General features: G+C 33.9%; 2 protein-coding genes and 1 long non-coding RNA gene across 4 annotated transcripts; 2 read left to right on the top strand and 1 right to left on the bottom strand.

Annotated features, from left to right (window-relative positions):
• Positions 1-32,163: 32,163 nt before the first annotated feature.
• On the bottom strand, positions 32,164-33,997 carry LOC123671040 (zinc finger BED domain-containing protein 5-like). Its single transcript, XM_045604682.1, has 2 exons — positions 32,627-33,997; positions 32,164-32,571 (listed from the first exon to the last, which is right to left on the bottom strand). The coding sequence occupies exons 1-2, from the start codon at positions 33,848-33,850 to the stop codon at positions 32,566-32,568; spliced, it is 1,230 nt and encodes a 409-aa protein (XP_045460638.1). The 5' UTR covers positions 33,851-33,997; the 3' UTR covers positions 32,164-32,565.
• Positions 33,998-56,729: 22,732 nt separating this feature from the next.
• Positions 56,730-65,941, top strand: LOC123671042 (segmentation polarity homeobox protein engrailed-like). The gene is made up of 2 exons (XM_045604685.1): positions 56,730-57,789; positions 65,172-65,941. Exons 1-2 carry the CDS (start codon positions 57,111-57,113, stop codon positions 65,492-65,494), a joined length of 1,002 nt encoding a protein of 333 aa, XP_045460641.1. The 5' UTR covers positions 56,730-57,110; the 3' UTR covers positions 65,495-65,941.
• A 4,506-nt stretch (positions 65,942-70,447) lies between these two features.
• On the top strand, positions 70,448-137,456 carry LOC123671038. Of its 2 annotated transcripts, XR_006746043.1 has the most exons (3): positions 70,448-70,588; positions 70,645-70,708; positions 137,324-137,456. It is a non-coding gene; the product is annotated as an uncharacterized LOC123671038 (long non-coding RNA). The 2 variants fall into 2 exon arrangements; XR_006746042.1 differs by lacking the exon at positions 137,324-137,456 and having other exon boundaries at positions 70,645-70,788.
• Positions 137,457-144,179: the final 6,723 nt, after the last annotated feature.

Below are 144,179 nucleotides of genomic sequence, written 5' to 3'. Positions count from 1 at the left end.
GACAAAAAAAGTTCTCTCTCTCAGTAAGCAGGAACTGAGAAGACGAACGCACTCGCGGGACACTGTCCTGTGAGATATCATCTGAAAAACATGGAAAAAGGTTCTGAGAACACATGTCGCTTCTTTAAAGAAGCCACCGAGAGAGCCAAACACTTGCTATGCCAATGTGATGATGTTCTCCGGAAAAGGTTACAACACCTTGGTTTTAAACCAAGAACAAGTAATAGATGTAACCCCTAGAAAGGTGATAGAAGTTCATTGAGACATCATTGCCTGACTACTAAACAGCGCGGTGATTCAAAATAGAATAGGACCCCAACCAAGGTGGGTAGTCGGATGATCTTCCGCCCCTCCTCTAAACTAATCTGATCTAAGTCTAATAAGGCTTTTTTCTACAACTGCTATGGAAAATAGCGTATTCTTCATAGCTTACTCAATTTCAAAACTATGTTTTGCTTATACTGTGGGAAATATTATTCCCCACGGCACTTTGCCCACACCTACTTTGGTGGACCAATGAAATTGGGCTTTTTGAGTCGTTTCTATGGAAATGCAATAAATTAGCACATACTGTCAACGAAGGCCATTTTGGTTTGAATCAAGTCCATTACTTGAATTATTGAAATTTGTGCAGTTGTAGGAAAAGTATAGTGTGCAACATGTGGAGAAAGTCCTTTTCTCGCTCGTGTGTTTGCGGCACTCGCCTTTCAGGCTCGTGCCACAAACTTCCACACTCGCGAGAAAAGTTGGACTTTCCCCACTTGTTGCACAATATACTATTTTGATCTAGGTTCCTGGTCCCGTGGGAATCAAAAGAAACAAAGACGTACCGAGAGTGGTTTCAACGCTTCAAGAACGATGATTTTGACGTCGAAATCCAGCATGGAGGTGGAATAGAGAAGGTTTTCGAAGATGCTGAATTGGAAGCATTACTTGATCAAGACTCGTATCAAACGCAACAAGAATTTGCAGGATCATTGGGAGTGACGCAATTCAAAACGCCTGAAAGTCATGGTAATGATTCAGAAACAAGGAAATTGGTTGCCGTACAAGTTAAAGCCGAGATATGTCAAACGGCGTTTGTTTGCTTCTGAACAGCTGCTCGCAAGGCAAAGACGGAAGGGACTATGGAAACGAAAAATGGGTTCATTTCGATAATCCCGAGTGCAGAAAATCATGGGGAAATACCGGCCATGCTTCCACATCGAAGGCCAAACCGAATATTCACGATTCAAAGGTCGGTGGGACTAAATTGGCATACTGTATTAGTTGTTAAAACGAACTGAAACAATCATAGGCGATCGTTATCGAACGACGGATCTTCCAGCAGATACAAGCGTCCAAAGCTTGCACTACAAATCGTGTCTTTCGACGACCGTCAGTGGGCTGTGTATTGTAACATTCAATCAACAAAGAATATGTAATTCTTTCCGAAAACAAGTTCCACATGTAACTATCGAAATGATCCAATGATACATGGATGCGCCCTTGAGATCTCGTACATTGCTGAGCATTGACTCCAACATTAGAGAGAACAATCTTAAGCCCTGCGTCGCGTGACCACGAGGTGTAGGATAGAGATGTTTGAATTTCAACCAATGATTGGGAAGGCCAAATCACGTGATCTAAAAGGGTTCAATGTTTCAATGGTTGATCGATTCAATATGTTCAACCAATCAAAACATCGGTTGGCTGGCACTGGGTCACGAGATTTAAACATCGTGCGTCTCACCTTTCTGTTAGAGAAAAGTCAAGCTATCATACTACAAAAGAGAAGATTGTAAATGGAGGAAAAACTATCAATGGCAAAAAGAAGCAAAATATTTAGGCGTGATCATGGATACGGGACTAACGTGGAAACAACATGTTACGTATGCAGTGGATAAAACCAACAAAGCGATGAACCGTCTATACCCAATCATCGGAAGAAGAAGCCGAATGGACAGAAACACCAAACTCAGGATTATTAAGGCCGTTGCCAGACCCCAACTCACGTAAGGCTCAGCGGCTTGGGGATACGCGGCAAAGAACCACATCAAGAGAATTCAATCAACGGAAGATAAATATCTAAGTGGGCATTAGATGCCCCTTGGTTTGTTAGAAACATCCAAATCCACAGAGACCTAAAATGGGACAGAATAACTGACTTCATGAAGAAAAAAGCCGAGAGAATATTCGAAAAATTGATAGAACATCCCAACGAAGAATTGATAAGATTAATTGGTTACGACCCTGCCGAAGATGCAAGAAGAATGAATACATACCGCAAAAGACCCAGGGATCAATTGCGAAACGATGACCTAAATATATTGGAAACTCAAGAAAACACATCAAATTGAAGAAACAATCCGAATAAAAAGGACTCCCGAATAACCCAGCACAATAATGTGCAAGTAGAAATTTATCCGACCAAGAGATAAATGGTTTATAGGCTTCATGCCCGAAACCTAAGAAGCAGCAGGTTAGGTTTAGTGAGTATTCTCGCTCTTGATGAGCCAGGTTGTTGTTCCTTTGGATAAGGTTCGTCTGTAAATGGATTCCCTCTGCTTCAACAAAAAAAAACAAAAAAAAAACTCTGTTAGAGTCGATTCGTCTATCTCTCTATCGATCTAATTATTATTAGATCATCAGAACTACCGTTAAATTAAAATCTTGGTATTCATCCATCAGTTCATTAAAAAACATATGGTATTTGATTGATCTTTTCCATAATGTAAAACTTAATTAGGTAAAAATCTTTATTGCTCATATACCCATACTTCCAGAAGTCAAAAACCTGTAGGTATACCATATTTGACGTAGGCTATTCGCGTAGAAAAATCAACAAACACATCGACCCCATTCGATCATCACTCAAGTCACACCATCAGGTACCTTGAGAACACTTCAGGAGAGCTCGGCGGTCACAAACAAAATGATTGATGAGAGCCTTACCTCGAAAGAAGGTAATTAAATTCCAATTATGGCCATCCATTACAGCCAATGAGAAAGTTTCAGTACTAACCATCTCATTGGAAAAAAATCAATTAGCTCTTCATGCACGAGAAGAGCAGAAATGGCAGTTATTTGAATGAAAAATTAACCAGCTGACTTTTGACAAATTCGGTAACAGTAAGACTTAATTTCACGCAGTCCTGAGTAAGACTCCTCGGTCATTAGCGACGACATCTGAATGGTGAAGTTGGCTATATCGAAGTGCAAAATGATTTGTCCAGAAAATTAAATAACGTCAAGAAGTATTGCTGAAATTAGGTAGTTGATGGGGCGAAATAGACTTGTAATTAAAATGATGATATTTGAGAAATATATAATCGGAAGAAGCAGAAAGAGTTAGTATCTGAATATTCAATCTCAAAATGATGAATTCTTATGAATCATTTCACTACTGAAGAGTTTTCGAGTTCGAGGTTTCTTTCTGAATAGTCCGGTAATTGTGTAGATGTCAGTTTAGAAGCTGTCATCTTCTGACATTTAAGAAGTAAAAACTACGCCATTATGTTCTTTGAAATTTAAATTGATACATGCTTCAACAACGCATTGACGTTGTTAAAATTCACTATAAAAATGATATTTCGCAAAACTAAAGCACTTTTGGGTCGTCGTGAATCAACTTCTCGGCCGGCTAAGTGGAACTAGTAGAAAAATTCGAACTGTTGGGACATGTTGGTGATGTGAAGAATCGAAACCGTGTTCGCCGCAGAATACTCAATAATAATAATAATATTATTATTATTATAAACACTCCAAGTCTTGCCCAGACCATAGTATAGTTAGTTATAGCTTAGTAAGCCAACCGCCGTTTGACGGCAAGGAAATAGTCACCAGGGGTCGCTACTGTAGTTGGATTTTGATTTGGAGAAGTAACTAGATAAAAGATAGCGCTGAATCATGAGCTATAGATGGCGCAGAAATAATACGATAATTCATTCAGTGGCGTGGTTGAAAAAGGGTCGCATGACATTGCCAACAATTTTTATGTTATTATTAACTTATCACAAATACACGCCACTGGCGTAAATGCTTATTACAAAGCAGAAAAAATATCAAAATACAGGGTGTCCCGGGAAGAATGCGACAAACGAATACCATGAATTGAAGTCATCATGGAGGACCCGTATCAAGAGGTTTCAATCGCCTGAGTGCCTTCGTTTGGGATATACAGGGTGATGTTCATCTTATGAGTGAAATTTCACTGTTGAATAACTCTTTAACTAATCGACCGAATAATTTCAAATTTTGAAGTTTTGTCACCCTTTCCTATCGCCTTCCGTCAATATTTCTGAATTCGAGTAAATCAGATCCGGACTAGGAAAATTTCAGACTTTTCCTATTTTCGTGAATATTGGATCACCCTGTACGTGAACATGATGATTTTTTTCCTTTTTCGGAACCACAAAGAATCAATTTATTATAAAAATTCTAAATCTCTGCTTGGCACGGTCATACAGGGTGATCAATAAACTATGAGTGAAAATTTTTTTAGTTCAATAACTCTTCAAGAAATTCTCCTAATAATTTGAATTTTTCATGTTTTGTCGCCCTTTACTATCGCCTTCCTTCAATATTTCTGAAATCGAGTGAATCAGATCCGGACTAGGAAAATTTAAGAACTTTTCTATTTTCTTGAATATTGAATCACCCTGTATGTTGATATCATGATTCTTTTTCGTTTTTGTAGACACAAAGAATTAATTAATCATAAAAATTTCAAATCTCTGCTTGAGGCATTATTCAGGGTGATCAATAACCATTTCTCCATGAAATAAATTTCATATTTCGAGATATCTTGAATTTATCGATAGAATTATTTCGAAAATTGAAGTTGTTTCACCCTTCACGAATGTCTCACCTGAATTTTCCTCAAATTATTTAAGAAAACTTTTAATCAACCAACTGGATAAAGAATAGAACAAAAACAGCAAATAAATTGAAAATATTTGATCTTAAAAACAACGAACCAAAAATAAAATATTTTCAGTTCAGCAGATATTGTTCAAAATGATATTCCTCCATTTTAATACATTTTTGAGCACGTTGATATGATATAGTTGTTTCACAGATTTCGCTATCTTATTCGGTTGAATCGGTTATACTTCTTTAATGAGGGAATGTTTATTCGTCACCCTGTATGACGGTGTCAAGCTGAGTTTTAGAATGTTGATTATGAATTAATTAGTTGTGGTCACGAAAATGGAAAAAATTATGATATTGTCGTACAAAGTGATTTGTTGAAGAGTTATTGAACTAAAAAAATTTCACTCATGAGGGAATGTTTATTGATCACCCTATATGACCGTGCCAAGCAGAGATTTAGAATTTTTATAATGAATTGATTCTTTATGGTTCCGAAAACGGAAAAAAATCTAATTATTGAAAATTTAGGGAATAATTTGATGGAACTTAAAATGGATAAACTTTTGAATTCCTTTTCGACATCCACAAACTAAATTCAAAGTCGCTAAAGGAACTTCTAGACGATTTACTCATAGTTGAATTTGTTCTTAGAGACAGGGGAGAAAAATATATATTTTTGGATTCATTGAAATAGATCTGAAGAATGAAATTTTCCATCTTAAGTTAAGTCTTCGCCAATTCAAACACTTGAGTATATTCACGATAATAAGTTGGAGTAAGCATTTGTGAACCTGTGTGTAGAAATTACGGAATCATTTTAACGCCGTCTATATGTTATAAATAGTACGTTAAACAAGATCGCCTTTATTTCCCCATTGAATCTGAACTGGCAGTCATTAGATATTAAAGACCTTGACAGCAAATTTTCCAAAATGAAAATTCAAAAAGTTTCTTTCTAAATTCATATTCATTCGTACCTCATGCATATTATTTTCTTCTTACCAATCCTGAATTTAATTCTTTGTACAGGTTTGAAATTGTTGGCTTCTTCTCAATAAATATGTCTCCTATATTATCATCAAAATTTTTCAAAAGGATGCCTTCAATTTTTGCATCGCTCGGTAAAAAACCCTGACCCCGATTACCTAATATTATTTTTTTTGCATTCTGCAGAGTGAGCTTCTGTTTGGGCGGCAAATTGGCTAGCGATGGTCCTGCTGAGTTCATGTTTCAAGTTCTTCCAATATAATTTTTATTTTGCTTACTGCTTTTTTTTTAATTTGAAATATTCTACGAGGAAATAATACACCATAGTGTAAAATTTACATTGTTTTTCAATAACTTAGTCAACACAAAATAATAACACATACAGTTCAAAGAATAACAATAAAAATTAGTGATCTGACTCCCCTTTATACATGAAAAATGTATAAACGCATGTATATTCATGAAACGGAAGCAACAACCTCCTGATCAATTACGGAACACTGAATTGTATACAAAACGAGTAATAATCTCCTTTTTGAACCAATTCCTCCACATCCTTCAGCATATCGGACTTGGGGATCGTTGTTATGATGTATGCCTCGAAACGCTGTCATCATTAGCGTTATCAGATTCCGATTTATCTGCTTGTTCCATCTTTCCTCAATTATGTCCGCTGCTGTGTAAGAATAAAATGTATGTTGGATTGGTCTGACGATTGCCCTGATCTGGAATGATGATGGTATCCTGGTAGAAATGTGATATTTACTGCGACATAAGTGGTTATTCGATTAAGGAGTCGCTTTTAGTTTTATAATACTTTGATATAAACGAGAGTCTTGACGTCTTCAGAACTTAGTGAAGTGCATCAGATGAATATAAATATTATATGCGCTATATCTGGTTGGATTTGGTTGAAGATTCCCACAGTATCAAAAAAGTTGAGCCCGGTTCTTCTGACTTCTCTGATGGAAATCATTTATTATTTAATTGTCTTGGTTTATTTCTCTTCGGTTGCAGTGGAATAATTGAGATAAATGAGAAAAGTACAGTTACGAAATGCGTAATTTGATGTAATCTCACATTTTACCTACACAAAATTTCATTTCATAACGTATTGCTATTCAAGATTTTTTCTAATTTTGAAGAAAGTAGAGGAGACTGGGTACAAATGAAACAGTTGGCGGTTGAAACAAAGTGAATATCTCAAGAACTGTAAGTCGTACAAGAAAAGTTTCAAAAGATGATCGAAGCGGAAAACGAGTCCGAACTCGAATTTCAATAGCCTGCCAATCTTCGCGGTTGGCAGTTCCCTATTGTTATTTGGTGAACAGAAGTAAGTAATTGTGTACGCTAATTTTTAAATTAATTAATTTTTGTTAACAGTGACAGTGTTGATAGTTGTATTTGTGTTTGAACTAATGCTTTTAGAACATGATTGAGTAAATAGTATTTCTCAGAAATTTTTGTTAATGTAATTACTGTAAATTATTTTGTGCCAAATGGGGTCCTGGAGACAGTTGAAACACTTTTTGTGGGTTCGATTGAAACAATTATATTCGTTTCAAATTCATAGACATATTTCAACTGTCTCCATTTGATACAAAATTAAATAATTATTTAATTTTCTTGTTATAGATGCCAAGGGAATGTGCATGAAAAACTTCGCTGGGACAAGTAGATTCGTCGGTATACGAAGAAGCTTATAACAGTGTAAAAGCCATAATTGTGATTTTGAATTTTTTGTTTTTATTTTCTTCATTTCAGAATCCTCAACACTTCTAGTAGAAAAATATTTATTTTTCCATTATTTTAGAAGGAACACTACTTATTTACAATCTACTTTTTAATTGAAGACATTACATTTTGTTCGATGACTGATTAGATGTACTAATAAGTTGGGTGATAATTAATAACATTTGGCGAGACCACGATTATACTCATGAATATTTGTAAAAAATCATTAAAACTTGCTAAATTATAACATTTTGTGTTATTTGCATAAGATTCAATTGACCCCAATCACTGTTTCAATCGCCCTTGGCATGGGGACAATTGAAACAAATTTATTTCAGTTTTTAATCTGATTTCACACGAACTCTAGAAAACCGAGCTCTGAAATGAAACTATCAATCGGTAAATAGAAACACGAACTTTCATTAAACATATCTAATTCGGTGTTGGGTTTGGTATTGACAATGCTATGGGCAATTAAAGAAAAATTGTTTCAACCGTACTCAGTCTCCTCTATTAAAAAATATTATATAGGTATTATATTTTTTATGTTATAGGTAACGTATGAAAATTGTAAAACATAAATCTTCTCTTTGCTGATGTTACTTCATGTTAGTTGTCAGCACGACATTTTATGAAGACTGAACCTCAGAGTAATAACCATAGACAGAGGGAGCATATATCAGTTTCAGTGAACAAATTTTGTCCCCGACATGACAAATTTGCATAAAGCGCGCGGAAATGAAAGCATAGCAGTGATACGATATTTCACTCAATTCGCAAGTTTCTCCACAAAGAACGCACTTCTTATGTCCCATAGTGAATCAACATTCCATATCAACTCAAAATATATTGAAATAAATCCCTAAATATATCAGAAATTAAGAAAACAAACTTCAAACGCGCCAAACGACGTGAAACAACCGATGACACTAGAAGAGCAAAAGTTGTCAAACCTTGGATTTCAGCAGGTAGATACAGAAAATAATAAATATTCTGCTTATTATAAATTCGACAATTAGGAAAAAATATCGGATTCCAAATATTCAAATTTGTATATTTAATCGGGAATCACTCAAATAAATATATTTCATTTAATATAATATACATTCATAACGATATAGTGACATTGTGGCTTTGTAAATATATCACAATCCGACAACGTAATCTAACCAATGGCGTATCCAGACATAAACCAACAAAATTTCAAATTTTCCTTGAAGAAGTTTTCCAAAGAAATCTGCTTACTCATAATAAGATTGTGATATATAAGGTTGTTACATATAATGGATATTCCTCCTGGGGGGGAAATATCCCTCTTATCCCCCCTTGGGTACGCCACTGAATCCAACCATGTTAGAGACATGTAAAAATTGCGTATACTCCCTCTATCTATGTTTATTACTCTATGGTCTGAACTAGGGCTGGGAATCATGAATGAATGATTTGAATATTCGAATAATCATTGAATAATTATTCGAATAATTGCATTTTGCATTATTCGAATAATCATGAATATTCACTGAATAATCAATGACTACTTTTCTATTCATGAATAATCAGTGAATAGTCGAGTATTCACTGAATAGTTGAATAATCAATGACTACTTTTCTATTCATGAATAATCAGTGAATAGTCGAGTATTCACTGAATATTTGAATAATCAATGACTACTTTTCTTTTCATGAATAATCAGTGAATAGTTGAGTATTCACTGATTATTCAGTTAATAGTTTTCTATTCAGTGAGTAGTTAGATATTTATGAAGTTACGAATGAAAGTTTGAATGATCACTTGACTCACTATTCAGGAATGATTAAAACAAGGTTTTGTGATTCACTACGGACAAATCGTTTCATTAATATTGAAATTACTGGAAATTACATAATATTGAAATTGATAGATACAATTGAATTAAAATTATTATTCATTTAATAGTAGTAGAAAAAGATATTCAGCCAAAGAAAAATTAATAAAATTTGGATTTCATCAATAAAAAAATTTAAAAATGGAATATAAGATTCTAACATATGAATCTACCAAAAAAGAGTTCTAATAATAATAGTATAAGATTCTACATTCGTAAATGTAACCTTGCCTTCCTATTCCGTATGCATTGACATTTCTAGACATTCCTCTATTTCAGTGGTCAAATATTGTTTTATGTATTCTGAATTGCGAACCGACGAATCTTTATATTCTTTTAAATCTATGGTCTTAAAATGTACACACATCGACTGAGACAGAAGTAACATCCTTCCCTAACAAAACTGAATCAGATATCAAAGTTTTTTGAAAATTCCGTATAATTGATCAGTATGTGTATTCTTGAAGAATTCAATGTTCTCAGAATCCGCTCGATCATTCTTTTTGTACCTTTAGACCTGTAAAGGGTCTATGTAGAATGTAGATTGTATTGTCCCAGCGAAGGTTTTACTGCGTCTATTTAAGGATCTATTGTATTTTGTACGTTGTCATGTGATAAAAAAATCTCTGTATTTACCAAACGACAATTTGATTATAAAAACGAGACCATACTAATTTGAATGACAATTTATTTGTTTGGATTCCGAACACTGACAGGAGAACCAAAAATGGCGGTGTGTGACGTCACACTAATAGAGCGTATATGGCGAGAGGCAAAACACCAAAACGATTATACCACGTCGCAAAGGGTATATTCACTCATCAAAACGCTCGGTTTATTGGTTCATTGAAACATGAGTTTAATCACTGAATATTGACTAAATATTCATTGAATAATCACTGAATAACCATTGAATAATCACTGAATAATCATTGAATAATCACTGAATAATTATTGAATAATCACTGAATAATCATTGAATAATCACTGAATAATCATTGAATAATCAACGAATAGTTGAATATTCATGACTACTCATGAATAATCAAGCATGAATATTTGTTTGAATGAATTATTCGAATAATCGAATAAAATGGATGAATATTCGAATACAAAAAGGCGAAAAAGTCCCAGCCCTAGTCTGAACAAAAGGTTTTTAGTTTTAGTTTTATAAAATGATTTATTCAAATTATGAAAATCTACCAAGCGATATTAAGAATGCAGGCGTGGTGTGATGAAAATAAATAAAACATATCAATGAGAAAGTGTTACTCTCATATTACATATCATGTGAAAGATCTGAAGGTTTTCACATTATGGAAACTTTACTCAATATTGAGGTCTGAAATAAATCTGATAAGAAATATGGATATTACAAAATATACAAATTTGATAGCATATATTGAAAGGCAATCGAAACGGGTATAGTGTTCAAAAGTCAAAAGTTTTTATCACACAAGATTTTGTCAAATTTTTGGTAGAAGGTTATCACAAAGAATACTTGAAGGCAAATGTTTGAATGATTATTGTAACGGTAAGATCATGCAGAATAGCAGAATTAACATTTCTTCCAGTTGAAAATATTAAAGACGAAGGAAAGCATTTTCGTGTTGATTTCCCACCTTCAAAATAAAAAACAAAAGTTATACGGCAGTTCGCAATTATCACTGGGAACATTGAACATACGAATTTTGTTGAAATATTCAAAAAAATATATTAAGTTGCTTCCTCAGAATTTCAAACACAATAGATTTTTCGTAAAATATGGAGAAATGTGTAGCATCAATCCTATGGGAAGTGACACATTTAGCGGTCTGCCAAAAGTGATTGCACAATTTCTTGGTTTTTCAAATCCTGTTCCATATACTGAGCACTGATTCAAAAGAAGCTCTGCCACTTTCATAGAACTGATATTTCAAAATTGAAGAGACACGGATGTTGGAAATCTATAGCTCTGTTGTGGAGGGAAATGTTGACAATTCCATGAAGAATAAACACTTGTAGCACATGAAATATTTGGTCAAATGCAATGGCTACCGCTCCCCAAATAACAGCAAGTTCGAATATAACAAGTATGTCGTCGGGAATAAATTTAAATAATTCCAATAATTATGTTATCAATATTTAAAATTATCAATTAATTTATAATTAATGACCTTATCTTGTAATATACCTAACAGTGAAATAAATAAAAATTTGTTGTCGCTAATCATGAAATCCATTTTTCGTAACCAATTAAATAATATTTCACTTCATGCAACTAGTCGCAGAAGATAAGATGTTTCATAACGTCAATTAGCTTCAAAAAGTGTCACTTCATATGTCAAAATTAGACTCATTGTAATCGACTTGTGACTTGAATCTAGCAGCAAGATTCTAGATTTTTTACAAATAACCTATTAGAAAATAACCACTATATGGTTCAGTGTTTATAATAAACCTTATGAAAATAATCAATCAGCAGTAAGAGAAGTATATTCCCAAATTTAAGTTCATTGATATAGACCACTATAAAAACACTATTAGGCGTAAGAAACTCAGGTTTTTCTTTTCATTTCGAAATCGAAAACCAATAAAAGACAACCGTTACTTTCATTCCCGTTATTAAGTATTTATGAGGAATGAATAAGAAGCGAAACAAAGAGTGTATTATCCATCAAAAACCATTCTGAAACTAATCGTTGTCAGACACACGAAATTGAATTGGATTCGGATTGATCATGACCTTTTTCGATAATGATGTTGTCGAGAAATTGCATCTTAGGTTCTATAATTGAGCACCTATTCGTTGGCCAGTTAACCATTCTTCGAGATTATTCTTTAGCATCCCGCTGATCTGCCTGATACAGGCCGTCTGAGACCATGTTGCCAGTTTCCATTATTTGTGTTGAAACCGAAGAAAGTTTTCGAAAGAAATAATTGAAAATATTTTGACAAAAACTGGATGGGAATCGATCTCCAATTTCTTTTCAAATTCCTTCTAAAAAGGGGTCACTATGACCTCGTAGTGATTTCAAATTAAGTTCATACACTCAAAAAAATGTAAAGATATCTTTTATTTCATGAAATATTGTGTGTTGAGCTATATTGTTATCATGCACTTTTTATATTTTCTTACAAAAATTTATTTTTCATATTATTCGACAACAAATTCAGCCTGCCGCTTGGCAACCTCATATTGAGTTGCAATGAATATTTCCCTCCTGTCAAAAATTCTATGTATATGGAGAACAATTATCGAAAATTACAGCGAATATTTCCCTCCTGTCAAAAATTCTACGTAAATGGAATGCAATAATCGAAAAGTACAGCTATAATTGCATTGTAGGAAGCGAAACAGCGATAATTGTTCTGTTCATAGATGCATAGTTTCTATGAATCTTACACAGTTCAAATCTATTCGGGAAATATTCCCCCGAATTACACTCGTGCATCAAAATGACCGGATAATTTCGCATTTTCATTTTTGGAGAAAAATGAACAAAAATGAGAATAAACTCATACATTTTTTATGACAACACGCTTTCATGCAAAATTATCGGTAATTCTGATGCACTTTAGCAATTACGATAATTTTTAAAATATGATTTCATGAAACGCTTATGTGTATTGTTCAGCCCACACAGATATCTCCACGTTTTTGTAAAAATGCTTCGAAATGCCTCGAAAATTTGAATACTGCTCAAATGAGTAAGCTATAGACATATAGACATTGAAGCAGGTATGAGAAAGGTATTGGATGCACAAAAAGCTCTCACCAGAGGGTCAACACACGTTCAATAGGCATATATACGAAAATGGGAGAAGGGCTTGGAGAGCTCAACCTTTAATAGGAGCAGCTAAGTTAACAACACGCAGATTTGAATATTGGTATAATCAGTAGAATTTCTGAATGTAGGGGCCTATACGTGCAACAAATTCTTCAACCTGTTATTATCATACATATGTTGCTGCAATTGGGTAAGATTATCTCTTCATGAATGACAATGCCCGCCGGCACACTGTAGTCCGCACAAACTATTTTCTAAGTGACCAAGGAATCCAGACTTTGCAATGCCCAGCTCAGTCACCTGATTCGAATCCGATAGATCATGTATGGGATATGTTACAAAGAAGAGTTCAACATGATCAACATCAATTTCATAGTAGGGATGAACACTTTGCGGCGCTACAAGAAGGGGAAAGATGGATACTCTAAAGGGGGATCTACTCCCTATCAACCTACTGAAACTTTTCGTCTGCTATTGGGATTTTTGCCTTAATTTCGTTTCTTGAATTTTGAAATTAATGGTTTCAAATTTAAATTAAAATTTGTTCCTAGAGATACCCATATTCCTTAATTTTCACAAAATAATTTAATTAATAAATTTTTAATCTATTATATTATCATATAATAATTCAAAAATTATTATTATAAATTCAGATTAAAGACATAGAGAATATCTCTAATATTTGCCATATATTCGAATATACTCAAACTAGATATACTAACTCAGGAAATATTTTAGAATCAAACTTGGAACTTAGAAATTTTAAGTGAACTTTTGTTTGGTAAAAATTCGGCCTTTCATTTTTGTGCCATTATTCCAGGATTTTAGCTCAAATGTCAGTAATTTTAGAATGTTGAGCCCGGTCTACTCGTAAATTATTGGGTCACATTTGGTGAACATTAGAGGTAATTTGATTGTCATGTGCTACATCCAGTCGGTCGTAGAACCACCCAATTAAAGCAAAACATACTCTTGATGAGAAACTTTATGTTTCAATTTACAATTGGAAAGGCAGAATATGGAAACAGAAATGTTTGCAATTTTTGATGAAAAATAAGTGAAATTTGTGGTAAACTACGAATACGTCATACTTAATTCCATAAAGTAATAATCTTCATACCTAATGATATTCTGTCATTTTTTGTAAGCTAGAAATGTACCTATATATCTGCAGATTTGGAATGAAGAGATTCCACTACCTATTTCAACTATAGTGTGAACCTGATTTTTAGAATCACCAATTATTCTTTTCAAAAATTGACCAAAATTCATTTCATTAAATTAAACAACTTCCAATTAAATTATTTTGTTGGTGACTACTTCAAACTCCATCAAATTTGATATGATCGCAAAATTTATTCTCATTAAATGGGAGACAACTGCTTGTGAGAACACATTATAGATTATTAATCTGACAAAAAATAACCTAGCCTCTCATGAAATTTGTGTGTGAGAACAACCGCTCAAACATCCAAATGTCTCTATGTTCTTCATAAAAAAGAATAACTCTAATCTAAAATGATTATTTACTTCAAAATTGTCTGATTTGGTCCACTCACACAATACCTACTTGTTTTCTTGTTCTTCGTAACAATAGAATACTGAATGAAGAAGGAAGAAAGCGCCGGAAGAACAAAAACTGTCATTACTGAACAGAAATTTTTATTTTCAAATTGTTATTCCTCAAAATAAAAAACTCATCCGAGACAAATTATTGGCTGGCTAATCCATAAAATCTAGATATAGATAATGTTATTTCTCAAATATTCCTCTATTTCATATTGATATTCTTTTGATCCATATTTATTGATAAAAAACGAATTTATTTATTCATACGAAATTCTACATAGAGCAATGATTAGAGTGAAAGTTAATACTTCTCCATAAAGTTTGAGAATTAGATATCAGGAAGACAATCTAAAATTTGCAATCTTGAAATATTGTATAAAAAGCAAGTACTTTAAAAATATCGATTTAATACAAAATAGACAAATTTAAATGAAAACTCCTTCGTTCATGATTTGACATAATATATATTTCAGACATAAATTCTTATTTCTTTTTTCATCATGAAAATTATTCCAAAAAAGTGAATGATGAGATTTGGTTTCTATATTTGCATCAAATTCTTGTTCAAATTCAAGTTCTTGGTTCTATTACTGTTGTCTGTATATATAGTATGTTCAACTATTTTTTCACCTTTCTTTGAGTTCATAGGCTTTTGCCTCTACTCTGTCATTTCTTTAATAATAATAATAATAATAAATGTCAAAATGATGAAATGTATTATATTATAAAAATTTGACGTTCTATATTCTAGAATATAAGACAGACCAGAAAGCCTTAACTTCAGATATGTTTTCAGAAGAAAAATAAGAATATAGAAGTACTCTTTGATAGCGTACGAAATTTAAATTTCACAATAAATCCGAAATTATATCATTACTCACTTGGCTGTAGATTTGTGTACAGCCAAATTATTTCAGTGAAATTAGTTGTAAAATAAAAGTTTGAAGATTGATGTGAAATCTCCGGACTCTTCCAATTTTTCTAAGGACAATAGCAATGTAAAAATCTTCCCAACAGGGATAAAGGATAGCTAACGAACCAACCTCAACAAAAAAAAACCATTCTGTCTTGATTTGCTATCACAAATTTTTTCGTCGGTATCTTCAGGGACATCTCAGATTTTCTGGCAACAATGGTCTGTTAGTACGTAGCCTGAGGGGCAAAGAGGATCCGCGGTGTCTCACAGAGAGGATTGTTAAGCGGCGCTCGTGAGCCAAAGTCGCTCACCTCGATGTGGACCACACACGTTGATCCCAACGCCTCTCCTCTCCACGTCCCTCCTAGGGAACTGCCGAGGGTTGAGCCGTTCGCGCATAGAGGGCGCCTGCTGCTTGGATCGAGAGATTTCCGGAGTACAGTCCGTTTTCTGATGTAAACCGGGTTTTGTGGATTGCTGGACGTTTGAAATATAAAAGATACTTTAATAGCAGAAGGATTTTATGTTATGTCTAGTGTGAGGAGAATATTCAAAGATTTTAAACGCCATTTGAATTAGTATTTACGATTTATGTATCTTCATACCGAGTAATCACAACTTTAAAACTCATGTTTCGCAAGTAATTGCAAAGTGAATCATTGTAATGAACATTTCTTCGCGGTTTCCAAACAATTATGACTATTTTATGTCTGAATTTCGCAAGATTGTTTTATGTAGGAATGAAATTCGTCAATTTATGTACCTTCCAACATACAATTCTTCATATTAGGTAATTAATAGATATTTTTGTTTTATTAGCCTTTTTATTGAAATTTATGATTAAGTTTTTTTTTGGGTTTATAAGTATAGGTGGTATTTTTTTTTAATTCTAGTCAAATAAGTTGTGGGTATATCAAATATTTACAAGTCAAATATTCTGTCAGTGCCGGTTTCACGAAAACTTCCGATGAAGAGACACGCCTGTTTTCGTTTTATCATACAGGGTGTTTCCAAAATAGAGGTGAACCTTGAAGGACGTGTTAGTATGAATCATTCGCTGTCTGTTGAGCCATATTTAGTGATAACCAAATATTTATAGTTCACGAGATATTCGAGTTCTTGTGATTTTTGAAAGATTTCTCACCTCACTTAATTTTTCGTCAATTTTTTCTACGTTGGCCAAATTTGATTATAATTTTGGATACAACAATGTTAGAATAGACGAAGCAGCGAGAAGATTGATACCAAATTTCATGTGGAAAATAACAACAGTTATTAATAATAATAAATTCATTTTTGAAATAAATTTATTATTATTAACAACTGAAGAAATAAAAAAAATTTCTACTGAAATGTTGAGTTTAATTGCAATAAAAAATATTTAATTCGTTACTTTCCTTTCTTTGCTCCTTTCCCTATTCAAATAAAAATCTGCTGAAACAAAACCAGTGCCTGCATTCTAACGAAAACTTTTTTTGAAAATGAAGAAGGAATTTGCCAAGTTTTCGAAATAATTTTGTCATACATAAATCATGAAATTCGAAAGTTGCTAGCTAAGTTATATCATAGTATAAGGAAAGGATTCCTTATACTATGGTTATATTAACAATTTACTATTATTTTCTTCATAAACCAACTTTCAAATCATACTAATTCTTATTCAACATCTAATACAGCATAGTTTTGCTTTATTCATACATAGATATTATATCCTTTTCTGATGAAAATAATCCAAAATTTGAATCAAACTTGGTCAATGTAGAAAAAATTGACGAAAAATGAAATAAGGATGAGAAATTTTTTAGAAAACACAAGAACTCGAATATCTCGAAAACTGTTGATTTTCGGTTATAAATAAATATGGCTCAATCGACAGCAAATGAGTGAATGAGGAAACTACTTATATGTAGATACTAGATATACAGGGTGAGTCTTTGACTTGTACATATATTTTAACCGTAGATTCTTGAGGTCAAAAGAAACACTTTTTTCATTTACCATTTTTTCCGATTCGGCTCGGTTGAAAAGATATGGCCATTTTAAGTTTTCATAATGAGCTATGCCGATCCTGGAAATCAGCCCACTGAAGTTTTCCCAAGCATAAATTTATACCATTTGAACTTTGGAAATGGGTTACTATATTAGCAAAACAAGCATAAACTCACTTTTTCCATTCCCTTTGGTGCCCGAAGTATTATTTTCAATATAATAAATGAGTTATAGCAATTTCATGGGAGATAAATATGTTGATTATTTTTCTCTTGATTTCTATTTTATATTCGATAATAATAAAAAATTCAGCTTGCAACCACCCATATTAAATCTGATATTCATATCCAATCATTTATTTTCGCTTTTTCACTTCGTTTCCTACGTACAAGAGTTACCTATTCATATAACCTTCCATTTTCATAAAGGTAAATAAACATAAATGATAATCATCTGTGGACTTCCCACGTTGCCAAGTTTACAATCACAAAACACTATAATGACAAAAAACCTACAGAATAAGCTAAATCTATGTACCTATGAATACTAATCATCTCGCATCTGTAATGTTATGTTTAAAGGTTATGTTATGTTTTGTCAATAAAATTCAAGAAACCCAACAAACGGTTGAAGTTTTGTACATTACTAGAAATTTGGGCTAATTGAGTATATTTTGTTACCTAGAGGTCAGCAAAAAAGTGGTATTCAAACCAGTGTTCAATTTGAATTCTTATTATCATGGAATCAGTGAGAAAAGTTTTGAATTTTTAAGGTAGCAAGAAGTGTAAGAACGCTTGCATTTTGGATTGAATGAACCCAGAATACTTTATCTAAGTACCTACACAATAACTTAGCTCGAAAATGAAAAGGCAGTTTCATGAATGGATTTATGTGGAAGATGGAATCACCTCTGTATCACACAGAGGTAATTTTGTGATGGAAAAATTCCGATTTTATCTTGTTGAAAATAACAGTAGTATGAGGAGGAATAAATAATTTCCAGAAGGAATTGAATTTTTTTCATTTTTCATCCTAGAAGCTTATAAGTTCCATGAATCTTCAATATTCCATTATTGATCTTGATTTTTGTATTAAAAATGAAATGGTGGTATTCAATATAAATATCCACTATTGAATATTCTGCTTCTTTCAACTCACTGAAGTTTTTTATTTATTTTCACGTTAAAACAATTTTGATCCTCTTAAAAGTATGTCAATCAAATGTTCAAGGATGAAATTATCGAATAGCAAATGGATAGAAGTATTCAATCACGTAAAAATGAAATTTTAGGATGTATTGTTATGTATCGATGAAAGCTCAGAAGACTGGAAGAAGATTATAGTAATGTTTGGTAGCAGCAGTTTTTAATGGGATTTCAGATCTAGATTGGTGTTATTTTATAAGGAGCCTAGTTTGTGAAAATTCATTTGAAAATGAGTTTCGATCAGAATAATTCAAAATATAATATTAACTTTAATGAAATATCATCATATTATAGGGCTGTGCCAAAGCTCAGTAATTTGTTATCATGAAAATATTTGAAATCCTTTTCTTCTTAGTGTTCACAATGCCAATATTCTGTCTGAAAATTTGATACCCAATAGGTAACTCCAAAAAATGCTCTCGAGTACTTTCGATAATAAAGAAGCAATTAGTCTTTCCCTAATATTATCAATGTTATAATCAACATCTTCGAAAATTTTATTTTCCTGAAGATGGTAAAATGGTATTCGGCTAGAAAAAAGGAAGTACAACGTACAAGTAAATTTACTTGTTTGTTATCAAACAGATAAACTGAAAATATTATGAAACTTTCCAACAATTATGTAATCTTTTTTTTTTGTTTTCACATATCAACTACATGTAAAATAAATTTTGAATTCTTGTAAGGTATACCTTTTTTTCAAAAGTACTCAATAAACTGAAGCTTTTGATAAACTCATCGAAAGATTAACAGTGACTTGAAATCATGTATTATTGCCAAATCCACTTTTTTACTATAAATCCAGTATTCAAATCAAAATAGAAAAATATTCCTCACAGTAGGTATACAACATTCAAAGCAATTTGAAATAAAGATTTTTCATTACTGAAACAAAAAAATGCATATCAAAAAACAGGAATTGAAGTACAAACTACCATAATAATTAATTGTCTTTATTTTCATTTAATTTATAAACAACCAGGTTTAACATTTTTTAATCTTATACTTCTTACGTAGATTCATTTAGCCTCAGATGGATTGTGCGAAATAAAAAACATTCAATATTTAGCCATTAATTATTAAATTAGGCCTGCCATTATTCGAATTAATTCTCAATGATTCCTGATCTCAGATGTATTCATTATATTATTATAATATCTATAAACCAAGGACAGTAACTACAAACTATGTATATGCCTTAAAATATCAATAGCTATTGATTCTGAAACATATGGATTGGATCAGTACATGTACTAGACAATAGGATAGGGATAGGATCTGAGTTAATGGTGAAATCAGTGACTTTGAAATTATTTTTCAGTACATCGATGAGTATGAAGTTTGAATAAATATTCATTACAGAACTAGTGCTTCACTTATTCAAGTAGTTGAGTTTATCGACAGAATCATTGTATTGTAGATTTTTGGTTATTTCAATCAATCAATTTACTTTTCCATTCATTAAATGGAAATCATGAACACCCCACAGCAAACTGTTTCCGGTTGGATTTAATTTGAAGGGGTTCAAGATTCATTTTAAACTGAAATCTGAAACTTCTCTGTATCTAGTGGGCAATCATCTTCACGAAATAAATCACGAAGGAAAATCGTCGTCCAATTAAATTCATTATGGTGTTTTTCTGAATGATTCGATGAATTATTAGGAGATCTGAAAAAATACAATAATTATTCAATATATTATTTATATTATATAACTTAGTAACTTACTTACGCCGAACTATGTTGTTTCTTATTAAAACATAAAATATTTTCGAATCAAATATCGAATTCTTCCATTTGTTTGCCAAACATAACCACAATTCTTCGAGATTTCTCAAATTTTCAGTTTGGCCATGCGCATAGAGTAATAAACTCTGAGGCCATGCGCAATAGTTCAAATCGTTCATAACATATGGTAATCTAGCCTATTATGACTTATTTTATTATACAAAATTCGATTTAACATTTCGGATGATATTAATTATTACATTTAATGAAATTCATAATAAAATAAATTTATTAATTCATAAATTTGATGGTTTGTTTAAAAAATTATTCGAGATTCTTCTATGTTGATCGGTCATGCGCATAGAATGATCCGAAAACAATTGAAATTCGAATTTATGGTATCATGATTTCTGTTGCTTTGTTTAATGTAAATGATAAGTATTAAGTGTATTTAGTTTGTTAAGTGTTACCTAAGTGCGTTTAACTTATTAAGTGTGTTTAGTTTGTTTAGTGTAAGGTGTTTGTTTAGTGTAAAGTATTTGTTTGTGAAGTTCTTTAAGTGTGTTAAGTGGAAATTAGCAGAATGTATTCTAACCAGGAGATGGTAGATATGTTGGAATGCTATTTCACAAATGGAAAAATAGCGAGAAGACCTAAAGAAGCTTATGGAAGGCTGTTTCCAAATAGGAGACAGCCAAATGAGAGAACTTTCGTAAGGATTGTTCAAAGATTGCGTGATCATGGAATTGAATTTTCTCAATGGGTGAGCTTATTCAAATCACTTTATTTTCAAACTAAGTCGGCTGGTTTCCTCACTTGTCAATGCAAATTCAGTGTTTCAATCCATGGTTTTTGACCTGACAACGTAGCAAATATTCATTTCTGTGAGTCTTTTCTATCAGAGTTGCAATTAGCCAAAGTACCCAATTTTTTGAATTTCACAGATTTTTTTTTTTTTTTAAACACATATTACTCGAAAACGGCTCAATATACGAAAAAATATGAAGAATACTTTTATTTTACAAATAAGCTAAATATTCTTCAATGAACGTCCTAGTTACTTTTAAGAGTTCGGTTCTTTGAATTTCTGGTATTTTTATGGGATGAAGTGTTCATAATGAAGAAACGGGGAGATGTGGATAAAATTTTGTGTACGGAGAAGATTCATCACATACATGAAAAACTATATCCCGAAATTCATTATTTTCTATACAACCATTTCCGAGATATAACGGAAAATGACATTTTTTTATCGATTTTCAACAGCCTGTATCTTTTTAACCGGGCCGAATCGGAAAAAATGGTAAATGAAAAAAGGGTTTCTATTGACCTCAGGAATCTTCGGTTGAAATATATGTACAAGTCAAAGACTCACCCTGTATAGGTAGATTAGATATGATTCACGAACATAACATCCTATTATTTCAATTTATATTCAATTGTTTGAAAACGACTATGTCTAAACAAATGTCGTCTCTTGATCGTTATTCAAGTTTTTATTAGGGATTGGAGATAAATATGAATTCCTCATGAATTTTTCATTCATATAAAAAATCATTGAGAAGAAATAGAAGCTATAGTTCCATAAGTATATAGATCAAACATTTTTAAAAGTGTTCCATTCCATAAATCTTATAGTGAAACACATAATATATAATAAGATAAGATGTCCTCAATATTCATGCGAAATCAATAAATCTGAAACCAAAATACTTAGTTAAAATTTCGGTAAAGAAAAATGCAAAGCTTCGTTATTTCCTTCGGCAAAATCACTCAGCATTTGAAATAGAGGCTTAAAATAAGAGAGTCTTTACCCCGACTTCCGGAACACAAGCTCACAATATGCTAGATTGCATAGACCACTAGACCTATTTGTCGATCTCTGCTATAAAATGTGGGACCCACACAATTCTACATAAACGACAAGGAAATAGAATGGCTAGATACAGTCAAATATCTAGGCATGACAATGGACGCAAAACTAACGATGAACGAACATATTGAAGAAGCACACCGCAAAGCTAGAAAAATCAAGGGGTATCTGTACCCCCTCATCAACAAAAACAGCAAACTGGGCAACGAGTTGAAAGTGAGACTCTACAAATCCATAATCCGACCGACGATGACCTACGGAAGCGAGATCCTAGTGATGAACAAATATAGACTCAGGAAACTAGAAATACTTCAAAACAAAACTTTAAGAGAAGCATTAAACGCTCCCTGGTATACTAGGAACGAAGAACTCAGGAGAGTAACCAACACCCCCAGACTAGAAGACCACATTAAGAAGATAGCAAAGAAAGCAATAGAAAAAATGACGAACCATCACAACAATGGAATAAGAAAGGCAGTCGACTACGATCAAGACGAAAACAGAAGAGTCAAAAGACTAAAAACCATCCTGAAAGACCACTGAAAAAACCCTGACCGCGAATGTAACAAGAAGCAGAATTCGAATAACAAATTGAAACATAAAAACCACACAGAAACACAAATAGAAGATAGCAGTAAAAGAATAAAGCATTCTGATCTGCAAATTCACAGCCAAACAGGAAACAGGAACAGGAATTCTACATAACTGTTTAAGATTCGAAAATTCATAGATCTGAAAGCTTTGACTCATCTCCACGGTGAGAAATACTGTATTTCATTTTTCATTTCCAATTCGAATAATATAATATATATATATATATATATAGTTTATTCAGCAGTAAATTGAGAATCATTGAAGACTTCTCTTTTATCGACGATAATTTGTTTCATTGTCATCCAATTTTGACGCAAAAAACCCTGAATGTTGCCCCTAGATAATAAGATGAATACCTATATCTACGAAATTTGCAAGTGGACAGATTGGCAGACAAACAAAAATTGAAAATGAATGATTTTTGCAACGCCATTTTCGGTTTAGGGAAATGCTTATAAAATTCCTCCCGCCATTTTTTGAGGAAAATGGTTGTGTTATCATGAAATCTAGTACAATAATCGGTTCCCTCCAAACTGAAGAGTTCGATCCATGAATTCTAAAGACGTCTAACTAAAAAATTTGAGAAAATTACTTTTGAGCGCTCATTCATTAATAGATGTATTTCCATTGGAGACCAAAAGGAGATTGAAGAGTAATTTGCCATGACAGTCGAAACTTTAATTTCTCACTCTCTAAAACTTCAACAGCGAACACTTCAAGCAGTGTTGAAAATTTGGTAATAATGGTAAGATTCAAAAGAAGATATCTGAAAGAACAAACCAAAAAGTACTGTATTTCCAACGATATAAATGCAAATGATTCTGGCGCAAAGCAACAATTAGATACATCTTACTCACAGTAGGATATTATTTCATTTTGATCATCAATTAGTGAAGCATTTTAATAGTGCTTCGCCTCTATAATTTTGTTCGTATAATTTGAATAAATAACGTATTACCCAAACGGTCGGCGTGAAAATACAAGTAACTTGATACCATTTTTTTTAGTGGACAATTAGCCGTGAGAATGGAAAAAGACAAGAATGGGGCCCAAATAGAGAACTAAGTAGCTGTTTTTAGCATAAATTATACTTTCTCACATACTACTTGGTGTAGTTTATGACTTTTTTATGGTTAATAGAGAATTAGATTTTATGGGTTTCTTGATCGTAAATAATGACTTCTTATGAGGATCGAAAGTTTTTGTGACGCATTATATTTCCTCTGCATTCTGATTTGTCTGCACAACTGAATGTTGAATTACTATGAATCCAAAAATGCGTATATAATTTTCAATTTCCAAAGAATAATTTGGTATTAAATTATTCAAGTAAAGAGTGATTCAGTCCTCTTCAGTTGGTCATGAAATTTTTCAAATCGTAACTTTACAGGGCGTTTCCAAATTAGACGTGAACCTTGGTGGACGTGTTAATATGACTTATTTTTTGTCGTTTGAGCCAAATTTAGTGATGACCAAAAATCAACAATTTGCGAGATATCTGAGTTCTTGGGATTTTTTAAAAATTTCTCACCTTCTTCATTCTTCGTCAATTTTTTCTACGTTGGCCGAATTTATTTATTTATTTATATTTTTGCTTTTTTTTAAAGATATCATATCCTTTTCTGATGGAAATAATCTAAAATTTAAATGAACCTTGATCAATGTAGAAAAAAATTGAAGAAAAATGGAGTAAGGTGAGAAATTTTTCAGAAAACACAAGAGCTCAAATATCTCGGAAACTGTTGATTTTAGCTTATTAATAAATATGACTCACTCGACAGCAAATTAGTGATACTAACACCTCCTTCAAGGTTCACGTCTAATTTGGGAGCACCCTGTATATTTGAGTTATTACTCTTCTTTACTTTTTTTACTTATACCTATACACTCAACTTTTTAAAAAAGTAAGTTTATAATGTAGATATAGGAAGTAGGAACTCTTAATCTTATATATTTCAAACAACTTTTTTTCACACGCGAATATATATTCTATTAGGATGGCAATTATCATTCAAAGTCATGAAAAATTTTCGTTATAATATTTAATAAACCTACTTCATTTTTGGGGAAAGGAGAGAAGAGGATGCGGATTTAAGATTAAGAATACGTACAATTCACCAAAATAGTAATTGGGTTCCTCACCAGCTGAAACCTAGCAATACAGTCCACTGGCAGGGAAAGAAATAAGAGAAAAGTTTGTGATTGAAAATGTTTTAAATGGATTATCGGTCATAATAATAATAGTTTATTATACATAAAATTGATCGCAGAGGCAAGAGCCTGTACGCGATTAATAATTTACAATTCTTCAAAAATTTACAGTACCCAATGAGTAGGAATGTAAAATTTTCATCGTTAAAAGATGTGAGGAAAGAAGAAAAAGACACTCGTAAGTTTTTTATTGTGTAATTAAAATGATATTTCATGATGATTTGACTGACATTATAGATAAGGAAGCCTAATCAAGAAGTACACTTCATTTATTTCTTGTGGAGCATGTTTATTGAATTATATATTGAAATATATTTTTAGTATTTACTTCAATTAATTATCGATTGATAGTAATTTTGACGCTTGAAGCAAAGAACTCACAGCGCTTCTGCTGGAAAAGTATCAATAACAACATGACATCCCTCATAACCCCCTCCCTAAAAAAAAAGGACGTGATAACACAATACTCGCAATAGTTGCAATCGTGCGTGAAAAAATTAAATTCGTTTAAATGAAGAATATTGAAATGTTTCAGTATTGCTTCGAAAACTAATTGGGATTCCGCTGAAAATATTTGTTAATCAACAGTAGCTAGTTTCGAATGCAAAATCTTAGGAATTTTCCAAATGTTGAATGTGTATACATCGGCTTCGAAATAATTCGAAAGTGAAGGTGGTAATGTTTTTCGTGTTTGTGAAATACATAATGATTTTATCACTCTTTCAATGGGTTTAATAAAAAATTCTGTTTATAATTGTTGAGCCGCCATGTGTTATTTATTGTACCAGCGGCTTAGTAAAGGTGGTTTGGAGATTTTCATTGCTGGTTTGCTGGCAATGTTGACAAATACAGCGGAGCTGAATAACCTTATGTTGTTTTTGAGAATCAAGTATGAAATATGAAAAGCCGGCTAGCAAACTGGGTCGAATTGCCACCCCTCAAATAGAAACGTTTGAAACGGTCGCTTCAATGTTTCACCCTTAACGCCGGCCCTGCCAAATAGTGTATTTACATAATTGATAAACATTTTTTACTCGAACGGATTGTTTTTCAATCGGTTTTTCACATATAATAGTATATTCTAAAATGAGTTACAGAATAGGCTTCTATTCCAACACGAATGCGAAAGTTTTGTGAAATATTGTCGAAAATCCATGAGAGATTCATATTATACATCCTAGTGACATTTGTGTTGTATCTTGGCAGTTGGTGTGACTTTTACGAAAATTGACAGATTACGGAATATGAATTTGAATAGTACGTTCCGAATTTTGAAATAATTCATAATTACGCATTGAATTCGTGAATTATTTCAGCCAGAATCGATTAAACATCAACAAAATTAAGAGAAATTGCGAATAATGTCTCAAATCATTTCACTTAATTCAAATTAAATTACATTGACAATTGATGTGTATTGAATTTTGAGAGGATTGGAAGTCTGGGTAGACAACCACAAAACGAAAAATATAACTGAAAACAATGCTGTAATGAGTTCATCACAGCACTATTCTTAGAACTGTAATGAACTCATTACGATACTGAAATAGAGATACTTCATTTCAAAACACCTTTCATATACAAGGTGTTTCCTAAACATGAGGCAAAAATTCAAGGGGTTGTTCCTTGGACTATTCTAAGAATATTTTGTCCTTTGATGATTTTTGAAAAACCTATTTGTTTCGAAGATATAGGGGAAACAAAATTTCAGATAATAACATTTTATTATGAAAAATTACATGAAAATTCAACTCAACCTACAAAAACTGTTGAAAATGACCACCTCTAGCCAGCATACAAGCATCCAATCTTCTCCTCATTGACTGCCGAACCCTTTCAAAAACACCAGGATCATTTCTTATTAAGTTACACCCAGCAATGATCCGTCATTGCTGGGTGTATCTGTATTCCTTTACCATCTGCACTTATCAATTTTTAGTCAAAAAACTGGCCGTTTTTAGTAATTGGAATGTTGTTAAACAAATTTAAAAATAAATTGTACCTACTCAGTAAACACAGTGCGGTACGCATTTTTATTTAAACTATTATTAATTTTAAAAATATGAAAAATGTTGTTCGCCCTGTATCTTCGAAACAAAGAGGTTTTTCAAAAATCATCCAAGGACAAAACATGCTTAAAATAGTCCAAGGAACAACCCCCTGAATTTTTGCCGCATGTTTAGGAAACACCCTGTATATCAGTTTGGTATAGCTACTCTCTCATTGCCACAAATCGTTGGATATTTAAAAATTTGAGGTTATTTCAAAAACTTTAAAATTTGAATATTCTTCCATGAAAAATGAAGGTGATGAATATTTCATATGCAAAATAGACAGTTCATCTCAAAACGTATAATCACAGAACGAAGACAAATTTATAAAATGGCCTATTCACATGCGGTTCTCTCTAAAGCGTTGAGTGCGATGTCGTAATTATGCCTGCTGTGCATGTAATTGATAGTTTGTATCATTGCAGCAATTTACATTAACAAGTAAATTTAATTATGTTATTAAAGAGCGTCTAACCGAAGCACGTTTTTTGTCTTAATCTGTGTGGTCTACTTTCGCTATTTCCTTATTCATTTATCGTTAGATTTCTTCCATTCAATAATTGTTTATTGAGTAAATTAGACTTTTCAACATTCCCAGTTTAATTATATGAATATTCATTTAGGCGAGGTGTTTTATTTGAATTCCTCCATGCTTATTAACAGTTTATTAAATTTGCCATCTCAATTGCAAATTCTCATTCATGTTAATTGAGATTGGTTGTGCCAGTCAGTAAAGAGTTATAGAAACATTGTTTGCTCGCTTGTTCTAGGGAGACAGTGGACTATTATTTTGCCATGTCTATAATTTTAGAATTTATCAAGTATGTTCGTTTGTCGGGCCACCCTGAATGAGATAACTGAACAGAATATGCTAGAGACTTGGAATTTTTAGTATAGGTTCAGTATTCAAACATCTCGGTTTCGTTAATGGAAAAAATCTGTTCTCTCTTTTATTACTACCCATAGTCAACAATGTATCTTTTACACGAAAAAAGGTAATTCATGAATCATTTTTTGAGAATCAAAAAGAGACAAATTTTAATGGAAAAGTCCTTCTTTATAATTTGATACTGACATGTTCAATAAGAACACTGGAAAAGAAACAGGTACCCAGATTTTCGTGAATTTACAGATCCGGTTGATATTTTACTTGTTTGATAGGTATTTCAAGTTTCATGCAGAATTTCCTGTAGATAGCGTCTTTAGGATATGTAACTAGGTGTAGAAAATCAAGCAAAAAAAAATTTATTTCAGTGACAAATGTTACGATTGAGTTGAAATTTTGTGAGTATACAGGATGAATCGATAGTGCTCGATCGGTCGATAACTCTTGGAAATTTTGGTCTAGGAGAATGATACAAATTTAGACGGTCCTCCAGCACATAAGCTTAAATTATTTTTGATTCTACAAGCTGGTGCCAAAGTGTTGGAACACGATACCACCCCGTTTATTGAAATGAGAATACTTAATTTGTATATCAGTCTCATAATATTCCAGGAAATTCCGATTTCAAAATATTCCACTTGTCATTATTAATGACACTTTTAACAAAAAATTTCATGGATATAATGGTGTAAACTAGATATCATATCTTGAAAATCCTTCAAGATAATTGTACGATTTTCTTTATTGCATTCCCAAAAAGTTTTCAAGCCTTCTGCAAATTTACGGATCACTCTTCCGGTGGTCCAAAAGACACTGGAAGTGTAAAAAAATCTTCAAGAAATTTCAATGAGTCCATTTATTCAAATGGCATGCCCTGATTTTTCTTGCCTTTCGGATTCCCTAGTGAGTAGTCTTCTTTTTTTGTTGAGACATGTTGAGCCTGAAATGAATAGTTTTCAAATTTCTTCGCATTACATGTTTTTTAAGGGGTCTGACAGTATATTTCCCACGCTTACAGTTTCATAGGGATAATATTGCTCAATTATATCTTATATTTACTAGTAATAACAATTTCAAAGATGAGCCAAATCAAAGAAATCATCAAAATACTTGTGAACATTCATTTTCATAAAATGAAATGTAGGTCACATAAAAAAACAGAAACATAGCTTGAATTCTGCATATTTTCAGCTGAAGAAGTCTGATCAATACTCATATGATCTGATCAAATCTCTGCATACTTAACAATGCGCAATTATTTACCAGATATTCCACCTAAGATGACTATTCAAAAAAAAAACTTCCAACACCTTATTCTCTGCACTGATCTCACCGGTAGAGTGGCACTCATTGAATGATAAAGCTTTCTAAATTAGGCTACCCAACAGAAGTGACAGACAAGGGCATGGAGCACGTTTTTCCACAATTTAGTGTTAATAGCCAAGAATCAAAAAAATCTTTTATCTTTCTGAAATCATTTTTCTCCAACTCTTTCAGTTCATCCCTGTTGACATCTTGGTAAAATATAGCTCTATCATCTGCAAATGCAACCAATTCACCCCTATCATTCAGAATAAAGATGGAATTCAAATAGGTGATTAACAGAAGAGAACGCAATACACTAGCTTTCTTCTACCCGTAAAGTAGTTCCTGTACCAATCTAATGACCGATTCTTTGTCGGTCATGTTTGTTATGTTTATAATTGATAAAATTCTATAATTGCCTCAGATCATTTTCGTATTTGATCAATTTCGTTTAATGATAGTTCTTCTTTGTACTCTAAATGAACAATTAGAGACATAGTTTCTAATCTAATTAGAAATTGAAATCCACTGTGGATTAAAAATGATGGAACATTACCTCTTGTAACCTCTAGAAACCCATTGGATTTTGTATAAATCTTGAGCTAATTAAATCTTGTATAGAGTGGATCTTAAGGAGTTTTGTACCAGGGCATCCAAAACACCCTTGAGAAATTCACAAGTGGATTTTCTGCTCGATAATTGTCACTCATAAGGAGTGGTCATTTGTAACGTAACAACCGTATCGACTAAAATAATCCTTCTTTTTCGACCGATAACAGAAATCTATCTCTGCAAGTAACGTTGTAAAAAGAGCTCAATTTATTCGATTCGTTCACTTCAACCAATAAACGTCAACAGTAACAGTTTGCTTTTCTTTCTCCCTGAGCGCACAAGGCGTAAAAAAATTGAGCGTTTCGTCCGCGAAAGGAGCAAATTCGTTATTCCACCTTCCGCCGACGCGCTGTCGTAAATCTCTTCATCTCTGGTGGGCAATATCGAACCGCTAGTGGGCCATTGTCGTCTTGTAGCTTCCTGTGGTGACATACAGACTCATTGGCAATTCCGTCCAGACGTTTTGTTGCCTTCGATCCGCCGCGTAGGACCAAGAAATTGCAAGGCTACGATCACTTGGGCCAGCGCTGAAAACGGAACAACGTCGACGAGCTCAGAGATACCAGGGGATTGCTTCGTTATTTCAAAAAGGATTCAACTCACTCGAGTGGTTCAATTCTACTATAATATTAGGTGAACAACTTTGTTTCCGCCGTTGTGCAATAGATGGCTGTAGGGGTAAGTGGTAGTCGAAATGAATAGATCGCAGATGTCATACAATAAGCTTAGTTATTTGTTAACATAACGCTATCGAAATATAAGTCGATTTGTGTCAGCATCTTAAAGTTATTCTCGATTAAACATGCCAGCATGGTTATTCCAAATTCTCGTCATTTGCGGAGATTTTAATTTTCTGCTTCAATATAAAGAAATCTGCGGCTGAGGCTCTCAAATACCTATGGTCAGGCCGCTATTAATGAAAGAACGTGCCGGGAGTGGTTTCAACGCTTCAAGAACGGTGATTTTGACGTCGAAGACCAGTATGGCGGTGGAAGAGAGAAGGTTGTCGAAGATGCAGAATTGGAGGTATTACCTGATCAAGACTCGTGTCAAACGCAACAAGAATTGGCAAGATCATTGGGAGTGACGCAACAAGCCATTTCAAAACGCCAGAAAGTCGTAGGAATGATTCAGGAACAAAGGAAATTGGGTGCCATACGAGTTGAAGCGTTTGTTTACTTGTGAACAGCTGCTTGCAAGGCAAAGACGGAAGGGATTTCTGCATCACACTGAAGACGACTGGAAAGGAAAAATGGGTTCATTGAAATAATCCCAATATCCTAGGGGTATATCGGCCATGCTTCCACGTCGACGACCAAACCGAATATTCACGGTTCCAAGGTCATGCTCAGTATTTGGCGTAGTGTATTATGAGTTATTGAAACCGAGTGAAACAATCACAGGTGATCATTATCGAACGCAATTAATGCGTTTGAGTCGAGCATTGAAAGACAAACGGCCGCAATACAACGAGAGACATGATAAATTTACCCCATGTTGCGAAAGTGGTCAAGACATGCTTGGAAACGTTGAAATGGGAAGTCCTACCCCACCCGCCGTATTCTCCAGATGTTGCTCCCTCGTACTATCACTTCTTTCGATCAATGGCACACGGTCTGGCTTACCAGGACAGTTTTATGAAGAAGTAAAAACTTGGATCGATTCGTGGATCGCTTCGAAAGATGACCAGTTTTTTCAACGCGGGATTTGTAGGCTGCCCGAAAGATGGGAGAAAGTAGTGGCCAGCGATGAACAATACTTTGAATAATAAATGTATAACCAGCTTTTCATAATAAAGCCTCGAATTTCGGAAAAAACGACGGAAACATAGTTGCACGCCTATGTATACTAAGTGAGACCATGAGTTAACCACAATTATCCATCAGTATAAAAATAAGTAACAACTTTCGGAAGTAAATGAAAATGGTATGGCCACCTTGTCCGCCGAATCCCAATCCGTTAGATTTTTTTTTGGGAATATGGAATATATGAAACTATCTCGTCAACAATTAATGCAGGGGTTCCCAATCTTTTTCAGCCCGCGGCGCAGTTACAAATTTATTATTTTGTCACGGCTCCCTACCTTCGCTAGCTATTTGAAAAAGATACAGTCGTAAGAAATAGGTACCTACAACTATAGTAGTTAGGTTAGGTAGATAGGAACAAAAATTGAAACATCTACAATATGAAATTAAGTTTTTTTATTATATGTAAGAGAATTGAAACAGAAAACAACAAGAGAGACTAAAGAAAAACCAAAATAAAATATGATAGTTGGGTACTCAGTCAAATCAATGTGACGGGTGAGCTTGGTGATCTCCGCACAGTTTTTCAAAGCGGGGAATAAGACTTGACACTGCTACTCTCATTTCTTGCTCCACATTGATCCTTGAGCGATATTTGTTCTTGATTACAGCTACAGCTGAAAATCCAGCTTCACATAAATATGATGTTGCAAACGGAATGAAAATTCTTACAGCTTTTGAACTTAAATTTGGATATTCATTTTGAATCGATAACCAAAACTCCACCAAATCGGAACTGGTGAATCTAGTTTTAAGGCTGCTGTCGCAAGAGAGTTCAATGAGACTCTCTTCATCTTGTGATGTGAATCCTGGTGGAGCTTGTGCATGGAAAGGATCTCTGATCCACGCAAATTTTTCGACATCATCATGTCCAAAGTACTTCGAAAACCATTCGGTGAGCTTCGATAGGTGTCCCGTGAAAAGAACCATCAGGTCTTGTGAGACAACCAGTTCATTAGATGCAGCATATTTATACAATTGCGGGAAGCAATCTTGACCACTGCCTTCATTCATTTTCTTTATCCACAACTGCAGTTTTTTTCTAAACGCCGCAATCCTCTCCAATAGTTTCAGAATGTGCGTGTTGTTGCCTTGCAAAGAGAGATTCAAATTATTTAGTTTCTCAAATATATCGCACAAATATGCTAGTTTTAGCAAAAAATCTGCTTCAGTAAAATATTTGGCGTTTTCATGACGTTCTTGCTGTAAAAAAATTCGAATTTCTTCGTGTAATTCGAACACACGAAATAAGACATTTCCACGTGAAAGCCATCGTGAATTGCAGTAATACAGCAGAGCCGTATGTTCAGCTCCCATATCTATACATAGTTTTTTAAAAAGTCTGGCCTTTACAGGCCTAGTTTTTATGTAGTTTACTGCACCAATTACACATTCCAGTACTTGGTTCAGTTCAGAGCTCATTGATTTTGATGCAAGAGCTTCTCTATGGATGATACAATGGGTCCACATAGCATTCGGTGCTTTTTTACGAATAAGCGCTTGTACTCCCCCATACCTGCCAGACATGGATCGAGCACCATCAGTACATACACCGATACACTTTTCCCAATCCAAGCCACTTTCTGCAATAAACTTGTCAAGAATTTCAAACAAGTCTTCGGCCTTCGCACTTTCGGTAATGCTTTTGCAGAATAAAAGGTCTTCGACAATAATATTGTCAGCCAGAAAGCGTACGTAACAAATGAGATGTGCATCGCTATTACTGTCAGTCGCCTCATCAAGTTGCAAACCAAAATCCTTGCTTTTCATTTTTTCTATTAATTGGTAATTGAGATCGTCAGCTATGTCATGGATTCTTCGACTGATAGTATTGTTAGATAAGGGTACCTTGGAAATTAATTTTCCAGCCGATTCTCCCACCATAATATTCACCATGTCGATAGCAGCTGGTAGGATAAGCTCTTCTGCAATAGTATGAGGTTTTTTGCATTTTGCCACCCTGTATGCCACCTTGAATGATGCTAACAGTGCGTTGTTAGGTACTGAGGCTTGCTGAGTGAATACGTTCTTTGTTTTTTTTAAATTTTGTAATTTCCGGTGAAAAAAATCACGCGATTTTGCAACCATAGTTGGATGAATTGTCTCGAGATGTCGCTTCAATTTACTTGGAAGCATACTTTCAGATGATAGTATTTTCAAACAAAGCACACACTGCGGTTTTTCTTCATTGTTTACTTCTATTGAAGTAAAACCGAAGTCCAAATAGCTATCATCGTATTTACGATATTTCCGCTTCTTTGCTTCCCTGCCACCACTAGTAGATGCTTCCTCACTATCATTTGAACTACCGACTTGTTTTTTATTTAATAAAAATCTATCCATTTTGCATGAGATATTTGATGAAAAAGAAAGCGAAACAAAACACAAACAAAGTGAAACGAAACACGATAACACACAAAACACGATAACATAACACGTCCGTCGCGCGGCTCGCTTGAAATAAACTGGCATTGTGATTGCGAGCAAGCGATTGCGGGCGGGCAAAGACGTGGGAGGGGTAGGGGTAGGCAGTGTTGCCAACCAGCTCTCGACCAAACAATAGTTTTCAAGCGCGTAGGTACTTTTCGGCGAGTGAGCGACGACGACGCGCGGGTACTCGCGCAAAATTTTTGGTTTCGGATAATGATAGACGATCGACTCACGGCGCGGCGCCCCTCTTTAGTTTCTACGGCGCACCAGGGCGCCGCGGCGCCCACTTTGGGAACCCCTGAATTAATGGATACTGGATAAACAAGCACAACTATTATCTGTCCAATTTGTCGTAGAGCTTGTAGAACACCCTATATAGGGACATCTTTGACTTTTCTTCATCACGATAATACTGGAGTAGGGATTCATCAATCCAAGTAGCTTGACATTTTAACCAACTACTTGACTTGAAAATCAAGCTCGTGCTAAAATTACATACTTGAGCTTGACTTGAGTTTAGATATTTATTGCTTGACTTGACATCAAGCTACTTAATATTACTTGAGCTTGATATGCACGCGTCGCAAGGCATATATTTCTGCAATATCGTTAGCGAGAGACTGAAGCATTCGCCTTTATTGATAGTTTTCTCACATGTCTATGAAATCTATTGGAAGAATTTGGTAGTTTCAGAAAAATCTTTCCAAACTTGGCCAAAATGGCCAAGGATTTTTCATCAATGCCAGCATCTTCAGCTCTTGTTGAAAGACAATTAACCAGAGCTGCTCTTACAGTTACAAAAACCAGCAATAGCTTTGGCAACAATTCTATAAGATGCCTCATGTGTCTTAGATCCTGGATGGAAAATCATTAAATCAAACAAAGCTTGGAGTTCTCTCAATATTAAGAAACCTTTTTTTTATTATTTTTTATTTTGTTATGTTTGATAGTGATTAAATTTATGTTTCTATTTAAAAAAAAAAGTTAATATTTTGGGTGCTTGTATACAATAAGTTCAATAAATAAAAGTGTTTTTTGTAAGGTTCATTCTCATTCCATCATTTTTTTATTGATGTGATACTACACAATAAAACGGGTAAAAATGAATTAGCTTGATATATTTCAAGTACTTGAAAATGAATACTTGACTTGAGATTGAAAAACTTCTACTTGACTTGAGCTTGACTTGATTTCAAGTCAAGCTCAAGCCAAGTAGCTTGAAAATCAATCCAAGCAGATTCATTTGTATCTCGCTTATATTCCACGTGACGGACAATTCAGATATCAAACGAGATACAACAGCAGCACGTAGGTGGAAATAATAAGTGAGCAAAGTGGCAAGAAATACTTAATGAACCCTTGCATCAAATTCGCTGCACACTCGATCATCCTAACTATCCCGGAAACATTACGCAAAGAATGATGGATGATGAAGGAGAAATTCCGCCGCAAAGACTGACATCTGCGTCAACTTCACGCATTGCAATCTTCTTTTTTCCTTTCAAATTAACCGCCATAATCAAGCATGGAAATACGAAATGGAGTCACAATTAGAGCTGGGTGCAGAATCGAAGAGTATTTAATTGAATTCTAATTGGCCTGTCGTTGGTCGTATTACCCATGAATCAACTCAGGACGTAGTCCGGTGGCGAATGTTTCACCTTATTAGACCCGTATCTTGGCCGATTTCTTTGTGTCAATACCTTTATACCGGGTGATGAATGTTCCTCATTATTCCCGAGGAGTTAATGTGGTACTTCCGTTCTTAATAACGTATTTTTCCGAGCACGTCGAGGTAACTGGGCTGAAAATTACGTGATGCCTTGCTCATTGTCGAATGTCGGCGTCACTTTGTTTGAAGCGATTCTAATATTTCTATTGTAGAAAGGGAAATGAGAAAAGCATTGACATGATGTTGCGAGCGTTTGAGCGGTCGTTCAATCATGCGCCAATCCCTTTTTTTTTATATGTAGAATTGACTGAAATAATAAAAAATATAGGTTCTAATTTGAAAATCTTGAGTTTTGATGAATTTGAGTTGCCCAAGTTCATGATTTTCTGATGAACACCCTGTACATTTTTGGTCCAAACCGCGAACAATCTTATAATACGACGTATTTGCAGAATCGACAATGAAAGAGGTATTTCCACAAAAAACTGTTTCTGTTGAGATATTGAAAAAAAGTCCTCGACGCCACCTCTTTTTCATATGAATCCCATTTACTCATGAATCATTGAGTTGTCACCAAGGTATGGCTTAATTGCTGAAATTGTCATAAAAAAAGCTATCTAATAATGCAATAATATACTGGGTGCTCCATTTGAAATAAGGAAGTAGTATTTTCCGGTATAACCGGAAGTTGTAGAGATCTGAAAATATTTTAGGGAGAATGATCATTTTCTCGAACCCCAACATGCAAATTTTCAGAAAAAATTATGAGTAGTTTTCATAAACGTCTGAGAGGCCATTGAGGTGTATCACCCTGTATAACATTCGTTCTCAAATGCTTCGTATTGAAGTATTTCTTGAAAACTGACTTTTCATTTATTGCTCTCAATATTTGAAAGAAAACAATGGTTCGCCACAACAATAACAACTAATTTGTCATGACGTATTTATGCAAAAATAAAAATAAAACATCTTAACTTTAATATAGGCTGGCTAAATTGAAGGCATTAAGGAAAATAAGAGATCCTGTGATAATTCTAAGAAAAAAGTCCTATTTTCGAGACGGTCCCAAAAATTGTTTTTTTTTTCAAGTTTTGTCTCATAGCATCTCATATCCAACTGAAATTTGTCATAGATATTGCATTTTAGTGTTTAAACCACTAGATATCTAATTTCGGGTACAAATGTATGGGGTGTTCCAAATTCGTTGTCTAGTGAGGGGATCTCAAAACCCCTTCGAGCTAGAAAAATGAATGGCGGCACATTTTCGGGATCGATTTTTTGAATTATTTTGGTGAAAACCGCAACCTCATAAATTCAACTGTTTTAGAGTTATTACAGAAAATTGGAGAAAGCCGTGCTATCAACATGAAACATAAACATCCTTTACAAGCACTTTTTTAAGTAGAATCCATTGTTATAATCATATAATTTTCATCGCCATTAGTTTTGGAGTTTTAATACAAACTTGTGTTTTTTCGAATGTAAACCATAACAATTTCTATAACAAATAAAATCGCTTAATTTCTCCCTTTTCAACAATATACAGGGTGTTTCAAAATAAATCGGCACCATTGCTACATCCATTATTATTGATATTATTGCAGTTGAATTTATAAGGTTGCGCTTTTCACCAAGATAATTCTCTCAATTCTCAATTCTAGCTCAAAGGGGTTCTGAGATTCCCTCACTTGACAACGAATTTGGGTCATCCGATACAGTGTAATACTGTGTAATATTTTTGTTTTTGAAACAGTGTTCGCTTTTTTCCTATAGAACTTTTTTGATGCACTACAAGCAGTTCAATACAATATAAAGAGAAACTTCCAACTTGTACTAAACTTTTTGATTTCTGGTAGTTTTGTCGTATGTGCTACAGAAAATCTAAATCATCATAAATATTTGAATGTGAATGTAAATATTAAATCAATGGTAATTTTAGTATATTTTATATTCTCGTGAATATAAATGAATATATATATATATATATATATATATATATATATATATATATATATATATATATATATATATATATATATATATATAATGAAAACGATTGCAAGGCAAATCGATAATAACAATTTATTTATTTTTTGATATTTTTGCCTTACCTACTAATACCCATATTCTTCCTTATAATACATGATTGAGAATGAGAACGTTTCACAAAAAATCGTAAACTTGTGTAAAATCAACAGTATTCCGAATATAATATAGAGCACTGTAAGTTATCGTTTTCATTCATGGTTAAAATGACGGAAAATTTAAAGACAAGTATTGAATTTTTAATAATTTCAATATCTTCTGAACGAGACTAATCTAGAAACCAAGAGTTATCAGGTGGATTTACCATCAACCTACTGTTGACTTTCTGGAACTAACTACTAACTGTTGATCTAGTGGATCGAGTTATATCAATTCAGTCGATAAAAGGTTAGTCGAACTATTATAACAACTCCGCAGTTTAAAATTTAAATGAACTCAGAAAGGAGAATATTTATGGAAACAAAAAATTCATTATGTCGAAATCACAAGACCTCGAAGAATTTTAAAATTGTCAGCGTCACAGTGTCGTGAAAAATTGAATGATCCGCATCAGTTGTAGTGATGTAGCGATCTCAGTAGATTTTTTTTTCGTTTGTGACGGCCCACCGTCGACATTTCATTGTTGTTCCACTTAAATTGTCCAACTCGGCTAGAGTAATGTCAATTGTTTCGCCGACAACAGTTTTATGGTCCGTCTTTTCTTCATTGGCTTTGTTGACCATTGTACCGGGAAGGTGTACAGCTTTTGTTTGCACCTCACTGTTGGTACACATTCGAATTAGTTACGACTTTTGGCCCCGGTGAAGAGGAAGAACAAGAAGTCAGGTGTAAATATCCGATTTTGTCGCATGTCGATTCGTAACTGATCGGGTATTGTGGGTGAGGACGTCATGAAGGTTGGAATTGTGAAGAATGCTACTGACAAATTTCATCGCAGAGCTGATGAGAGATTGATGGAGCACTTCTTCGAATTTTTGTTTATAATAGACTGGAAAAAATAACACGTTGTGTGTTTTAGGATTAGTGTAAAACTACCCTTAAATTCTGAAAATCTCAATCAAGGTATGCCCTAATTACTGGAAAAGCTTCAACTATTTAGACTTCGCAGTATTCATCTCCACAGAATCCTTATTTATGTTTAACTATTATCATTAGAAATAGAAACTAAAGATTGTCTACCTAGTACTGTATGGTTTTTGATACCTAGTATAAGTTTCTGATAATGACAATATTTTTATCCAAACGACGTTGAACGTGAATAAAAAATGTAGTTCCTTCATTCCTTTTACAATGGTAAAATATAATATAAGAGTCGTCATAATGTCTAAATTTTTTTTTAAATGTGAAAGTGAATGTTTTGAGTTTAAGAATATGTACTCCGCTTCGTATTATACTTTCAAGATACTTATATGTATATATGTATTATACGCTATTGCTTCTGAGGGAAAGCATTGTGATCAATTTTGCGATGAAAAATATATTTGGTTTCCGATTCCTGAATTTCCACTCGCAAAATGCATTCCTAACCATCTCGAACAACTTTTTTTTCTTCTGTCATGTGGCCATGACAACTACAACTTTTGTTGTAATCCATTTCGGCTGCGAATTGATGATGAATCTTGATATAAATGAGTTTTTGTATCGAATACTGAATAATGAGCCATGAAAATTTCAGCTCTTTCTGTTTTACCTTCATCATTCGCAAACTTGAAATACCAAGGATCTCTATATTGTGCTTTCTATTAATGAATTCTGATAAAATTTGGTAAAGTTTGAGTCATTACAGGTTCCATAAGAATTTCAAATTTTTTGAATTTAGACATTTGCAATGGCAAATCGCAGTAAATGTATACATAAACGAGTGATAAGAAGTGAATGATGATATAAATGAAAAAATCTATGAAAGATAGAAATCTATGAATGAATGGAAAAATTAATGAATAAATGAAACAATGAATCGATGAATGAATAAATAAATAAATGAATAAATCAATGAATGAATAGATAAATCAATCAATCAATGAATGAATGGATCAATAAATGAACGAATGAATGAATAAATAAATAAATGAATGAATAAATGAATCAATAGATGAATGAATGAATAAATAAATGAATGAATCAATAAAGGAATGAATGAATAAATAAATAAATAAATGGATGAATAAATAAATAAATAAATGAATCAATAAATGAATGAATGAATAAATAAATCAATGAATGAATGAATGAATGAATAAATGAATGAATGAATAAATGAATGACGTAGATAGATAGTTAAATGAATAACTAACTAATATGAATAAATGATATGAATAAATAAATAAAATAATGAATAAATAAATGAATGAACAGATGAATGAATGAATCAATGAATAAATAAAAGAATCAATAAATAAATGAATAAATAAGTAAATAAATAAATGAACCGATGAATTAATAAATGAATATATAAATAAATGAATAAATAAATAAATAAATGAAAAGATAAATAAATGGATGAATGAATAAATAGATGAATAAATGAATAGATGAATAAATAACTGAATGAATGAATGATTAACTGAATAAATAAATAAAAAAATAAATGAATGAATTAATGAATAAAGAAATAAATAAATAGATAAATGAATGAACCGATGAATAAATAATCGGTAGATATATAAATGAATGACATAAATAATTCATTGAAAAATAACTGAATATATTTAACTTTGAATATATGACATGAATAAATGACTAAAAAAATAAGGAAAATAATAAATAAATGAATGAAAAACAATAAGTAAATCGAAAGTTACATGATTGAATTAATATTAAAATGAATCAAAATGAATTGATCAATAAATATGTAACATAAATAAATATATAGTTAAATAAATGACATATAAAAATGATTGAATATATAACAAAACAAATAAATGAATAATTGAATAAGGAGAGATATTCTGAATCTCGATAAATAAATATACCAATGATTAAATGATCGGTAGATATATAAATTAATGGCATAAATAAAGCATTAAAAAAATAACTAAATACGTATTATACCTTTGAATGAATGACATAGATAAATGACTAAGGAAATGATTAAATAATTGAATAAAAAACAATGAATAAATCAAAAGGTACATGATTGAATTAATAATTAAATAAATAAATTCATCAGTAAATATGTAACATAAATAAATATATAATTAAATATATAAATCATTGAATATATAACATAACAAATGAATGAATAATTAAATAAGAGAAATATAAGATGAAATAATAATATAATAAATATAAAATATAAATAATATTAATATAAATTATAATTAAATGTAAAGCACTAGAAACAAATTGAACGATGACAGATGACACTACAACCTCACGTGAAAAAGACAGTTGTGCCAACTGTTGAAAAGAATTCCGACTGGAAGGTGGGTGTAGGTATTATGAAGAAAATATAAACAGTGAGGTGAAACTAAGTAAAGCGTGAATCATAAAATGAAATATACCCACACTCGATGGAAACCCCTCTTATAGACCAAGGAAAATCCAGAACGTAAACAACAATCATGATTGAAATGGAAAATTTCAATCTTCCCCGATTGAACAAGGTGCGTCCTTTCCCTAAACGGCCTCAAACAACCCCAAAGTCCGACCGCTATCGATTCACGTCATTTCCAAACGTATTCTCGCTCTGATTTTATTAACAACTGATGTAGAAAATTGAATTCCGCGCCCTGTCGGGGTGAAAGGTGTAAGATTCCACCCTCGAAACAATCGATACGGACATCCTTTCGTGAAGTGTGATGTCGACGGGGAGTTCTTCTGACATTTTATGGTTGGATATGTCGGTCGGATGGTTCCTTCAAAATTCGACGGATATTTGATTCAATTTTTGGGTTGCGAGGTTACCGGGGGTAGTTGTAATCACTTCTGAAATAAGGCATTTACAGGGACATCAAAGAGATACGCAAGATATTTCGTGAAAATACAATAATGACTTCGAGTCTAAATAACACACTTACTTTTACTGTACCCCGTTAAAAAAATAGTTTTCTTCGTAAATGAAATCTTATGAAACCATACACAGGGTGTCCCGTTAAGACCACGTCAAACCGAGGGAGAATGTAGATCAAAGGATAATCCAACTGCATTGGCCAAATTTCCATTATAAAAGTCTTACCGTTTTCGAGATATTTTTTTTTTTTTTTTAAATAATGAATTTTTGCCCCTTTCAATAGTTTTGCCCTTACGGTTGGTACAATTTTACATCTTTCTATTAATTTTTTCCGTAAAATATTGCTGAAGAATGATTTTAACGTTTACATTAAAAACATCCTCCGAAAATTTTAAAGGGGGACTATGAGAAATATTTTCATTGGAAATTTTGGTAGTGGATTATTTTGTTCATGAAGTTTAGCCCATCGTAGTGGAAAAAAAATGTACCGAGCTATTGCTGCACATTACACCAATAAATTGTCTATTTTATAGTCATTTCAAAGAGGTATCACACAAGTCATTTGTTATTCTAAGAAAAAAGATATGGCTGTTTTTATCCAAATGGGTACGTTTCTGACAAAATCAAGTTTGTCAATTCTGTTGAGAAATCTACGATGTTGCATTACTTAGTGAACAAGGCAATTGTTTACGTGCGAAAATATTACTTGCATAATTATTCACCTCAACGAAATTCAATTTTGCCGGCAAATTTTGGAAAACATCGTGCAGATCCAGATTTTTTTAATAAGATCATTTGGACCGACGAGTCTTCCTGTACCAAGGATGGGTACATGAATCTCCACAATTTGCATAGCTGGAATATCATAAATCCATACGAGGTGAGAGAAGATAGATCACAATATCGATTCAAGATCAATTTATGGACTGGAATATTTGATGGTGCAATTTTGGTCCCGATCGAACTGCCGCCATCACTGAACGAAAATTTCCAATAAAAATATTTCTCATAGTCCGCCTTTAAAATGTTCGGAGGATATTTTGAATGTAATGGTTAAAATCATTCTTCAGCAATATTTTACTGAAAAAAATTAACCAGAAAGATGTAAAATTGTACCAACCGTAAGGGCAAAACTATTGAAAGGGGCAAAAATTCATTATTTTCAACAAAAAAAATATCTCGAAAACGGTAAGACTTTTATAATGGGAATTTTGTCATAGCAGGTGGGTTATCCTTTGATCTACATTCTCCCTCGGTTTGACTTGGTCTTTACGGACAACCTGTATATTTCGTGTTCATTGTGTTCCGTACATTGAGAGCTCTGTAAAAATATATCACAGTATATGATGATTTTCTCAAATGATACCTCAGTATGATTTTTACTATTTTTTTTCTAGTCACCTGAGTATTCGCCTGAGTAGTCATGACAACTATAGTATTGTATTGAATGCATAATGTTCATCAATTACTATTTTTATATTTTCAACTCTTATTGGTTACCTTTTTTTTATGTTATCCCTGTCAATGAACCATTTCATATTAGCGCTGTTTCAAAAATTGCCAAATTCTGAAAGAGGCTGAAATGATGATATATTTTTTTTTTAGATATATTTCGGCATCGACTGCCAGGGTCATTAGCCGTAAAATGATGATATTATTTTTGACTCATCACGACCACCTATGAACGAACAGAAAATTCAAGCAATGGTTGTTAAACTATGCTGCCTGGTGCTTCGATCCTAAAAACTGAGCACTTTACAGAACGTAGCTTCTGGACTTCACATTATTACTTACCGAGGAGTTATAACGTAGTGATATGGTTTCATAGATAATATTCATAATTTCCTAATAGTTTTCTGCATAATATTCAGAAAAAGTAGTTGATAAGTTTGTTATAAAATATAGTTAAGTTAAGTAAGGAGAGGAAAAGTTGAGTGACAGTGTCAAAGAAAATATATAGAAGTTGGAGCATCGAATGGAAAAATTTAAATTGAAAATCCACTATAGCTAGAAAAAGAATTGAAGAGAGAGGTCAGAATAAAAAAATGGGAAAAGTTTCAAAAGTCTAGAATAAAAAGAGTATTAATCCAAGAGATAATTTGGAAGTGTGAATCATTTAATGGAATAGGAACAAACAAACCATCAAATTGAATAAAAACTAATAAATAAAGAATATAATTCCATCGAGAATGACAAATTATGATTGATTGAGTTGGAACTGGATGAAGTGGATTTGATAGCAGAATTGAGTCGAAAAAATTTATTAGGAAACTGAAAAGAATTTTGAATATAAGATAAGTAATTTCAAGTTGTTGTTATATAATTTTTCAGATAATTACAGAATATAGTTAGGTTAGATAGATAGGTTGATTGTTCTGTTCAAAAAAATATATATATAATTCTAAATTTTTGGAATTCAAAAATCTTATTTTGATTTGTGACTAGAATCTACCCCAATTTTCAACATTTCAAAAGAAATAATAACTAATCCACATTAAAAGATAGATTTCAGTGAACGAAACCATATCAGTAGGTATGCACAACAATCGCGATGCTCATCGATCACCATTCATAAAAAAACTGATTTTTGTATGAATCTACGTACAGCCAAAACTGGTTGCCCATACCAAATTTCATTGAAATCTAATAAGAATTGTAGAAGTTAAACTTGTTACAAGCATGTGCGGATACACAGACCGACAGACAGACATTTTTCCTCATTATCGAATTTATAATAAGCAGAATATTCATTATTTTCTGTATCTACCTGCAGAAATCCAAGGTTTGACAACTTTTGCTCTTCTAGTGTCATCGGTTGTTCTACGTTGTTTGGCGCGCTTGAAGTTTGTTTTCTGAATTTCTGATATATTAAGGTATTTATTTCAATATACAGGGTGGCCATTTGAAAACGAAACAGACGAGATTACAGACGAAATAAAGTTTTTCGATAGAAATGCTCGGACAGGTCGATTTCTGTTTCGAGGGGGACAACTTAAGATGTAGGTTACGGACACATAGCGCTTCAACCCTTGCTGCTACAACCCCCACCCCCAATTTTTGAATAGGGAAGATGGGGTGAGTGATACCTCAATTTAAAGGTATTTTTATACTGATTTCAGCACAGTAATTGTTTTTTCATTTTATGCATTAGTTCTCGAAATATTCATGCGTTAGTTAGTTAGGAAGGAAGCCACAGTCATGGTTGTTTTGAAGCTCAAAATGTCGATTTTTCACAAAACACTACAAGTGCCATGAAAACACCACTTCAGTTTCAAATACTTAGTTAAGAATATTTCGAGAACTAATGCATAAAATGAAAAAACAATTACTGTGCTGAAATCAGTATAAAAATACCTTTCAAATGAGGTATCACTCACCCCATCTTCCCTATTCAAAATTTGGGGGTGAGGGTTGTAGTAGCAAGGGTTGAAGCGCTATGCGTCCGTAACCTACATCTTAAGTTGTCCCCCTCGAAACAGAAATCGACCTGTCCGAGCATTTCTATCGAAAAACTTTATTTCGTCTGTAATCTCGTCTGTTTCGTTTTCAAATGGCCACCCTGTATTTTCAGTTAATATGAAATGTTGATTCACTATGGGACATAAGAAGTGCATTCTTTGTGGAGAAACTATCGAATTGAGTGAAATTTCGTATCACTGATATTTTTTTATTTCCGCGCGCTTGATGTCAAATTTGATAGTTCATGTTGGGGACAAAATTTGCTTACTGAAAATGACATATGCTCCCTCTATCTATCTTTATTACTCTGAGTGTCTACCCTTCTAGAAGACGAGCGAATCTACGCGGTTACAATAACATAGAACACAAAAACAGTTGAAACCCTCTGGAAAGGTGAGGTCAAGCCGTGAAAAAACTCAATCCATCTAAAGCTCGGAGTGCTCGCAGTTCACGTTTTCCCCAATCGAGCGGATTGAACAGACGAGGGTGGTTGTGCGTTGATAGCGTGGGGTAATTTTCGAGTTTCGGCACCCCTATATATAGCTTGATTTCGGGTCGGTTAACTGAATCTGATTACACGTCACCATTTTCCATTCGCCCGAACGTAAAATTCAGAATCAACGAACCCTGCGGTAGCCCGAATAATGATCTCCCTTTCCAGGTTCACGTTTATGGGGTAATCCTGGATAGATCCGGGATTTCGGGTTGGAGGAATATCAACATTAGGTAACATTGAATTTACGCGTGGGTTATCTAATCCAGACGCGGATCCAGGACCCACTTTTGGGGGGGGGGAGAACTTTTAGATACTCAAAATACTGAAAATGTGGACCCCAGACACTTCCACCATTTTGGGACGTCAATTTTTTGCCGTTCATTATTATGGGTTTTCACAAAATGTAAATGCTGATCTTGTAATTATTTGAGCCTTAGTATGTCACATTCTAGGAGGGCCGGCAAAATTTAAAAGGTGCCCGGGCCATTTGGGGGGGGAACGTTCCCCCAGTTCCCCCTCTGGATCCGCGCCTGATCTAATCCCATTCCATAAAGCTTCAGACCTAAAATTTCATACTGAATGAATTGCGGTTATCTTACAGTTATTTTCACTACACAGATATTATTGAAAATAACAGAATATTGAGTGACAAAAGCGATAAGTTTAAATTTTACGGATTGAAGACAATCGTTTAGAAGAGAACCTGAGTAACTTCTATTATGGATTTTTTTTAATTGAAAATTGAAAATAATTCGAATATCTCAGTTGGTCTTACAGATATTTTAAAACAGAAAGGTTATCGAGTATGTAGTCAAACTTAAACAATTTTAGCTCTTTATTGCTTCAGCCAAGCTTTCGGACAATGAAAATTACATAAAGTTGTAAAAAACACACAGAAATCAATAAAGCAGAACTTACATCAATGTGAGTCTTAAATGTTAAAATTACTTCAATGTCCATATATAATATGTAACTTGCAAGGAATAACTATACTTTTCTCAATCTTAACAACAGAATCAAACAACTAGTCAAATCCTAAAAGACATATGAACGAATAATGTCAAAGGTTAAAAACATAGAAAAAACACAAAGACAAGAGACACAGAGAGGAACGACAACAGAGGACGAGTGACGTCACAAAATGAGGAATCATAAGGCGTTTTATAGTGAGGGAATCATCTCTAATGCATAATCATCTAATTTGACTCATATTAATCAATTGAACGATGTTGCAATAAATGGAATTAATACCATTAAAATCTGAATAGATATTTAAATTTGTTTCATGGCTCATGATTTCAACCGCCTCCTCTTGTACGAACAGATTTACTCCTGAGTGTTGTTGACACCCTCAATGCTCAAAATCAGAACATAAAATTTACCTATGAACGAGAAGTAAACTCCACTGTAAGTTACTTAGACATACAGTTAACACGCAGTGATGATGACAAGGTGTTCACGGATTGGTATCAAAAACTAATGGCATCTGGTCGTTACCTTAACTTTAAATCTTCACACGACTTTAAACATAAAATCAACCTCATAATAGGATTAAAAAGTCGAATAGAAAAGTTGGTGAGCCCTCATCTAGTGCAGTCTAGCCTCCATAGATTACGTCACCTCCTCCTTTAAAATTCTTATCCTGCTAGACTTTTGAATAAGTGTTTGTTTAACAACCCTGGTCGCATCACAGAATCTGGCTCAAGGGTGATACATGATAACCTGCCATCCATTGATGAGGAGAGTCCATTTGTTGCAAAGAAATTCTTCTCTATTCCTTACCATCCTGCCATCACACCTTCCATTATAAGAACTTTTAAAAACCATGTATCAAACAATCAAAATATAATAATTGTAACGAATACCAACTCGAGCATAGTCAATATATTCTGATTATACGAACCTATTCACTTGACGTATTTCGCGAAACACTACTCGAGCTGCGCTCTCGTGATGTTTCGCGAACAACATCTCGTGACTCGTGACTATAATTGAATATTTTCTATTCTATGCTCTTGTGATATTATAATTGATAATACCTGATTCTACATAAAGTAGTTTCACCAATCAGAAATTTACAAATATTTTCTTTCCATAGTAACCACATCGACATCAATATACAACAATAAACATACTAACAGGACAATAATTAATAAATAAAATAAAACGAAGTAATTTCCACTATGTTAACATAGTGGAAATTACTTCGTTTTATTTTATTTATAATGAATTTCCGCCAAGTAAGGACCGAATCCATTAAATAAAAAGGACAATAATTGTTGAAAAATGAGACGATTTAGATATTTAACTGAATAGACGAGAGTATAACAAGCCTCATAATCCAGTGAAAACAAAAAAGTAAATGATAAAGCATCCATTTTGAAAGATTGGCTTTTCCATAACGAATACATATGTGGAAAATTATAAAGATAATGTGGTTAAAACTATGTAGAACGTAAATACAAGAAAAATATACGAAGGAATTAAATAAACAACAAATTTTACTAGACAAGATAAAGTTAGTGCATCAGCATTCAAAGATATACCTATAAAGAAAGAGTCCTCCTGAAACAGAAGAAAGCTTTGAGAACCTTGTATGATATGCGAAGCACAGAGAGCTGCAGGGAAACTTTTAAAAAAGAAGGCATACTTACCATAACCTCCGTGTTCATATTGGCTTGTGTAGATTATATTCACGCAAACAAGGAGAAGTACACAAAGCACTCGTATTATCACACCTACAATACTCGAGAGAAACATAAATATACATTACCCCGTCTAAGAATGAGGAAGGAGGAACTTGGTCCAAATTTCTGGGGACTCAAATTCTACAACAAGCTTCCAGATGAAGTGAAGAGCCTGGGAAAATTGCAATTTCATAAACGAGTAAAGAGTTTGTTGCTGCAGAACACTATATATTTTTTACATGAGTTCCTTGACTGATTCGTTAGTGCTTGCATTGTTTTAGATTATGTATAGTGCCAAATTTGTGTTTATATTTTTTTTATCATAGTTAATTATGTATATCGTACCAAATTTGTGTTTGTATTTTTTATCGCAGATTATTGCATTGTAGCGAGAATTTATATATACATATTATATTCATAAGTATTTACATAATTGTAAAAAGTTCTGATTGACATGTCATGTAATTCATTGATGACGTTAATATATATTACTATTACTATTACTATTACTATACCGAGTACTGAATAAATAGCAATGAATGATAAAGGGAAGTATATTATATTTGACTTCAATTAATTAATCAATACCTTTACCTATAAATTGTGTTTTAGTCATTTTTTCATTCAAAGATGAATTCATAATGAAGACTTTTTTCTCGAATTTTTCAATGAATCTTTCAACCTTGATTACATTAGGAAATATAAAAACAATTTTAATTTATAAAATGATTATGGTTATTCTAATAGTGACTTTGAATAATATTTAATTGTTTTCTTCGAACATACATTTTTATGAATGAGCAAGGATATTTTTTCAAGCCATTAGAAGTGAAAAAAAATTATATTTGAAAAATATGTCTCCCATCTATAGAAAAATTCACAATGAAATTCATTTAACTGAGAATGATTATGTGAAAGCTACAAAGAAGAAAAATATATTTTTTGGAACTTTAACAGCTTTTATCCTTCTACCTGAACGCTGAAACTGGAAAAATGGTTAATGAAATAAGAGCTTCTAACCCCAATCATTAATATTACAACTGAGTATTGAAAAGATGCAGACAAGAGAATTCTTTGAAATAATTCAGTTCAATTGCTATCAATGAAGTACAACTAGACAATTGGGGCGGCGAAATTTTATTTTGCCGGGCCACCAAAATGTATGGCGGCGGCATTGACATGAAAAATTAGGGATTCACGGCTTGGCTTGATTTTCAAGCTACTTGGCTTCAGCTTAACTTGATTTCAAATTAACAAACATAAAAATAGATTTTGTCCAAGCAATGAAACACGCTTTTATGATGAAATAACTTTTTTCGGCAACCGTCCGGGAAGTGCTCACTTCCCGGACGCTTTTTCTCTGAGAAAGTAGCATTTCCCGGCCTAGTCCGGGAAGTAAGTACTTCCCGGACTAGGCCGGAAAAGAATCATAGAATCCATAGCAACCGAGATAGTATTATTTTACATGGTTGCCGAAAAAATATTGTACGCAACACGCCCGAAAATGTTTTTTTTGGACTCACAGACTTCCAGGACTCGCTTACGCTCGTCCTGGAATTTTGTCTATTCGTCCAAAAAAACCCTATTTTCTGGACTTGTTACGTAAATTACTATTTTCGACAACCGTCCGGGAAGTGCTCACTTCCCGGACGCTTTTTCTCTGAGAAAGTAGCATTTCCCGGCCTAGTCCGGAAAGTACGTACTTCCCGGACTAGGCCGGAAAAGAATCATAGAATCCATAGCAACCGAGATAACGGCTGACAGTTCATATGAAATTAGTTGTCAAAATTTGCATGTTTTTTGATCGCAATCGCAATAAAATATGGAAAGCAGCAGCGATAGAGTTATTTTACATGGTTGCCGAAAAAACATTGTACGCAACACGCCCGAAAATGGTTTTTTTGGACTCACAGACTTCCAGGACTCGCTTACGCTCGTCCTGGAATTTTGTCTATTCGTCCAAAAAAACCCTATTTTCCGGACTTGTTACGTAAATTACTATTTTCGGCAACCGTCCGGGAAGTGCTCACTTTCCGGACGCTTTTTCTCTGAGAAAGTAGCATTTCCCGGCCTAGTCCGGAAAGTACGTACTTCCCGGACTAGGCCGGAAAAGAATCACGTCGTTTGTGTCATTGTGGATATGAAAATCTTGGTAGGTATATTTTTAATAAATGCAGTTGATCATTACCATAGTAACCGAGAAAACTGCTGACAGTTCATATGAAATTAGATGTCAACAATTTGTATGTTTTTTTATCGCAATCGTAATAAAATATGGAAAGCAGCAGCGATAGTGTTATTCTATACGGTTGCCAAAAAGTATTGTACGCAACACGCCCGAAAATGGTTTTTTTTGGACTCACAGACTTCCAGTTTCCAGTTCCAATTTTGTCTGTTCGTCCAAAAAAACCCTATTTTCCGGACTTGTTACGTAAAATACTATTTTATCTCGTTTTTAATATTTGCTGTTTCAGCACTAACATTCCGTTTTGTATACAGTGAGTTTGTCTAAATTTTGAACATCCATAAGACACTCGTATTACTAAAATTGGATATGCATTGAAAGGACGATTTCGAACTCACTAATATTGTCCAGATACCCCATTCGAAAAAAGTAGAATATTCAGCTCGAAGGTCTCGCCAGTCACAGAATCTGATAGACCAGTCATCGCGATCCGATATGGTTTCGAGCTGAATGAGATTCCGAGCAAACTGTTCCAACAAACAATGCCGGAACTATAGAAACTCATTTGAGCGTGTCTCAAAACATCGATACACCTCACTGGTACCTGTCAAAATAGTCGAAAATATTTAGTTACGGAACAAAGGACGATTCCATCGATTCTGTGAGTCGATCTCGACGAAGTGTCTATGGGCGTTAGTCACACGCAGTGCCGTATCAGATCGGACAGGGATATCTTTCAGAGAGGGATTGTTGCAAACCGTGAATAATTGAGCACCTATTTCCGTGTTCTGGAGGTAACTGTGCAGAAACGGCTTAACGCCTTAATGTAAACATCAGTCGAATACAATAGCCTTGACATGGATATAGGATCCAAGGTTTTTTCGTGTTGTGGGTTCCAGATCCTGGTTATTTCAGTAACCCTTATATTTTTTACTTTCTTTCTTAGTTTTTTATATATGGTATTTGTAAGATTATTTTGAAGATTTTCATTTGTAGGTAATGGAAATTATGATATAGTTTATTAATCATCCGAAAAGAGAAATTTACTCAAACATAAGCTCTTCTTTGATATACATACGAAACTTTACATTTCATCGAGCCTTTAGTGTTTAAAAATGAACGAAAGTCCGAGAAAAAATTATCTAATGTGTATATTAAAAATTTGTAAAACTTGTAATTATGAAAACTAGAATTATCGTCTAGGAACAATATTTTTCTTACTAGCGTAAATGAAACACTTTCACGACGGAGAGTTTTCGTCTTGACGTTATAAGAAATTATATTTTTGAGCGATTAGCTGCATAGAATTTGTTTGAATTTTATGTTGGCGCATAAAGACATGACAAAATTCATTGATTGATGCGACTCATAAATATTTGCGTGCGGAAAAAACCCTTGCTATTCACTTTCCGCATGCATATGCGTGCGGAAAGTGAATAGCAGGGCTTTTTTCCGCACGAATTTGGAAAAGTACTACTTTCCGAACGTCAATGCGTGAGAAAAGTAATACTTTCGAAACGCTAATAGGAAAAAGAACAAATGTAACTAGACAAGAGAAAGGTTAGTGCATCAGCATTCAAAGATATACTTACCTATACCGAGTATACTAAGTAGATAGCAATAATAAAAGGAAGTAATTAGTAAATTATATTCGACTTCGATCAATAACGTTGCCTAAGTTGGGTTGTAGTCATTTTTTGGCTCAAAGGTGGATTTATAACCTTGAATACATTAGGAATGATGAAAAATAATTTTCTCTAATTCTGTGGTTATTCCGTTCATTCTTCCACATCTTGTAGAACAAAATCGTGCGAGAATATATCAGAAACGCACAGTTTTCATGGTTATATTTTATTATTCTATGTTGGCACTCCGAACTTTCCGCTACGGCTTTATCTGTCAATTCATCAAATTGCCTTAAAGAAATCAGTTCTGCCCACCAACATTTTTCAATGCAAAAATCACTAAATTATATTTATGGAAATATTTCATTAATTTCAATGAAAATGCAATGAATTAGAGAAAATAATGTATAATACTCGTACAGAAGGCTCATTCTACCACTCGTTCATTCCAAAACTCGCCACTTCGTGGCTCGTTTTTGAATTTTGAACTCATGGAAGAATATCAATGCGTTCTGCACTTGTATTATAAATAACTATAATTTAAAAAAAAAATTTGGTGTCCTAATAGTGACCTTTTACCTATTATTTTCAATTGTTTTCTTCGAGTATACATTTTGTTTGGAGGTAACTGTGCAGAAACGGCTTAACGCCTTAATGTAAACATCAGTCGGATACAATAGCCTTGACATGGATATAGGCCCAAGGTTTTTTTCGTGTTGTGGGTCCCAGATCCAGGTTATTTGGGTAACCCTTATACCTATTTTACTTCCTTTCTTAGTTTCTCATATGAGATGAAATTATTTTAAAAATTTCATTTCATTTGTAGGTCATATTGAAATTATGATATAAGTTTAATAATCACTTGAGAAGAGGAATTTTACTCAAACACATCAAGCATTCAAGCTCTTCTTTGATATAGTACATAAGAAACTTTACATTTTATCGAAACTTTAGTGTCTGAGAATTAACGAAACTTCAAGAAAAGATTAATCTTTCATAATGTGGATATTAAAAATTTATGAAACCTTTGAGTATGAAACTAGAATTATCATCTATCTAATAATTTTTGATTTTTCTAAATTAAAACAAATAATGAACACTATCAACAATTTTTTATTCTAATTAATATAAAATTGATAAGTCTGAAAAGTTTGAATGTTGTGTCCTTTGATGCATGATTTAGAATAATCAGAATATCAACAACAAAAAATTAAAAAAAAAATATTTCGAGTACCTATTTCCCCCCAAATTTTATTCTGTCATAATTGGCACACTATGCAATAATTACCAAATTTTCAAAAACAATTTATGTTTTGAGAGGGGTCTATACCGTATCAGCGATTAGTTCAAAAATTATTACGCTTTATTTTACGTTAGAAACCATCGACTTATATGAGGTGTTCACTATTATTCATTTTGAAGAGTTTGTCTTTGTGGAAAGACCTTATTTATTAATTTTTTTGGAATGAAAAAATAAAGAATTGGATGAATTTTTTATTGAAGAATAAATATATGCATGGTATAACTTTCCAAGCAAACATTTATTTTCTTACGAATTTTCACATAAAAATATTAAGTATACAAAAAGTCTTGTCGAATGCTGAAAATGCGATTCTTCTAAATTTGAAAATAAAGACGTTAAAACATATTTTCAATCCTTTCATGTGGTACAAAAGGTAAATCAGAGGAACGTTTGAGATTGCTTGACAACGTAGTCACATCAGTGGCGGCTTGTGACAGTATAAGATGGCTAGGCAAATTAGAAAAAAATTATTATCGTTATTATACTCCATCATATGTTTGAGCCAATAATTTTGAATGTGAGTCAAATTTTCCGAATTGGGCAGATGAAATTGAAATAAATATTCAGCAGAACGCCCAGAACTCACATCATAAAAGCACATGAATCGCTAAATGAGTTGGTCATTTATTAAATAACGAAAAATTGTGAATTGCAGCTTATGTCAATTGTTTCATCCAGGAAAAAATGATTTTGAGATTTCTTAAATTTTTTTATTCACAACAAAAGCAATAAATCAATTAATTTTGTATGGTTTTATATGTACCTTCCATAGTAAAAACTGATCAACTGTTAATATCATTGCAAATGCATGGCCGACAAAAAAATGTATTCAAAGTAATAATAGGTAATACTGCCAGTCAGCCAGTCGTACTTTTCAAACATGTATTTTGAAACTCACGATTTGATTTTTTGACCTCACCCATAGTCACAAGACATACCTATACTAAGATTTTGAACAGGTCGCTTTACTTCTTTAATTATGTAATCATGTGTAATTTATCCTCATAGGAGTCATACGATTGACTCGAAAAATTTTGCTGATTCATTAGAAAATTTATAAAATCACAAGTACTTCGAATATTTCCATTTACCTTGGGAATTTAAGACGACTAACTCGGTCCCGCTAAATCCATTTCGCCTTCTGGTATTAATTAACTCGATTAACAAAATGAAAAATCTTATCGAAAAAAGTTCACACTAACACAGAGGCAAATTCACACGAGACAGTCGCAAATCACAACAAAGCGAAAACCAACCCGATTTCCCGCTTCCCGAAAAATGCAGAATAATTGCAGTTCACTCTGCAGCATCGGCATGCCTCAAATCTATTTTTAGAAGCCGCCTTCAAAGGCGTAGGAATATTCTCAATATCTCGCCGCGCCAATAAGATAAAGCTCTAGACAAGGAAGCGCGTTAAGCATGCTGCAGATCGTTTACTCCTTAATGAGGAAGTGAGATGAATAGGTATACAAGAATCATGAGTTTGAGATGAATATTATGGAACAAAGACCCAGTGCCGTACCGAATGGTTTGAAATTGAGGTTGCAATGGATTAATTAAATATCTACTTATTCGATTAGTACTTACGTATAATTTTCAGCATTTTATTTGAGATTTTAGTTGAGAAAAAGCTTTTTTATTCTGGACAATCCTGTGGCCGTGAAGAAGCTTTTTTCTTCAAAAATACGTTTTTCATCGTTTTTGCACTTAGATACATTCACCAAAAGATATGACTTTTATCTTCTACATGAGTAACTAGCATATTCACAAGTTCGAGCCGTCGGCATACAGTACGTACCTACAACAAGAAAATCCTCTAAATAATATTTGTGCATCAGCATTCCTCAACAACTTTTTAAGGTTGCTTTCCTCTCCTGGGTTTTTGTGACCTCAAGACAGCACTAGCCCTACGCAAAAATGTGTCATTCGATACCTCACGAATGAATCTTCTCTAGCCAAAACCTTGGACTTTTTTGGCTAATATCCTTTAGATCCTCCTCTACTAATTCTGTTTTTCTCTTCCAAAAAAATGCGCAAAACTATTGCCGACATTGGCTCTCATAAAAAATATCATCAGTAGGTATCCAAAACATCTGTGCACCTACCTAATGAAGTTTATCATTATAAATCACTTCAACTCCTGGTGTTCCTCAAGGTACCTTATCTGGGCCCACTCTTTTTCATGAGGAAATTTTTCTGTAGCATTAAATTTCATATGGTTCATTTCCCAGAATCCTAAGAGTTCCATAAAGAAAACTGTAAATCTATGAAAAATTAATCTTTGCAAATGATATTTCTGTTGGTTAGATTCAGTAGATATATTTCGTTCATCATAAATATAAATAAGTGGGAAAAATTTTATTTCTCATCCTAGCTATGCCTGACATACCTAGAGTCAGTTTTTTTTTCATTCCGAGACTTTGGTTCTCCAAACTCTAATTCCAACAATTCAATTAAATTCTAGAAACCGTCACTCCCAAATGAACCGACGCTTTGAATGACAAAACTCCATCACATACCTACAGCCACAATCTATTATTGTGAACCTCATGATATGTGTCAATTAGCCCAGAATACAGATTGATAAAACTATTATCTGACCCATCCACTTATTAATTCATGACACTTGTGTGCATCATATACTAATACAAACTCCAACTTGCAGACTCCTCCTACTGCCAGAGAAACAAACATTCTTACATCTCAATTCTGACGTTTCTCCTCCCCTCTCGACCAACAACTAGAAAGTTGGGATCTTGACCACGCCCACCCAACCATTACACGTTCGCTTGAGTGAAATGTTCGAGACGTTCTTCACTAAAAAACGATAAGAGAGACAGAGAGAGATATATGAAGAGATTATTCGATATTTGCCGAAGGAAGAGGGTCTCCGAGAGCCCGAATAAGCATCGCGGCATTATCTACCTGCGTCCGATCGGGTTTGTACGGCCTCAAATTTGGTATACCTAGAGGTTGAATTTATCTTGTGTGAGAAGAAGATTCAAGGGAGATTTGGGGTATTTCGTGCGTTCCGAGGGACAAAAGCGCGGTTATTGTGCGTAGAATCTAGAAGACAGACGTGTGTGGATTAGACAAGGACAGCGAAGGGCATTGACGTCGTGAAAGAGATGAGCGCATGACTTGTGGGCGGAGTCACGTTTAGAACCGAGTAATAAAGATGACTATTTTGAAATCTCACTCAGTTTGACAGGATACTTTTACAAGTGAGCATTTGTCGAGGTGGTCCAGTGCGAGCCTTCAACCTGTTCTGTGAATTCGTTCGTTCATTCGCGAATTGGAGATGGCGTTCGAAGATAGGTTCAGCCCGAACACTGCTACAAGTCCTAGCAGTGACAGTTCAAGGATGAATTACCCGAACTCACCGGAATCATCCAGGACGCAACCTTACACTTGTCTGACTGTTCCGCAGACTCCAGAAAAGGAACATTACATTAATTCCACGAATTCTCCGACTTTCTGTGTGAAATCTGAGCAAGAGAAGAGTTTTATAAGGATCACATCCTTCGCTCTGCCCAGTCCGAAAGATAGCGGCGCAAGGAGCGAAAACGATTCCCCAATATCCTACAGGAACTCACCTTCGCCAAGCAGCAGCATCTCTTCGTCGGGGACCAGATCGCCGCCACCAAGCAACGAACCTACGATCCAAACGTTGAAATACTCAATTTTCAACATCTTGCAGCCAGACTTTGGAAAGAACGCGGTGCAAAAATCGAAGCCACATGGCAGAATAAGCTTCAAACCGTACGAAACCAAACCAAGTGAAGAAATTCCGAAGACTGCTCCCTTGGGTAGTTTGTGTCAGACTGTGTCTCAAATCGGAAGTGCTAAAAGAACTGTTGAACCTGTGAAACCTGCTCTGGGTTTGGTGGCCGAAGGCGAGAAAAAAGAAGAAAACTCTGTTCCTCAGGTGTGGCCAGCTTGGGTTTATTGTACCAGATATTCTGACAGACCAAGTTCAGGTAAGGGAGATGCCAGCTTATTTTTTCAATTCAACCAAGTAACCAAGGTTTATGATCGGAAATTATTATGTATTTGATGTACCTACTGCTGATATAAACAATTCTAATTGACAATATTTTTGGAGTTGAGCTAGTAGAAATTGATTTTGTCGCCATGACAAATGCTGATTGATCAAAAATTAATGGTTTACAGAAACCAGAAGGACAATTATTACATTTTTTTAGCACATTAAGAAAAATTAAATCATTTTAAGTAAATGACCGGAGCAACATTATCCAAAATATTCCAATTATGTGTCTTCATTTGAGGTTTTCCTAGATCTACTAGATAGGTACCTAGTTGTTACGTAGAACCCTGCTTTTATTTCTGTTACTACTTTTGCAAGTGTGAGTTTCCCTGAAAAATTAACGTTTAGTTTTCCAATCGAATTTCGTTTTTTTCCAAGTCAAGAAGCAATAGAAAAATGTGAGAGCTATTTGTATGGACAATAAACACCTCATTGATTTTTCTATATACCTAGATATGTAATTCTAGAACTCGTTGCTTGAATTTAAAAGGATAAAAATAAAGGAATAGCGGAATAGCTTGAGAATAATCTGAAGAGAACTTGATGCATAAGATAATGCGATTTGTGGAATATCGTAGAGTTTCATTATCGAAAAGTCAATTCGAATAGAGGAATAGAAATTATGTTTCATTTTCGAAATAACTTTTGAATTCTTTGATCCAACTAAAATTTTTAAGAATTTTTAACTGTGAAATCAATAAGGCTCTGCTAGGAAAATATTATATTTCTCTTGAAAATACGTGATATGAATTTCATATTATTTTGATTGATTAATTTCCTCGGTAATTTCATTCTTCACAATTAATTTATGGATATGGATACGCCAGGTAGATACTGTAAATTTTGATACTACGATCTATTATTTCATTTTTATAGAGGAATATTCAATTATTCAATTGGAAAAATTTTAAAATTAATGAATATTATAATAGGATCTAATTCCGGGATCTTTAGTTCCGAAATGTGAATGAAAACATTTAAAAATAAATTACTCGAAAATTATAGAGTCTATTAATTTGAGGTGAAAATATCAGCATCATATGTTATCAATTTCATGATTATAATACACCAATTTTTTGATGCATCAAATGAAATACGTTGATTTTTTATAGACAATTTCATGCGAATAACTCTCATCGTTTGTGAGAAAATCTCTGGAGGAAGATCAAGTGATTTATTTGCAAAATCAATATAGGTATAGGTAATAAGCTCTTTCACTTCCTCAGTGGGAGTAGAGTTGTACTGATAATCTTGACTCAAAAAGCATAGCCAACTCAATTATAATTATTCCATCATATTTATTCATTATTAAAAATTACATTATCTAATGTTGTAATCACCGCTAATTTTAAACAAACATATTAGTGAATTAATATCATTATTTGGTATATTAATATTCACTCCTTTCAACTCACCCGAAGTTGAAGGTTGGTGTTCCTTTTTCGAATATCTCCCCACAAAAATCTTCTTCGCAATCATCTTATTTTTCAAAATATAGAAATATCCCACGTCGCTATGAATTTCATTATTTGTTTAATCAGCCACTATCAACAAAATTCCTTCAAAGATTTTTCGAAATTTGCCCGCGATTTTTGTGCAGCTTCTTCAATAGTTTCATCACCCATTATTGTAATATTCATTTTAAGAAACTCAGTGAAACAGATTAGGAAATGCAAGCGATTTTTACAATAGCAATATGGCTACCCTTCAGTGGCGGCGCCAGCTTTCGAAAACAGGGGTGGCCAAGAGGAGGCCGGATTTTTTTGAGGGGGACAAAGTTAAGCAAAATTATAATTCTGATAATCTTTTAGCCTTTGAATGCCAAATTTTAGGGGGGGCAGCAAAATTTCAGGGGGGGGGGCCCGGGATCTTCCTCTCCCCCCCTTCCTGCTACCCTCATTCATCAGTCGTCATGATATTTATAATAATAATAATAATGAATAATACCTAATTTGAATTTAATGTTGAATGCAATCCGGATTTTAAAGTTCGTAAGTTTGAAATATGTCATTTTTACAATCGATTCATAATATCTTCTTAAATTTTTCCAATTGAAATATTTGGTACAGATACACCCCGTTAATGTTTTTTTCTTAGTGTTTTGTAATCTTCTGGGTAACAAATGTACATCGGAAAAAATCATGCTTTTCATTGCCTTGGTATATGATCTACTATTTTATTTCGATATTTGGATTTCACATCCGAATGCGTGAAACATATCTTTTCCTTGAGGAGTGGTTTTTCTTTCAAGAAACCACATTGCTGAAAATATATTATTGCGAAATACAATTACAAGAGAAACTCAAACAATTCCTTGAATGCAAAAAGATAATAGAGTAAAATAAGTCGAATGTTATGTCACATTGACAATCAATGCGTCGAAAATACAACGCGAATTTGTAGCCACGCCAGTGGCGTAGCAATCTAAGCGTACAGTCTCGATGGAAGCTCAATTTTGTAAATAACAAACCGAAAATCTTGCGAACTCGTTTACCCCAATTAAATTTCGAATAGATAACCTCTCTAATTGGCATTTAGGCCCGGGTTTCGACAACAGCGCAATCAAATCCTATGCAAATACATTCAAAATGGGTAGCACATGTGGAATTCTCGGAATGATCGGCATCCGAGCAAGCCCGGGTGATTAGAGAGCCCTCATTTCGTATTCGGCAGCACCAGAAAACGCCACGAACCCCGTCGCATTCCTCCCAGACTTGAGACAAAGAAAAGGGACAATCAGAAAATGTGAAACGGCCTTTATCTGATCGGCCGGAAAATATACAGAAGCACCGGTCGATTATCTACGGAACTGTCAAGGTGGACAATGTGGTGGTTCGATGATTGATACAGGGTGTTGAGTTGAATAATATGCGCGTTCGCGACGCTGACGACTGGACACGTTGACGATGGCCGTGGATTGATGGCGACAGGACGAATTTTGGATTTTTTGTTTTTGATAATGTTGCAGTTTGATATGGAGACAATGGGTTGTTATTTTAGGCTTGGGTTTTAGGGGTTGAGGTATATATCAAGTGTGGACAATCGGTTGTATCGGAATGGTATATTAATTTTCTTTTATTCTTTCTAGAATTAATTAACGACACTTTTTCATAACGACAAACATTATCTGATTAAAAAAGGATCAGTTTCGTTCAGTTTGAGCATTCAAGATGAGCCTTCTTTTCCCAAATTGATATGATAAAACTTTGCTCATAATTTCTGTCTTCAACGTTTTTGAGAATGGTGGTGTCTGAAATTCGAATGGGAATTGTTTCATTTGCCTCCGTAGCTTTTTTCGAGAACTATGAAAATGAAGAAAAGAAATAATGAAAATAATAAAAAATAGGAAAGGCACTGTTGTTTAGTCAGCAGCCTTCAAGGAAAAATCTCAATTTGCTATGTAGCTTCCACAAACGATTTTTGTTCCAAATTCAATTATAATTGACAGCAAATATTAATTTTGCAGACACATATCAATCAGCAAAGTATAACTTTTCCTGCCTAGACAGCATAACTATTTGTCTGCCTAGGCAGCAAAGTGATTATTCTCAATGCGAATAAAACATTCGACATTTTCTGACAATCAATATTTTTCGGCACTTTCCTTATTTCTGGAGGAGTAAATACTTTTAAGTCGCTATTACTGTTCACAATATAAATATAATCCCATATTTCTCCAAAAACTGTCAGATATTTCATAAGTAGTTAAACTATAATTATCATGGACATAAACATTTCCATAACAACCAACAATTGCGATTTCTATCAAATTTCATTTTGATTTATCACTACAGGAAAAATTAAAAAAATGTGAGAATTGTAATAATTTGCAAATACAATATCCTACATCCGTTATCATTATAAACAATCGAAGAAAAAATTATTTGTTCAACTCGGCAACAAAGTAGATTGACTGCCTTAGCTGAAATATATTTCGTAGTTGAATGATTTTTCACTTATAATTTTATGAGTTTAATATCATTTTCTCAGTTTTTGCATAACATTGATCGGCGATCATCTTTGAAAATTCGATGACTACTTGATGAAGGCACTCTAATACGTAAAAAAAAAAAAACTTTATAAATTGAGTATCAAAAAATACAAAATTAAAAAAAAACGTCTGTGATGTATTTGTTGATTTAGTTATTCAATTTATCAACCCCCTAAGGAATAAATTGAAAAATCATTATCATTTTTAATCAAGATTAACTTAACGGTATGATAAAAAAAAATGAATAAATATTCTGTAAAGAACTTCTTTGCATTTTTCGTTCTCTCCATATCTTTCTTTACTTTCAACACATTTTCTTGATTTTATTATTTTTCTGACGCTTTAGTTTCAATTGTGCAGTTTTGGATCATTTATTTCTCATTTCGTGTGTTGAAATTATATTCCTAGACAAAAAAAGAATATATCAGATGGTGAAGGTTTTTGCATAATGAAGTCATAATTTGGATATTTATGTTTCCATAATGTTTGTAAAGCCCTATTTCATAGGGTTTTTTTAAGTATTGAATACTGAATATTATTGTGATTGCTCCAAAAATAGATAGTTTAGTTTATTCAGTACACTTCGGCTCACACTATATTCCATTTTCAATACAAACTATAACACAGATATTGTCATTCTGGATTGATCTACCGCACCTAGTTGATCTATAAATCTATCGGCTCTTTTGATCTGTCGATTCCTTACCGATCTACCAGCCAGTTAGATCAAAGGCGCGTACCAGTTCCCTCCTATTTTTCTAACAATTCTAATCAGGAACGTATTGTACTCCACCATGAAGCCCCTCGACGTTTCCAACATCGCCTGGAGAGGTGGAAACGTCTCATACATCTTTCCCATTTCTATTCATTACCGGCAAAGCGACACGGGTCGACATTTGTCCCTAATTAGAGCAATTGTGGCGCAGTTAGCGAAGATCCCGGGACATTAGGGACAGTATTAACTCCCTTGAAATATGGGCCTGGCGCGGGGAAGGGTAACTGGGCCCTAAATGGGGCCATTTGAGGGCTCCGCGGCTCGTTATCGACTGCGAGGAGCGCCCTTGGACGTCCCCCTCGAATATGTCGCTAATAATGCACTTTTGTTTGTTGCATCCGGAGGATAATGTCTGTTTGTATGTTTGCGTGTTGGGAATTCGGTCGTAAATCAGGGATGGTCCTGGAAGAATCGGGATGGGTGGGGATAACGATTTTCGGGGCATGTGTCGGTTGATGGGAATTGGATTTCGTAAGGTTTTGATTGGTGGTAATAGGCAGTTGGTTAGTTGGAAAAAACTAATAGATACAGCAATGACAACACAAATCATATTAATTATCTTATCTTTAAGTAACGTGAGGTGCCATCTGTTGAGGGAATAATGTTCTATATTCATGCCTTCTATGTGAATTAGACGCCGCGATGATATTTGGACTCAATAAATTGAAAATCATTTTCATTTTAAATCACAATTACGTAAATGGTATAATAAAAATCAATTAATATTCTGAAAGAATATTAATAATATTAAAAATAAATATTTTGATTTTCTCTATGGAAAAATAATCTTTAGTAGTAATGAAATCAAACAGGTGTATAGGTACATTAGTTATTCTTTGCTTAAAAATCCTTGAAATATTTCACATAACTTCATCAGAAGAATCTGAGATTTGTCTGTTGTTAGGGTTTGGTTATTGGTAATTACTTTCAGTCTTCAATTTCTTAGCTCTCTGCTCTCGTGTTTTTTTCATGATAAGGATAGTTTTCCACTTGGGAATCAACAAAAGCACAAGTCAAACTTTCATGTGTTTTCTCAGAAGATTCTCTAATCCTATTCTTCACCAATTTTCTGGATCTACTTCTGCATGGTAGGTTAGAAGATGCCATAAGGGCATCTATACTCACAAACTTCGAGACATCCATCATTTATTGATGGGATAGACATCATTGATTGAAAAAAAAAGTTCGAAAAAATAATTAAATAACATATAATTCCTTTCATTTCATATACATATAAAAATAATAAATTAAAAAATAAGCATCCCCCTTATGACATAGAATGCTAAAAGATATCTGTACTACTAGAAGAAAGACATTAGTTAGATCATTTTGAGATCAAGCTATATTAGGTGATTCTTGGAACACTAGATTTTTTTCTATCCGTTAACTAAGTTTTCACACAAACGACCATGCAAATTGGTTTCCTCAGTGGAAACTGTTGAATTATAATCTTTGAATATGGAGTTTCATGCAGATTCAAGAATCTGAGTCATAAATTATGCAATTTTTCACTAGACAATCAAAATCTGTATCAATAGCTTGTTAATAAGGAAAACTGCACCACTACTCATCATACCAATCAGAGATCTATATCATGCCTACAAGTATCTATTCCGAGCCAGCATCAATCATCAAAACTCATCTCAACTCGTAAACAAAGCATCAGCGAGGTTTTAAACTTAGTCTCCAATTAATTTGTCATCTGCATTGAGTGGCGGTTGACACCTCAAGATTAATATCCTGTATCTGAATATCTGAACATATGTTTCGGCCATCAACACATGGTGTGAAAGCCACTTTTGGCGTCTTCCACTGCACTCGAGTGACTTGCTGATAATAAACACTGATAGAAATTTTGCTCTTGTATCCTGGCAGGATTAACATGTTTACTTTATTTTTGGGAAATGTATCTGAACACTCAAGATTTTATCCTTCGTATATGAATACTGTAATAATTTATATTCATCAAATTTTGTGAAATGGTTTACTATTGTGAGCTCGTTTCTGTTCACCATGGTTAAAAAAACCTCTTAAAAAAAAATCCTTTTTCACAAGTTTGATATCACCGAAATTATTTGGTACATTTCGATAAAATCTGGTGTCTACATATGGATCAATAATTTATGATGCTCCTTCGCAAGAAAGCTAAATACGACTTTTCTGAAAATTCTGAACCCAACGGATAGATATCTTTATTTTTTATGTATGAATGCTTACGTAATAAATGCTGTGATTTGTTCAGCACACAAAATTTTTTCGGTTCATTTTAATCATTTCAAAAAAGTTCCTACGTAATTAAGAATATTCTGTTATATCATCAGCTGTTGTGGAACTTCTTAAATGATCAATTGCTATAATTTCGTGACATAATTCATTTACAAAATTTCTTATTTCGCGAATCAAAACTCACTCCAAAATATAGTACCTATATAAATAATAGGGAGAGAAATAGGGAGAGAATCCGATCAAACCTTATGTTCATCTTGAATCACTAATCTCCACAACTTCAACTATTATTGGTCAAAACTAAGTTCTACCTTTTTTGCAGGTCCCAGATCTCGTAGGATGAAGAAACCAACCAAACCCTCCAACGAGGAAAAACGCCCAAGAACGGCCTTCTCAAGCGCCCAGCTCCAGAGGCTCAAACACGAATTCAACGAGAACAGATACCTAACAGAACGCAGAAGACAACAGCTGAGCGCAGAACTTGGTCTGAACGAAGCTCAGATCAAGATCTGGTTCCAAAACAAAAGGGCGAAAATTAAGAAGTCTTCCTCTGAAAAGAACCCGTTGGCACTCCAGCTCATGGCCCAAGGGCTGTACAACCACTCCACAGTACCTTGCGACGAAGATGACATGCCTATGAGCTAGACATGGAGGAGAACTGCAAGTCTATTTGATGAATTAACCCAGTGAAATTTGAACTATTTGGAATGTTGAAGTGATTTTTATTTATTATATTTTATTATTGGTTTTCTTTATACGTGCAGTGAAAGATCTCATACTGTAGATTAAGACGAAATGTACAAACTGTTAAATATTTGTAAATAATGTATATAAGAGGAATTGCAAGTCTGTGCTTGTACATAGAGAAATGTAGATTATTATTTATTACCGATCATACTGTTCCAGGATATTTTGTTCAGTAGTTTGTCGTCGATGCATGTGTTTTCAATTATTGAATGTGTTGATGCATAAAAAATTATAACTTTTGCCAGATTAGTTAAGAATTAGACTGAAATTTTATAGGCTTAAAAACATGTGCAATGTCAAGTAATTATCTGAACGATTCGTGTAAACAATAAATTATTAAGAATTTTTGACTTTTTTTATTTATTAACAGCTAAGAATAAATAAAAGGTACAATAAAATACAAAACAATACAAAGCGTTTCACAAGGGCAAACGCTTCAGAGCTAAGATTGCCCAATATTATAGAGTTTTACATTTCAAAAATTGAACTTGAAAAAAATTGGAATGCCTGCAATTAAACAAAAACATCATTAACAAAACAAACATGACAATGATATGAATTTCAATATCTAGGGGGGTTGTCAAAAATTTGTTTTGATTTTGAGATTTTTTCTAGGGGTATCGGTTATGCTATGGCAGGGGGTTACCCCCTGGGCGCCCCCTGGATTCAACACTGGTTCTGAGCCCAACCAATAAAAATCTCAAAAATTCGACTATATTCGTCAACATCAAGGTTACTTTCAAGATTGATTCATGTATGTCTTCTACTGCTATAGAAATAGAGTACAACTTCAGCAATCACTTCTTAGATCCAAGTTTAGTCATCTTACCACCTATTTCCCGTTGTTGTCGATGAAGCAGTGTCTGCACAACACTTATCAAGCGTTTGATTTTCTTGCACGGTTTTTCCCCCTCAAAAACAGTATTTCCTCAATACGCGACTCTCGATTTAATTCATTTTTCAAACAACAACACATGTAGCGTCACTTAGGTAATCTTCAATATCTTGACTGAATTAACGCTATGTTCCAAAAATTTGACACACATATTTTGAAGCTGTGTACCTACTAATGAGAAAAAAGTGGTTTGGCACTCTTAATTATGAATTAAAATCTACAGGATGATATTTTTTCTTGAACATCACCTAGAACTTTTTTCGGTGGACCACTAGTAGTTAAGAAAAATTAAAAAAACTCTGATCTAATCCTTTTTGATTTCTTGCATTTATGTGTCGTATCTGCTACCGATATAAAGAAAAAAAATTCAAACAATTCTTTAGTAATACTCAGGAAGATCCAAATCATTATAAAGGTTTGGGAAGTAAGCTGTGAAGAATAAATTAATTATGAGTTTTGGTAGATACTTATTTAGCTGTTCAGTAGCTAGGATTTAATATTCGATAAACTGATATAATCATCACAAAAAAGTATTTTCCTATAGGATTACAAGAAACCCTGTGTTTCTAAAACAAAGCGTTTGCTTGCCCTTGTTTAAAGACCCTTTTTTCCTTAAAATTATTCAAGGAATCTCTTTTTCCTCTGTACACACCCTGTGTAAAGAAATCAATTTCAACTTTAGTGCAAAATTTCCAGTTTATGGTGTCTTCGAAACCATAGATTATCAAGCATAATACCTCAAAAAAAGCATTGAATTCAGTGAAAACAGATCAAGTGGACCCAGCATTTCTGAGTTCGATGCAGAATTTCATATTCATCGCGCATCATACCAGAAGTCAGAACCATGAAAGATTCAAGAAAAATATCGCCAAATAAAATACCCAATATTTTCTAAAAAGAAGTTAGTTCATCGAAATGAGGAGTTCGGTTCAAGTAATCTAATCGAATATCGCCATGAATGTTATTATATATGTAATTATAATCAATGTAATTATTTTGCATATACCTATCCACATCCTAAATTTCAACCTTGTCGACTTTATATTGTTCCGGAAATATTGGATAATTTTTTGTCGATATCCTTTTTCGATTTCCTTAGTTTGTAGTTATACTTATGGCAATGTTTTTTTCTATTTATTATGATCTCAAATTCATTGAATGGTTTCTTAGGAGAAAAAAGTTTGTTGTTTTTGAAATGTTCCTGGTTATACTGGGTGTGGGTGAGTCTTTGACTTGTACATATGTTTTAACAGTAGATTTGTTTTCATATTAAAAAATTATGGCCTTCTAGGAAGTATGTCAATCATAAATACCCTAGTATTCTAATCGAATACCAGAAAAAAAGATGTATTCAATCACAAAAAAATTTGTCTAGTATGTAGTGATATGTTTCGATGTGAACTTGAATGACCTGAAGAATACAAGGTTCGATAGAGCAGTCATTAGTGGGATTTTAAGATCTTGATTTTGATTAGTTCTTTTCATAAGGAGACTATTTTGTGAAAACTTTAGTGATCATGAATTGTTCAAAACAGATTCCTAACTATAATGAAGTATCTTCATAATCAGAGCTCTACCAAAACTTAGTTATTGGTGATTAAATTGTAGGAGTTGAGATGAACTTATTCAAATAACTTCATTTTCAAAATAAGTTGGCTAGTGTTTCAAATTTAAAATTTGTTTCGTGACAACAAAGCTGTGGTGGCATATTGCATAAATGCAACTGTCTCGAAGAAGTACTTTGCCTCCTACCCAATTTTTAGAATTACTCAAAAACTGCGCATTATAGGTACCATAAAATATTAGGAATACTTTCATTTTTCAAAACGGTCAAATCTTCTTCAATGAGCATTCAAATTACTTAGTATTGTGTTCTTTGAACTCCCGGCATTTTGTGGAATGTAATGGTCATAATGAAGAAACTGAGAGATTTGGATGGAATTTTCGTGTTCAATTGAAATTATATTCCAAAAATTATTTCCTTTGATAGAACCATTTGAGAGATAACAGAAAAATATTTTTTTAAATGGATTTTTAACAGCCTGTATCTTTTCTCCGAGCCGAATCGGAAAAAAGGGTTTCTTTTGACCTCATGAATCTACTGTTGAATATATATACAAGTCAAAGAATCACCCTGTTAATAACAGATTACTCACCAATCGGCCATAATCCATTTTTGGTATACATGGATTTTTATTCTGCAATATCTGCTCTACATGTTTCGCCTGGTTGGGGCATCATCAAGAGCTCTATAATTAGTAAATAATAAATGTGTGGTTTCCCCGCAATTACAAAAGGAGACTTACTCGTCTAAAAATATACAAATAGTATGTATCATCCAGCTTCCGGTTTTCAGAATATTAAGAGGATTGAACAAGATTTCCTCGGTTAAATTTAAGGTCTAATATAATAAAATCATTTTCCACTTTAAACATCTAAAACTAAATTGACAGCGTCAAATATTTGACGTAATTGACAATTCACAGAGCATCAACACATCGACATGGCATTTGACACATTACAGGAACGTTCCGAACATATATGATAAAAACAAACAATATCATAACAGACTCTCGAGAATGGGGTGATAGCTGAGGTGAGATTCAATTTGGGTGTTTAGGCATTTGTTAGGATACAATTTTAAATTTTCCGCAATCTTATAGATCTCCACCAAACCAAGCTGTGTAGAAGCTCATCATTTTCGTCTTTGTCAAAGTCATGGTTCATAACAGTGATTCCCAAAGTGGTCCAGGGTATCGTGAAGAACAAATGGGGGTACACAATTTGTTAATGGGGGTCCACGAAAATTTTTCTGGTTTCGATTGTAAATAACCAAAATATCGGCTTGGCTTCACTCAATTTTTACCTATGTAAAACTTATCACATGACTTACAGATCTTACAGTTAAGCTTGAACACACCGTTTTTTTCCAAAATTGGAGTCTTATCCTTACAATTTAGTAGATGGTTGTAAAGGCAGTTGCCCTGAACACTAAGTCTATGTTATATACCCAAACATCGTCGCAATGGGATAACATATCCTACCGTAAAATGGTAGTGACACCCTGCTAACCACAAATTTGCTGCCCTTAACACTCAAACAGATTGTTAAATTTACCATTGAGCAAAAACAATTTTGATAAAGAGTTAGAAATAATCAAATACATAGCTTACAAATCAAATGTGGTGTACCGTTTGTTGATGTTTGATTGTTTGGAAAAAAACGGTGTGTACAAGCTAAACTGTAAGTCATGTGATAAGTTTTACATAGGTTAAACTTTTAGAGCCCTAGGCACAAGGGTATCGGAACACATAAGGAACTATAATGATAAAAGTTCCTTTGGAAAACATCTGAAAGTTAGTAACCATGACTTTGATAAAGACGAAAATGTTGAGCTTCTAAACAGCTTGGATAAGAGTAAACAGCTTGACTTGATGGATATCTATCTATGAGATTGCGAAAAATTTGAAATTATATCCTAACAAGGTTGGAATTCGTTACCAAATGAAGTAGTGAACTCACCCGGTCTTAATGTGTTCAAGAATCGGTTAGATCTTCTTAGATGATGTGATGTTTCGATGTTTGATTTAGTCTAGTGGTATATTTAATTGTGTTGGTTCTTTCGGGATTGCGTAAATTTCGATTGAGTTTTTTGGTACATAGTGACCTTTTTATTTTCTCCACATAATTAAATTTTTTTTCAAATAGAATTTTGTGTTCATTTTTGTTCAATTTATATTCTGAGTCTTTTATAGGTTTTACCTCCACTTTTCTGTAAATAAATGAATAAACAAATTCCTAAACACCCAAATTGAGTCCCACCTCAGCTACCACCCCATTTTCGAGAGTCTGTTATGATATTGTTTGTTTTTATATGTTCGGAACGTTCCTGTAATGTGTCAAATGCCATGTCGATGTGTTAATGATCTGTGAATTGTCAATTACGTCAAATATTTGACGCTGTCAATTTAGATGTTTGTAGTGGAGAAAGATTTAATTATATTAGACCTTAAAATTAACCGAGGCAATCTTGTTCAATCCATTTAATATTCTGAAAACCGGAAGTTGGATGATACATACTATCTGTATATTTTTAAGTAAGTCTCCTTTTGTTATTGCGAGAAATCAAACATTTATTATTTCCTAATTATAGAGCTCCTGATGATGCCCCAACCAGACGAAATATGTAGGACATATATTGCAGAATAAAAATCCATGTATGTACAAATTGGTTTTATTACATCACCCTGTAAATGTTTATGTATTCATTTTTGATAAAAAAAATTGATTTGGACCTGTTGAAAGATTTCTTCGATTAACTCCGACCCAGATAAAAACTATCTAAATCTCAGCTTCTTAACCATGATGGTTTGAAAAGACAAAGTTGGTTGAAAATATATGTATACATATGATTAAAATTTCCTCTTCCTATGAAAATGAAGCAAAGAATCGGTGACAGCTATTGTTTTAGTCCAAATAACAAATGAAGTTGCATTTGCAAACGCAGATGTTACCTGTAGATCACCTACACTTATTTGCACTTATTTGGGGGTTATTTATTCACAACTATTTCAGCAGATTTATATTTAATATATTCATTAATAGTTAAATTATGCATTCAAAAAAGTTTATTAATAGAAAATAAAATATTTGTTCACAAGGTATTTGATAATCTTAATATATATATTTCTTGTGTGCGTGTGTATGTGACTGAACTCCTCCTAAACGACTGGACCAATTTTGATGAAATTTTTTTTGTGTGTTCGTGGAGATTCGAGAATGGTTTAGATTTACAGTTTGGTCTACTGGAAAATGTTTTTTCAATTAATTTCTTATTTATAAGGAGTTGTTGATTTTGGAATGTCAAACGATGACATTTTGTGGCTTAGACATAGAAAATCCGTGTTTTTCTCACGGCCAATTGTACGTTGCGTGTTCCAGAGTTGGAAAACCATCGAGTTTGTTTGTTTATACTCCTCATGGACTAACTAAAAATATTGTACATCCAATGGCATTACGATAAATTAAATTTTTGTAAATTAAAAAAAAATAAATATATATGTTATAAAATGTTTTGAGTGCAAGCTTTTTCACCTTTCATTAAAATGAGTTAAAGTTTTCATTTACGATGCTGTTATTTATTTAACAAAGTAATAACTTTTCAATAATAATTTTCATCAAAGCGGTCCAGATTGTTTCAGCTCATTAAAAAAAGTATGAAATTAAAGACGTGTGTACAGGACAACGTCTGTCGAGTCCGCTAGTATTTAATATATTTCGGTTATAAATAATTTATATGAACTTACGTTATCTCCACAAATAACATGAATTCATTATCAACAAATTTTCAACTGGTAGTTAACGAACATTTGCTATTTATAAATAAACTCTTACAAGAATTCAAAAATTTATTCACTCAGAATAAAGGATTTATTAATAATAAACAAACTAACATAATTCTGGCGATTCAATCTGTGGAAAAGTTTAAGGACACATCCCTCAAAGAGAAGCGCATCTCCTTGAAGGATCTGTCCTTGAACTTTTCCTTCAATTTGAATTTCCTTTTTAAACATAAAATCTGTGTTACTATGGGCTTATTGAACGCCGCTAAGCACATCTGTACTGAATTTTGGGTCTAGACCGTTTGTACCTGTTTAGTTATTATGATTGATTGATTGATGATTATTGATGTTGGCAGAACAATGGTTAGAGGGAACAGATTCGATCAAGTAGACTAGGGTTCAAACCCGGATAACCTCAATATGAACTCTAAAAAATTACCTAATTTGGCAAACGGTTCTTCTCAGACCCTAACAGTCGGATAATAGAAACAACCAAAATAATTATCTGAGAAATAAGTTAACCATTACTGAATTGAAATATTTTTTTTATTCAGCATGGATACATATTACATATAAATAAGGTTTATTAATTATTACTCAACGACATATTAACCTCAACCATATTTATTTCCTTCAAATGGATATTTCTTCAGCATTATTAATATAAGTTATGAGTAAATAATTGAAGTCTAATAATAAATGATGATTATTGGTGGGATTTAAAATAAATTATTTATTTCCATGAAACTAATATTTGTTTGTACATATATCCAATAAATGATTCATTAACTATAATGCATTTTCGATAATATCAAATAATCACTTCTCTCAGTGTAACATGTGCAAAATAACAATTCAAAAATCCACCTCCGCGAACTTCAAACTCACGTCAAAGACCTACCTCGTACATTTCTCTTTCTTCATCTAATCCAAACTTTGTATACCAAAGTATGATAATCGAAAATAACCAACCGAAACGATCAAATTAAATAATTCGAGTCCCTATTTGGCCTCCTTCTGTTAATCCCAAAGAGAGCGCGCGGAGGAGCAACAGAGGCTGCTGCGTCTCCGAACGTGAGATAGGAACTCGTAATGTACTTAATGTTTTATTTAAATGATGTTGGCGGCGTTATAAATCAAGAGACCACCCGGGTGGTAGCGGCGCAACCGGACACCGCCACTAGCGCCAAAAATGTTAACAAGACACGTGACAACCGCCGGCCGACGCGAGGAATTGAGGGGGCGGGAGACGCAGAAGGAGGTTGAATTGTTGGGTCCTCGTTAGTTTTGGGGGATGCGATTGGACGTGCCGCGACCCGTCTGACGCGGACAATTCGGAGGGACCACGTACTGGACCTTGGGGAGCGCGAAATGAAGAGTGGTGTCGTCTTTTTGCCAAGTACAGGGTCAGGGACGGCGCGAGGTTGGATGGCGAAAGACTTGGAGAAAACGTTGTAATGTTTGAGTTGGCAGTTTTCGAAAAATCAGGACTATTCCGATATTTTCTATCTATATTTTGGTTTGCTTGTGCCTGACTTTTTTATGTTATCTATGCTTTTTATTGATCTCATTGCGTGGTTTAGTAGGTATGTATCACAAGGGAATAGCTGTTTTTCGAGCTGATCCAATATCAATTCGATGTCCTGAATTGAAATATGTAATATATTTTTTTCACCTAGGAGCTCAAATTTTTAAGATATACAATTTTAGAGAAATATAAGTTATAAGTAAATATAAGTTATATAATATATATTATTCTCAACTTGTGATTTTTTTATTGGAGAGAATATTTATTTGTTTCTTTATTTTCTGTTTACAGGATAGTGAATTCTTTTAATTTTCCTTTGCATTGAGTTAAATAGATTTATTTTAACTCATTTGTACCTTATAATAATATTATTTTAACTCAAACCCGTAAGTGTAGTGAACAAAAGTAGATACGAAATTTTTATTTTAGTTATACAAAATATAACATTATGTCGTACTCACAAACAAAAAAAAAACATTGAAGAAATCATATAGTCATTCAACACTTCGAAAGCTGCTTTTCCGCGATATTCTTGAATGTTTTTTTAAACAGTCCCTTTCAAACCCGAGCAGTAGTCTGCCATCATGTGCATGTCCCATCTTCCTTGGCAGCGGTCCTCCATAACTTTAATATCTTGGTGAAATCTTTCACCTTGTTCCTCATTCATGTCTACTAAATTTTCTGGAAAACAAGTGGCTGTGTAAATAGTGTGTTTTGATACTCATTTGAAACTATTAAGCATCTTTTTAACCATTTCAACATCGATTTGAGCTTTATGTTTGCCTAGAAAATTTTCTACAACTGTAAGAAATGGTGTCGAAGCTTCTCGTTCAACTTGATTAATTGAATTTATGGAGACAGGATCCTTAATTAACTGTCTTATTTGTGGACCGTCAAATTTGATTTGTTCTGTGCTCAACTGATGCATTTTTTTCCTATATGCAAAATATGACCCATACTTATAAGAGCGTTTACAAATTGCTTCATTGAGCCCAACTTCATATGTAACGGAGGACGTATGATTGTTTTCTCTTTCCACAAATGACTTAATGACTTTCTTTTCCTCAACGTCCATGTTTTCTCTCTGAGACCAATCTTTTCTAACCCTTTTGTCCCTACTATCCCAGAGGCACAAGAAACACGGATAATTTGTGTAACCACTTTGCTGCCCAAGAAGAAAGTTTACCTTTTGAGGCCTACACAAATCATCCATTGATGTGTGTGATACTTTATCTTCTGCGCGACCAAAGCTATAGGATATTATATTCTTCTTTCAGTTTCGTTGAGTGAGCAAGTGGTATTGAATCATATTCACTCAATTACAGACTGACAATAAAACCTACATTCCCTACATTAATTATTATAAAATAATTTTAGAACTCCCATAAATGAAACCCACATTAGTAAATAAGTTGAAGTATCTAAAAAAGTAGAGCTGATAGAGAGAAACTGTTTCAATGTATAGATTTAGCATCCCAAATATAGTTAAAATCAGCTCCAAAATCCCAGGAACTAAAAAAAAATTTTTTGTTGCCCTGTATATTGTTTCGAATCTTGTTGTGTGTTTACTTTCTCTATTATGTTTATATTATATTCATTGAATCAGTTTTTTTTTAATGACTTTATTCCCATTTTACTGAATTCCATATAGCCATTTCAAATTTTCATAATGAGCAATGCACCCATTCAAACTAAAGTTTTTGAACCACAAGATATACTATAATATTTAAACCTCGGAAATGAACTACTTTTTCAAAAACAAAACATTTATCGATAACAACATGTAAAATTTCCTTGCGTTCAAACACTGAACTAATAATAACATTAGATATTCATAATCAAAGTTTACAGATTACATGAATTAAACAAAAAGTAGTCACTCAAATTAAACTATCGATTTATATGAGGGAATAAAAGAACAAGTAAATTTTTAGCGCTCTCAACGGTAGTTTCAATAGCGAATTCGTAAAAAACGCTATATTTTGAAATTAAGTTAGGGCAGTGTTCTCATTTGTCTTAAGCAGACTTAATGGTCAGGTTCGTCATACCACTCATATCAAACCTAATTCATTCAAGTAACGTTCTGCACATCTGTAATATATATTTTTGAACTATATGAGATGAACAAGAGATAATCTTTTTCTTTGGGTGTTATAGTTCATACTCCGGAGGGTAATACATTCCCGGGCACGTCCTGGATTCAACAATGCCCCACTGTAAGGAAAACCCTAACAGCAACTTTTTGCGCATAATATTTCTAGAAAAAATACAACAGGCGAGAAAAGAATGTAATTACTTGTCCGGTGGTTTAATTTTTCATTGTCTACTTGAATTGTTGAACGTAGTCCAGGTCAGAGAGGATGAATTTCCTGAAAAATGTTTCACATTTGTGGTACTTATGCCGCGTTGCAGTTATATAAATTCTTCGACCTCAGGAATAGGGTTAGTTTAGAAAATAATTTGGAACATTTCACTTCAATTGAAATGTCGTTGTTGTTGTGGAATAAAATTCGCAGTAGAGTTGAATATTCTTCAATATCTCACACAAAAACTCAATTCCTATCTTTAGTTATATATATAGTGAGAAATATGATGCCAAAAGGGAAAGAATGCGATGTATGGTGTACGAAGTTGTACAATGACTTCATCTTATTCTTTTTCATTCGCAAATTAAAAATATTCCCTTTCTACTATGTAGATTTTCTTTCAAGGAAATTGTGTGAAAACCCCATAAAAATCCGTGATTTGTAAGAAGAAATATCTCTAACTTCGTTTTGAACTGAGCAGCCACGTGGTGGTGATCCTTGGAAATTTTCTGATTCATCGAAAAAAAAAATAGATTTTCTAATTTATTGAAAAAAAAAACTTCGGAACTATTCCAAAGACAACAGACAACTGATAACCAAGTTGAGATTAGGCTGGTATTGATCAAATAATACTTTGAAGTGTGGTATTTAACGACGCAATAAGCCTATGATGAACGATCGTTCAAAAGGTCATGACACCAAGTTAGATATTTCTCAAATTTTTGTAGTGGGATATTCATAGAGTTGAACAGGGCTTATACTTCGAGCGATATTGAAAAAAGTCCCATCACAATGATAGTATTTTTCACGGGCTATCGAAATATGTTATTGGAAAAACTATCGAACCAAGGCATGGAAAGTTAATGAGGAAAAACCGTTCTACTAAAAAGAAATGTTTTTGCAAAATTGAATAGTTTTCAAAATAAGAAGGTCTAGAGACAATTTCCCACTAATTATTTTTTCATTTGAACTTCCAGTTTTCTAGGAAAAAGAAAATTCTTTCCTGCATATATACTTCAATATATTTTCCCATATTTTCTGAACGTTCAATCCATTCTGAATCAGAATAATATGTCAATATAGTGATAGTTTTATATTTATTTCAAGCTATTCCATTCAAAATCAACCTGAGGAAATTCAGATTCCATATTCGTGAAATATATCCATGTTGTCTATGGTTGTATTAATATTAGATTGTTACATTCCGAAGTTTTCAATCTCGATTATAATAAAAGCTAAAATATAAAGCCTAAATTTCCATTCAAATTCATTTCAATCCAGTGAATTGCTCACGTGAAACAGTCTCTACCGAAATGTATAAATGTTTTCAACAATCACTACCATGAAACTTTCGATAAACTCTTTGTTAGCCTTTCAAAACCCCTATATTTATCAACAATGATTTTTGACGATGTCTCACTTGTCATACAAGACAAATCAACGTTTTCGAAAAGCTTTCTACGTGCTCCCTCATCATTTTGATTCGAACCCATCATCTCTTAATCTCGTGAATTTGTCAAATCGATCGGTTCATTATCCAACAAATTCCGCTGTAACTCAAACGCGGCACGACACCTCGAAAAATACATTACAACCAATAATATTTACATGTCTTAACTGATATTCCCCGAGAATGTAATCCATTCGCTTCATATCAAACAAGAAGTCATTTATATCGTTAGATATGCTGAATAAAAACGATATTTTACCACATACTGCGCCAAGGAAAATCTAATTTATCAGTGATATTTCACGGTCAGGAACCCAAGGAGTGTAATTCGGAAATTCTTGTTTATTAATAACGAACCTTTACGGTAAGTTCTCTTTTGAGCGATTGGTCTCTTGAAGTCACTGCGGGGATCGACTGAAAATTAGATATAACGTGCTGGATCAATCTTAAATGACAAGAATTGTACATGAATTATATTGGTAATATTTAAAGAACAGAATTAATTTTGAACTATAACGACAGAAGAAAGAACCACCGAAATCAACAGACATAAACAAGTTCAAAATTTGTTATTTAAAGCGTCCAAAAATTGGAACAGCAAATTTTATATCTTATTTTATAATTTTTTCAAATCACGGACTACAGGATAACCTACAAAAACTTTGGTCCATGGAACAGAACAGGAGGACTGGAAGTAGATACATTGTATGCGGCATGGATAACTATTTCAGTACCAATAGAATAGTGCAACATAAAATGATTGCATATGACGCGTTTGTTCTCCAAACCAACCAACCAAAAATGAATAAATAATCTAAAACTGTACAAATTGAGTAAACGGTGAATTAATTGAATAACAAAATTAACATAAAGATAGACGTGTTCCGAAATTTCTGTATGTTTTAAAACAATTTTTTCTCATCAGTGTCTTATTTTATTCATTATTCAAAAACTTATTGAATTTACATTTGAAAGATCAGTTAGTGCAATGTATATAAGTGAAATGGATGTACAAGTTAGGAGTTTTCACTACTTGTATATATTCATTTCACTAACTTGCATTTGAGGACACCGTAGGCTTACTCTTCTGTGAAATAGGTATACAAATCAATATTCACAATTTAAATAACAATTTTAGAGAATTTAATTTTATATTTTGGTTGTTGTTGATTGTAATCAATGAATAATTGTTTTAAATTATAAAGGTCAAATGAGTCTACTTGAAAAAGCAATCTAATTAATATAAGTTAGCCTACGATGTCATCAAATGCGCAAGTTAGTGAAATGAATATATAAGTTGTGATTTTGTTAATTCAGTACGTTCTTAAATAATGATATATATATATATATATATATATATATATATATATATATATATATATATAAGCTGTAATGGGCTCGTCCATAAGAAAACCGTGCAGCATCTGCAGGAACTCCAGCTTCCCAACAATGCTATCTGTTGGATGCAGAAGGCCGTTGTACTGGGGACGGTTAACATCATCCGCCAGGTGCTTTACTCCTATTGAAGGTGACGACAGGATTTTTACCTTGGTGCTCACACCCGGTTGATCCTATATAACCACGAAAGTGTGAAGGGAAAAAAAAAAAAAAAAAAAAAAAAAAAAAAAAAATATATATATATATATATATATATATACAGGGTGAGTCTTTGACTTGTACATATATTTTAACCGAAGATTCTTGGGGTCAAAAGAAACACTTTTTTCATTTACCATTTTTTCCGATTCGGCCCTGTTAAAAAGATATAGCCATTTTAAATTTTCATAATGAGCTAATTCACCCCTGGTAACCGGAACACTGAAGTTTTCGCAAGTATAAGATATACAATTTGAACCTTGGAAATAAGCTATTAAATTGAAAAAACCATCATAAACTCACTTTTAACATTCCATTTGTTGAACAAAGTAGTATTTTTAATACAATAAATGAGTTATCCCAATTTCACTGACGATAAAGATTAAATATTTTTTTCTTGATTTTCTATTTCATTTTCGATAATCATAACGAATTGAGATCGCTACCACCCATATTAGCTTAGCTCTGATATTCACAATTCATATCCATTCATTTATTATATCGCATTTATAATATATCGTTGTTTATTTGATTTCGAACTAGAATTGCAATTTAACCTTACATTCTCAAATAAATAATATTCATCTGTGACAGTTCTACTCAGACTAGTAGTCTGTGGTTTTAAGTTTTAACCTCAAATTTCGAGTGTTGCAAATTTAAACACAACAGTTCGAATAATCTATGTTCTAACTTCTAACCTAAAATCTAAAATATTCATTTAAAGTTTACACTGTTATTGTCTTATGATATTTGATAATATTATATTTGCATAAAATGAAAATCATCGAAGATTTGAAGAAACCCAACAGAATATTGAAGTTCCATACATATTTTCAAGAAATTTAAAAACAATTTCCAAAATAATGGTGTCGATACAAAATAAATAAGTATGCATTCTGATAGAGAGTAATTCCTTTATGAAATGAAGCATTTGATTTGTGCCAACTATCTCATGAAAATAATGATCTGTATCAATATTTTTGAAGCCATTAGTGTGAAAATATGGAAATGAAGTTTTATGGCTCTGTAATCAATGGAAAATGTTAGACTCCACTTGTTATGAAATTTGTTCTATAATATGTACCTGCATTATAGCCAACTCTACTTGATTCATCTTGATTTCGCCATTGAAAATAAATGAGAAGTAATTAATATAAATATCCACAATTGAATATCCTGTTTCTTTCAACTCACCTATTTGTTTTCATATTAAAACAATTATGGCACTCTTGGAAGTATGTCAATCATATGCTTTAGGATGAATTTATGGAGTAGCAAAAGAATAAAAGTATTTAATCTCAATCACATGAAAATTTGTCTAGTATGTACTTAGTGGTATGTTTCGATGTGAGTTTGAATGACCACAAGAAGAATACAGTATTGTTCGATGGCAGTCTTTAGTGTGATATTGATTGTTGTCATTAAAATGGGACTATTTTGTGAAAACTTTTTTAAACATGGGCTTTATGGTAAATCTGGACTTTTCAAAATAGAATGTTGATTTTAATGAAGTATCTTATTATCTGAGCTGTGTCAAAGCTCAGTAATTTGTAATCAAATAGAAGAGTTGAGGTGAGCTTATTCAAATAACTTCATTTTCAAACTAAGTTGGCTAGTACTTCAATTCTAAAATCTGAGACATGACATCATAGTAAATATTCATTTCTGTGGTTTTTTTTTCCACAACAGAACAGAGTTGCATTTAGCTAAAGTACCCAATTTTTTGAATTTCACAGATAATTTTTTTTTTTTAAGATCAAGTTACTCGAAAACGGCGCTTTGTACGAGAAAATATGAGGAATACTTTTATTTTTCAAATTAGCCAAATATTGTTTAATGAACGTTCAAATTAATTTCAAGAGTTGGGTTCTTAGATTTTTTGGTATTTTTATGTGATGTAATGTTCATAATGAAGAAACTGAAAGATGTGTAGGGAATCTTGTGTTCGGAGAAGATGTATCACATCAAGGAAAAGCTATATTCCAAAAATCATTTCCTTCAATAGAACCATTTACGAGATATAGCCGAAAATCACATTTTTTTATCGATTTTCAACAGCCTGTATCTTAGTAACCGGGCCGAATCGGAAAAAACTATAAAGGAAAAAAGTGTTTCTTTTGACCTCAGGAATCTTCGGTTAAAATATATGTACAAGTCAAAGACTCACCCTGTATATATATATATATATATACAGAAATTCCAAAACGTAGGTTCTGTTATGGATCGTCTATATGGCTTTACATTTCTGAATAAAATATTTAATTCAAAATTTGGTATTTTGATCCAATAACAAATATGAATTGTGGCTCAAATATTTTATTCAAAAATAAAAAACAATATAGGCGATCCATATTTATTTACCGAAATAAACTCCATTATTTTACCGAAATAACAATTGGTGCCCCACGTTGGGCGCCAATTGTTATTTTTGGCTGTTTGAAGAATAGAGATTTTTAGATTCAATTAGGTATTAAAGTTATGAGTTTTATTTCCAATTTTCATCATTAATTAAATTTTTCTAATTTCCTAAATTGAGCTTTTGAACCTGCCTGAGAAAAGTTAATAGAATATCGAAAAGTCAAGATTTTTTTTTGTTATTGGATCGAAATATCACATTTTAAATTGAATATTTTATTCAGAAATAATATTGACGATCCATAACAGTACGTCTACCTTTAGGTTTGTTTTGTTATTCAAAATTCATTCACCGTTCCCTTAATTTGTACAGTTTTGGATATTTCATTTTTCTTTTGGTTATACATCCGTCTTTTGTCAAGTTCTAGTGCAATAGTATATGATTGCTTTGATTGAGATTGAGTTGTTTTATAATGGCTACAATAATTATTCGTTTTCTTTCACCATATTGAGAATAATTTTTGATTTTACCTACTTTATTTACTCGAAAGCTTTGGCGACATCGATGAAACACATGAACGCAGACTTGTCATACTCAGGCCTTTTCGTTGATTGTGAAGATAGCATTTATGGTCGATCTGTTTTTACTGAATCCCTGTTATTGCTCCGATATGATCACATGTGCAATTAGGATTGATTTAAGGATTTTAGTGAGCAATCTCATTGTTGAGTTTAACATGTATTATGTCTCTGTAGTTTTCTGGGGATTTCCTGTTGCCCAAGAATTATTTAAATTTGTTGTCGAAAATAATTATTCATCATTGTAAAGAAACCAACTGGCACGCATGAGGTTAGATTGAGTCGTATTTTTCACCTTATGTCTAACTTCTACAATAGGCAAAATATACGAATCCGTAAAAAACACCTTATGTTAGAAAACCAACTTTCATTTTTGTGATGATGCAATTTATTTGTGCTCTCCTTTCATTCTCATTTTTTCTTTAATTTTTTATATCTTTAGTTTTTTCCGTTGATGTATCGTTGATTTCGTTTATTTTATGAAGTATTTTCTCAGATGGCGAGGACACAAGTACCTACTAATAGTTTAGATGAGTGTTCGCTCGTTGAGAATATTGAATAATAATTTTTTGTATCTATATGTATTATAAATTTAACATGAATGCACTATTGAAGTTGTGTTATAATAATAATAATCATATATATTCATCATCAAAGTTTACATATACATAAACATACATATGAGGGACTAATGATATGAATATTAAAAAATAGAGAAAACCAAGTAAAATGGTTATGTTATGTTTTTGTACACTGAATAAAATAAATTGAATTGAATTTTATATTGACGCCTGAATAATAAATAGAGGTTGATAAGATTCGAAAGAAGATTTTGAATTCCAGAATATAGAAAAATTGGACCTAAAAATATAAAATGAAATTTAGTACCTAGTATAAATAATAGGAATATAAAAATCAGCTTGTTTTTGGGACTCGATTCGATTCCAATATAGTTGCATTCACTTCGTCATTTAGTTGTTATCTAAGTCAAAGCTTTGTAGTGTGATGAATCCAACAATTCTTGGAGTTTGTCTAGTCTTCTTCAATATTTTGATATTTTAAAAACGGAAGATTAAAATTAATTAAGGAAAACGTTCCTTAGTTTCAAGTGAGCAGATTGATTAACTTTTATTTATGCACCTATTCCAGAAAGCATCAGTATCTGACAAAACTGACATAATAAAATAATATGAATAATAAAAATTGAAATATAGTTCCAACAAATATTACTTCCTTCATATTTATTTATCTAATAATAATTTATTATCTAATCAGATGAATTTGATTTGAAAATATTCCCGATTCGTTACTAAAATGTCATAGTTTGAAATGTTGTCACGGTTTTATATATCTTCGGCATGAAATGAAACACAAATGCACAATTTTGAAGGGAAATTTCATCATCGAAAGTAGTTGAATGAATTCTACGGAGTCAAATGAGGCGTAAAACCAAATCAAAAACCAACATTACGGACAGTGTTAGAGGTTGATAAAACCTATGATATCATCACACACCGTGTCCTCACCACCGTAACAAAGGAATCATTTCTACCTCATAAAGCACGCAGTGGAAATATACCGACGCGACGTTCAAATCGAATAAATTGAAATTCCATAAAAATATTGAAGTTTTTAGGGGAGCGAAACTTTATTCCACTTCGATGATTAAGGGGTTTGATCAGATGTTTGAATGAATCAGATGGTTTTAGACTTTCATACACGAAACAAGAACTGAATGTGTATTCCTTCCACATCATTACTATTTCTGTTTATCATGAAAATGAAAAAGAGCCAGTCATACGATGGAAAATTCAGAATGAATATGAATTTTACAATTTTCAATATTTAATTGCTATTAACCCGAATACCTAAATATTGTGGTAAGTACTAACAACAGATAGAACTTTTGGGATCAATGAATAATAGCCTTTTTAGCTGCAAATAGGGATTCACGGCTTGGCTTAGATTAGATTAGATCTACAGCTCGCCTTCCAGTTCTAGAGTTCTAATGACCTTCAATATCTGGGATGTCCTCAAGTAGGCTAATTCCTCATTTCTAAAGATTAGCCGAAAACAGGCTTATAATACTACGTATTTGCGGAATCGAAAAAGAAAAAAAAATTTTCGAAAAAAGCATTTTCTGCTGAAATATTCAAAAAAATGTTAGTCCTCAACGTCACCTTTTATTTCATAAGAATCCCAATAACTCATGAACCGTTGAATTTTTACCCAAGGTATGGCATATTGCCGAAATTGCCATAAAAAAAGCTATCTAATGATGCAATAATATACTGGGTGTGCTATTTGAAATAAGGAAGTAGTAGTCTGTTTCCGGTATAACCGGAAGTTGTAGAGATCTGAAAATAATTTAGGGAGAAAGATCATTGTCTCAAACCCCGATATGCAAATTTTCAGCTCAAAATTATTATTAGTTTTCCATAAACGTCTAATTGGCCATCCCGATGAATCACCCTGTATCATGGGCGTCCGCAGAAATTTTTCTCAGGGGGGGCAAAATGAAAATGATCGAAAAACGATAAGGCGTCCATGATTGTCACTGAAAACCGGAAAATTGTTGTGAATCCATTACTCTCCGTTTTTCCTTGCCCCTTGGATTGAGAAGGTTATAGTGAGGGTTTTGTGCTGAAAAATGAGGCAATCAAAATCTCAGGGGGGGCCATGGCCCCCCCCTGCGGGCGCCCATGCCCTGTATACTCAGCCAGAACTATATATTTATAGTATATTTGAGTACTTATTATTTCCATACAAAAACAAGGAAAATAAAATATTCATTATAGGCATAATATAGGCATAACTTTGAATATTAATCATCCTATTCACAGATTGACTTAATGCGACATCCAACTCACAATTGTATTAGAGTTTTTAATAATTTACCAAATGAAATTTAGCTCATAGATAATTTCAGACAATTTAAAGCAAAGGTAAAACAGTTGTTAATAAAAATGGAATATAATCTAATATAATAATAATAATAATAATATAGTTTATTCTCAAAAAAACAAAATTTCTCAAAATGACATCAATTCCCTAAATCTACAAACTATGAAAATAAACATAAATCACAGAAGTAGCGTTGCTACTTGTAAGTGATGTTCTTTCACTTCTACATATCAACGAGGTCACAACAATGCTGATCAAAAATAACAATGAAAAAAGAAAGAAAAACAATTTTACAAAATTCAGACTCATAACAGTATCACAATATCCTATCATCAGTATATCTCTCCTAATTTTTGAGTACAAGTTATCTGTTGTTTATCAAGTCGTGGATAATATTTCTGTCTGAACATTGAAGCCATTTCCTCACTTTTCTCTTGAAATTAGGGTGGTGTACTGGATGATTATTTCAGATGTATAATGTAGATAATAATAATCTGTATGGCTCTGCTGTAATCGATATTATTGGGAATAAAGATAATTGTTATGTTATGGTATAAAATAAAAGTATTTCGTCAACGTCTTCAAACCTGTAAAAATTGTGCGAACTCTACTCATCATCAGCAAATTGCCTCCTAATATCGACGCAAAAAAAAAAACAGACACCCCCATCTCACGTTTCACCCTTCCGATTCGACGATCTAATAAAACCAACTCGTCGGCTAAGCGAAGGGTGGGGGGGGCGGCGTCGGATATTCAATTTAAAAGTTTCGCGAGCGCGTGACAAATCCGCAATTCCGACTGCGCCGCTCCCCGATCACTTGATGACAGTCGACACTTCATTCGAAAAACTTATTTAAATTCCGAAGTTTCAATCGACGGACGGAGGGTAGATCTGGGAGAGCGGGATGGAGACATGAAAAAACATTAGAACCCCTTTTTATTGGCAACGTAGATGAATCAGTCGAATATTTTCGTTGCGCTATTCTGTTGTTCGCTATGGAGAGTGCGAACGGGTGTTATGGTGTAACGAATCATTCGTTAATTTGGAGGAGGGTAACGGATCGGAAGAATTTGAAAGTTGAGATGAAGGATGTTTGTTTGGGAGGAAAAAAAATAGGGGTGGATGAAGTTGATGTTGTTTCATCTTTTAATTTAGCGTAGTCAGGGCCGTCTTTAAACTATGTGAGGCCCTGGGCACATTAGGATCATGGGGCCCCTATGACCTTGAGAAAACACTATTTAGTTATAATATATAAAGAAAATAGACAAACAAGGTTCTAAATTTATTTTTATTTAGTTACTAACTATAAAAAAATAGGATATATAAAAAATAATCTACAAAAGTAACTCGCTTAGCATAAAATTCTTAGATTAATTCTATGTTGATTGCAAAGGTACCCTTCTAGATTTAAGATGAGCAAAATCGTTAATCACTTCTTCAAAATCTATGGTATTGAGAATATCACATTCTATGGACATCAGCGACAAACTAGTTAATATCTCTTGAAGCATTGTACTTCTTAATTCATTTTTTATTCGTTTCAATTTGGAGAAGGAGCGTTCTCCGCTGCAGTTAGTTATCATCATGCTTAAAAATATTCTCAATGCAATACATACAGCCACATATTTTTTACACCAATAGATATTTTGTGTTTCCCATCACTGACCCATCTGTCAAAGAGTTCAAGCTATGTTGTACAAGGTATAGCTATGCGCATGCGGCAAACTAAAGCTAATAAGCGTAGGTATCGAAGTAGGTCATTATCATCAGATTTTTCAAAATTAATGTTTTTCGGTAATACCTAAATATCGGTTATCATTTGGTAATCTGGCAGGAACTAGGGGGCCCCATTCGATCGCGGGGCCCTGGGCACGTGCCCATAGTGCCCAGTGGAGAAGAGGGGCCTGAGCGTAGTTATTATTGAAATACGATTGGTAGGCTTTGTCAAGTGAAGGGTGGTTTTATGCACTTGTCTTGATAGAATGAACGTATGAAAAATGGGTACCTGTTACTTTCAAATGTTATTATTGTCAGAGCCCCCGCAACCGCGCGCCAAAACCTCTTATAGACCGCATGAAGAACCGATGGACCAAAGGTTTTCGAAAAAGATTCTTTCAAATTGTTTTAACAATTTTTTTTCCAAACTTCTTTCTTGCAATTTATACAAGTTTCCGAACGTCGCAATCGCTATGAAATAGCCAGATATTGGTTTACAAAAACGCATACTCGATGCTAATCTTAGGGCATTTTTTGCGCCATGTGCTGCACACAGCTTAAATTTAACTGAAAATGATGCTGCTAAGGTTTCAAATGAAAGAGTGGACTTTTTTGATAGTGTACAAGAACTTTATATATATTTCTCTTCATCCACAAAAAGATTGGAATGTTATAAAATTTCTTATGATGTTTCATTCCAGATTAATATTGTAAGCAAAATGATGCAAAGTGACATTAAAGTGTGCCAAAACTATTTGAAGAATTTAGTTGATCATTTCAAAAGTTATAGGGATGATAATGTTCTCGAGGAAAAACTAGCGGCTGCTCTTGAGATAGATCAAGGTTTTTCTCTGTTATATACTGTAAGACGAAAGTATAAACCAAAATTGTTCGATTATGAACAGACGGATGAGGCACCTCCAAGATCCAAAAATCGCTTTTAAAATAAATTCCATTTTGAATAATTGATCAAACACTAATTTCCTTAAATAGTAGGTTTGATATGATATCTGATTACGATAACATTTTTTGTTTTATTTGGGATATTCTCAAATTAAATGATAAATATCTATTAAAATGCTGTCATGCTCTTCAACAAAAGCTAACTGATCAGGAAAAAAAGAGGCTGACGTGAAAGAAAATGATTTATTCAACGAGATAAAAGCCCTAAGATTGTTTTCATTATCTGAAGCGAAAATCCTCTTGAAATTCTACAATATATTTTTGAGAATAATCCTACTTCTTCTCTACCGAATCTTAGTATTGCCTCAAGAATCCTTCTCACTTTATCTGTGTCTGTTGCTTCTGGTGAGAGATCATTTACTTAATTAAAAATAATTGAAAACTATTTGAAGTCTACCATGTCATAAGAAAGATTTTCTGGATTGGCAATCTTAGATATAGAGCAAGAGATACTCGATAAAATTGATTGATTGATTGATTATATGGAAAAATTTGCAACAGCCAAATCTAGAAAAACATCCATTCAATTTCTGGATGGATCCTAATTAAATGTTTATGGAAGAATACAGCTTAAGTTTTGAAACACATTCAAAATGTATTATGTCACAACTAACATCATAAAGTTTTTAAGGCAATGAAGGTTGCTGATAGATTTTCAACCATTCTACACTAAATTCTTAACAAAACAAAAACAAAAATTGCGATTATCCAACAGTGTTTTTCTCCACCTCCCTCCTTTAAGGGGCGCCAAAAAATATGTTCCGCACGCAGGCGGTGGTGTCCCTTGCGGGGGCCCTGATTATTGTTTTTGTAGTACTTCATGCAATTAATGAAAAAAGCGGATCAGAAGACTCTGGTTAGCGCTGGTTTCTACTTTCCAGCTACGGATTTACAGCTTGACTTCATTCAGTAGTAGTAGTTTTTCAATATCAAGTATTTATTTAGTACTTGTTTCAACATTGAGAAACTACTACTTGAACTTGAGTTGATTTCAAGTCAAGCTCAAACCAAGTAGAATATCAAGCCAAGCCATCTCGGCCATTCGGGAATTAGATTGTATGAAGAAACCAACACACTTGCTAGAAAAGGATCGCAAACTTTTTTTATTGGTCTGGAACCTTTCTGTGGCTCAGACAAATGTTCCTACAAGAAAGAGTTTCGGGAGAAGAAAGGAACCGAAATAGAAAAACTCTGGCGGGATCTTCCTGGTTTGGAAAAAAGTTTCTTCGAAACTTTGACTCTGCGAGATCTAAGAAGTATCTGGATCTTAGTAAAAGTATGCTATATCTCCTAACTGGATTCTCACAGGGCATTGTCGCCTTAGAAAACACCTCATGAGAAAGGGTCTAACAGAAAATGACGAGTGCAGATTCTTTAGGGAGGATGAAAAAACTCCGCCATCATTAGCCAACGCAAAACCTCCTTTGGACACGAAACTTTTAGAAGTGGGGAATGAGTCTCCTTCATGCCATCCCATATTGAATGATATTGAAGTTCATTAGAACTCTGGAACTGGAAGGCAAGCTGTAGATCACGTTATGGAGGGAATAGGTCTGAGGAGGGCACAACAGACCATTAGGTCGCAGTTAAACGGAACCTCCTTAATTAAATCTAATATTTTATAGGGTGGTGTTGAAAATTGGGTTCAGGTAGCCATGAAAGTTCGTGCGGGAAGTAGTTGTTGCAAATAATAAAACCACCAAAAATCATGAAACTATATAGGGTGGTTTGAAAGTTATGGGTAATTGAAGATATTGACAAAATCAATAAAACACTTTGTATCTTGTTCATAAAGAGAGATAGACTCTTCAAATAAAGGTTATTCTGACTCTACCCAGCGTCCTCTTCTTTCCTTAGCTTCCTCCCATTCACCAAAGAATCACCCTGTATTATAGCAATTGTAGCTTTTTTTTAATGTACCAGGAATATTGATTTCGCGTAAATAATAAATAATATTGGAAATAATACTATTATTTCCAAAGAAGTTCCGATTAATGCAAAACAAAAATAACATACTGTCAAGTCCTAACATTTTAGGTGGCATTTAGAGCCACGACTAATTAATAGAGAATACTCTGACATATCTAGGTACTATAGGTATTCGGTGTACAACTTCCGCTGTTTTGCTATAAATGGTTGTAGCGTTAAGTGGTAGTCGAATTAAATAGATCGTAGATGTCATACAATAAACTCATAACATAACAAAATATAACATAACGCCTTCGAAATATTAGTCGATTTGTTTCTATATCATAAAGTTATTCTCGATTAAACATTAATTATACGAGGCTCTTTCTCGTCATTTGCGGGAGGTTTTAATTTTCTGCTTCAATATGAAGAAATCTGCAACTCTGGCTCATCGAATGCTCCCAAATACTCAGAACCTAGAACGTGCCGAGAGTGGTTTCAACGGTTCAAAAACGGTGATTTTGACGTCGAAGACCAGTATGAAGGTGTAAGAGAGAAGGTTTTCGAAGATGCAGAATTGGAGGCATTACTTTATGAAGACTAGTGTCAAACGCAACAAGAATTGGCAGGATCATTGGAAGTGAGCAACAAGTCATTTCAAAACGCCTGAAAGTCATGGAAATTATTCAGAAACAAGGAAATTGGGTGCCGTACGAGTTGAAGCTGAGAGATGTTGAACGGTGATTGTTTGATGGAGAACAACTGCTTGCAAGGCAAATACGGAAGGTATTTCTACATCGCATTGTGGCTGAAGACGAAAAATGGGTCCATTACGATAATCTTAAGCGCAGAAAATCATGGGAATATCCCGGCTATGCTTCAACGTTGACGATCAAACTGAATATTCATGGTTCCAATGTCATGCTCAGCATTAGGTGGGACCAGCTCTGCTTAGTGTATTATGAGTTGTTAAAACCGACTGAAACAATCACAAGCGATCCTTATCGAAAGCAATCCATGCGTTTGAGCCGAGCACCGAAAGACAAACGGCCTCAATACAACTAGAGACATGATAAAGAGATTTTACAGCATGACAATACTCGACCCCATGTTGCAATAGTGGTCAAGACATACTTGGCAACGTTAAAATGGGAAGTCCTACCCCAACCGACGTAATCTCCAGAGGTTGTTCCCTCGGACTATCACTTGTTTCAAAAGATGACCAGTTTTTTCAACGCGGGATTCGTACGCTGGCCGAAAGAAGGGAGGAAGTCATGGCCAACGATGGACAATACTTTGAATCATAAATGTATGACTAGTTTTTTACAATAAAGCCTCGATTTTCGGGAAAAAAAACAACAAAAAGGTTGTGCGCCTATGTACTATTCAAATAAAAGCTTCATAACTTTCAGGATAGATAAAATTAACTAAATAATTTAACCTTGTGCAGAACATAGAATCGAATCCTCTCAAGAACTCCTCAACTTTATCTATACATACTATGTACTATTCAAATAAAAGTTTCATAACATTCAGAGGTAGCTAAAATTAACTAAATAATTTAACCTTGAGCAGAACATAGAATCTAATCCTCTCAAGAACTCCTCAACTATATCCAAGACGCCTGAACCCGATAAATCAATCGTAACTTTTACATAGAAAGTCACCGTATGCATGTATCACTTGAAACATCTACTTTCTGGTCTATAACTCAGCGTTAATCGAGCAGATTTACCCAAATTAGGTGCATTATTAGTCTCGCTTCCCAAGTCCCACATTTTCCGTGGATCTGAACTATCCGAGAAGATACCTAAAGCTGTCGGCGATTTCTATGCTCGGTAATGAGTCGGAACGTCTGTAACAAGACCGAAATGTCCCACCATGACTTTTCGGTAATTTCGGTTATTTACTGCCGTTCCCGTCGGAAAACGATTCCTCGACTACTGGCGCGAGAAGGAATACCACGGGTGAATTATACGTCACGGAGGAAATTACCGAAATAGAATTGAGAGATTGGTAGTGATTAATGTGAGGTTAGGGAATATGCATAATATTTTAATGAGGGAAGGTTGGTTCGTGCCACCTTCGTTTTGTATCATATTCGGGAAATATTAATAATATATTCGAGTTAATGACCTTAAAATGTTAGATTTGCTTGTTTGGAAAGGTTTTTCATATCTCAAAAATTGTTTTATCGTTTGATATACCTACTGTTGGAGTTCTTGCAACGTTTGATATATCTTATATGTCTGAAATACTGGTGTGTTCACTGATTAATATAATTATAATAATAATGATTTTACTGAAAACATACATTACAAGTTTAGCACAACTTCTTTAAAATAACATAACAAATACTTGTATTATCGACAAAAAAGTGTAATATGATACTCTAAAAATAAAGTTATATCTTGTTGGAAATATAAGGAACAAACAAGAAGACAAAAATACAAATACATATGTACCTAGGTACCTAGGTAAACATAAAAAAATAATTGATGACTCATTAAACTTATTCATCCTGCAATTGCAACAAAAGTTTTTTAATATTCTCTTTCGAAAACCTCTCTGAGCGTGTTTTGTAACTTGAAGAATCTGAGTTATGAACAATGACTACCTTGTAAGTCAAACCTTGACTCGAAACGAAAAGACGGAATCTCTGCAAATCTATAGTATGAGAATGGCGTACTCGTAAACAACGTTCATGCAAACTTTTCCTGTATAGAAGTCTCTCCTTAAGATAGGGTGGAGCAGAGGTCGTAGGAACACCATCAACCAGCGATCTTAAATGGTATTTGTACAAGTTACCCTTTCAGTTAGACTGAAATGAACTTCTTTATAACAAAATAGTTGTCATATTGATATTTCGAAAGTGATGTCTACATATCTTTTCTATGAACAGTTCTTTACTTAATTCCACTAACACCCAGTTGCAGGAACGTTCATTGAAGTTGAATGCTGCATTAAAATATTTAATTCATTAAACGGTGAAGGTAGCCAATAGGATCCTTTCACTGGAGTAATCACGCCATTAAATTTCAATGAATGTTCCTGCAACATAATCTGTTGTGGGCCTAGAATATCATTAGTGATATTTTAATGAAGGAGATAACAAACTATTGGGAATACTGTTGACCATCATGCAAGTAGAAAAGCTGTTTAAAGACAAGTACGACAATTGTAAAATGCAAATGGAAACAAGTGAACCAGAGAATAGGCCACGTTACCAAGAAGCCCCTTCTAATAAATAAAACGGCTGATATTTGGAAATGAATGATGAAAAAAAAAAGAAGTGCAATTTCCAAGTGTGTAATAATATCATACGACATTAATTATCTATCTGGTTAATGTAACAGCAAAATGCCATCAACATAACCATTGTAAAACAGAAGACTTCCACGCTATTACGTAGGAATCACAATCGAAAATAATCCAAGGAGAACGCATGTCATCGAGGGAGAATAACGATATACCGGTAGGTCTGCTTTTTCGAGGTACCCGTGGAAGAAGTAGTTAGGTCTTTGTCCGCTGGGTGGCACACCGCAGTAATTCATACTGTGTAGCGTCTGCCAGCGTTCAATAAGGTGCCTGCTATTTCGTTTGTTTATCATCTTGGGTAGAGTTATGCGGTACTGATGATTCCTAATAAGGGCGAAACCGGTATATCGCTATTCTCCCTCGATGACATGCATTCTCCTTGGGTTACTTTGGATTGTGATTCCTACGTAATAGCGTGGAAATCTTCTGTTTGACAATGGTTATGTTGATGGCATTTTGCTGATACATTAACCAGATAGATAATTAATATCGTATGGTATTATTACACACTTGGAAATTGTACTTCGTTTTTTTTTCAAGCCGCTTCTAATCTGTAAAACAGAAAATAAATATAATAATTGTCGAATACGTAGCACAAAACTTCAGAATGCAGCAAAAGGAAAGTTTGGCGAGACGTTCTCGAGCCAAATGTCGTAGGTGCGCCCTCTTACTAGTGATTACAGTTTTTTGTCTCGAAATTGCTGGTGGACTCTTCAGTTAGGCAATCCAGCGATCTCTGTCTGAGACACCCTCTCAAACCATCGTGGAGAGGTGACTCTGTTGCAACGCTGCAACCCCCATAAACCTACCGGGGCCGAAGTAGAGTTCGGCACGACGCCTATAACACCACCTCTCGGGCAGACAGAGTCCCTACAAAAAAAACTAGCAGACAACATGCATCAAATGCAAAGAATCTATTATAGTTAATCATTTCCATGAAATAAATGAGCAAACCAGCGTGATGACAACATACACTGAAACATAAAGGTGAATGATGTCTCGATAGTGGAGTGATATCTCATTTGTTAAATAAAAATCATAGTTTTCCTATCTCATTCCTATCAATCGCAAAAATTGGGGTTAGCACTTGACCAAACAGCAGATAATGTTGGAAAAGGTACTATTAAAATAACCGTCAACGATGAGCATTTGGATTGAGAGAAGATTTTGCTGAAATTATAGAAAATCAAAGATGTTGTATTGAGACTGAAGAGAAATAGACAACTCAATTACATTATAGATTTCAAAACGGCAATAGAATCAACATTGCAGTCGAAACTAAGAAAAGCTAACCTGAAAAGTGGCACCAGCGATACGGGCATCTTAAAGAAAATGATTCGAAAAAGCGTCTCAGCGTTTGTTTGATGGAATGAAATTTAACACATCCGATAAACTCTCTCCTTGTGAAATATGTATAAAAAGTAAGCAGACATCCTTTCCAAGATCGTCAAATTCAAAAGATGAAGATTTGCTCAAAAGTCAGAAATTAACGGGTCCGAAAGATTTTCCATATTTTCATTTCAAAATCCTAAAATCGAAGTTTTAAGTTTTCGTTGGACCACCTAGTATATGAATTCCGAATCGCTTTTTCCATTGTTTCGTTGTTGATATTTTTGACCATATCCAAAGAGCCTCTAATGATCTCTGTGAAAGTATTTGAAATTAAAGGGGAAAGCACTCGTAAAATACGCATTCTATAAAAATCGTAGCCTATGATGATGTTTTATGTTCGCGTAGAAATTCAAGCGTGTTGAATTTCACAGCCCGAATTCGCTTTGATGGAAATTCCAGCATGATTTTCGTTATATTTGATTCTGGGTTTGTCGGGATGACGTTTGTTTATTCAGATTCTCGCTTTCTTCTGGACCTTTTTCGAATGATAGGTTGGAGGTTCACCACATCCTGGGGTCAAAGAATCTCTTCAAGGATGGTGATATATCTTGAAGAGTATAAGTTGTTGCATTCTTGATGAAAACGTTATGACTGATCAGTATATAATATGATATCTATGATACTGATGATCTCTAACAAGGGTGAAACCGGTATATCGCTACTCTCCTTCGATAGCGTGCATTCTCCTTGAGTTACTGTCGATTTTGATTCCTACGTAATAACGTGGAAATCTTCTGTTTGACAATGGTTATGTGGATGGCATTTTTGCCGAAACATTAACCAGATAAGTAATATATTTTGATATTTAAATACACTTGGAAATCGTACTTTTTTTCTGTTTCCTTCACATGATATCAATGCCTATTTTGGACAAGGGAGAACGTTTCGAATTGCGCTTTATTATTTCCTACCATAACTGAGTAGCCAATATGTCTACTCGAAAGAACATTGTCTGTATCGGAGGCGTAAATGTAAATGGCTTCTTCATCAATTCTCAATTAAAAAAACGCCATATTTTCAATTATTCACCATTTTATCGTGATCTGAGAAAACCCATCATTTTTGAAATTGCGATTCCATTTTAGAAGTCATATTCAGAGTGATACAACGAAAAAAGTGTAACTTCGGCCTATATCTTTGTTTGCGAACACCCTGTATATCTGGAAATAATTCCAAATTTTACATCTAACTACCCTATACACATCACGAAAAAAGATTCTCAAAATATCTTCATTTACTCCCTCAAAAGGAGATCCCCATCTGGGGTGGGCCACTCGGTATATTCGACTGATCAGATTCTTATTTGTATAGTAAAATATTTCTAAGTTGGCTGAAGTTGATCGAAAAAATCTGATGACGTTTTTGAAATCAGTGCATTAGAAAAATTTAAATCAGTTGTGGAATATCCGGCACCATATTGGTAAAATAATTTTTTCAAAAATAACGAAGTTGCAAAACCATACATAAAATAGCCCATAGCCCCTTATATGAAACAAGATCATGTATTATTTTCACCACTACTAAGAACAAATATTGCGATAAATTAAATTTTGACATGTGAGGTGTCCTCTCGTATAGAATTTTTTATGTTTCTGATGGTCAGCAGGAAATTTAGCACAGGTCTTCGAATTAATATTCTATTTATACAGGAAAAATCTCAACCGAATCGGATATATTATCATAAAAAAATTCGGTATTTCAATATTTTTCTTGAATTTTCTGGTTAAATGTTTTTGGTTGAGTGATCGACATGAACTTTTTTGCAGAATCACTGAACTATTATTTTATATTGTAACGATTTTGCACGCCTCAATTCATGTTACGTTACTGGAATTTTGAAAAACGCGGTAATTTGTCAATTAATCGTATGCCATTGGTCACCGATGAAGCGCGTATCTAGAGAAAGAAGATACGTACCTTGTTTCAGATTTCAGCCATTACTAGTTTGGGATTTAGAATTTAATTTATCGGCCAGAATTGTGTCGGGATTCTCGCACCTCCCATGGGATTGGAACAACAGAAACCTCTCTTGGGATTGAGAAATATCAAGAAGTACAATCTCCCTTGGGATCAAACAATAGAAATCTCCATTGGGATTGAAATATCGTAGAGAAGAACTTCCTTGAGTTATAGAAGTTGTAATAGTACTTACGTTAAACAACGCTAGTTCCTGACACTGAGAGAATACCTGCGTAATACCTGGCGTTATTACATCCACTTCGCTGAATGGGAATTGGAGTACTATACCTTCCTGAAAAAATCTGGTGTTTAGAAGGCTGAAAATCTACAGAAGAGGTTTCATCCTAATAGCATAGTAATCCATTAAAAACTTATTTGAGTTAAGTTTTTATTTCAATATTATTTGTTTAGAGTGAAAAGGATCGATCTTTGTATATTTCAATTTTATTAAATTTGTAAAAACCTGGGTAGGAGTTTTGTTGCCAAATAAACCAAACCACCCCTAGAAATCAGTCTTAGAGTCTCATGGGCAATTGCTACGTTACATAGTTTACGGTCAGTTTTGTGATAGCGGTAAGGTTACGTAATTTTATTCAATCTTCTTCTTGAATTTTCATGTCATTCATTCATGGAATTTTCATTTCAAGTTTGCATGAAGCTTGAAATCACTATTTCACATCCAAGAGCAAGCAATATTTAATTTCAATCAAACCTTTGGTGTTAGAGACCATTCGAAAATTACATAAACTGTGTCCGTTAAGTATGGAACAAATTCATTCTTAGCTGAACAGACCATTTTAAGAAATAATACCTACTGAAACACGTAAATTTTTGATTTTAATTTACCGTATTTTAAAAGAATAATCTAATATAAAGGGTGAATTACTTCAGTGTATTGACGTTACCGTAATTTTTCTTTAAATGTCTCAATTTTCCGATTACTCTAGTTGAGCTGATTCCAAAAATGTATCACATAATGATTCCAATTGGTAGAGGGTGGCAAAAATACAATAGTTTTGGGTATGCTCATAAAGGAACGCGTAACATTCTTTATTAGTTAAATTAACAATATTATCAAAAATACTTATTGTCTAGCGGCAATAAACAAATAATGTCATTTCACAAAAAACTAGACGACTATTTGTTTTTGAATTGATAAGAAATAATTTCTTTCATATTCTGTCTGCTAGACCAAAAGTACCAAACATGTTTGGAAACAGCTCATTTTTATTCATCTAAAAATGTAACAAACTACAGGGTGTTACATTCAAACCAATTTCCGCTAGACAATTGGTAAGCATTTTTGATAATATTGTTAATTTAACTAATAAAGAATGTTAAGCGTTACTTTATGAGCACACACAAAACTATTGTATTTTGTTCATCTTGTAACAGTTGGAATCAACATGTGATACATTTTTGGAATCAGCTCAGCTAGAGTAATCGGAAAATTGAGACAAAGTGGGGGTGTTCCATTAAAAAAAAAGACGGTGACGTCAATACTTGAAAGTAATTCACCTGTATATTACATTATTATTTTGAAATACGGTAAATTAAAATCAAAAATCGATGTGTTTCAGTATTATTTCTTAAAATGGTCTGTTTAGCTAAAAATGAATTTTTTCCATACTTTACGGACACAGTTTATGTAATTTTCGAATGGTCTCTAACACCAAAGGTTTGGTTGAAATGAAATAGTGTTCTTGAATGTAAAAAAGTGATCTCAAGCTTCATGCAAAATTTCAATAACACAAATTCTAAAAAACTCACAACAGCTCCCGCATTCACATGACTCGCGAATATATCCAAAAATCAAAACCCTTATACTAATCAAAATCAGATTGATCCAATCAATATATCAACCCATCCCACCACCCATCAACCTTAATTCCACCCGCACCCTTTTCACACGCCACTGGCCGCAATTTGGGTGCATATTCCGAATTCTTCCCGCTATCATCGATTGATGTAAGAACCGTTCTCGACGTTGGGTGGTTCCCAGATAAGTTACACTCTACTCCGTTTTAATGATCCCCCCGTATCAAGATAAAACGTTGAAGCTCGCTGTTTTAAGGCCTCGAAAAGTTAATGGTTAGTGACAAGCCGCCGCCCCGGTGTTTCAACTTCAAAACCAGCGCCGAAAGATAGGGGAAATATATCACTAGGAGGTCGAGAAGGCTCTCTGGAAGCCGCACGTCGTCGGTCGTGCTCTCCACGATTTGGGTTTTGCTATCGCCGGAAAATTTGTTCCGAAATGTGATCGACTGAGGAATTGATATATAGGTTGGCCAGCCTGGCGGATATCTCCATAATTGTATGAGTTTTGCCGAAAAACGTCGATACAAATTTGATGCAGGACATCTTGTGTATTTACGAGCATCTTCTCGATAGTGTTTCACAAACTTCTTGTTCTTGTCTTGCTTTTCCTTGATCTTGAATTTTTCCTGCTGCAAGAACAATAAGTGTGCTTGTCTTGCTTTTTCTTGATCTTGAATTTTTCTTGCTGCAGATCAAGAAGTAAATGAGCAAGAAAAGGTAAGAACAAGAACTATCTTAACAGGAACAAGATTTTTCACCAAGAAATTTGAAAGAAGCAACAATTCTTGCTTTTTGGATACAAATCTGAAATATTCCTAAATAAAAACAAGTTAAAATGTTTTGCTGGAGATCATCTGAAAGACATCATTATAATTATTCAACATTTAATTCGAATAATATATAGATACAAAAATATGAACTCAACACAAAGTAAAAATAATAATTCAAATATTTAAATGAAAACGCAAATTGAAATAAACTCCTTATCAAAATTCAAGCAGATATGATTCAGAATTGAGTCAAAATCGGAGTCGATGCCTTGGAAAAAAGTCTATTGGTATTCTACTTGATATTCAAGATATTTGACTTGGCTTGACTTGAAATCAAGTCAAGTAGTGATTTTTCAATGTCAAGTCAAGTCAAGTATTTATTCATCAAGTACTTGAAAAGTCAAGTACATTCTATAGAGCTACTTGATTTTCAGCAGTTTTATTGTATAGTGTGCACATCAATAAAAAAAAGATGCAATGATTTTGGCTTCATAGCCTATTGAGGCCGATCTATATGTCATTTGTCACTTGTCTTGCATTTAACTTTATCATTTTTAATTTCGTATTTTGGCCTCTTAGGTCCACTGCTTATTTTATATGGTTTTTCCATGCAAGTCTATTATCTAGTTTTATAACTAGGAAATTGACTTCATTTGTCCATTGTATGTCTTCTCTATCTATTCTCATAGATTTCAGTTGGTCTTTGGTCTCTTTTTCTGTAAGAGAATACTATTCGTCTATATAAATCTTCTAGTCCTTCTTGCACACTTCTGTATATGACGTATGTTCGTCATTTGCATATAGAACTAACAGATTACTCGTGTTTTTTCGGGATATCGTATGTTATTCAATATGTTGGAGAGTAGAAGTCCTACAACACTGATCCTTGGGACACTCTTGCTGTGATTTGTCTGTTGGTAGAAACTGCGTCATCTATTTTGACGTAGAAATCCCTGTCTGTGAGGTATTATTATTTTACAGGTTTTGGTAATACTAACAAAACCTGCAAAATAATAATACTTTAGAGTATAACAGGCTAAACAGCCTGCTATTCTCCTCTTGGGCTAGTACTTTGCGCCAAACTCGATCGAAGCTCTATCAACATGTAATAGCCCTAGTTCTGTTACTGTAGCTTGTTTATACTGAAATCCTTGACTAACATATTCGATAAACCTCAATAGTTTTCTGTGGAATAATCTCTTCTGAATCCAAATTGCTCGAGTGGAACCAGATTCAATGCTTCTGTTTTATCGCCCAGTCTTCTTACAATGTTTCTCCCAACTATTTTTCCAAGGGCTGACAATAGACTTATTGACCTGTAGTTTTGTGGGAATTTTCTATCTTTTCCTGGCTTGCATTTAGCAAAGTTTGCAAAGCATCAATGTGTTTTGACAAATCAACTGATGTTGGACGAGCTTCACGTAATTCGTCCTTGAGCAAACGACGACCACGGTTGAATGTTGAATTCACTGTAGGTACCAACCATAAACAGTGGTTTATGGTTTGGTCTCGATAATTCGAATTAAGTGGTCGAGTTAATCCACTATAAAAAAAATTATTGCATGTCCATGCTCGAGAGATGGCGTTATGAGCTTCGCATCACACTGTAATGCGGCCCCGCTTAGTATATGAAACCCGCTGAATCACGGCAGAGCCTCCGCTCCACGATGGTGTGGCAAGGTGTATTTGTCACAGATCACTGAGTACTGAGTTTCCGAACTGAAGATTCCATCAGTGATGTTAAAACGTTCTGGGTCTCTTTATGGAAACAATATCATACTTCAGGATGGTAATGTAACTTCTGACGTCCTCAGGGATGCCAATTCGCGAAATATAAAAGGCAACCCTCATATTTCAAGAAGTCTTGAATTTGGATGGCACCAAAACTCATCGATTAGTTAACGCAAAAGCTATATTAATTTTCCAAAGAAAACCCTGGACAGTATAGAGGTCAAGAATTTTGTATTCAAGTTCCAAATTCTACATTGAAATTTCTTCTCTCGAAAGATTCCACTTCATTATTGAAATTACAAAATGAATACTTCACATGTCACCCTCCATCAATTCACCAGTTATCTCTCATAATAAATCACACCAAATCACAATGACTGTCGATGTTACTTTCTTCCACACCAACATGACCATTGTGTTCGAGCTCAGTGACATATGTGGGCATTCAGCAGGGTAAGTGAATTAACCTCATTTAAAAAATTAGCCAGTCATGTTCACCACAATATTGTTAGTATTCATTGTTGAAGAACTTTGGCTTGATTCGATTTGTAGTTTGGTGTAGCAAAGCAGATAGATGGGGGAATAATAATTATTCAGATTGATATTATCACTTTCGCTTTGCTTTTATATAGGAAAACTCATCCGGTTGTCACTTCAATGAAGATTCATGTTGACCACATTGTTCTCTATCAGATAGAATACATCTACTTACCATTCTTGAATAACCTCAGTGTATTCTTAATTCATCGTTTTTAGTCAACGCTCCTCTCAACTTTCAATAGATAAGTAACTATAAATGTTTGATGACATGTCAGCAGAACATATCGTAGTATTCTATCAAATGTCGATTTCACACAAGTCTGTAATTTTCTAAATTTCGACCTTGAAATTCACTCTCCTGAAGTTTGTCGCACTCATTCACTAACATCCTATATATACAATATTCTGAAATATAATCTAACTCTAGATGAATGATTCATCATTCAAATTTCTGTAAACATTCGTTATTAGTTTCGTCATTTTTGAAACATTTTAAGTAAGTTCTAACTGATCTGTCAGAACTGCTTCCAACCATCTCAATAATACTCTTTGTCAGTCATTTGAATCACGTAGGTATAAGGTCAGGTAGCAATAAAGACTACAAACACCTACAGTAAGTGGATAATGGTGGCCACTAAGCGATAGGATAAACACTTTGCATATAGGTGTGGAGGAACAAAGCTACTGTTGTTTAACACTCTCCGGACGTTTTTTCTACGCACTTTGTGAGATTTGTTTTATAAAGACGCCTCTAAAATAATATACGAGGGAGATAAGAAAATTTATCGTGTTGAAAAGAATTCAAAATGAATATTTTACAATGATAGCTGTAAAACTTAAGTCAACAATAATATGAAATACTGAAATATAATGTAGGTTAATGAATTAGAATTCTAATCTATACAGTCAAATATCTTTTTTTTTCTTAATTAAAAGGGGTTGTCAAATTATCATATGTTAAGTGAACATGAAGATTTTTTGTTTGATTGAATTTTCTAGAATATTTCTCAATTCTCAAGTTTTAAAATTTTATATATTATAATATTTTCGTTATTAGAACTAAATTCCATAGTCATGGATTAAGATCGGAAATATATCCATTTATTATTTCCAGTAATCAGCGGCGACGCCAGCTTTCAAAAAAAGGGGTGGCCGGATTTTTGTTGGGAGGCCAAAATGAATCGAAATAATTTAGTTCTGCTAACCTTGTAATTATTTCAGCATTAGTATGTCAAATTTTAGTAGGGGCCAGCAGAATTTTAGGGGGAGGCCAGAAAAAAATTATTTCAAAAATTTGCCAAATTTCTTTTTTATTTTCTAAAAATGTTTTCGTTAGAATGCAGGCACTAGTTCTGTTTCAGCAGATTTTGAATTGAAATGAGAAGCAGAGAAAGGAAAATAATGAATTAAATATTCTTCTTCTTCTTCTTCATCAGCCAATTAAATATTGTTAATTGCAATTAATCTCAAAATTTCAGCGAAAAATGTATTCATAAATTATGTTTGAAATTACCTCCACCATTCCTTATACAAGCACGTGTCCTCTTTCTTATTTCTTGAGTTGTTACTTTCCGCCTGAAATTTTCTATCAATCTTCTCGCTGGTTCGTCTATTCTAACGGTGTTAGACCCGGATTTCTCGCTGACCACGAAAATAATCTAACATTATAATCAAATTTGAATCACGTAGCAGAAATTTACGAAAAAATGAAGTAAGGTGAGAAACCTCTTGAAAATCACAAGAACTCAAATATCTCGTAAACTGTAAATTTTTGGTTATCACTGAATATGGCTCAAACGACAGCAAATGAGTCATACCTGCACGTCCTCGAAGGTTCACTTCCAATTTGGAAACACCCTGTATATGGGCATATTGCGACCTCTTGTTTTTTCATCCATTTTAAATTTATTTAAAGTTAGTTGATGCCAAGTAGCCGATTTAATAACGTATGTACGATGTAAATGATTAGTCTGTAATGAACGGATTAAAACAATTCATCTTTCATTTCGTGCCTCGAAAGATACAACATCCGGTGGGATGAATTTAGTTTTGAACAAAACTGACCTAGCTTTGCACATGAGCACATGACCATTTCAGTCTTAGAAACAGCTTCAGGTCAGGGTATGTTTTGGCTTTAATGATGATGTTCTTGTCATCTGCATATCTCACTATTTCCACATTGTCTAAATCCTCTTTTATAACTTCAAAATGGTTAGAGAAAATTATAAAAATTATTGGGCCTAAAATACTTCCTTGAGGTATTCCTAAAGTTACCTCGAATATATCTGATATTTCAACTGAAATATCCATCTCCATCTTTCCTTACTGTTGTCATCTGTTTTGTGTTTGAAATGTAAGACTTGAACCAAGCCAATCCTGGTCCTCTGTGATGTAATCATGGGAAAATGAATCAAATGTTTTGGGCAGATCTAGAAAAGGTACAATGGTAACATTTTCATTTTCTAGCGCTTTGTGAATGTTTTGCAAGAAACTACATTGGGCTGTCTTGGTTGATCTTCTTCGTCTAAAACCATGTTAGGAGTCAGCAATAACCTCTTCTGAGAAGCTTAACAATATCCCTAACATCACATCTTCCAATATTTTGGAGGATGACGGCAGCAATGAAATGGGTTTATAACTTTTTATTTTCTCCATATCTCCTTTATTGAAAATAGGCTTCACTAATGCTAGTTTAAATAATCAGGAAAGATGATAGCTTTTATGGGATTGTTTTTAGTGGAGTTCAGATGGTTTATTTGTTGAGGAACGTTGATACAATATTTAATGTTCGAAAATATATATGACTTCAACAAGAAATTTTTTTTTCTAATTCTTTGAGACTTCTAAGAGAAAACGAATAGGATCGATGTTCATAGGAAGAAAAATGTTCAGAATGAGTGCAGTTATCATATGCCAGTTTTTGATAGAGCTTGTAGAAAACCTGTATACAGGGTGTCCCGTAAAGACCACGTCAAACCGAAGGAGAATGTAGATCAAAGGATAACCCACCTGCTATGACAAAATTCCCATTATAAAAGTCTTACCGTTTTCGAGAAATTTTTTTTTTTTGAAAATAATTAATTTTTGCCCCTTTCAATAGTTCTGCCCTTACGGTTGGTACAATTTTACATCTTTCTGGTTAATTTTTTCAGTAAAATATTGCTGAAGAATAATTTTAACGTTTACATTAAAAACATCCTCCGAAAATTGTAAAGGGGGGCTATGAGAAATATTTATATTGGAAATTTTGGTAGTAGATAATTTTGTTCATGAAGTTTAGCCCATCGTAGTGGAAAAAAATTGTACCAAGCTACTGCTGCACATAACACCAATAAATTGTCTATTTTATAGTGATTTCAAAGAGGTATCACACAAGTCATTTGTTATTCAAAGGAAAAAGATATTGGCTGTTTTCATCCAAATGGGTACGTTTCTGACAAAATCAAGTTTGTCAATTCTGTTAAGAAATCTTCGATGTTGCATTACTTAGTGAACAATGGCAATTATTTACGTGCGAAAATATTACTCTCATAATTATTCACCTCAACGAAATTCAATTTTGCAGGCAAATTTTGGAAAACATCATGCAGATCCAGATTTTTAGTAAGATCATTTGGAGCGACGAGGATGGGTACACGGAAACCTGAATCCTCTGGACTTTTAATATTGGGGCTGCCTAAAAGACAAAGTATACGCAACACCCATACGTGATGAAGCCGAATTGCGGATGCGTTCTTTCAAATCGGCTTCATCACGTATGGATGTTGCCTAAACTTTGTCTTTTAGGCAGCCCCAATGATAAAAGTCCAGAGGATTCAGGTTTTCATGTACCCATCCTCGTCGCTCCAAATGATCTTACTAAAAATCTGGATCTGCATGATGTTTTACAAAATTTGCCGGCAAAATTGAATTTCGTTGAGGTGAATAATTATGCGAGTAATATTTTCGCACGTAAACAATTGCCATTGTTCACTAAGTAATGCAAAATCGAAGATTCCTTAACAGAATTGACAACCTTGATTTTGTCAGAAACGTACCTATTTGGATAAAAACAGCCATATCTATTTGCTTTGAATAACAAATGACTTGTGTGATACCTCTTTGAAATCACTATAAATAGACAATTTATTGGTCTACGAAAATTTCCAATAAAAATATTTCTCATAGCCCCCCTTTAAAATGTTCGGAGGATGTTTTCAACGTAAACGTTAAAATCATTCTCCAGCAATATTTTACTGAAAAATTTAACCAAAAAGCTGTAAAATTGTACCAACCGTAAGGACAAAACTATTGAAAGGGGCAAAAATTCATTATTTTCAAAAAAAAAAAATATCTCGAAAACGGTAAGACTTTTATAATGGGAATTTTGTCATAGCAGGTGGGTTATCCTTTGATCTACATTCTCCCTCGGTTTGACGTGGTCTTTACGGGACACCCTGTATAAGCTGTAGGTAGGAGAATCTTGAATTGGAAAAAATATCAACCCTTAGCCGTTGCCGGCCTGCTCACAAAAACATTCCTCACTTTCTCCTGTACATTCCCTTCGAAACGATTACCGTCTAGCATCTCAAGAGACCGCTCTCATTAGCACCACTAGACGACGCATTTCTTCAGCTTTACCGCTAATGACAACAACATGCATGCCGCCTATTAAGAGCGAGGACTCGGGTGACACTTCCAATAAATTTAATTGCTCTTTGAGTTGAGCCACTTTGGCCCCCTGATTTATGATGTTATGATTTATACGTCAGAAATCGAAAATAGACCAGACAAGAGTTTATTATTCGTGCTGTTGGTTGAGGATGTTTTATATTGGACGGGATGGTTTTTCAATTGAATTTGGTTTGATTGAAGCTAATTTATGTGACCGGGGGCACAGAGGCTAGGGCTGGTCTGTCTGTCTATATTAAGACAGTTATGTATATGGAGGTTTGGATTGCTAGGTATTTTAATGATTTAGGGTTTCCTAATTGAAGGATTCTTTTCGATTAATATGAAAATTGCTAGCAATCGAGTGAGCGGAAGATACGTTCCACCCAAGATAGGAACGATATTTTTCCTACAAAATTTAATTGAAAAATATATTAAAATTAAAATGGTCGAAACATTTATTCTAACCCAATTCACATTTGTAACAAATATGTGACATAACTTTCAATTCGCAATTGGCGATGACAATAATTGCTGCTTCAGATCTCCCTAGAGATCTTAGACCAGTTTCAACACAATATTCCTGGTACCTAGCTTGATATTTTAACAAACTACTTGACTTGATAATCAAGCTCGTAATAAATTACATACTGGACACTTTACTCGATTTGAGATATTTATTGCTTGACTTGATGCAAATAATCATCTTCGAAGGATAAATATATTGAAGAAAATACAAAAAAAAGAAGTTCAATTTCAAGTATGTAATAATATCATACGATATTAATTATCTATCTAGTTAATATATCAGCAAAATTGCGATCAACATAACCATTGTCAAACAGAAGACTTCCACGATATAACGTAGGAATCATAATCGAAAGTAACCCAAGGAGAATGCATGTCTTCAAGGGAGAGTAGCGATATACCGGTTTCACCCTTGTTAGGGATCATCAGTACCGCATAACTCAACCCAAGATGACAAACAAACGAAATAGTAGGCACTTTATTGAACGCTGGCAGGCGCCATTTCAACCAACAACATGGCTTGGAAATCAAGCTCGTGAAAAATAACATACTTGAGCTTGATTTGACTTGATTTCAGGTATTTATGGCTTGACTTGATATCAAACTACTCGATATTACTTGAGCTTGATATGCACACGTCGCATGGCATATATTTCTACAATCTCGTGCGCGCTTAGACTAAATAAGGGGATTCCTTGAGCGCCGAGAGACTGAAGCATTCGCCAGTGGGATTTAATTAGTAGTTTTCTCACATTTCAATGAAATCTATTGGTAGATTTTGGTAGTTTCAGAAATATCTTCCCAAACTTAGCCAAAATGGCCAAGGATTTTTTATCAATGCCAGCATCTTCAGCTTCTGTAGAAAAACAAATCTTCAAAGCTGCTCTTACAGTGACAAAAACCCACAATAGGTTAGGCGACAAATCTATAAGATGCCTTATGTGTCTCAGATCTTGGATGGAAAATTATGAAATCAAACAAAGCCTGATGTAGGTTTCTCAATATCGAGAAACTTTATTTCTATATTAGTTTATAATTTTTTTACGATTAATAGTGATTTAATTTATGAACAAAATTTGATATTTTCGGTTACTATACAACAATAAGTTTCATGAATAAAAGTTTTTTTCGGCAACCTACTGCTACTTTCTCAGAGAAAAAGCGTCCGGGAAGTGAGCACTTCCCGGATGCTTTTTCTCTGAGAAAGTAGCATTTCCCGGCCTAGTCCGGAAAGTACGTACTTCCCGGACTAGGCCGGAAAAGAATCATAGAATCCATAGCAACCGAGATAACGGCTGACAGTTCATATGAAATTAGTTGTCAAAAATTTGCATGTTTTTTTATCGCAATCGCAATAAAATATGGAAAGCAGCAGCGATAGTGTTATTTTACATGGTTGCCGAAAAATATTGTACGCAACACGCCCGAAAATGGTTTTTTTGGACTCACAGACTTCCAGGACTCGCTTACGCTCGTCCTGGAATTTTGTCTATTCGTCCAAAAAAACCCTATTTTCCGGACTTGTTACGTAAATTACTATTCTTGCAAGGTTCTTTCTCATTTCTTCATGTTTTCATTGATTTGACTCTATACAATAAAACTGCTGAAAATCAAGTAGCTTGATATGATTCAAGTACTTGATAAATAAAAACTTGACTTGAGATTGAAAAACTACTATACTTGACTTGAGCTTGACTTGATTTCAAGTCAAGCTCAAGCTAAGTAGCTTGAAAATCAAGCCAAGCCGCGAATCCCTAATTTTACATTAGGTATATTCTCACTGAATTTTTATTGATATTATTGAAATACCTCTAAAAATATCGTGTAGTGATTTTTGCATTGATAAGTGTGGGTTTGATAGATAATAGATAAATTTGTGACAGGAGAGTTCAAAGTACCAACATATAGAATATAAACATGAAATCAGTGCGAATTTGCGATATTCGAAGGATTTTGTTCTACAAAATGTAGCAGAATGAACTGATTAGTTACGGAATGAGAAAAATAACTATTCTTTGCAAACGTACAATAACAACGTCATTTCTCGACTGACAGGATCATCGAAAAGTTCCACTTTTCCTCCGCCGGAGGGAAAAATACTTTTCCCTCCGGCGGAGGGAAAAGTGGTTGCTAAGGAAATGATTAATTGGTTACTAAGGACAATAATGAATAATTCTAATTCAAACGTCATTTTTATTGACCAAAGTTATATTGTACAATTGATTAATGTTGCATTATGAAAATTGAAACCATGTAGTAATGGACGGTTAGAATTATGTTCAAAAGTTGATGGCTCAATGTGGTCAAATTTGTGGAAGAGAAAACCCATTCGTTGTATTGTTGTATAGGTACTCAACCGATAACATAATATTGATTTTCGAAATCGAATAATTCGAAATGACAACCTTTATTAAAATCTTTGTCAGAAAATATATTCCAAAAAAATCTGAGGTTTTACAATTTGAAAACATAGAAAAGTTTTTGAATTCCTCGATGTCAAGATATGTATATCATCCTCAATATTATCACATCTTATCTTATCTGAATTTTGGCAGGACATGATCATAATTTTGGGACAAAATTGCAGATAATATTAATTATCAGATATTCTGGTGCATTCAGAAGAATCGAGTTGAGCAGTATAACAATAAATAATTATCTACCTCTCACCTGCTAAATGAAGGAGAAAATATAATATCCTTGAAATGACATGGAGGATGGAAGAGCTCTTCTGTTGCTGAAAGTTATGTAGAACTGCAGCACAGAAAAAACTGGATATTGCTAAAATTTTGGCTAGCTATATTCTTGCATCGAGTAGTCAAATTTTGAACGTTCCCATTATAAATACAATTGACAAAGGTACTGCAAACGTAACCACTTCATACCAGGATTATCATTCAATGCAGGGATATATTATGCATTCTAATGTAACAATCAAAGTTTTCAATAATTGTACTTTCAAAAATATGGACTGAGAGTTCATTCAATCTTCAAATTATTATAGAATGAATAGAATATATCAAAACAAATCTCATTTATTTTCATAAAATCACATATTAGCACAATTGCAGTAATTCTTCTTTAGTAATCAAAAATATAAGTGCATTAATATTGTTGATGAGAATTACAATTCTCTCAATCATTTATTCTGAACACTAATGATATATCTGCTAAAATTGTTAGGTTAGTTATGTTACAATATATTTCATCAATGCTTTACGATAACTTATCCGTAAAGAAAACATTGTAAACAATATTCTTCATCAAAAATATTTCTAGTTATTTCAATCCTTTTGGATATCCAATGCAGTTATTAAATATATAAATACTTATGTGTGGATTTTACATAATAGTATTTTCGAATCTTTTCACCCTGGAGAGTTCAACAGTTCTGCAAAATAAATGTAAATAGTAGCCATACGAGATGTAATAATTTTGCTTGATTCTTCCTTCCATTTTATGAAACAACTTCTTCTATACTATTAGATAAGTTCGGGATAACACAGGATCTACTTGATATATTTCTATTTAGGAAAGTTCCAGGAATTTCGATATTACTAGGTGTAGAGTAGATATTGTATTTGTTTTTGTTCACGACTTGACTTCTGAGTAGAAATGAAAATAAACGATGAAGTGACAGATAAATCCGTGACGGCTGACGGAGAGTTGGAAGTACCAACATAAAATGATAAAATGTAACCATGAGAGCTGTGCAGATCTGATATATTCTCGTACGATTTTGTTCAGAATTTTATTGTATGAATTACAAAACGTTTGAAAAAAAAATAGCATATTTCATTCGGAGTTGAAGTGACTTTTCATGGCTCGCTTAAATTCCGTTCGGCAGGGAAACATAAGCTCGCCATGAAAAGTGACACTTCTCCTCCTTGTGGAATAATATACTGATTTTCGAGTTGGTGATGTCATGGTAATTTCGAAAAACGCACTTTCTTGAAAATTTCATATGTTGAAAGGTTCTCGAGAATGATCCCCTGAGCAAAATACACAAATCGAAGTGATTCGTCATATTGCAGACGATTACTTCGCTGACTTGTTGTGTATTACAAGTTTATAATAAATTTTCAAAGATTCGAACTCTGAATTGACTATCGGCACGTCTTAAGAGCGCTCACAACCCGATACTGCTCGTAACGTTGCCTCGCGCTAGATTTAATTGGCTGTAGCTTATGGGCAATAAATCGGCCGATATGGTTCGGAAAATGACGATTTTTCTTCAAAAAGTACATGGCGTCGCTGTGACAGCCGTGCCGGGTAATTTGAATACCATTCGGTGTAAAATTGCATGAAAAATGCCGGTAAATGAGGCGGGCAGGGCTTTTAGAACACAATGAGTCGTTATAGGTTTATGTTTGAAGTGAGCGTGAGCGTATAACCATGAAAATCTATGCTCTAATGCGTAGTATCCACAAAAAGTGAAATATTAACTTTCGTAGGCTGCTTTGAAGACGTGGTGTGGTCACGTTTTATCTGATGTTGGTCTTGGAACACACATGCTTATCGATCACGAGAGAAACTATTTTTTCATTTTTCAGTAGAAACTAACTTGTTCCTAGGAATCACAAGGCTTTAATTATTTTGAATCACTTGACTGTTGTTTTAGAATTTCAGCCAAGAGTTGCCTCAAACTATTCTGTCCATCCTCCGAGTACAGTGCATCCCATTTTGGGTGAGACAGCCAGGTTTCTCGCTTGTTATTTAAGATAGAGCCTTGCGGTTTTCACGTTCCTGTCCTACTTTTTCGTGAAACTCAAGTTGGTCAAATCAGATTGTGCATAACTGTTTCCGTTCAAAAGATACAGGGTGATTTTGGAAATTGATACTTTTCGGACCCCTTCTTTATCTCCGAAGTTAGAAATAATGCTGTGGTAAAAACTACTTCTGAATCAGAATTCTGCGTAGAATCCAGTTGCGTACTCATTATTTTTTTTTCGGGGTATGGTTTAGAAGATTCAACACAAACTTATGTTTTTTTAAATGGAACACTATGTGTATCATTACTTCGTTGAATTCGTTATTTTTTTCCCTTCAAAATGATATATGACACCATGTAGGTAGGATGTTCAGAAAATAATAAAAAAAACACTAAAACATCAAATAACGATGATTTTTTGTTAATGGGCAATGGATTTCCCATAGAAAAGAAGAATCAATATGATAACAATAATTTATAGCGATGACAGCTAGATCAGATTGGTTTTTTCCCTCCAATGCCTACTTGATAAAACAATGCTCCCAAATGCATAGTAGCCATAATAACAACAAGGATGTTTGTGTCATCAATGACCTACTACTTTTAAAAATCGAAAGTAATAATCCTCTTATTGAAACATAGAAAATTCATGGCCCATTTACAAAAAAATCATCATTATTTGACGTTTTAGTGTTTTTTTAACATTTCTGAACATCCTACCTACATAGTATCATATATCATTTTGAAGGGAAAAAAATAACGAATTCAACGAAGTAATGATATATAGGGTGTTCCATTAAAAAAAATATAGGTTTGTGTTGAATCTTCAAAACCATACCCCGAAAAAAAATATTGAGTACGCCACTGGATTCTACGCAGAATTCTGATTCAGACGTAGTTTTCAGCTCAGCATTATTTCTAATAACTTCGGAGATAAAGGAGGTGTCCGAAAAGTATCAATTTCCAAAATCACCCTGTATCTCTTGAACGGAAACAGTTATGAAAAATCTGATAAGACCAACTTGAGTTTCACGAAAAAGTAGGACAGGAACGTGAAAACCGCAAGGCTCTATCTTAAATAACAAGCGAGAAACCTAGCTGTCTCACCCAAAATGGGATGCACTGTACACGATAACTCTCGAATGAAATGTACCTACTAGAAACTTTTCAGTGATAATCCAGAGTCCGGATATATTGGCTCGTTAATAAGCGAAATTGGTTCTATGGTTTAAAGAATATACCTGTTCCTTCGAACAATAATTTAGTGAGGATCGTAGCTTTGAAGGATGTTTTTCCTAGTAAAATTTTAAGAACTCGAGGAGCAAGTTTTATTTATCCTATGTCAATTCAGTTGAACACAAAAGGATTACCCATTAGAAAGGACTAGTTTTGCTAACGTATTTTCGAGAAAAAAATGAAATGAAGAATTCAAACCTTATGGAGCTTATTTTCGATGTAAGGAACCGAATTCTTGTGCTTTGAAAGAAAAAATATCATCAAGAGGAACACCACCACGTGACTGCTCAGTTAAAAAATGAATAAGAGATATTTCATCTTACAAATCAACCATTTATATGGGGTTTCTACATATTTTCTTTGAAGAATAACCTACATTGAACTATTTCAATATTTTTTCAATTTGCGAATGAAAATAAAAATACTAACTTTGGTAACTTTTCGTGTTTCGCGACTGATATGGTATTCCTGTAAGTACTGGTGTATTCAACATTCTTGGAGAAATCTTTCGAAAAATCATCACAAAAGAGTCAAAACTTTCATTCTGTTAAAATTTTTTTTTTTTTCCTTTCGATGAAAGTGGAAACTATTGTAATCTACATTCTACCGATCGTTCAAAAGTTCTCCCGCTAATTATTTTTTTCCCTTCCCTGGAAAAATATTGACAGATCACGAGAAAGTCACATGGTGTTCCGTTTTAGGAAGTAAATAAGAATATTGAACATTTTTTGAAAGAGCAACATTCGAAGAACTAACTAGCATTAATCGTTGAAGTTGCCATAATTTTAAATTTTAAATGAGTTCAGATTCAGGGATGCCATAAAGCGTTTATTGATTGAGAAAGCTTATTACAGTGTGGGGGAATACATGACAGATGGTCAATTCAGATAATCTTTGTTCACTTATTATGTTTTAAGATTATATTATATGTTTGTGTTCATTTTCTCTTAGAAATAGCTTAATAATTTGTACTTCATTATATATGACTTGTTCCATACATTCTTTGTAATGTCAAAGGGATCAATAAAAAATTATTATTATTATTATTATTATTATAATAAACATACAGATGATTGCCACAAACATTCTTAAAGAAAATAACTTGAAAAATATGCTTAATGCTAAACAGAAAACTGTTGTCAGTTGGGGTCAATATCACTAATTGTTCAAATTGTGTTATTAATATTCATAAATAATTGTTTATTCAAGTGTAAAAGTTTGATGAATTTATAAATCTTCATTATATGTGGTACCTACATCATATTCAATGACATTGAATTTTTAGTTTGGGTACTTAAGTCTCACAATTATTCAGAATTCATACTTTTTGTTAACTTGTAACATATAACCATGACATCTGTGTGAAACTGAGATATTCCCGCACAATTTTTTCTGTACAAGGTATGCTGTGTTTGCCACAGAATTAGAGAAGGAAAATTCCGTATCATTGGTAATGAATTGTTCTACTCATTTCTGTTCATCTAACGGAATAAATTCCTCCCAATTGATCGCTTACTATTATACGTATGAATGAATGAAGTTGAGCGAATACAAGTTTTTGACAGTGTACCAAATATTGATTAACGATAGTGAACTCTACATAAACGAAAAATACACAAACCACAAAATATCATTAATAATTTCATATATGCCGCTTCAAACATGCTAGACATGAAAAATGGTCGGAAATTGTAAGCACAACACTTCCATTCTTGACAGAGGTGTTACAGCTCATTGAGTTGTCCAAACCTTGTTTCACGACTTGTCAAATACGTTCAGGGAACATTCAATAGTTGTTGTCCCAGAGGTGTTTTCGGTCACTTAAACATGAATGGCTTGATATTTGGGTTTCAAAGTTGGACCCGAAGGGACAATTAACTACATTATACAAAATAAACATGTGAGTATTTTCGAGAATGAATTTTGCAAGATAACCAAGAGTCCACTCAGGGATTGTGGAATGTGAAGCGAATTAAATAAATGCCTCTTTGGAATTTCAGCCCGACATGAAACTTTATTCTGGAAATTGACCATTCTACGTTTTGAACAGTGTAGTAATAGCCTAATAGAAACCATTGTTGATTCGTTTGTAGCGGGTGTCCCAAATTCGTAGACTAGTAAGAGGATTTCAGAATCCCTTTGAGCTAGAAAAAAGGAATGCCACATTTTCGGGCTCGATTTTCGAGAAATTAATTTATATGGCCATACAACTTTTTAGAAACGCAGCGAACAAGATAAAACTTGCCATGTTGATTGCCAACGTCCGGAACGGATAGGGCACGCCAAGAAGAAGAAAATTTATTGATTCACAATGAATACAACCCATCAACATATTCCATGGGGCGTTAATAATAATAATGACTTTTCATGACTTATTTTGATTATAAGAAGGCTTTCGATTCACTTCCACATGGCTGGCTCAAGAAAATTTTGGAAATATACAAGATCGATCCAATTATAACCAATTTTCTAAATCTTGCAATGGAAAATTGAAAAACGAACATCGAGCTTTCCACGGCAAACATAAAAACCAAGCTGATTCCAATGAAGAAGGGAATTTTCCAAGGAGACTCCTTGGCGCTGAACCCACTCTTTAAACAGCTGAACGCTACTGAAAATGGTTTCAACATTAAAGGAAATAATAATACTACCACCCTCAATCATTTCCTGTACATGGATGATTTGAAACTGATAACAGGCAATAAGAACCACCTAGAAATTATGGTCAAACTAGTGGAACATTTTTCGAAAGATGTAGGTATGGAATTCGGTTTGGACAAATGTCGTACTCTCAGCGTAGTGAGAGGAAGAATACAAGATGAACCGATCACTCTCGCAAATGGACAGCAAATAGAAGCAATGAAGTTGGATGATCTTTATAAATACCTTGGAATGAAACTGAACCGACGAATCAACCACCAAAGAATGAAGCAAGACTTAACGACTGAGTTCATTAGGAGAACCAAAAAAATCTTAAAAACAAACCTCAACAGCAGGAACATGACGAGAGCCATCAACACATATGCATGTACAATTCTAACACACTCATTCGATATAGTTCCATGGAGCAAAACAGACATCGAAAACTTGCAATATAAAATGAGAACATTGATGACAAAAGCAAACAAGCACCATCCGAAATGCAGCATTGAGAGGACTACACTGCCGAAAAATAAAGGAGGAAAGGGGTCTAACGAACATCATGGAACTTGCTAGTGGGCAGATAGAAAGCCCACGGAAGTACTTCAGAGATCAAGTAAGTACATCAGAGTTCTACAAAATACTGTGTGAAGCAGACGAATCAACACCTCTACAACTTCACAAGGAGCAATTTTCATACAACCACCAGACAAACCAACAAAAACTGCAAAGATGGAGAGAGAAGCCCCTGCATAAAAGACATTTCAACGAGGTGAACCAGGATCATGTCGACATTGAAGCGTCGAACTATTGGCTCACATCAGGTGCAATATACACAGAAACGGAAGGTTTTCTTTTAGCTATCCAAGATCAAGTGATCTCAACTAGAAATTACTGCAGGCATATCATAAAGGATCGAACTATTACTGACGATCGATGCCGATATTGGTGTCCAACAAATGAAACAATCCAACATATCACGGGAGGATGTCAAATGTTTGAAGGAAATGAATATAAAAAGAGACACCATGCAGTAGAAAAGATACTACTCCAAGAATTGGCAACCATATTAGAACCAATTCATTCTGAAAAAGTTCCATACTACAAATACCAACCGGAAACCATCCTGGAAAACGAACGCTATAAACTGTACTTGGATCGTACAGTTTTGACTGATAAAACAGTCCCTCACAACAGGCCAGGTATACTGCTAGTTGATAAACATCAAAAGACAGCAGTACTCATCGACCAAGCAATACCAAATAAAAAAAACCTGCGTCAAAAGGAGGTCGAAAAAATTTCAAAATATAGAGACCTCGAATTTCAGATAAGGCGCCAGTGGGGAATGATATCAACGAAAACTATTCCAATTATCATCTCAACAACTGGAATAGTGCCCAAAAATCTCAAGAGGAATATCAAGCAACTGGGACTTAGTGAGTATATATGTAATATAATGCAAAAAGCTGTTCTTTTAGGTACTGCAAGGATGGTGAGAAAATTCCTAGGAAGCGAAGGACAGGTCCAAGGATCACGTGTAAGAGGACCAGAAGTTCGACGAGAACCAGGGGGACCACAAGGATCGGACACGACCGAGCTCTACTCTTCTGATATTTTGAATATCTGGGATTGAGTGAATGTTCCTCTTAGCGGGGAGTGAGTAGCCGACGGCGAGGAGAAATTTTACGCGTATAGGTAAAAGTCGGGGATAATAATAATACATCAATAAATTCTAGTTCAAAACATTTGAAATAAGTATCATCAAATCTATAATAATTAAATGTAAATATAAAAAGAGTCAAAATTAAAAAAGAATTAAGTTAAAAACAGGCTAAATCTTAAAACATTGAGACTCAATAATCGAGTATAAATATCACACACATGACAAACTACTCAAAATGGCTAATCCAAAACTCACTCATTGTGTAGAAGGCTTTTTTGTACAAAATTTTCTTTATTTCGTGTTTCAACCTATTTTTGTTCATAACTTTGAAAGCTTCGGGGGTCTTATTATATACTTGTATGACCTCATGGTTTATGCTCAGTTGAGTCGCCGCGACACTGTGATATGGTGTTCAAAAGTTTCCCGCATTCCTTGTGGTGTAATTGTGGATCTCTCCATTTCGCGTCAGTTTCTTCTTGTTATCATGGATGTATAGGATCAATCAATCAATCAATCAAATTTTATTCATTCAATTCCTACATAATTTTCTACAAACCTTGAAATAAAATAAATCAGTATACACTTTAATCCATCATGAATAGGCATTGCCTAAGACAATGCCTTGTTTGCAGGTGCCCGCTCATAAGCTTAGGCACAACGCAGTTCCAAAGAAAAAGAAGAAAACATATCAAAATAGCAGGGTTTAATTTGATTTAAGTGGTTGAACTCATCAAAATCGAAGATAGGGAGATGCACAAGCCGGGAGTAGTATATGTTCATGTAAGAATCTGACATTGACCAATAGGTACTTATATGAAAACGTCCGAAAAGTAGTTTGAATTTTTATGCAGAAAAAGATTGATTTCATCTCTGAATTTTTTCTTGAGTTGTTTTTAAGATACAGGGAAGTATGTACAAACAGGTGAGTGTCAGTATGTTCTCCTCTTGGAATTGACTCCTACGGCTTTCGGTACTCCCCAATCCACAAAATATACAAATGGAATTTTTTTGTTTTGTAAAAATCTTTGTCATTTCAGGTTCACCACCCTGAAAAGGTGACCCATAGTTTGAAACTCCACTGAAATATCCGTAATAAGCGATTTTGACTGCTTGCGTTCTTGCTAATTGTTCAGATCGTCTAGTGAGGTAAGTAGCTACTGACAATTTGTTTTTCTAATTCTCTTATGTGTTTCCAGAACTTTAAATTCGGTTCCAGATATAAACCTAGGAATTTCAGGTTTCTCTCAGTCGCTGGTTGAGTTTCAAAGGTGAATTTATTTGCACGAAACCATAATTCAACCTGTACGAGAATCTTCGATGAAATCTTTTTGAGCTCTTCTTCAGTAGAACCAATTGTGGGGAATGAGGTGTCATCAACAAAGAGCACTGTAATGTGTGATGCAACATTTGGATGTAGGTCATTTGTGTAAATCAAAAATAATAGAGGCCCCAGTATGGACCCTTGAAGAACTCCTCACTCCACACATCCCCAGTCCGAGTATCTACCCTGAATGCAAACTCTTATCTTTGAAAATTCTTTATACATTTATTGAATTTGCCGATGGAAGCCATAAATGATACTGGGTTATAAATAATAAATGAAAATCCATTAGAAACATAATGGTCATCCTATTGACAAACTTAACTCTGAATTTTTAGTATTTTGGTGGGAGACGGCGTGGTTGGTTTTTGCTACAGCCCCAAAGCCCAAAGTTTTATGAAACTAAACTGAAAATATTCTAGTCATATCAATGGCCTTAAATCATAGAAATATATTTATCACATTGACAACCACTCGACATCTATCAGGTTGGTTTGTGAACAATGCCTTTTAAGTGAAATTTTCGGCTGGTAGGTATTTGTTTTGTTTGATAGAAATAAGCGATTCAAAACAAAAAGACTTCCATCCTATATATAAAGGGTGTTTTTTTTGGGCTATAGAACTTTAAATTGCAATAAAACAACGAAGGATTTTTCGATTGACATGAATTTTATTTATCCGCTAGATAATCTTGTGGTATTATATTTTAAATATGATTTCTCTAATTCTGTGGTTATTCCGTTCATTCTTCCACATCTTGTAGAACAAAATCGTGCGAGAATATATCAGAAACGCACAGTTTTCATGGTTATATTTTATTATTCTATGTTGGTTCTCTGAACTTTCCGCCACGGCTTTATCTGTCAATTCATCGATTTTCCTTAAAGAAATCAGTTCTGCCAACCAACATTTTTCAATACAAAAATCACTAAATTGTATTTATGGAAAGATTTCATTAATTTCAATGAAAATGCAATGAATTAGAGAAAATAATGTATAATACTCGTACAGAAGGCTCATTCTACCACTCGTTCATTCCAAAACTCGCCACTTCGTGGCTCGTTTTTGAATTTTGAACTCGTGGAAGAATATCAATGCCTTCTGCACTTGTATTATAAATAACTATTCTGGCATATGACCGCCACGGCTGGCTCGGATGTGTAATCTGGACGTCCAATTTTCGATGACTTTTTCCAACATTTGTGGAGGTATATCGGCAATAACACGGCGAATGTTGTCTTCCAAATGGTTAAGGGTTTGTGGCTTATCCGCATAGACCAATGAATTTACATAGCACAGAAAGTAGTCTAGCGGTGTTAAATCACAAGATCTTGGAGGCCAATTCACAGGTCCAAAACGTGAAATTAGACGGTCACCAAACGTGTTTGAATGAATCGATTGTGGCACGAGCTGAGTGACATGTTGCGCCGTCTTGTTGGAACCACAGCTCCTGGACATCATGGTTGTTCAATTCAGGAATGAAAAAGTTAGTAATCATGGCTCTTTACCGATCACCATTGACTGTAACGTTCTGGCCATCATCGTTTTTGAAGACACACGGACCAATGATTCCACCAGCCCATAAAGCGCACCAAACAGTCAGTTTTTCTGGATGTAACGGTGTTTCGACATACTTTTGAGGATAAGCTTCACTCCAAATGCGGCAGTTTTGATTGTTGACGTAGCCATTCAACCACAAGTGCGCTTCATCGCTAATGGACGTAGTGCGCGATACGTATTCCGCACAGAACCATTATTTTCGAAATGAAATTGTACTATTTGCAAGCGTTGTTTAGAGGTGAGTCTATTCATGATGAATTGCCAAACCAAACTGAGAATAAATCACTTGACAGCTGTTAAATCGGTCGCCATCTTGAACAGTAACGCCAACTTAAAGTTATATACCTCGAAAAAAAACACCCTTTAGAAGAAGCAATGCCGGTACTGGTTAAGTATAAGTTCTTTCAGTGTCTGAATTCTACTCCGAAAAAAAACGCGTCACGTAATGAAATTTCAGTTGTGTAATGAGTTTCATTGCGTAACGCAATTGGTCCAAATTCAGTGGTGAATTAGCTTCAAATAGCAGTACTCGTAATTCTGTCTTTTCATGACTTGTCACTTTGCTGGTCAATGATCCACTTAGTGATGTATTCTATTCTAATGAAAATGCGTAATTTCATGGAAAAAAGTCATTATTTTGAATTTGAATAAGCGCGCGAAAGATCCTGACTTCATTTGTAGTTCATACGTATAAGGAATTTTTTTTGGAAAATGGGAAAAGACCATCATCTAACGTTGTATGATATTTTTGATATGAAACAAAATCATGAACTCAAATATTTTCATTGCTGATGCTCTAACCTCACAAAAAACGAAATTCAACCATTTCCTCGAAGTTCACGTCGATAAGAAAAAAGTGGCTAATTACGACCTCAACAAAGTGGCTTGTAGCTTTTTCCGTCACCGTCGTCACCTGACAAGTCGATCCCAAGAATGTCCCCCCCAGTCTACCCCGGCTTTCCAAATACGGTAGCCCTAACATGCTTAGGCCCAGTTTCACCAAACAGCACTAGATCCCAGATTGATTAAACTCCGCTTGTTACTAAAGCAGGCTTAACAGTGTTTTCTGTTTCACCATACATCAACCCGTCCGAAGATGATCGCGATTAACCAAATCGCGATTAAATAGTCAGACCATTTGGCAACGTTGTGAACAAAGAGTTATATAGTGTTCTGTATTCGTATTAGCAGTGATGACCACCATTGACGCTAGGTGTCAGGTGTCATTCATTCATAACTCATAACATTTCAAAACATTTGTCATCTTGTAAACAAAAAACAAGTTAATTTTTGCCGAAAATGTCGAGTGATGTGCTTCGAGATGTCGGAAACTTGCAGAAGTTAAAAAGAAATTATCCCATTTCACAAAACCACACATTCTGGAAAAAAAACCATATAAGTAATTTTATTAACTTATTTATTTTTATTAACAAGTTTAACTGCTTCTTAAATAATATTTCAATCAAACATATCAATAAATTATTCTATGCAATAAATTTCATAAAACACAAAAACAAAGTTTACGTGTATTTTAAATGGGAAATATTGAGTCTATACATATAGTCATATATTTTGATAAAATTGACCCAAAAATTAGAAATTTCCGGAAAAATAATTACATAGACAAGAGTTCCATACTGATAAATAATTATTAATCTCAACTTGAAAGGTTGTAATCCTCCAAAAATGGCCGATTAGTGCTAAATCGCGATTGGTCGATTAAATGGCGCTTTGGAGTGTGGTGAAACGCTACATTACATTAATCGTGATCTAAGGCCTCACTTAAGAGCTAAGTCAAGATTAAAGCATTTGGTGAAACTGGGCCTTAGAGACATGATTTATGTCGATTCCTCAAACCTAAACACTGATTAAGGCTGAAATTAGACAGAAAAAGGCGGTTTTTAAGTGGACGTGTGTACGCTGGAAGGACACTGGATTGTGTGAACGGCTCGGCCAGATCACGGATCGCAGTCGAAGCCGACGACGTGTGTGGTCAAGCTTGTCCCGCGCCGGATCATCCGCTGGGAAGGACCAGAGTTGGACTGCCCGGATTTCTCTAGCACGAGTGCTAGATCGACAGGGGCTGGACCGTTAGGTGGGAACACGACGTTTTGTCGGTTATTATGCGGTTTAATATACAATTTTCTCAGAGATAATCTTTTTATGCGAAGTATTCATTTATTTTATGAATAAGTGATAAAATAGATAGATGGAAATACAATTCAACCTCGTTAATATCAGCAAAAAAATGTCTATATTATTCATACTACAGTTACTGTTCATATTTATGAAAGTCAAGAAATATAAATTTTTCTAATGATTTCTTAAGTTTCAGCTCTCAATACTCACATCAATTTAATAATAATCCACACAAAATTTATCAAATGTGAAGGGCTTCCCAATAATAATAATAATACCCACTGGTTTCATTGGCAACTTTGAGCTCGTGGTTTACGGATAACACACTTCACTTTAATATGTCGAAAATTTTTATGATACAGTTTCATTATGCACAAAAAATAATGCGTCCTATGAACAACATTGTCAACTAGTAAAAAGCACCAAGTTTTTGGGAGTTCATATTGACGAAAATCTAAATTGGGCACATCACTATGAAATGTTAGTATCCGAATTACATGCAGTAAATTACAAGTTTAAAAACTTGCGGTATATCTTATCAATTGAACAACTAATTGTAGTGTACTATAGTTATAGAAAATTTGTCTGGGATATGTTGTACCATTTTGTATTTCATTCAAATTGCAATTTATTTGTTAAGATATCAGTTTTGAATTGACTATATCTATACGGTGTTCCTAAATTGGAGGTACAAACGAAAATGATAGATTTCTCGGATCATTTCAAGAAAAAAAGACCTATAATATGAGTCCCCAAACACTTTGTTTTTGAGATACAGGGGATAAAATTAATTTTTTCCTCATAGAACATTACGTTCACAAGATAATTAATTTAAATTGACCATAGATATTTCAATTTGAAGTTTTCATCATGTTATATGCTAATTTTGAATGCAAATCCATAGGGTGATATTTTTTCTGGAAGGGTGCCTGATTCTTTCCCTCAGAACTATTTTTGGCGAACTGCTGGTAATTTAAAAAATGTAGAAAGAAACTCTGGTCCAATACTACACTTTTTGGTTTATAATAGTTTTATCGTATCTGCTATCGATTTCGGGAAGAATATTTCAAACAACTCTCTATTAATATTCAGGAAAAACCAAATTATCACAAAGATCCAGCAAGTAAGCTGTAATGAATGAATTAATTATAAGTTTTGGTACTTATTTACCCACTCTGTCGGGAAGATTAATAAAGATTTGTTAAATTGATATAAGCATCGCTAAAAAGTACCTACGACACACTAGAAACAACCTATACCTCGAAAACAAAGCGTTTGCGCCGTTTGCGGGCTTTGTATTCCTAAAATTATCTAGTTTAAGAACATCCAGTATAAGGTAAAAACAACCGAAATGGTAATAAAAAAATTATATCGAGTAATTCGATTCAAACTACATTATCAAACTTTTTTCTTACATTACAGATATGAATTAATGTTGTCGTCAAAAAAATTTTTCGATTACCCCTCCCCAAGAAGGACTTAGATCTACGCTCTTGCAAGGACGTAATATAATGTACCTACTGAATATTGGAACTTTCAAGCTACTAAACCTATTGCTGAAATCCATTCATACAAATTTCTATAACAATTTGAATTGTATTTTTTTTCAAGAATATATAACATGGTATATAAATTCCTTATTAAACTATGAAAATCAACAAAAGTTTTGCATGGCAATCAATCAAGTGGCTATCTATGATAATCTGTGAACTTCATATAATTAAAATATTCGGTGGCATAAAGGTTTCCGGATTCAACATCGTTAGATTTTTTCCTTTCGTCACATTTAAAGAATTAATTTGAAAATGTTGGAAAATCTAACGGGTTGAATCCAGAGTCCTTGGTGGCCACCGAATATTTTAATTATGTGAAGTTCACAGATGATAAAAGATAAACACCTTGTTGATTGATTAATGATTTGCCGTGAAACTGAAACTTCTGTTGATTTTTATAATTTGATAAGAAATTTATATATCATGTTATATCTCTGGAAAGAAGAAAAAGCGATTTCATTTGTTATAGAAATTTGTATAGTTTACATTTAAAAAACACAAATTTGTTTTATAACTCCAAAACTAATTTCAATAAAAAACAAATTATAATAGCAATGGATTCTACTGAAGAAAGTGCCTGTAGAATGTTTTCGTTTCATGTTCATAGCACCAGAAATTAAGAAGTTGTGAGAACTTTTCATTTCACGCCATTTTCCAATTTTCTCTTATTTATATTTTATGATTTAATTTATAATGTTGCCGTTTTCACCAAATTAATTCTCTCGAAAATCGATCCCAAAATATGCCAATCATTTTTTTTTGTAGCTAACGGTATTTTTTTAGTAGGTATTTCATATCGGAAATATATTTCTCTAATTCTGTGGTTATTCCGTTCATTCTTCCACATCTTGTAGAACAAAATCGTGCGAGAATATATCAGAAACGTACAGTTTTCATGGTTATATTATATTATTCTATGTTGGCACTCCGAACTTTCCGCTACGGCTTTATCTGTCAATTCATCAATTTGCCTTAAAGAAATCAGTCCTGCCAACCAACATTTTTCAATGCAAAAATCACTAAATTATATTTATGGAAATATTTCATTAATTTCAATGAAAATGCAATGAATTAGAGAAAATAATGTATAATACTCGTACAGAAGGCTCATTCTACCACTCGTTCATTCCAAAACTCGCCACTTCGTGGCTCGTTTTTGAATTTTGAACTCGTGGAAGAATATCAATGCCTTCTGCACTTGTATTATAAATAACTATTCTCTAATTCTGTGGTTATTCCGTTCATTCTTCCACATCTTGTAGAACAAAATCGTGCGAGAATATATCAGAAACGCACAGTTTTCATGGTTATATTTTATTATTCTATGTTGGTACTCCGAACTTTCCGCACGGCTTTATCTGTCAATTCATCAATTTGCCTTAAAGAAATCAGTTCTGCCAACCAACATTTTTCAATGCAAAAATCACTAAAATATATTTATGGAAATATTTCATTAATTTCAATGAAAATGCAATGAATTAGAGAAAATAATGTATAATACTCATGGGCGCCCGCAGGGGGGGGGGGCAAGGGGGGCCATGGCCCCCCCTGAGAATTTGATTACCTCATTTTTCAGCACAACACCCTCAATATTACTTTCTCAGTCCAAAGGGCAAGGAAAAAAGGAAAGTAATGGATTCACAACAATTTTCCAGTTTTCAATGAAATTACTATAAATACATCCATAATATACTATACACATATCCATAATCGGCAGAGGTATTTTTTGAATTGAAAACTTTTTTAGACGCGTTGAGCACTTCTTGGGTGGAGAAAAATCGTGGAACCGAACGCAATCCATGCGTGTCAATTTTTTAAAAAAATCCATCTTATACTCTCCTATTGTCTTTTATAGATGAAGGTAAGAAAAAAGTATTGGAGAAAATAGAAAAAAAAATTACAGATTATAAAAACAATAGTTTTTTGCGGAACTCAAGATATGCCTATACTAGAGAGCAACAAGAACTCTGGAAATTTAAGTGATCTTTTGAAATTGGATTGGAGATAAAGATTTAGAGATCCATTTATTCAACGCAGCTGGTTTGAATTTGGACAAACTTGTAGCACAAGGTTATGATGGAAGCTGAACAATGGCTGGTGAAATTCTCAGGGTTCAAAATATCATAAGAGACAAGTACAAGAAAGCAATTTATTTCCGTTATGCCTCCACTAGGTTGAATTTAGTAATAAATGACATCAGTAAAATAACTGAGATTCGTAATAGCATTGGCACCGTTAATGACATTATAGTCTTTTTTCGAGAGAGTACTTTAAGAAGAAATCTGATTCCAAATATTCCTTTGTTTTGTGAAACTCGTTGGTCAGCTAAATATAAATCTTTGCGAGTTTTCCCTGAAAACTTCAATACTATATTCAAAACTCTTTTTGCTATAAAATCTGGAGAAATCTCAATGAATTCTTCATCAACAAAAAGAGCTGCTCAGTTATGGGCTGCAATAAACTCTTTCACTTTTGTGATTTGTTTGACGGTAGTAAGTAAATATTCAAATATATTGGAACCAATAGCAAATACACTACAAGGTGTTTCTATTAATTTTGTAGATTTTCACCATCATATAAATTTAATTATAGAAATATGTGGAAAACTCGGTGGAAAACATCGCTCAGATGATGCATGCTTCACAGAAATTTTTTCCAAAGCATCAACTATTGCTCAGAGTCTCAATATAGAGATTGGAAAACCACGAATTTGCGGTAGACAAATATACAGATCTAATTATGAAGCAGATTCAGCTGAAGATTACTTCGAAAAATCTATATTCATCCCATATTTAAATCAATTGATTTCAGCCCTTGAAACGAGATTCTCGAAAGAACATGTAATGCTTTTTTCTTTCTTCAATTTTTTGCCAAAGAATTCAAAATTACTAGATATTGAATCTTTCGCATCTAAGGTCGGCAATATGTATAACATTGAAAATTTAGAAAGTGAAATGAACATTTGGAATGAGTATTTATCTAAATCACAAATGGATGAAAACATGAAAATTGAAGATCTTATCGGACAATGTAAATTTTCTCCTGCTGTCAAAGAATGCCTTATTCTTCTCCTTACATTTCCATGTACTACTCGTGCTACAGAGAGTAGTTTCAGCGCAGAATTAAATTTTAGATCAGAATAAAATATGCCTACTGTGTTGTATAGCGATTAAGTATTTTGTCTTCAGAATTAATATTGTTTTTATGATTTTTTTTTTGCAATTTATATACAGGGTGTTTCCTAAACATGCGGCAAAAATTTAGGGGGTTGTTCCTTGGACTATTTTAAGCATGTTTTGTCCTTGGATGATTTTTGAAAAACCTCTTTGTTTCGAAGATACAGGGCGAACAACATTTTTCATATTTTTAAAATTAATAATAGTTTAAATAAAAATGCGTACCGCACTGTGTTTACTAAGTAGGTACAATTTATTTTTAAATTTGTTTAACAACATTCCAATTACTAAAAACGGCCAGTTTTTTGACTAAAAATTGATAAGTGCAGATGGTAAAGGAATACAGATTAAACACGGTTTTCATTTGAATTCGTTTTGTGATGTATTAGCAATTTTTAGTCAAAAAACTGGCCGTTTTTAGTAATTGGAATGTTGTTAAACAAATTTAAAAATAAATTGTACCTACTTAGTAAACACAGTGCGGTACGCATTTTTATTTAAACTATTATTAATTTTAAAAATATGAAAAATGTTGTTCGCCCTGTATCTTCGAAACAAAGAGGTTTTTCAAAAATCATCAAGGGACAAAATATTCTTAGAATAGTCCAAGGAACAACCCCCTGAATTTTTGCCGCATGTTCAGGAAACACCCTGTATATAATCTTTATCCCATTTGTTACCTTTCGGTGTATGGGTTTCATTATCTACATTTTCTATCTTAACAATAACTTAAAATAATTCTAATTTGACTCAATAAATTTCTTCCATTCTGTCCTATTTGATGTCATCATCTCAGCTTCCCTGACGCTTTTCCCTCTCTTTTTTATTTCCTCTTCTACCATATCCTCCCATGTTTGTTGCGGTCTTCCCCTTTTTGCCTTTTTCTCGACTTTTGCCTCCCATATTTGTTTGATTGGTCTCTCCTCCTCCATACGATGTAAGTGTCCCCACCATCCCAACTGCCTCTCACCCACAAACCTTTCCAATGATTTTATCCCCAATTCACCTCTTATGTCCTCATTTCTCCTTCTGTCCATCCTTGTAACCCCCTTCACTCCTCTCAAAAATTTCATTTCCACTGCCTGTAGTTTACTCCTCATTCTCTTTGTTGTGTTCCAAGTTTCACATCCGTACGATAGAACCGGTCTGAATATCGACTTGAACACGGTCATTTTAGTTTTCTCTTCGACTTTTGCAATTTATGATTTGTTAATTTTGATAATACTCTTGTTTGTTGTTTTTACATTCTGGAGCAATTCTGTGCTATTTTGAATCATATTTTAGTATCATGTTTTAAACTCCATTGTTTGCGTCATTCACTATATATTTCAAGATTTATTATTATTCTTTTATTATTTTTATGAACATAGTTTTATCGAGCATATATGTATATATTTTTTATTTCGTTATTACTCGTTGTTTTTTTTTTATTTATCAGCAATTATAATAATTATTTCATTTTGTTCTCTATATTTTTATATTTATTTTTTTGTGAATTGTTCCATTGAATGTGACTCTTTTTGAAAAGAGTATTATTTTACATCACCCTATGTTGTTGATGTTTAAAAAAATTGTTGAAGTGGAAAACTTCATAATTTTTATTTTGCACAGTCCTCCTCCTACTTATGAATATAAATACAGAAAAAGAAAGAAACGGAATACTAATAACGCTTATGACAATCATGAACGCCTTATCAATTTTCAATAATTTTCATTTTTTGCCCCCCCTGAGAAAAATTTCTGCGGGCGCCCATGATAATACTCGTACAGAAGGCTCATTCTACCACTCGTTCATTCCAAAACTCGCCACTTCGTGGCTCGTTTTTGAATTTTGAACTCGTGGAAGAATATCAATGCATTCTGCACTTGTATTATAAATAACTATTCAAATTTGAACACTGCACAACCGATCCTTATTTCGAACAACAAGCGATCAGATCATAAAAAAATCCCCCGTTGTTTATTAATTCAACAACGCAACGAGCCACCATCCCGAGGCATTTAAAACGGGTAATTCAAATCTGATCTAATCCAGAACAATCACAATATTATTCAAATGGCGTTCCCTTCGGTGAAATACGACGGAATCTCGTTCGGTTTCGATAAAAATAAATTTATCGAACAACCCGAGAGTATCACGCATCAACAGCCACACGACCACCATAATAACGACGAATGATTGGTCGATAATTAACGCAAAGCTAACAAATACCGATCTACATAAATCAGTTATTATACGCGCTATAAGTGATTGTTTAAATGAACAATAGACCACTGGCCGAGCCTGTTTTCTATCGATTCGCAGTCGGAGTACACGGGATAGGATTTGTCGGACGGGAAGTCCTTCGTTGTCGTGTAATGTATTTGTTGCTTTATTTCCTGTAATTAACATGAGGTAGGTGCTCTTATGCGTTTCAACAACATGGAACGCGAAGCCATACATACAGGTTGGTTCATATAAAAGAACCAAGCCGAATATCTCCGTAGGACCACGTTTTTCTGGGAAAAAAAATCTTATTTTTTTAAGCAGGGTGATCTACTTCATAAAGTCCAATGTGTGGACTAAAGCTAACTTGCTCTTTGGAATATACAAGTAATAAACACCTTTTTCCTACAACTGCTGAAAAGTAGCGTATTCTTCATAACTTACTCAAATTCAAAACTATGTATTGCTCATACTGTGAGAAATATTATTTCTCACGGCACTTTGCCCACACCTCGCTTGGTAGACCAATGAAATTGTGCTTTTGAGTCGTTTCTATGGAAACGCAATTAATGAGCACATACTGTCAACGAAGTCCAATTACTTGAATTATTGAAATTTGTGCAGTTGTAGGAAAAGTATAGTGTGCAACATGTGGAGAATAGTATATTGTGCAACAAGTGGAGAAAGTCCAACTTTTCTCGCGAGTGTGGAAGTTTGTGGCACGAGCCTGAAAGGCGAGTGAGAAAAGGACTTTCTCCACATGTTGCACACTATACTTTTCCTGCAACTGCACAAATTTCAATAATTCAAGTAATGGACTTGATTCAAATCAAAATGGCCTTCGTTGACAGTATGCGCTAATTTATTGCGTTTCCATAGAAACGACTCAAAAGCCCAATTTCATTGGTCTTCCAAGCGAGGTGTGGGCAAAATGCCGTGGGAAATAATATTTCCCACAGTATAAGCAATACATAGTTTTGAAATTGAGTAAGCTATGAAGCATACGCTACTTTTCATAGCAGTTGTAGGAAAAGTCCTTTTCTTGCTCATGTGTGGCACTCGCCTTTGAGGCTACAAACTTCCACATTCGCGAGAAAAATTGGACTTTCCCTACTTGTTGCACAATATACTATTTCCCAATCTGAAAGGCATGGAATTTCGGGATTTTGAATTGCCTGATATCACCTTTCGTGGACTTTTGGAAAGGAAACATTAGTTGAACCCTTTTGGGTGAGATTGAGCAGTATAGTACACCATTAACTGACGATCATCGAAAGATTCGATTTGTAGTACAAGCTTTGGACGCTTGTATATGGTAGAAGATTTGTTGAAGTTTGAAGTTGAGGGATTCTCTCAGTAATCGGTTGGAGTGTATTTCTAGCTCCCCGAGACATTTGAGCGCGATTTCATGAAGAAATTTCTTCAATAGTGGTAGGTTCACCTTCTCTCCCGAGGTCAGCACCTTGTCGTGGTGAGAAGGCATGTAGTAATTGCCTGCTGTGAGGTATAGAGTGAAACTAAAACTGATCAGCAAATGCGGCTAGTCTAATGCCAGCCCATACCTCAAAAATCCCATGTTCTCCCAAACACCACATTCCTGCCAATACCTCGCCCATCCTTCATTCTCTTCCCTTCCAAGCGACAGGTTCTAGCAGAACGAGTAACACGAGAAGATAAACAGAGCATCCAGTCAGGGGTCCACCAAAAAGAGAGGTAGAGGTGTAGAACCGACCAGAAAGAAGCCATAAAGCTCGGTAGTAATCATTGATAGGTCTAGCTAAACGAGATTCAAGAGGCCGAGAAGGGAGCAAGATGATGTTAACATTTGGTTGAGACTATGTGTTAGAGTAAGGGCTAATTATGTTTCCGCGGTCTCCAGTTTAGGACCTAAAGTGTAATTCTCGGTACTGTTCGAGAAGTAACTGTGACTTTAATGATAACGATAAAGTATGTTACCTCTCTGCTCAACGCCACTGCTTAAGGTCAAATTCACTAATTTCCTTTAAAAAACTTACCCTCCTATAACTTCCTGGCACGAAGTAAGGAGAATTCTAGGCTGTGAAGACTTAGGATTTACTCTAACCGTGCTAGTCCACAAAGGTCGCAAGACCCTTGGGTCGAGATCAGGGTCAAGAGGTGTCTCCTCGTGGAAGATTATGTTCGAAGGGAGGAGGTTTGCCGATCAAGTCCCTACGGGGAACTACCTCAGGCTTGTAATCTGAGCTATGGGGGAAATCACGGAACGAGTAGAATCGTTACTAGTTGATGGATAGTTGCCTCACTCTTTTAAAGCTATCTATTGAATGGCTATACCACCAGAAACAAATTGCTCCTACCCTATCCCATACTCCTCTGGGTAGAACAGCGTCAAACAAACAGTCTGTTGATGTCGGCCAAGGGGAAGTGGATGAACTTTTCGGTGACTCTCCCAATTGATGACAGGAGGCTGATCTGACTGTGCTTTTGGATGTATTTCTTGTGCTTTCCTGATTTCAGGATGAAAATTACGGTCGCTTTCTTCCATTTATCTGGAAAATATCTGAATTTGAGAATATAATTACTTGGTAGACCTTCAACAGCGTTGTCTGATAACCGTTTCAAAGTCTTATTCCAGATACCATTAAGTCCGGGCTTTTCTCTTCTTGAGTTGCGAAATCAAGTTTCGAACTTCCTCCATGGTCAAGCGATAAAAAGTGTCACTTTCTAAGTGCTCAAACTCCAAGTAAGTGTGGAGGATTGTTCTTCTTCTTCAGCCTTCTTTCATCCAGTGTCGAACATAGGCCTCTTCCAGTTTTTCCCATGCTTCTCTGTCTTTTGTTGTTCTCATCCATTGCTTGTTGGCTACATCGACTATGTCGTCTATCCATCTTTTCCTCGGTCATCCTATGCTTCTTTTCGCCTCTCGAGGTTTCCAAAACGTCACCTTGTGTTCTCACCATCTCTCCACACTCTGCCTTGTGACATGTGCCACCCACTGCCACTTAAGTTTCGCTATTCTACTCATGATGTCAGTTACTCTGGTCTTTTTTTCGAATTTCGGAATTCTGTCCCTCAGGCTTATACTCAGCATAATCCTTTCCATGGCCCTTTTAGATACTCTCAGTTGTTAAGCCACTTTTTTCATTATTGCCATAGTTTCTAGACCATATGTCGTAGGTTTTGAGTTCTAAGTGTATGTGAATATTTTTGTCCTTAAAGATGAAACTCAATTTGCCGAAGGCTGCTTATGCTAAGCATATTCTTCTCCCAATTTCCAATATTTGATTTTCTTTTCCATTTTTAATCATATGCCCCAAATATACATATTAAGACATCTAAAGATTGTGTAAAATTTCTTGGAATTTCTCTGGATGAAGGTTAAAGATTGTTCAGTCACATTGATTTGGTCTGCGGTAAATTGAAAAGTTCATATTTCGCTATAAGTAGAGTAAGACACTTGTTTTCCATGTCAACGTTGATCAATATTTATTACAGCTTAGTATATAGCCATATATCTCACAACATCCTACTTTGGGGAAATTCTTCAGAGGTTAGTAGGGTCTTTATTATTCAAAAACGGATTTTGCGCATGATATATGATATAACACCAAGGAAGTCTTGTAGACCAGTTTTTTCACAAAATGGTATTCTCACGCTGTCTTGTATTTTCATTCTTAAGACCTTATTATATATTAAGGAAAAAGAGAATAGCATCACAAAATTATCAAGCTTTCATAATTACCATACAAGAAGTGGGGGAGTGCTGTTTGTGCCAAAACACAGAACAACAAAATTTGAAATGTCGCCCACATATCAGGGCATAAAATTGTTCAATCATTTACCTTCCCATATTACGTCTCCGAATCTTAGAGAATTCAAGGCCAGTGTAGAAGCTTTATTGTTAAGAAATTGTTATTATACTGTTGGTGAATTTTTAAACGATACATTTGATAATTATTTATGTTAACTTTTTTCTCTTTTCTGTGACTTATCTCACACATGATTGTATGTCTTATGAGATCAATAAACGATTATTATTATTATTATTGTTCCACCTTCTCTATGCTTATGTAGAAGGATAGTTGAGCAAACTTAGTGACAAAACAAGCTTTTCAAATGATCACTTCCTGGTTAGAATAATGCATTTCGCAATTGGAAGTATAGAATTGATAATGACTCATTAATTACATTAATATTTAACGTTTCTTACATGGTCATGGTCCACTTCTTGAAATGGGAGCGACAAATATAATTTTTGATTTTAGAAGAATCTTGTTGAAAATCTTAATAAAAAATGGATGAATTTAGTAAGAAATTAAAAATAATCGATTGTTTTACAATTCAACTGATATGGTAGAAACTAATTATGTATATCAAAGCTCTGGGAAAAGAAATAACACTGAAGAGACTGCATTTTAATGTTATATGAAGGACGAAGGGAATTCGTGATTCTTATGTATGAAAAAGATTCTTTCTTCATACATGTAGAATGTAATTTCTTGTGCGCTTAATCAAAAGAAATAACCGTTGGTCCAAATGTAATTTTTTAATTTCGAGCGAAAAACGGTTCATTGTTTCCGTAGTTGTGTTTTCTGAATAATTAAAAAAAATCCCATTTAATCGAACTGAATTTGGGAATCGTCTGCAAATTAGGTAAGAGAATGTTTGATATCTCGAACATATAATCTGTCAGATTCCCTTCCATTTTGCTTGTACATGGATGAAGTTCATCGAAACAACCATACAAAATTTCGGCTGGACAAAATCCAACTAGGGATCCCGAAAATAGAACAGTTCAAATTAGAAATTTTGTTTCCTGAAATTTACAAGTACCAATTCTATCAAAATGAAATGTTGCATTCAAAAAATTGTTGTAAAAAAATGATACACAAATAAAAGTCTCGCAAAGCATTTCGAAGCCCAGATAATGCCTTGCAATACCAACGAATATCCATCAAATCCAATTTAGTCCTTCCGTGTATGTCCGCTTTAGCCGCATTAACGAGACACAGTCCCGATAAATCAATGGGGTCGGCCCTGATAGGATAACTGGACCCCCATCCGTTTTCCCTATTTTCCACTATGGACAGACCCACCCTGAACCTCAGTTACGACCTTAGAACACGCAAATGGTAACACCTTTGCGGTCTGATAAACAGTGGGTGGTTAGAATTTCACCTCAGCCAACACCTCCTTCGTCCTTAATACGAGACTGTTTTTTCGGGCATTCTGGCCATATTCGGTAATGAAAATGTGTTTTTCATGATGAAGGGTTCATTAGGCAGTTTGCGCAAATCGGTTGGTCAATATATATCATTTTCGATTTTTTTCTTAGAATGAGATTTTCGTGAGTTTTTTTGGACACGCGAACATTTAATGGCTTCTTGAGTAACATGGTAAATCATATAACAGGTTTTTATGAGTTTCGGAGCTTGTTTCCAAGTTTCTATTTTTATCGAACTAGAGAATCAAATTTCCTCTTTTCGAAGGGTAACATTAATCAACTTATGTTGTCGAATATATTAATATCTTGCATTTTCTTGGTTTTATTATTCCACAATGCATACTTCAAAGTTAATCTTGATGATATCTAATTTGTATCTGTATATTTTGAAGATTGGTCTTGTTGTTAACAATGATTGGTGTTCAATGTAGTGTATGCATAATTCATAAACTCATGTATGAATTGCAAAAAAAGGACAATGAGCACTGGGCTTTCTGATTTCGTCCAATCTAATAAAATTTCCAGATCGAAACGAAAATAACAAAATAAATTGACAACTTGTTCTGCCGCAGATTGTTTTATATCCCACCTTAAAATTTCTTGGTTTTTCCATTCGATAACAGACACAATCGGATTTAAGGAAGAATCAGTTAGTCGATCCTGAAAACTATAAAGAGGTTTCGAATATGAGGTTTCATTTGGAATAACTTGCTATCTGGGCGGCTGTCACTTTCCAAGCTGCCATCATCAGACATTTGACATTTAAGTAAAAGATACGCCTTAAGGGGGGTTTATACCACGTGGCATTCTCGTGATGCGACAAAGTTTAACTACTCCGGCCAAGATGAGTTAATCGTAAACTTTTCTCTGATTTACCGTCCTTTTCTACCACATGCAAGAATTCAAAATACGTTTTTACGTTGTAATTTTTAATTTTAGGAGAACAGTTTTTTCAGCATGTTTCAAGACTTTTGGAAAATATTTTTCTGTGATAATTCATAAAAAAATAAATATTGGTTAGGTAATTTACGTCATGCATAATAAATTCTTCAATAAAATATTTATCTAATTCTCTTTTTTCCATTTTTCCATTCCGAAAAAATTCATAAACAAGGACTTTCCGCAATGGCGAATTCTTTGAAATGAATAATCATGAAAACGTTATATAAATCGATGGTCTTTTACGTAAAATAATGCGTAGGGTAGGGCGGGGCTAGTTGAGCAATTTTTCATTTGAGCGGATGTAGCTCCTCAATAAAAAGTCTCAATGACTCGTTATGTGGCTTGATGGATTAGTAATTTATCCCTTAGCAAAAGTGTCCATAGTATATTTTTTGTAACAAGTCGAATTTAAGAGTTACCGCTGTTTAAATGCAGAAAGTCAAGTATGCTCAATGTACCCCATAAGTGAGGTAAGTTGAGCAAGGGTATGGGGCAAATTGAGCACTAAGAATGTCTAACCAAACCATGGGTTCCTTTGGCAGCTACAATTTTATTTGGCTTCAGGACAGTGGATACTCCTGATGTCTCATCTATATTCCAAATGTCTGCCGCCCTAAATCCATATATATCCATTACTTCCGCTAATTTCTCAAAAAACACTTTAACATTCTGCTCATTAAATGATGTTGCCCTACCAAGGCTGGTGGGTTCTGGTTTACGTATGGATAGCTCCAGATTTCGTTTTAAAAACTTCGTAAGCCATTCTTTTTCGGCCATCTTATTCGCAGTCCAGCTAAGTGGAATTGTAATACCAAATTTAATAGCACATTCGTAGGCAAGGCGACGGACGTCTTTTGGAGAATATCCATAGAAGACTGATGCCATTTGTAGCAAGTACTTTTTCAGAGAGTCTTCCTGTGTAGGAAAAAAAACTTGTCTCGGTGTTGCATAGCCCATGGATGAATCACCACCTTCATTTAATTTCTTCAAAAATCTTGTCAAAGTCATCCGTTTGATACCAAATTCTTTAGCGGCGGCATTCACACTTTTTCCTTCATCATTAACAGCCTTTGCAGCATTTTTTAAATCTTCAGTAGTGTAAGAACATCTTGTAGTCTTCCTCTTGTAAGTCCGCATCCTAACAAAAAATAAAACATTCATTACTTTACTTGTTTGAGTCGTGGGGTGAGTTGAGCAACTATAGCTCAACTAACCCCAATCCGGAATTTTAAAACAAAAGTGATGTTATAAAAAAATCGTAAGAATTACCCAGAACCTCTCTCTACATATCAAAAGTATAATAATTATCTGGAAGATTAACACTTACCTGATTGAAAACAGACAACAATTGATTAATATAGACGAAAACTTGCGATAGACAACGTTTTTACTTTTTGGGCACAAAATAAATAAAACGCACGGGCGCTTCACTCGTTCGTCCAGCCGCCACTAGTGATCGCGTGGTGATTACCCCTCCCGCGACTCCTTCTTTCCGCCATAAGATGCCTATGCGTATGGTGAATAGTTTGCGAGATATTTCGATTGCCCAACTTGCCCCTATGCCCAACTAGCCCCGCCCTACCCTACTAATTTTTGAACTGATTGTTGAAACGGTATAAAACCCTCTTAACTAAAAATGAAAGAATACAAGCTTCAACAACACATTCAAATTGTTAAAATTCAGTACAAAAATAGTAGAAATTTTGCAGTCACAGACCACAGTTCGCAAAAGTAAAGCACTTTTGGGTCGTCGTGAAGCACCTTCTTGGCAGGCAATAGTGGAACAATTTAAGCTGTTGGACAAGTTAGTGATGAGAACAATCCTGCCTCGCTCAAGAACAACTGAGAATATTGCAGCTATAGTCCCTAGTGTCAACGAAAATCCAGGTTTGGCAGAGATTGTCACGTGTTGTAAGCCTCTCTTAATGGCATACCTCCCTTTTTAAAATGAAATGAACACCCATTGATTTATCTTCAATGTACTCTTCTTTTTCATCAAAATGAAACTTATGGAAAAACCAAAAATCTTTCACATAATACTTTACTTTGTACTTTAACAATACACACACTATTTTTGAGCTCTCATTTCCTGAACAGATCGCTCTATTAATCGTCACAAAAGCTGTATTTTCGAATTAAGATCCAGGAATTGTCTCATACGTTAAGGCTAGGGCCAGTTTAATAATTCATTCGAAAAGGCTTTCCTTCCGTTCACTAGAAAGTCGCCTTCAAATGGAGCTTGTAAGTGGCTCCGGTTCCATGAACATATTCTGACCGACTTTTAGGGAAAGCTTTCTTCTATTCGTAAGTGTGAAATTTCCAAGGGTTTGCTATTCTAAGAACTAGTGATTTATTGTCTGCATTCAGTAATATATCATAGAAATTCAAATTTTGTTCAATTTAAATTGAAATTGAATTGAAATATTGTGTATAAATTGAGAGTGAATGAAGGTCCTTAATTTCAAATATGATAATTTTACCAAAAAAAGTTTGTGTTGTAGATAAAAACGTGTGATGGAAATGACACAACAGAATGAAGTTATGTTTAGTAGTCATAGAACATACGTGAAGAAGAGCCATAAAGGGGCAATATCGGGATTTTTGAGGAAGGATACTTTAAACCTAAACTTCAGGAACATTTTCAACCTAAACTCCAAGACACTTCTTTTATTTATTCGCCAATCGCACTCTTGTTCTGTAGTATTCAAAGGCGCAATAGGCAGATGAATGTACAAGTGCTCATATGCAGATATGCTCCCGTCTTCATATAAGTGCTTTGCTCATTTTATTTTATTTAACATTTTTTATGATTCAATTATTTTTATAGACCAATTCCAAAAGTAGTATTATTGAAAATAACGAAACAATAATTAATCCATACATTCGGAAATAATAAATCAAAACAGTGGAATTCAGTCAGATGAATATGATTATCAAGTTTATCTCAATTCGGCAGTGTTCCTCCCACCAGCCAAACAAATTCGGTAATCCGTGGAACCCGCAAAATAAACAGAGCAATAATTATTGCCATATCTCCTTTTACAAAACGTTACATTATCTGATTAACATTTGCATTCATTAGACCCGCCCACCTATCTGCTGTTCCTCATCTCGTAGGGAATTTTCAGTGACTCACCACGGCTGGTCCATTTGTGAGAGACGGAGCGGCTTCGGCAGACCATGGGTCGAAGGACACAGGCCACCCAAGTAGACCGATGTCGGGACATCCATCAAAGGCGCGCCCTCCTACCATCGCCGCTACTGATCTGAATTTCTCGCATTCCGGATCCATCACGACCTTAGATTATTTACAACAAGATGGAGCAATCCCTTACTAGATGAACTGAATGTTTTGTTCCCATAATAAACACTGTTTGTTTACAAACAAAGTGTGTTGTCGTAAATAGAAGTCAGTGGCGTGGATCTAAAAATTTGTTAAGAATAGAAATAAATCCTTCAAAGGTTATCGAATCTTTAATTATTATTTCATTGGATGCATAATTAATGTCATTATTTTTATGAATTTTGTTAACCTTCCCGATGTTTTCATCTTATTCTAAATCATTGTTATACGCAGAATTTTTATAGTGCAGGCATATTTTCGATTCGAAAAAATATTCAATATGAAAAGAGATTTGAAATAGCAAATATGATATTCAAATATTGTTGTTCTGGTTTTAATAATTACAAATACCTATACAATTGAATGTTATATCATTATCAATGATTTTATTAACAATCCTATTATATCGAATACATCTATTCAGGTCACTTTTCAATAAGGCTGCATGGTAGGTTATTACCATACAAGATGATGCTGTATCTAAATTTGGATTTTAACACAGCTTGATATCTTGTTCTGAGGTGAGTCCAGATTTTTATTGGGGACCACCATGTTATTACAAATGGAGCTCATTTGACTGCAAAGGTTTGAAATTTAAGGGTATTACACCTGAATACTATGTTAAATTGAATAACAAAAATAACAATAAATTTATTGATCCAGTTCGACATGAAAATGTATTAGATAGGTCAGTTTTACATCAAGTGTGAAGTATAATCATATCAGTTCTCATTAATGCTGTAATAGGCCTTACTTACTTACTGAAACCTTGTCCATCCATTACCTGCACCTTTGAGAGCAAATGATATTATGAATGTATAGTTTTGTTCCACTATATAAGATAGATGATTGGAATTTTGTGAGTTTTGCAATGGAATGGACGGAGAATCAGTATTTATAGTGGAATAGCAATTGAAACTTGAAAGCCTGCATAATCAGGATTGATTATCAAGCAAGGATGTATTAATAACTTCCATAAAAAATAACATGTAACATAAAATAAATGATTTTTACAATAATGATTTGAAGAAATACGATAGGTAACTAAAATATACTGATAATCGATTCTTCAGAAATGTTTATAATAAAATAACTAAGAATCCATATCTACTACTGCTATAGTCCTTGGTAATTGAATCCAAACAGGATCGAAAAGTACACAATCAAAAAAGAGTGTTTTATACACCCTGATCACCCTAAAACTTAAAACTAACAATTGTAAAGATAAAAAAAAAACTTATTGATTCTGATACAAAATCAGATGTGTGAGCATGCTTCTTACTCGATTCACCACTTGATCGCTCATTTTTCTTGTCTCGTGGTGAATTCTTATAGTGAAATATCTTTTCAATATCAGTTTTATCAAAGGCAATTCATGACTTTCTAGAAACCCTTCATCAAATACATGATTGCCAAATGCATTCAAAACATCATCTGGTAAACAGACAATACAATTATGAATCAACTTATTGATTAAATTTTCAGACTTTGTACTCAAAATATTAGGGTTGTTAGAAATCATATATCTTATTGTTTTTTCTGCTTGTGTGCATATCTTAATGACAAATTTGGATGCCTTGAATAAATTGCCATACGTTTTTCTTTTCTGTAGAAATGAATATGTTTCACAAGTCTCCAACATATCAAGACATTTTGAGCAAGTGATACATTTTTTCAATGACTTGACAACGAATCCTGCTATATAAATTAAAACATCCTGTATATATGAAGATAATTGCCATCCTGAAGAACCAAAGTAATCATGATCATTTAACGCTGCACACAAATTTTTATACTCTTCAGTCTCCTCCAAGTCCTCCTTATGATCATTTATTGTTATTTTTTTATATGACGAAACATGAAGAATTGATGTATTGTCCAAATTAACAACATTTCCAGAATCAGCACCTCTCACTTCCCTTGCTATCAACAACTTTTTATATGCTGACTGAAATTGTCTGGCTGTGGGATTGTTGTTGTATCCATTCAGACTCCTGATAGCACCAAAAAATACCTCCAGATGGTCTTGAGAGAACTTATAGGTCAATAAAAAGTCTAATTTTTTTGACACCACATACATTCTAAATATTTCCTCAAGACTCTCCATACATATTAAAAACCCTAGAAACCCTGTTTTCCTTCTTGAAGATAATACTGGTGTTCCATTCAAAGTCAGTTCCATGAAGTATTCTTTTGCTTCAGAAAACCTTTCCACGTATAAATCAATGTTTTCAAAAGATAATGCCCTCTTATATGTATATGGAGAGAATTTATTTCTTGAGTTCAAGATGTCAAATAAATCATTAACTAAGAGACAGAAATTTGCAGTCTCTTCAGCACCTTTAAAATTTGTCAATTTCAAATCAAACTCAAGGAATTTAAGAGCATCCGACACACTCCTGCTGAATGTCTGCGCAGCAATCTTCACTCTCATTTTTTCTTTCACAAAATGTAAATGACGTTTTCTTATCTTCGTTGCTGCATTCAATCCTTCTGTGTCTTGGAGATTCACAAGTTCTTCAAGATAGGTCCATTTGATTAATTTATCATTTTTTGTTTTCAAAATCTTACTGTCTCCTAAACAATTCCTCAAGAGTTTGAGCATGTGACAAGGGTCAAGAAAAATTAATACCTTCTCTTTGGTGACTGGATGTTCAAAGTGAGTCTTCAATGATTGAGGATTCGAAAAATCAGCACCCAAATGACTCGCCATATTCAAATTCGAAGCTGCTCCATCAAAAGTAACAGAAGTTATTCTCAAATTTACTTCATTCAAAAACTCCAGACAGTTAATTACCAAATTGGCTCTTTCTCTGCTTGATAATCCATCTATCAAAAAATAGCCTACTGGAATTTTCCAGTGACCATTGATGCAGGTAACTAAAAACACAAGTGCTTCCTTAGCTTCTGGTAAAGTATCCACTTCAGGTTTTTCTCCAAAACTTATTGATCCATAAAATTTACCAGCAATAAATTCGATTTTTTTTCTAATGGCCATCTCGTCAATCACCAGATTGCAATAAATTTGTTCTCCCGCAGACTGCTGCACTTTGTTCTTCAATGCACTGAGGGCTTCAGTTGTGAAGCCAGGAGTTCCATCGATGGTCTGATACCACTTAGAAATAGTCTTTGGGTGTGGAAGTGAATTATTGAATTTTTCCCTAACATAATTATAGGCCCTAGGCGAGTAAAAATGTAATGATAGGGCAAATGCTCGTAGAGAAGGTGTAAATTTCTGATTTTTTGATCCCCTTATGAGTCTATTTACCATATCTCTACTAGGACCTGGTAACGATGCCTGAAATATTGAAAATAATTACATTCCACAAATATATGCAAAGCTGAATCTTACTTACCTCTATATAATCTTGAGCATTATCGGATATAAGGTTCATTTCCCTCAAATTATTCAGTAGTCCTGAAATATCTGAAATTTTCTGTTGCAGTCTTCTGTTCTTCATCCTCAATGCTTTCAGTTTCTTTTTCTGTTCTGCAATTTTTCGTTTAGCAAGGGAGAAGGCAAATTTTCCTTGTTTTGGTGTCCTGAAATCTTCATCCCTTACATCACCAACAAAACATTTTCTTTTTCTTGGTCTTGGTACAGAACTTTTAGCTTCAGAACTGAAATAAGAAGGTTTTATATAATGAACCAGAATATATTTTGCAATATTATAAATATAAAATTAAGTAAAACTTACGTAGTTGGATGTGCTACTGTTAATACTTCCGAGGATACCAAGTTGCTTGACGATTCTGAAGCTGTCATAGTACCGGACAATTCTGAAACTGTCAAAGCACCAGAGGATTCTGTATCGGTCAAAAAAGCAGATAAATCTGAAGCGGTTAATGTATCAGATAAATCTGAAGCAGTCAATGTAGCAGATAAATCTGAAGTAGTCAGTGTAGCAGACAAATCACTAGCTGTTAAAGTTCTGGATAGTTCAGAATTACTCAGTTTTGAGGATTCCCTGACACTACCTAGCTTATTAGTATCTAATGGTTCTGGAGTCACAGGCCTTTCATCTGGAGATGTGCTACTGGAACTGAAATTAGAAATATTATATTTAGATGTTCATATTATCCAAATCAAATTTTAAAATAAGTTTACAATATGCTTATATTGAGAGCTAGGTATTCCTAGCTACGCCTATGGTAAATTATTATTTGTTGTGTTTACTTACCGATGTATGGATCGCCCGCAGTCTTTACTGGTGCTTTTTTTACATATCACACAGGAATTAACCATTTTTCAGCTTAATACAGCAAATAATTATTGTCCAACCTCGTTTTCACTACAAAAATCACTTGGTTAACTCAAAACGATGAGTTTGAACTTGTTGCACCTAAGCATCAGCTGTCAAAGAAGGCGGCCATAATGAAATTCATTCGCACGTCCAGGTCACGTGGTAGAAAGCCACCAATAGGGAGCTGCGGGAATGTGTTTTGATTTTGACGAAAATAATAAACATATTGCTATCTTATTTCGGCCACGTTTTCTCTCTCACTATGCTCTATCTTGGTGTAAATAATCTAAGATCACGACGAAAGGATTGCGCGATTCGACTTGGATGGTGATCTTTTTGGTTTTATTGGTTTGGAAATTATTTTTACTATTTTCATTGACTCTGACAATGAATATTAAGATTGTTAATCAATTATGGGGTGAAAATTAATTTTTTTGTTTTCAGCATCATCCCAAGTGTGCTTGTTCAAAGATTTTATTATTGTTGAAACATGAAGTCTTTTTCCATTCATAATTTCATCAAAATATCGAGGGTGTCAAGTATCATTTCAAAATCCATTGGAATATACAGGGTGTCCGGGGAATAACTGTACATACTCTTACCGGAGATAGAGTTGGTCTAGCTGATTACTGATTGACTGTAAAAAATTAATTTCTGGCTTGCCCTAGAAAGATACAGGGTGATTTTCCAACTTCATGGAAATACTTAGACCATCATAAAATCCAAACTTATTGACGAATAGTATTGAAACTTGGGAGATTATTGGTACATGCTAAGGTCGAGTCAGAACGATATCAATTATTTCATTATTCCAGGGCCGGACTCATTAATCTTTATTCAAATTGTTCAGGGTAAAAAAAACACTTTGTATTTCGAATTACAAATAATTGATTCGCTTTTTAGAAAGAAGCTAAATTAAGCTTCAATTTGCGGTATCGCTTAAAGTTGTCACATCAACAATTATTTTTTTATGAATTTTTGAATTTGGATAAAGTTCGAAAAATTGAATTTTTCACCATGAAGAGAACTGAAAATCTCATGTTTGAATATAAAATGCGAAAGTATTAGTAGAAAATTTTCAAAAAAGTTCAGAGCTTTAATAAGCACATTCGATAACGAAACAATAACAAATGAAACAAACTAAAATACATTGAAGAGTACCTAATAAAAACGAAAATAGGAACGAATGAATTGCAGAGTCAACGTTATTTCAGAAGTGGTTCGAAATGAAAACCATTAGCTTGTATACATTTCTCTTGCCGAATGTTCAAATTGGATACAGCCTTGCGAATCATATCGCCATTATTTCTTAAAATATCGCAACAGTTGATAATTCTGTTCATCAGTTGTTCTCTTGACTGGATTTCTTCAGAATATACCATATCCTTCAATTTTCCCCATAAAAAATAATCTAGCGGGTTGAAATCTGGAGATCGAGGAGGCCATGGAATGGGTCCTCCTCGACCTATCCACCTATTTGGATAGGTATTGTCGAGGTAACTTCTCACTTCCAAACCAAAATGAGGTCCAGCTCCATCATGCTGGAAATAAATTCCTCTAATATTTATTCCTTGTAGCATGCCGGGTAAAATATTTTGTAAGAAATCTAGATAAATCGCACTTGTAAGGCGACCGTCAAAAAAATGAGGCCCAATCGAATGTTTGTTCATCACAGCACACCAAACATTTACTGAAAATTTATGTTGTGAATTTCTCAGTCTTATACTGTGTGGATTATTTTCGGCCCAAATATGCGAGTTATGAATATTGAACACCGTCTCTGGTGAATTGAGCCTCATCACTGAATATTGTTCTGTAGTGTAGTGACTCTGTGATTTGCTATCCAATGTGATAAACAAACATTTGATTGGGCCTCTTTTTTTTGATGGTCGCCTTACAAGTGCGATTTATCTAAATTTCTTACAAAATATTTTACCTGGCATGCTACAAGGAATAAACATTAGAGGAATTTATTTCCAGCATGATGGAGCTGGACCTCAATTTGGTTTGGAAGTGAGAAGTTACCTCGACAATACCTATCCAAATAGGTGGATAGGTCGAGGAGGACCTATTCCATGGCCTCCTCGATCTCCAGATTTCAGCCCGCTAGATTATTTTTCATGGGGAAAATTGAAGGATATGGTATATTCTGAAGAAATCCAGTCAAGAGAACAACTGATGAACAGAATTATCAACTGTTGCGATATTTTAAGAAATAATGGCGATATGATTCGCAAGGCTGTATCCAATTTGAACATTCGGCAAGAGAAATGTATACAAGCTAATGGTTTTCATTTCGAACCACTTCTGAAATAACGTTGACTCTGCAATTCATTCGTTCCTATTTTCGTTTTTATTAGGTACTCTTCAATGTATTTTAGTTTGATTCATTTGTTA

Source organism: Harmonia axyridis, chromosome 1 (genome assembly GCF_914767665.1).
Source record: "Harmonia axyridis chromosome 1, icHarAxyr1.1, whole genome shotgun sequence".
Lineage (NCBI taxonomy): Eukaryota > Metazoa > Arthropoda > Insecta > Coleoptera > Coccinellidae > Harmonia > Harmonia axyridis.
Note: the sequence above shows the minus strand (reverse complement) of the source record. Positions and strands in the feature narration are given on the sequence as shown.

Coding starts and splice junctions, on each gene's coding strand:
- LOC123671042 (XM_045604685.1), top strand. CDS start 57,111: ATGGCGTTCGAAGATAGGTTCAGCCCGAACACTGCTACAAGTCCTAGC. Junction 57,790..65,171: donor TTCTGACAGACCAAGTTCAG/GTAAGGGAGATG, acceptor CCTTTTTTGCAG/GTCCCAGATCTCGTAGGATG.
- LOC123671040 (XM_045604682.1), bottom strand. CDS start 33,850: ATGGTGAATATTATGGTGGGAGAATCGGCTGGAAAATTAATTTCCAAG.